General features: G+C 39.1%; 3 protein-coding genes and 2 pseudogenes across 12 annotated transcripts; 2 read left to right on the top strand and 3 right to left on the bottom strand.

Annotated features, from left to right (window-relative positions):
- Positions 1 to 15,541: 15,541 nt before the first annotated feature.
- On the bottom strand, positions 15,542 to 47,557 carry NDUFS1 (NADH:ubiquinone oxidoreductase core subunit S1). Of its 4 annotated transcripts, XM_079130593.1 has the most exons (20): positions 47,352 to 47,557; positions 45,014 to 45,047; positions 43,312 to 43,376; positions 42,499 to 42,590; positions 40,381 to 40,488; positions 38,885 to 38,961; positions 38,101 to 38,182; positions 37,879 to 38,009; positions 36,835 to 37,020; positions 34,381 to 34,515; positions 33,610 to 33,724; positions 31,957 to 32,102; positions 31,493 to 31,621; positions 29,769 to 29,898; positions 26,732 to 26,892; positions 23,431 to 23,585; positions 20,226 to 20,401; positions 17,556 to 17,690; positions 17,386 to 17,458; positions 15,542 to 16,161 (listed from the first exon to the last, which is right to left on the bottom strand). In XM_079130593.1, the coding sequence occupies exons 3-20, from the start codon at positions 43,370 to 43,372 to the stop codon at positions 16,070 to 16,072; spliced, it is 2,184 nt and encodes a 727-aa protein (XP_078986719.1). In that variant the 5' UTR covers positions 43,373 to 43,376; positions 45,014 to 45,047; positions 47,352 to 47,557; the 3' UTR covers positions 15,542 to 16,069. The 4 variants fall into 4 exon arrangements, with proteins under 4 accessions (XP_078986719.1, XP_078986718.1, XP_078986717.1 ...); XM_079130592.1 differs by lacking the exon at positions 45,014 to 45,047; XM_079130591.1 differs by lacking the exon at positions 45,014 to 45,047 and having other exon boundaries at positions 47,195 to 47,557.
- A 339-nt stretch (positions 47,558 to 47,896) lies between these two features.
- Positions 47,897 to 50,982, top strand: EEF1B2 (eukaryotic translation elongation factor 1 beta 2). The gene is made up of 6 exons (XM_079130703.1): positions 47,897 to 48,073; positions 48,547 to 48,669; positions 49,533 to 49,659; positions 49,951 to 50,017; positions 50,411 to 50,536; positions 50,650 to 50,982. The coding sequence occupies exons 1-6, from the start codon at positions 47,994 to 47,996 to the stop codon at positions 50,802 to 50,804; spliced, it is 678 nt and encodes a 225-aa protein (XP_078986829.1). The 5' UTR covers positions 47,897 to 47,993; the 3' UTR covers positions 50,805 to 50,982.
- Positions 50,983 to 52,773: 1,791 nt separating this feature from the next.
- Positions 52,774 to 91,950, bottom strand: CMKLR2 (chemerin chemokine-like receptor 2). Of its 5 annotated transcripts, none has more exons than XM_079130689.1 (4): positions 91,913 to 91,950; positions 88,414 to 88,564; positions 55,083 to 55,231; positions 52,774 to 54,757 (listed from the first exon to the last, which is right to left on the bottom strand). In XM_079130689.1, exon 4 carries the CDS (start codon positions 54,726 to 54,728, stop codon positions 53,661 to 53,663), a length of 1,068 nt encoding a protein of 355 aa, XP_078986815.1. In that variant the 5' UTR covers positions 54,729 to 54,757; positions 55,083 to 55,231; positions 88,414 to 88,564; positions 91,913 to 91,950; the 3' UTR covers positions 52,774 to 53,660. The 5 variants fall into 5 exon arrangements, with proteins under 5 accessions (XP_078986815.1, XP_078986817.1, XP_078986816.1 ...); XM_079130691.1 differs by lacking the exon at positions 91,913 to 91,950 and adding an exon at positions 75,212 to 75,321 and having other exon boundaries at positions 88,414 to 88,772; XM_079130690.1 differs by lacking the exon at positions 91,913 to 91,950 and adding an exon at positions 88,674 to 88,734.
- LOC306655911 (cytosolic 5'-nucleotidase 3A-like) lies at positions 73,402 to 75,200 on the top strand (annotated as a pseudogene). Its single transcript has one exon. The product of its transcript is annotated as a cytosolic 5'-nucleotidase 3A-like (transcript).
- A 10,298-nt stretch (positions 91,951 to 102,248) lies between the features above and the next one.
- On the bottom strand, positions 102,249 to 126,391 carry LOC306658179 (annotated as a pseudogene). Its single transcript has 5 exons — positions 126,341 to 126,391; positions 124,405 to 124,473; positions 124,183 to 124,269; positions 123,486 to 123,548; positions 102,249 to 102,672 (listed from the first exon to the last, which is right to left on the bottom strand). The product of its transcript is annotated as an uncharacterized misc_RNA (transcript).
- Between the last annotated feature and the right edge of the window lie 17,788 nt (positions 126,392 to 144,179).

A 144,179-nucleotide genomic window follows, 5' to 3' on the forward strand; every position in this document is an offset into this window, starting at 1 on the left:
GAAGCCCAGAATGCCAGTAGGACCAGGGACAATGAAGACAGGGCTTAAGAGGGTTCAGGGGACAACTATATTGGAATTTGGAGTAGAGGCCATTCATGTTATGCTCTGACGGAGAAGGTGTCTTCATTTGCCCCTATCCTGAGACTTTCTATGAAGCTGATTTTAAAAGTGATGAACTTATTAATCTGGTGGAAGAAATATCTAGACAGCATAGAATTTAGGTGGTGGCATGGATATTGCTGACAGCTTTTAGCCAAGTTTATTGTGATATTCAGGAGCAGAAAGCAAAGCAGAAAGATTTGGAAAAGGGAGAATTGAAAGGGCTGAGTAAAACTAGGGCTAAGGAAGTTGCAAGTTGTTAAAGACATTACTTCCCCTAAAGAAATGCTGAAGACTTTGCCCAGAAGACTTTGTCATAAGAAAGATGACTTGAGGACATCTCAGGAGTTGGCAAGACCACACCCATCTCAAACTCAAGGGAGTAAAGGTAAAAATTCTCATGAGAAGAGACCAGGGGAGTACCATTCTTGCACAAGGGGGCCTAGGAATTTTTTTTTTCAATGTGCTCAGCAACTCAGACTCTCAGAGGCTCCTGCAACCAGGGTCCCTGGAGGCTTGGCTGCTGCTTGAGATGGCAGCAGACCTTGATGTCAACCACGTGGTGCTGGTTCTGCAGGAATGCAGGATGCTGGAGTTAGGGGATTATGGAGGCTTCCACCAAGATTTCAAAGGAAGATCTGGGAGACCAGAAGTGGTGCAGCAGGGTTAGAGTCCCTGCAGGCACCCTCTGAGAAATCAAAGTGTGGAGATGTGAGAAGGAAACTGAAGCCTTAGTGGAGACCCCTGAGATTAAGAAATGCCAGTAATGTGAGACATCGTCCTTGGAAGTCTGCAGGAATTGAGCAGAGACAAGCCAACAGGAAGGCCACTTGGGCTGCAACCAACAAGGCCAGGGGGGCAGAGCTACAACACAAACCCTTTGGAGAGGACATTATTTCCATGTGCTCCGAATGCCAGACACAGGACTACAGAACCTGTTTGCTAACTGGATTTCAGTCTCACTTTAGTCCTGTCTCTTCTTTCTACATGCCTAATTTTGCAAATGGAAATGTTTACTCTGTACCATTATATACTGGATATTTGCAAATTGCTTTTAATTTTATAGTAACTCACAATGCTAGATTGCCTTAAGCCTCAGAGAAGACTTTGTACTTAAACTTCAAGCAATCTTGGAACTGTTGAGACTGTGTGAACTCTTGGAAATGGACAAAATGTGTTTTGCATTGTGAGATGATTATAAGCTTTTGGGGGTCAGGGTTGGAATGTTATGGTTTGGATGTGAGATGATACCCAAAAGCTCACGTGTGAGACAATGGAAGAAGGTTCAGAGGAGAAATGTTTGGGGTGTGAGAGTCTTAATCTAATCAGTTAATTAATCCCTGATGGAATTAACTGAGTGGTAGCTGGAGGCAGGTGGGGTGTAGCTGGAGGAAGTGATTAATTGGGGGCTTGGCTATGAGGTGTGTATGTATGTGTGTGTGTGTGTGTGTGTGTGTGTGTGTATGTATATATACATATGTATATATTATATATATATAATTTGTATATATATAATATGTATATATTATATATATATATAATTTGTATCTGGCCAGTGGAGGGTCTCTCTCTCTCTCTCTCTCTCTCTGCTTCCTGATCAGCATGTAAGCTGCTTCCCTCTGCCACACTCTACTGCCATGATGTTTACTTGCCTCAAGCCCTGAAGAATGGAGCCTGCCTTCTATGGGCTAAGACCTCTGAAACAATGAGCCCTCAAATAAACTTTTCCTCCTCTATAATTGTGCTGGTCATATCCTTTAGTCACAGCAGCAGAAAAAACTGACTAAAACAATATATCATCACATAGTATTGCAACCCAGTAAGTGTTAGATGTAACAGTTGCTTCAATTCCTGCTCACAGCTTAATTATTTTCCCCTATTTTGGAATGTAGCTGAGAAACTATAATCTCAAAGGCCTCTGAAACATGAATGGAAATTTGAAAAACAACTAAATGCTGCAAAGATTAAGGTTTACATCAAAGTCCTATTGAATATACATGATCATAACTAGAGCCTAAGACATTGTAGACTTAAGTTTATTATAGATGCTATTGAGATTATCTTTCTTTAATTTGATGGCATGACCTAGGGAGAGCACAGTGCCCAGGACAGTTTTCAGAATAAGGGAGAAGCTTCATGGTGGTGGCATACACCTATAATCCCAGTGACTCAGGAGGTTGAGGTAGAAGGATTCCAAGTTTGAGGCCAGACTAAGCAAACTGGTGAGACCCTAAGCAACTTAATGAGACTCTGTCTCAAAATAAAAAGTAAAAGGACTGGGGATATGGCTCAGTGGTTAAGTGTCCCTGGTTTCAATCCCTAGTATAATACTAATAATAATAGGGGAGAACTATATTCTAGTGTCTATTTTGTCTTGGGCAATCACTAGCCCATAAATTTGGAGAACTGTGCTGTGTCAATTTAGGTTTCACTTATCCATTTCTTAGAAAATTTCTGGAAGGAAACCCTTAAGTAAATAAATCTGACTGCTTAGTAGTAGATTCTTAAAAATATATTCTATTCATACCTAATCAGAACCTACTCAGAACAGTTTGCTTTATTTCAACATTTGAGGGCTTAAATGTTTCCAAATTTTCTACCCCAGGATACCCAAATCCAGAATAGTTTCATACTGAAGTTCATTGATGTTTCCCAGACCTACTTTTTTAAAGCCATATAAATTAGGTAAGTTGGGAAAAAAAAAATTATTTCAATTTACATCTACATTTGTAGGTCTTCGATGACTGGGGATGTAGACCAGAGGTAGAGGACTTGCCTAGCATACTCGAGGACCACTAAAAGAAAAAAAAGCACATTTGTATGTCTTTGATATTTGGATACAATCAACATGAAGGAATACTATTCAAAATAACTGAAAGTTTTGAAATGAAATAGAAGATGGAATGTAAGTAATGTGATTTAGTTAAATAAAATACGCAATCTAAAATATATTCAAAATAAGTTTATAATTTGAAAGTAAGCTTATCAGTGTTCACCACACTCTCTAAGGCCACCTCTAGTTTGCTGAGCTCCGGCCGAAGGAGACATGGGGTAGGTGAGGAGGACTTTGTATCATGGCTTTTACAAAGCGAACTGCGGGCAAATTCATCTGTGGTAAAGCACCCAGGAAACAACTGACTACAAAAGCTGTTCCCAAGATTGCGCCCTCTACTGGAGGGGTGAGAAACCTCATTGTTACAGGTCTGGTACTGTGGCACTCTGTGAAATTAGACATTATCAGAAGGCCACTGAACTTCTGATTCGAAAATTTCCCTTGAAGCATCTGGTGGGAGAAATTGCTCAGGACTTCAAAACAGATCTGCATTTCCAGAGCGTGGTTATTGATGCTTTGCAGGAGGCAAGTGAGGCCTATTTGGTTGGCTTTTTTGAAGACACCAACCTGTGTGCTCTCCATGCCAAATGTGTAACAGTTATGCCAAAAGACATCCAACCAGCATGTCACGTACATGGAGAACGTGTTTAAGAATTCACTATGATGGGAAACATTTTATTCTCAAAAAAAATTTTTTTCCCCTTCTTCATTATTGGTAGTTCTGAACATTAGATATTTTTTTCCATGAGATCAAAAAGTACTTAAGTATATGATTGTGAGTGGAAAAACAGGGGACAGAAATTAGGTATTGGTTGTTTTTCCATTTTTATTTGTGTATGAATTTTTAATATAAATGTGGGGATGTAAAGCAAATCAAAATGTTTCAGTGAACAAGTTTCAGCAGTTGAACTTTATATCAGTTGTAAATAAAACTGTTAAATTAATTGTTCTGGAAAAAAATAGTAAGCTTACCAGCATATATATCACTACATATGACTAATTTCTACTGAACTGTTAATTACTTGAAAGTTATTTTGATAAATTTGTGTCATCCATTCATAAATTTAAAGAATTAGAAGAGAACATCCCAAATAACCAATAAATTAGACAGCATAATAAAAGTTAATGGTCAATAGTAGAACAAAAAACTATATGGGAATCAGAGTGGTTACCAGGTTGACATGAATTCCCAGAATTAAGATGATGAACTAGTTAATAAATATGGTTCCTTGATCAAAAGAAAGCACAGGACATGATATGGTTAATAGAATTTAAGATTATGACTGATTCCTAATCAAATCTCAGTAGTTAAAGACATTTTAACTGATTAGTGAGCTTACCAATTGGAGAGGAGAAGAAGGTGGCCAACAACAGGGTAGAAAAAGGACTAGGGAAAGAACTATGACCCTTATGGGAAAGATAGGAGATTGATACCTGTCATCTTTTTGGTCAATAATGTGTACATATTATGCTGCATCAGAGACTGGCAGACACAGTCACTTCTTAACCATTTACTGTGTGTGACCATGCTGAAGCAGAGGGTGAGTCAACTCTTCTCTGGGAGGAAAGTGCTCAGAAGGAGAAAGGAATGATTTCTTCTTGGACAGAAGAGCCTATTTAGAAAAATTTCTTGTCTGGTGCCTCCATAAATATCGTGGTGCCTCAGAAAATTCAACTGTTATCCCCAGGAGTGAGCAGTTGATTTTGTTCTACTCAACAATAGGATCAGGCATAATAATTAGAGGTAGCATCAAAATGTTCACATTTAAGGCCATGTTGGATACTCCTCAAGGTACAACATTTAGTAGGTGTAATCCTTACCTAGTAATTTTAATTATAAACCTGTTAAGGTCACTAGCATGTTGCATGAAATTCCTAATGACCTCTTTATTGGTTCATCTAGCAGAAAGGTTTCTTCTCCCTTTTAGGGTGTTTTTCATTTTCTTTGAAAATTACTTCTCTTGCACAGCACTTACTGAATTAGAGCACAAACTTCAAGAATGAACTCCAGTCAGAAGGTTCACAGTGGAATAAGATGTAGATTCTTAAGAATCAAATATAGGGGCTGGGGTTGTGGCTCAGTGGTAGAGCACCTGCCTGGCATGTGTGAGGCACTCATTTGATTCTCAGCACCACATATTAAAAAATAAATAAAAAGAATAAAGTTCCATTGACAACTAAAAATAAAACATTATAAAAAAAATCAAACATATTAGGCTAGATGTGGTGGCGCACACCTGTAATCCCAGCATCTCTGGAAGCTGAGGCAGGAGAATCATGAAGTCAGCCTCAGCAACTTAGTGAGGACCTAAGCAACTAAGGGTGATCCTATCTGTAAATAAAACGTAAAAAAGGGCTGGGGGTATGACCAGTGGTTAAGCTCCCCTGGGTTCAATGCCCAGTACCAAAAAAGAGCCAAATATATTTTAAAATGGTCAGATATTTTTCTAAAATCACTGCAAGATACTTGTCCTATCCTATTTTTGGATGAGAATCATTCCAATTTTATCAAAAGCCAATGTATTTTGAAAGCCATGTCCAAATGAAGGAGGTACAGAAAAAATAAATTTGAGATAGATGTTTAATCACTTTAATAATACATGAGATAATAACAAATTTGAACCTGTAGAAAAGACACTTCATTGGCTGGGGATATAGCTCAGTTGGTAGAGTGCTTTCCATGAAAGCACCAGGTCCTGGGTTCAATCCCCAGCACTACCAAAAAAAAAAAAGAAAAAAAAGAAAGGCACTTCCTGTATGATTGGGAACGATATGAGAGGGAAAATATTAGGTAAGGACATTAGAGGCAAACCACTAGAGACATAGGTGTTTGAAAGTAAATAAGAAACCCATCCCATCTCTTAAAGAACACAAGGTTTGAAAAGCAGATGGACACATACAGTTGGTTAGGAAAGCAAAGGATAAAGAAGAAAGCAAAGGTCACAGAAGACCTGTAGAAGTTACTGAGGAGTAAACCCAATTTCTCAAGAGAACATGTGCCTAGAGTTATGCCTTCCCCTTGTCCATTCCCTCTGGGTTTGCAAATAAAAAACAAGCCCCATTCCATGAAGATTGTGGCTGATTAGTTCTTGGTAAGTAAACAACAGTTTCCACATCATGTGTATTGTAATTTGGGAAGCTACAGGAATGCACTTGTTCTATTATATAACTTTATCCATGTAATCATATCACTCAAATAAAAGCCAGGTTGCTTCCAAAAATTTTTTTTCTTCCCCTCAGTTCTGGGGATTGAACTCAGGACCTCAAGCATGCTAGGCAAGTGCTCTACCACTGAGCTATACCCCAACCCTGCTTCTAATACTAAAAGAACAAAGACAAGAATTTTTTGGCTTTTTTTTTTTTTTTTGTACCAGGGATTGAACCTAGGGTCACTTAACCACTGAGTCACATCATCCCCAGTCCTATTTTTTTTTTTTTTAAAGACAAGTTCTCACTAAATTGTTTAGGGCTTTGCTAATTTTCTGAGGCTGGCTTTGAACTTGCGATCCTCCTGCTTCAGCCTCCTGAACCACTGGGATTAGAGGCGCGTGCCATGGTGCCCAGCATTTTTTGGCTTGACAGGAAAAAAAAAAAAACTGAAATTGTCATACTTTACTGTTCATTTTATTTTATAATTTGTTTACTTTTGCAATACTGGGATTGAACCCAGGGGCACTCTACCACTGAACTACACCCCAAGCCCGTTTTATATTTTGAGACAGGGTCTTGCTAAATTTTCCAGTCTGGCCTTGAACTTGCAATTCTCCTGCCTCCTGAGTAGGTAGGATTATAGGAATGCAACAATGTACTCTGCTTTCCTGTCTCTTTTAGATTTCAACATTATCCCAAACATCCTAGAAAGTAGATGCATCTGCTTTAGAACAGTGGGGCAAGGTCATCCTCCCAATAGGAACATAGGCAAACCCCGAAGTCTTGGAGAGGGTTAAAAGATTTCAATAGGCTTACTTCTTGTCCTACTTTGTCCTCATGACCTGCTACTTTCTTTTTTTTATTCAGAAAATAATTTATGTTATACGATGCATTGACTGACAGGGAGGTCACTTTTGCTGGAAAGTACAGTAACTAAGTCCTCTAAAGCAGAAATGCAATGGAAGAGACTATCACTAGATTTGGGTTTCAATCTGGTATGGAAGAAAACTGTAGTTCTAACTATCTTCTTTGCAGAGTATTGATTTGTATATTATAACTTATAGTAATTATTATAGTAACTCAGGCAAAATATATGCAACCTAACAAAATTTAATTTCCTCCTATAAATAACCTTGTCTCACAAAGAGCATTTCAGTCATATGTGCCACAGTTCTTGAGTTACATTTAAAAACTTAAAGAATTTGAGTCACGTCATGGTGCACATATACTCCCAGTGACTTGGGAGGCCAAGGCATAAGGATAGCAAATTTGAGGGCAGCCTGGGCAATTTAGTAAGGCCCTGTCTCTAAATAAAAAAAACAAAGAAGGCTGGAGCTATAACTCAGTGGTAGAATGTTCCTGGGTTCAATCCCCAATACTGAAAAATAAGTAAATAAATAATACGAACTTGAAGAATTTGAGCCGGGGTTCAACAAGGTCCTGGGTTCAATCCCCAGCACAAAATAATCATAATCATAATAAAGAATATGAGCCAAAGAAAAAGGTCTCAACTCTTATCACCCAACAGGGGTCTTAACAACTCTATATTGGATTCAAGAACAGGGGAGTTTAATATGTACTAAATAATGAGGAAATAGTTATATATTGAAAATTTCATAATTTCATTTTATAATTTATTGTGGTCTCTTTTTTTCTCTTTGTCTCTTTTCATTACTGTGGTACATATTACAGAAACTTATGGGAAAAACTAATCATCCCCCAATATCAATACTTCCTTCATGAAAAACGTTTAATTCTTTAACATGCCTCCCATCAATGAGTGGGGTGTATGTTTCCTTCCCTTGAATCTGGGTGGGCTGAGACTGGTTTGTACAATAAAGTGCAACAGAAATGACGCTATTTAATTTCTGGCATAAAAAGCCTTGTAGTTTTCTCCTTGGCTTCTAGTAATACTTTGCCCTTAAAGACCTGAGCCACCCTACAGAACTTCCAACCACCCTAGGACTGCCTGGTAGAAGTAGGAGCTGTGGAAGACAATCCCATTTCAAAATGTCATTCCAGCCACACATATGAATGAGGATACCACATGGGAGCTAAGTCCTCTAGCCACAGCTATTTCAGTGATTCCAGTCCTCAGCTGTTTGGGTCATTCCTGAATATTCCAGTCATCCATCTAGAGCCCTAGCCTGATCAAAACAGAATTGCTCCAGTACCAGATGTGTTGTACACACTATAATCCCAGGTACTTGGGAGGCTGAGGTAGAAGGATCTCAAGTTCTACTCCAGACTGGACAATTTAGTGAGACCCTGCCTTAAAATAAAATTTTTAAAAAGAGGGATGCTGAGGATGTAGCCTCGTGGTAGAACACTTGCCTGTTGTGCATAAGGCCCAAGGTTCAATTCCCAGTTTGGTTAAAGTAAAACAAAAACAGTTGCCCCTATCTCTGCTGTGCCTCTACAAAGAATATAGTGGACTCATGGAATCTCACAAGTAAAATAAAATAAATGGCTATTGGTCTAAAGTTTTGAGGTGATTTACTGCAGAGCAAAAAATAACTAGTAAATCTTCTCTTAGAACCTTTTGTTTTTGCTGGGTAGGTGGCTGACCAGCTACAGGCTGCGTTGCCCAGCTTCCTCTCTTGCAAGTGAATGTGGCCATATGTCCCACCTATGGTATGTAAGTGGAAATGATGCAATTTCCAAGTCATGGCAATAAAACGTTAAGTGCTTATTCTAGACTTCCTTTCCCTCACCATTTCCTACTGGCTGACACAATAACTACAACAGCTACTCAGGTTCCACAAATAGTAAGCAAGCATGGCTGTCATGGATCAGATTCTCTGGTGAACAGAGTTTAGTAAGCAGAATATTATTAATGAATTCCCTAAGATTCAACAACATCCTCAGTTTACCCCACAGATAGCTCAGCAATCAAAATAACCCATCAGAATTACCCCTCATTGGACTGAGATGGCCAGTTATTTATATAGAGTACATCTTGATTATTGGATACACGTTACCCCAGCATGTGCTTTTGTTTTTCCAGTACTGGGGATTAAACCCAGAGGCGCTTTACCACTGAGCTACACCCCAGTGCTTTTTAATTTTTGAAACAAGGTCTCACCAAGTTGCTGAGTTTGGCCTTGAACCTGTGATCCTCCTGCCTCAGCCTCCATAGTCATGTGCCACCATGCCCAACATATGCTTTTGCAGAATTATAATCAAAATATTTTAGTTACTTATTGCTACATAAAAAACCCAAAACTTAGTGGCTAAGAACAACATACCTGGCTGGGCATAGTGCATGTACATGTAATCCCAACCACTTGGGAGGTTGAGGCAGGAGGATTGCCAAGGGCAGTGTCAGCAATTTAGTTGCTGAGGAACTTAGACTCTGTCTCAAAATAAAAAATAAAAAGCTCAATAGTAAAGTACCACTGCGTTGAATCCCAGTACCCATACGAACTAAATAAAAAATAAACAAAATAAAATTTTAAGAAAAAGGCTCAAGGTATAGCTCAGTGGTATATGTGAGGCCTGGGTTCAATCGCTAGTACAACAAAAGTCAACCAACAGGGGCTGGGGTTGCGGTTCTGTTGTAGAGCACTTGGCTGGCATGTGTGAGGCACTGGCACCAATTCTTGGCACCACATATAAATAAATAAAATAAAGGTCCATCAACTACTAAAAAATATTTTTTAAAAAAGTCAACCAACATTTATCACACAGTTGCTGTGTGCCCAAAATCCAGAGGCAGAAGGCTAAGGACTTTTGGCTCAAAATAATTTATGAGTTGTAGCTAAGTTCTGTTGGGACTGCCATCATCTTGACTCTGTTGGGGGCCAAAGGATTCAGCTTATTCAACGCAGTTGCTGGTAGCCCTCTTCTTTACCACATGGGGCTTTCCCAAAAGTAAGAGTGTTTCTAGAAACCAAGAAAGGAGCTGCCTACATGTCCTCACAACATAGTAGATGCTGGGCTGAGTTAGGAGACCAGAGAGCCCAACAATGAAGCTACAGTTCTTAAAACCTAATCTTAACCGTGATACACCTTCCTCCTTAGACGTGATTAAATCCACTGAACACTAAAGGGGAAGGGATCATACAAAGGCCTGAATCCCAGAAGCCAGGGATCATTGGGGCCATCTTAGACACTTCCTACCACACATAGCATAGATAATCTGCAACAATTTTGTAAACTGAGTCTCACTGTTGCTGAGGCTGGTCTTGAATTCCTGGGCTCAAGTGAGCTTCCCACCTTAGTCTCATAAGTAGCTGGGATTACAGGCATGGATGCATCACCACACCTACCTTCCGTTTTTACGTTTTATCAACTAAAATATTTTGTTTTACTACATATTCTTCATTTAAGCAAAATGTTGTTTTAAAATTTTATAAAATTCCAGTGGCTCAGGAAGCTGAGGCAGGAGGATTTCAAGTTCAAAGCCAGCCTAAGCAACTTAGTGAGGCCCTAGAATGTCTCAAAATCAAAATAAAAAATAAAAAAAAATAAAAAAAGAAAGGAAAAGAAAAGAAAAAAAAAAAAAAAAAAAGGGCTGGGGATGTGGCTCAGTTGGTTAAGTGCCCCCTCAGTTCAATCCCTAGTACCTAAATGAAATAAAATTTATAAAAGCAATATATCAATTCAAAAACTTTCAAATCCTCAAATGACAGAAGTGCAAAATCCTTTTCCTTACACTGTTATTCTTCTTACTAGTTGAACTGCTCAGAAGTCACTACAAGTATTGGGTTATTTAGGGTTATTAGGTGCTGGGGATTGAACTCAGGGCCCCTGCACAAATTGTATGATATACCATGGAGCTACATATACTCCCAGACCCAGCCAGTTAATTTTTTTTAATTTATCTACAGATATACTTTCCACATATATGTAAGGATATATATACTCACTGACACATATTATCATACAACTTACTTTATGTCTTTAATATGTCCTAGAGCTCTTTTCCATACCAGCATGTTGGGCTCTAGCCCATTATTTTAAACATTCACTCACTATTTCATTTTATGACTTTTTTTCAGTACTGTGAATTGAACCTAGGGGCCCTCTACCACCAAGCTACATCCTCAGCCCCCTCTTTTTTTTTTTTTTTTTCATTCTAAGAATCTCACTGACTTGCCCAGTTTGGCCTGGAATTTAGCATACTCCTGCTTCTACCTCCCTAGTATAGCTGGGATTACAGGAGCATGCTACCATGCCCAGCAAAATTATGATTCTAAGGAAATTAACAGAAGTTATTCATCTCAAGATTTCTTTAGTTACCAATTTATATTAAATATAATCATTAGGTATCACTAATATGTTTTTCAGTGTTAGTTTTTAAAAACATTAGGGTATCAAAGGCTTATTTTTTTCTTACGCAATGCTGGGAGAATCAAACCCAGGCCTCGTGCTTGCTCTACCATTGAGCTATATCCCCAGCCCTCAGAGAATTTTTAAATAACAGTCACAGGTAAGTCATGTTTAGACTTTATACACAGTTTCCATGGTGAAAAACACAAAAACACCTTAAGAGGTATTTGGTTCTGAAATCCTTGGTCTTTTAAAATCTATGACCTGAGGTCTAACCATAAATTTTTTCATTTCACATCCTTGTCCCTCTGGCTTAAATATGCAAATGAAGCTGCTCTTTATTGACAGATTTTAAACTATTAATTACTTAAAGTTAGGAAAATAATTTTTTTTTTATTTTGGAAATAGGTGTCTTGTTATGGTTCCCAGGCTGGTCTCAAGTCCTTAGGCTCAAGACATTTTCCAGCTTCTCAAATAGCTAAGGCTGAACTACAGGTATGCACCACCATGCCTATTTTAATTTTTTTTTGTAGTTAGACAGACGAAATGCCTTTATTTATTTTTATGTGGTACTAAGGATAGAACCTAGTACCTCACACTTGCCAGGAAAGTGCTTTGCCATTGAGCCCCAGCCCCAGCCTGTCCTCTTCACCTTTTATGAAAGATGACCATATATGGGTATATACACAATATTCTTCTCTTGGTACTGGGAGTTGAACCCAGAGGCGCTTTACTACTAAGCCACACTCCCAGTCCTTTTTATTTAATTTATAAAAATTTGAGATGGGGGTCTCACTAAGTTGCTTAAGACCTAAGTTGCTGAGGTTGGCCTTGAGCTTGTAATCTTCCTGCCTCGGTTTCCAGAGAGGTTGGAGTAACAGGTGTGTGGCACCATACCCAGAAATGTTAACCATTTTTTTTTTTTTTTTTTTTTTTTTGGGGGGTTGGGATTGAACCCAGGGTCTTGTGTTTGCAAGGCAAGTACTCTACCCACTGAGCTACATTCCCAGCCCAGAAATGTTAACATTTTTAAAAAACCCATTTTACCACGAAATTGACAATTCTCTCTTTGGTAGCTTAACTAATGATGAAGTGATTTTGGTAAAAATAAGTAGTTTATATTAGTCAGTGATTTATGTTGGCAAAAAAATCCACTAGACCCCAGTTATACATATCTAACCCTCCTTCAGTACCCCTTCTATCACTGGTATTTCCTCTTCTGATGTTGTTTTTGCTCTAAGAAGCAAATCTAAAGGCTAGAATCCAACAGATACTGTAAATCCTAGGGTAACTGGTTTTAAATCCCATCAAAATACACAGTTTTAAATAATAAATTTACGTGCACAATCCTGATTGCATGTAGTAGTAGCATTTTATTGATTAGGTTGACCTTAGACAATTCATTAAATTCCTCTGAACCTAAGAAAGGAATGTATTTAAGAAAGTATGAGCTGGAGGTTATATAAAGCATGGTTTTACCTCACAATCTATGGAATCAAATTTTTCATTTGATTCACTTAGAATGAGGACTTGTAATTTTAGAATCAAGAATTCCCAGGGATGGTCACTGCAACCTTCTTAAATTGTCACCAACATTTTGAATATGCATTTTCCTATAATGATTATCCATTGAGCATTTGCTATCTCTCAGGAAATAGGTTATGATTTTTATCTAATTTAACCCTATAATAACCCTGTGAGATTGGAAATAGTACAATTATTGCAAATTTTATCCTCACCTTACTGATAAACAATCCTCAAGTTTTTTGAACCAGCGAGGTGCAGTGGTGCTAGGTGCATACCTGCAGTCCCAGCAACTTGAGGGGCTAAGGCAAGAGGATTGCAGGTTTGAGGTCAGCTTAAGCAACTTAGAGGCCCTCAGCAATTTAGTGAGACCATCTCAAAATATAAAAGGGATGGGGATATGTATGTGGTAAAATGGTAAAATGCCTCTGGGTTCAATCCCTACCAAAAAAATTTTTTTGGAAGTAACTTTACCAAAGTTGAACAAGATCTGACCTCACAAGAAATGTTGTTACAGCTAGTCAACAACAACCAATAAGTGATTATGTACTAGTTGTTGTCAAGAAGGTATGATACCTTCAGCCTGGTGTGGTGGCACATGCTTGTAATTCTAGAGACTTGGGAGGGAGGGTGAGGCAGGAGGATTGCAAATTCAAGTCCAACCTGGGCAGCTTAACAAGACTGTACTTAAAAATGAAAAATAAAAAGGGTTGGGGTTATACTTCAGTGGTACAGCACCTCTGGATTCACCCTGTATATTAGCCTCAGGGTCTGTTCTTATTGGCTTCTTCACCCAAGGGGAATTAGCCTTAAGCCTTCATAGATGTTCTAATTGGTAAGTGCCTCGTTTAAAATGTCATGATTCTATCAGCCAGGTTATTGGCCATCATATATATATTTTCCCCCCATACAGGCTCTTTTAGCCTTTATCCCCTTACAATGTTTATGCTCACAATAACCTTAATATTTAGCATTATAAGATTAATATGTACCCATGGAAGATTTTCATTTTTACTTTATGTAAAAAGTAATGCATTTTATTGAGTGATACTTAACCCAGGAAAGTATTCTTTAGAGAAATACAAGTTGTTTAACACATGCCTAGATGGTAGTCCCAAATTTACCTCACTATACATCAAGCATTTTTCATTTCAGTATTCTCTTACCAACAACCCCATAAAGTCTACACACATTCACTGAAGAATACAGTGTAAAATACAAAAAGGAGTATGCTCCCAGAGGTCAGCACAGTACTAAGGGGGTGACAACAAAGAGGTGAAGGAAATCTGTATTAAATTCAAATACTTTTGGCAGAATTTGTACAATTTCATGCAACTGGGAATTTTAAGCAAAGCACAATTTTTTTTGGTAGTGGGGTTGAACCCAGGGGTGCTTAACCACTGAGCCACATCCCCAGCCCTATTTAAATTTTATTTAGAGATAGGGTCTTGCTAAGTTGCTGAGGTTGGCTTTGACCTTGTCATCCTCCTGCCTCAGCTCCCTGAGTGGCTGAGATTACAGGCATGTACCACTGCACCCAGCTAGTTTTTTTTTTTCTTGTTTTTGGTACTGAGGTTTGAAACTATGGCCTCCTTCACATTAAGCAGCTACACCCCAATGCCTAAGCAAAGTACATCACACAAAGTACACAATGCCATGATCTATTATGAAAGAGGATGAGAAATTCTGAAAAAGCTGTTGACCAATTTTGTATAGTTCTTTTGTGTGTGCATGCTAGGGATTGAACCTAGGGCCTCAAATATACTAGGCACAGGCTCTACCACACTGAGCTATATCCCTAACCCTGCTGGGTGCAGTGGCATATAGGGAGGCTGAGGCAGGAGGATTGCAAGTTCAAAGCCAGCCTCAGCAACTTAATGAGGCACTAAGCAACTTAGCAAGACCCTGTCTCTAAAATATAAAAAGGGCTGGGGATGTGGCTCAGTGGTTAAGCACCCCTGGGTTCAATCCCCAGTGTATAGTATGTATGAGGCCATGGGTTCAATGCCTGTTACTCACCCCCACCACACACAAAGTAACATATAGAATCTATATTAATGGGAGGGAATTATACACAGCAGTTAACAGTAATGGATTCTGGAGTAAAAAAGAACTGGAGTCTGTCACATTTTCTGCTGTGAGGCTTTTTTTTTTTTTTTTTTTCTTTTGTGGTGCTGGGGATCGATCCCAGGGCCTTGTACTTACAAGGCAAGCACTCTACCGACAGAGCTATCTCCCCAGCCCCTGCTGTGAGGCTTTAGGCAAGCTACTTATTATCCCTGGGTTTCAACTTTTTCATCTGTAAAAAACAGAAAAATACTATCTCATAGGGTTGTAGCAAGGAAAAAAATACACACATAAAATGAGTGTTTATCACACAGAAAAAGCTGAATAATTATTAGCTGTTATTATTATGACTATTATAGTTGTGCAAGACATAGATCTGATCCCCTTCCCCAGCCTGCTATTTATCCAGCTTTAAAGAATGCTTAAATTTTTTCTTTAGCAGTAGAAAAACATGGGACTTAGGACTGGGGATGCAGCTCAGTAGAAGAGTCCTCAGTACTATACACAACAACAAAAATCATGGAATTTAACAGAAGGTCTCCGTTTCACCCACTTTACAAACATAAATGATCTATGAAAATAAACCAAGGGGTGTGGGGAGGGAAGAATAGAAATTTATTGGATTAGACAAAGGGGAATGAAGGGAAGGGAGGGGGAATGGGAATAGGAAAGACAGTAGAATAAATTGGACATAACTTTCCTATGTTTGTATATGAATAAGCGATCAGTGGACTCCACATCATGATAACCACAAACATGGAATCCTAATTAGTATGCTATACTCCATGCATGTATAATATGTCAAAATACATTCTACTGTCATGTACATCTAAAAAGAACAAAACCAAAAAATTCAAATTTTAAGGATTTTCTTTGTATTTTTCACAAAGATTATCAATGCTTTTACATGAAAGAAAAAAATGCATATCATGTTTACACACAATACATACAGCTGAAACTGCTACAGTCTTTTATAACTACAGTATCATTTTCAAATAAGCATGGTATAACTAAATATTACATCATTTGATTTCTTTTTGAAGGTGATACACCTCTGAGGCATCACTCTAATGTTACTGTCCATTCACTACTTGTTGAAAATTTGGGTTCCTAGTAGATGTTTTAGCATATGGATGGTTCCTCCACTGCTTGGGCACCCTCTGTGACAGCTTTGACACACTTAGCCATTGTCTGTGAGGCTCTGCTAATTGAATCTGAAAGATTAGGAAAATGAGCATTTTGTTAATACAACTTTTTCAGCACAGGAACAAAAAAAAATAAGACTATAAGGCTCTATGTAATTATATGTAACCAACAAATTCTGAAGATAAGCAGGATAAATGTTTTAAATAACTACCCCACAAATAATTAAATAACCATGTAAAAGCTAGAAGACACATCAATGTGCAGCCACTAAAAATTTATAGATAAGTCTTGCCTATTTAAACTCAAACTGAATGTAGTGGCTTGTGCCTGTGATCCTAGCTTTTCAGCAGGCTGATGTGGGAAGAATGTGAGTTTAAGGATAGTCTGGGAAACCTAGTGTGTCCTGCCTAAAAAAAAAAAAAAGAAAAAAAAAAAAAAAGTCTTGTATTACTTGTATTAACTACCTAAAAACTTAGATGTTATATCAACTGTTGTCAGATCTACAGAAAACAAATTTCAGTTGGTGAGCATTCCTTAAATACATTCCTAACAATTTACATCAGAAGCATTGATTTTTCTTTTTTTTTAAAGCAGTACTAAGGATTAAACCCAGTGACACTTTACTACTAGCTCTTTTCATTTTTTAGTTTGAGACAGGGTCTGGCTAAGTAGCCCAGGTTGGTCCAGAACTTGCCATCCTCCTGCATCAGCCTCCAAGCCTCCTGAGTCTTACAGGCCTAAACCACCACTCCAGGCTCTTTTTTTTTTTTTTTTTTTAAGAAGCACTGTTAAACATATTTCACATTTAAATGTTTTGATTCTTCATCTAAAATTCTCAGAAAAATATTTTTTTAAAGTTGAAACATTTTAAAATATATATATTATATATATCTATCTTTATTTTATTCATTTATTTATATGTGATGCTGAGAATCGAATCCAGTGCCTCACATGGTAGGCAAGTGCTCTATCTCTGAGCCACAACTAGCCTCGGAAAAATCTTTAAAGCTGTTTATCACTTTGAAATATTCTCCCTAAATTGCTACACAGTGATTTTTCTTATAATGGCAAAACTTTACACTTAAAATCTACTATCTATTAACTTTTGGAATTTTCAAACTTTTGCTTACATTTCAGAAACAACAAATATTATAATACAGTAAGAAAACATAATTGTATTAGTTTCAGTATTTGCATATAATACCAATAACAAATAATTATAATGTTAAATGAGATTCTGTTATTCCTTCTCGCCTTTCATATTTGGCAAAATAATATTGATAGTTACTTGCCTGTCATGTAAAAGTCTTTTATAGTTAACTGAGGTGGAACAAGTGGGTCAGCAAGAAGTTGCTGGTTCACCAGCTGTAAAAAAAGAAGAAATCAACAATAGTATTGAAAACTAGCACAATCATACCTGTAGTTACTCCCCTATGAAAACGGTATGTGGGTAAACTTTTACCTTGGAGAGCTCATTTGCTTGCTGAAAGTAATTGGCTCCTTCCACATCATCATATCGAACAAGATTAGGAGAGACTTCTTCCAATCTGTTCCTCACTTGATCCAGAGTATCATATGGAAGAGTAATACCTGCAATCTGCAACAGATCAGATCCCCATAAAAGACATAAAGTTGCAAGAATCAATAAATGGGATGGACTCAAACTAAAAAGCTTTTTCTCAGGAAAGGACACAATTAAGAATGTGAAGAGAGAACCTACAGAGTGGGAGAAAATCTTTTCCACACACACTTCAGATAGAGCACTTATCTCCAAAGTTTATAAAGAACTTACAAAACTTTACACCAAAAATACTAAGAAACCAATCAATAAATGGGCCAAGGAACTGGACAGACACTTTACAGAAGACATCATACAGGCGATTAATAAATATATGAAAAAGTGTTCAAAATCTCTAGTAATTAGAGAAATGCAAATTAAAACAACTCTAAGATTTCATCTTACTCCAATTAGAATGGCTATTATCAAGAACACAAACAATAATAGATGTTGGCGTGGATGTGGGGAAAAAGGCACACTTTTACATTGCTGGTGGAGTTGCAAATTGGTGCAGCCACTCTGAAAAGCAGTGTGGAGAATCCTCAGAAAACTTGGAATGGACCTACCTTTTGACCTAGTTATCCCACTTCTTGGTTTATACCCAAAGGGCTTAAAATCAGAAACTACAGTAATCAGCCACATCAATGTTTATAGTAGCTCAGTTCACAACAGCTAGATTATGGAACCAACCTAGATGCCCTTCAACAGAATAATGGATAAAGAAACTGTGGTATATATACACAATGGAGTATTATTCAGCCATAAAGAATAATATTATGGCATTTGCAAATAAATGGATGGAACTGGAGAATATCATGCTAAGTGAAATAAGCCAATCCCAAAAAACCAAAGGCTGAAAGTTTTCCGTGATAAGTGGAGAATGATATATAATGGGGGTCGTGGGGGTGGGGAGGGAGAGAAGAATGGGGGAACTTTAGATTATGTACAAGGAAATGAGAGGGAGGGGGGTATAAAAATGGTGGAATGAGACAGACATCATTACCCTATTGTACATGTATGATTACTCAAATGGTATGAATCTACATTGTGTACAATCATAGAAACGAAATGATGTACCCCATTTGTGTACAATGAATCAAAATGCACTCTGTAAAAAATTTAAAGATTAAAAAAAAAGACATAAAGCTTTACTAATTAAAAATTTCAGGGTTGGGACAGATGTGGTGGTACATACCTGTAAACCCAGATATTTGGGAAGCTGAGGAGGCAGGAGGATTTCAAATTCAAGGCCAACCTGGGCAATTTAGCTAGATCCTCTCTCAAAATAAAATAAAATGGGCAGGAAATATAGTTCAGTGGTAGTGTTCATGTACAAGACCCTGGGTTCAAGCTCTAGTAAGGTAAAACAAAAGGGTTGGGCAGGTAGCTCAGTGGTAGGATGAATACTTAATATGTGCAATGTTCTGAGTTCAATCTTCAGTGTATTCCCATGCACATGCACAAGAAAATAGAATCATCATAAATGATTAGAGAAATGCTATGCTCAAGCTGCATGTTTGTTATTAATCATATACAAAATTTACAGACAACAGTATGTATAATATAAAGCTGCTCACCCGCCTCCCAACTTCTTTTTGCTCCCCCTGCCCTTTCCGCTGCAGTCATTTCCCCGCCTCCCAACTACTTGTCAGTCTGTGAACATCCTAGCTAGCTATTGGTTCATCAGTCAGCTTGCAAGTATCCTTCTCCGTTATTGGTCCTGTTAACCCACGGAATTTGACTGCTTCAGGATAGCTCCCTGACATTTTCTCTCTCTCTTCTCATTTTCATGCCTCTCTCTCTCCTCCTCGCTTTCATGCTGTCTCCTCCATTTCACTCCTGTGTGCGCACCCTTTCTCTTTTCCTCTTATTTTCTCTCTTACCCTGCAGGGAGACCCTCTGTCTGTGTGCTTAATAAACTCCCTTGTGTGAATTCCCATATCTGGTGTGGTTTTCTGGGTTCTTACAATATGTTATTTTAAAATAATGATTTTTTTTTAATAGTAAAAGGAGATAAAGAAGTATTTTTAGGTGAAATACGAAATAATAAAAATACCGAATTCAAATCCCCATTTTCTGACCATATTTTTCCTGCAGAGTATTGAAATCCTCTTTGAATTTGAGACTGATATTATCACTGACTTTGGAAATCATTCTACAACTTGGGAGGTTGAGGCAGAAGGATCACAATTTTGAGGCCAGCCTCACCAAATTAGCAAGGCCCTAAGAAACTTAATGAGACACTGTCTCAAATAAAAAACTGGGGGCTGGGGGTGTAGGTCAGTGGTAGAGCTCATGCCTAGCACATGTGAGGCACTGGGTTTAATTCTCAGCACCACATAAATGAATGAATGAATGAATAAATAAATAAATAAAGTTATTAAAACAAAACAAAACAAAAAACATGGGCTGGGGAGGTAACTCAGTGGTAAAGTGCCCATGGGCTCAATCCCTAGTACCAAGAAAATAACAAAACAACACAAAAACCACAAATAAAACAAAAAGAAAATCATTCTAACAAACCAACATGTATAATATTCTTAAGTAGACCAAGAAATATCTCAAAAATTGTACCTCAGAAAGTGCTCTTATAATTTTCCAGTCTTCTCGTGCCAAGCCAGGAGGTGTCACAGCTACTTTCGTTTGCTGAGCTCTGCCCTCAGTATTTACATAAGTAGCAGACTTTTCTGTGTAAGCAGCTCCTGGGAGAATAACATCAGCTATGGGAGCTCCAACATCACCATGATGTCCTGTGATAAGAAGGAACATAGCAAACTGCAATTTAGTAAAAACCAGATTCACTTCTATATGTGAAGACAATATAAATCCTTTTTAATTCCCATTTTTAGTTTGTGTGTGTGTGGTGCTGGGGATTGAACCCAGGGCCTTGTGCATGCAAGGCAAGTACTCTACTGAGCTATATCCCCAGTCCTAGTTTTTTTTTTAATATATTTTTTTGATTATTGATGGACCTTTGTTTAATTCATTTATTTATATGCAGTGCTGAGAATTGAACCTAGTACCTCATACATGTGAGGCAAGCGCTCTACCACTGAGCTACAACCTCAGCCCCCCATTTCTAGGTTCTAATTTTACTTTTTTGCAGTGCTGGAGATTGAATCCAGGGTCTCACATGTACTAGGCAAGACATCTGCGTTGAATTATACATACAGTCATTAATTTCCATTTTTATGATTGCAAGTGTTTTTTGTTTTTTATTTTTCTCTTGTGGTACTGGGGATCGAACCCAGGAGTGTTCTACCATTGAGCTACACCCCCAGCCTTTTTATTTTGATACAGGGTCTCACTAAATTGGCAGATTTTGAATTTGTGATCCTTCTGCCTCAGCCTCCCTAGTAGCTGGGATTACAGGCATGTGCCATTGCACCAGACTAAAATTACACGTGTTTCTAATATGAAAACAATATAGTACTTCAGAAATAAAAATTAAAGTCCAAAATTGAGTGTGGTGGCACATGCCTGTAACCTAGCTACTCAGGAGGGTTAAGGTAGAAGAATCATAAGCTCGAGGCTAGCCTGGGCAAGAGAGTACAATCATGTCTCAAAATAAAAAGGGCTTGAGGGCTGGGGATATAGCTCAGTTGATAGAGTGCTTGCCTAGCACGCACAAGGCCCTGGGTTCAATCCCCAGCACCACCAAAAAAAAAGGGGGGATGGGGATGGAAGGCTGCAAATATGCCTCAGTGGTGGTGTGCCTTGGTTTCAATCACCAGTGGCACACAAAAAAATTAAAGTCCAATTTACCTTCAATTCAACTCCTTTCCCAAAGAAAATTACTGTTAAAGCATTTGGCATGTATCTTCCTAGACTATTTTATGTAAATACAAAAATATGCATATTATGCACATATATAACAGACAATTGGTATATTCATGCTTACAAAGTGGAAATGCTCAGATGTACCAGTTAGTGAAGTTCAGTAAACTGGAATGAAATTGTAGAAGAATGCAAAGTATAGAACAGGAATATAACAGTAATAATGCTGAAAAAGGCATAAATAGAAAATGAAGAAAAGTGTTCCAAAAGGCTATCAACTATTAACAGTTCCATAAAACTGACAGAAATAAAAATATATTTAAAAAAGAAACAGGAAACTGGCATGGTAGTATTTATCTATCAGCCCAGGAGGTGAATATCTGAGAGCAGCCTCAGCAACTTGGCCAGATCCTGTACAAAATAACAAATTAAAGGGGCTGAGGAAGTTGGGTGTGGTGGTGCACACCTGTAATCCCAGCGACTCAGAAGGCTGAGGCAGGAAAGATTGTGAGTTCAAAGCCAGCCTCAGCAATTTAGCGAGGCCCTAAGCAACTTAGTAAGACCTTATCTCTAAAAAATATATTAAAAAGGGATGGGGATGTGGCTCAGTGGTTAAACACCCCTGGGTAGGTAACTCAGTGGCAGAGCACCACTGGGTTCAATTCACATTAACACCCACACAAAAGAAACAAGGGCTTCAGAAAGACTCAGTCAAGTAAAAGAAAGTTTTAAATTATCTAAAGTTTGACCTTATTGGTACACACAATTTTATTTTTTTTTGGTACCAATGATTGAATCTAAGGGCATGTAACCTTTCTGGCCCTTTTTTAAATCGAGACAGGGTCTCACCAAGTTGCTAAGGCTAGTTTTGAACTTGTCATTCTCCTGCCTCAGCCTTCTGAGTCTCTGGGATCACAGCTGTGCGCCACCACACTGGCTGTGTACATGTTTACATACACACAGGAAAAGGATGCAGTATGTGTGTATGCATATAAAATCATCATCAATGCCTACCTCTGGAAAAGACTAGAAATAAGATTTTAGTTTGTGCATTTTGGTTCAACTATATCAAATAAAAGTATGAAATATTGTAATTTTTTTTTTTTTGCACTAAAAAGCCTACTATAAATTTGCACTATTTGTGATAAAATAAAATAAAAACTTGGGTTGGAGATATCGCTCAGTACCTAGCATGCATAAAGCCCTGGGTTCAGTCTCCAGTACTGCAGTTGGGGGGTGGGGGAAGGGACAAAAAAAACCAGTCCATTAACACAGAACTCAAGTGATTGTTTAACATCTTATACAGTTTCTATAAAAGTTCTTTCCCTGAATGAGATAGACATTATTACCCTATATACATGTATATTTACACTACTGGTGTGACTTGCACCATGTACAGCCAGAGGAATGAGAACTTATACTCCATTTGTGTACAATGTGTCAAAATGCAGTCTACTGTCATGTCATGTTTAGCCAACTACAACAACAAAAAAGATTACTGCCCCCCCGCCCCCCCCCCCCCGAAAAAAAAGTGCTTTCCTTTTGAAATGAACTACTCTTTGAAAAGCTGACTTTTTTTTTGGTACCGGGGATTGAACTCAGGGGTACTTGACCACTGAGCCACATCCCCAGCCCTATTTTGTCTTTTATTTAGAGACAGGGTCTCACTGAGTTGCTTAGCACCTCCCCATTGTTGAGGCTGGCTGTGATGAAAAGTTGATTTTTAATGTTTATTTTAACATATCACTGGATGAGAATGTCATAATTTTGCCATCCCTGTCACTGGACATTTAGGTTGCTCTAATTCTTAGTTAAGTACCATTAAGTAGTAATTCTTGGCAGAAATATCAACTGTGTAATTAGTAATATATGATTTGTTTTTAAAAAATTGGGGGCTGATGCAGAAATGGAAAATGGAAAATGTTCTATTAACTACATTCCTAAATAGTTTTTAATATACATAATGTATAATTCTGTTTCTAGGATCACAGGTATTACTTACCCTGATAAATAATGAAACAATCCTTTGGCAAATCCTGTCGTGTGATACAACCTCCATCAGCTCCCAGGAGAAACAACACTTTGGGAGGGTTCTTTCGAATTGCTTCTACCCCAGGTTTATACCCTAGGTCCAAAGCAGCTACTTGGCTTGCAACCCTTGAAGACAATTATAGAATTTTAGCAAACTTAAAAGAGTTTTCAGTATAAAAAATTATGTCATTTTAGAATGACACTTAGCTTATATTACATTTAATGCTGTCAAAAATCCTTTCCTATCCACTTACTTAAATATAAGATGCTTAGGACACTGCCTCTTCATGAAATATTTTTGTGTGTGAGCTGGGGATTGAATCCAGGGACACTTTTTCCCTGAACCACATCCCCAGTCTTTTTATTTTGAGACAGGGTCTTGCTAAGTTGCTTAGGGCCTCGCTAAGTTGTTGAGGCTGGCCTCAAACTTGCAATCCTCCTGACTCAGACTCCAGAGTCATTGGGATTGCAGGTGTGTGCCATTGCACCTGGCATGAATATTTAATGGACTAATTTTGGAAATTTTTATGCCAACCACAATTGCCTTAAGTTTGACTCCTATTCCGTACAGTAAGACAAAAAACACATTAGGCCAAATGTATTCATTATAGAAATATGAGATGATTTTGAAAACTAAACAGGAGACATATTAAAACAAAGTCACTAGTATGCAAGCATATCTCCTTGTGGAATTACTTTTTCTATGAATATATAGTACATACAATACCCTTTTTTTTATGGTATCAGGGATTGAATCCAGGGGCACTTAACCACACCCCCAATTCTTTTTATCTTTAGACAGGATGTTGCTAAGTTGCTTAGGGACTCACTAAATTGCTGAGTCTGGCTTTGAACTCACAATCCTTCCTCAGCCTCCTGAGCTGCTGGGATTATGTGTGCACCTGTGTCTGGCTTCTATATACTCTTAAAAGCAGAAAAGGATTTTTTTTAAAGAAGATGCATAGAATAACTTAATAATAACTAGAATAACTTTATTTTTGGTACTGGGGATTGAATCCAAGGGCACTTTACCACTGAGCTATAATCCCAGCCCTTTTTATTTTGAGACAGGGTCTTACAAAATTGCTGAAGCTGTCCTCAAACCTGTGATCCTCCTGCCTCAGCCTCCCAAGTCACTGGAATTACAGGCTTGTGCCACTGGGCCTTGCTAGAATAACTATTTTGAACAGTAAGGTTGTTTTGGTCTAGTTGTTACTGAAAATTTTCTAGAAAAAAGATATTCGAAGAACCTATAAATTGGTATAATCTTTTAAAAATAAGTTAGAAGCATGTGTCAACAGCCTGGGTTTATCTTGTTTGCCCTAATTAATTTGGTTTTTAGAAATCTACCTGAAGAGCCAGGTAAATTATTGTACACCTGTAATCCCAGGTACTTGGAAGGCTGAGGCAGGGGTTCACAAGTTGAAAGGTGTTCCTTAGCAACTTTGCAAAAGTCTGTCTCGAAATAAAAAGAAACAGGGGTTGCCAGGAGCAGTGGCACAACACCTGTAAGCCAGCTACTCAGGAGGCTGAAGCCTGCAGGAGCATAGTAAGTTTGTGGCTAGCCTGGGAAATTTAGGGAAACCCTATCTCAAAACTAAAAATAAAAAAGGTTGGAGATGTAGCTCAGTGAGTGATAAAGCACCCTTAGGATCAATCCCCAATACTGTAAAAATAATAAATAAAAGAATGAATAAATAGGGGCTGGGGTTGTGACTCAGTGGTAGAGCGCTTGTCTGGCATGTGTGAGGCACAGGGTTTGAGTCTCAGCACCACATATAAATAGATGAATAGGGGCTGGGGAGATAGCTCAGCTGGTAGAGTGCTTGCCTGGCAAGCACAAGGCCCTGAGTTCGATCCCCAGTGCCGCCAAAAAAATAAATAAATAAATAAATAAAATAAATAAATAGATGAATAGAATAAAGGTCCATCGACATCTTTAAAAAAAAGTACTTAAAAAAAAAAAAAAGAATGAATGAATAAATAAATAAATGGGCTAGGGGTGTAGCCTAATGGTAGAGCATCCCATGGTTCAATCCCCAGTACCATGATTAAAAACAAACAAACAAACAAAAAACTACCCTAATGAAATCATTTAAAGTTCAGAATATCTGTGTTACCTCTGAATTATTATGTATTTAACTTTATTTTATCACTGGTGCTGGGGATTGAACCCAGGGGTCTCACAAATACTAGGTAAATGATCATCACTAAACATACATATGCCCTTAGGCCCTTACTGCATTACTTAAAAGTAGTTAAAATTCAGTATTTTTAATAGTATCTGTTAAAAAGGAAACAGCTAAAAATTTTATAGTGATACATGATATTAAGTAACTATTAAAATTTTTATTTATGGACTGGGGACATAGCTTAGTTGGTAGAGTGCTTGCCTTGCATGCACAAGGCCCTGGGTTCAACACCCCAGCACCACAAAAAACAAAACAAAACAAAAAAAACCCTACACACACACACACACACACACTTATAAAGAATTTCTAATCATAGGAGGAAATTCTTATTTGGTAATAAAAAACAATTAAAATCAGGACACAATTGTACTCATAGTATGATTCCAACTATAAAACTTACACAGAAAAAACAAAAAAAGACCAAAAGAAAAGGCACTGAAATAACAAAGGTAATTTTCTACATATTGTGGAATAAGGATCACTTCCATTTTTGCACAATTTCTTCTCTTTCCAACTCTTCTAAAATAAACCTGCATTATGGACACTGTCGGAAAAAAACTTTTCGGCAATTCTCATGTTATGCGTTTTTATCAAAGTCGGAGGATTTGTTGTAGTTTTTGAACCAAGGTGTAGCAAATATGAAATAAATTTTAAAATATTCTCTTGTTTTCCCACATGTTCTTTTCTTTTTTCTTTTTTTCCTTTTTGCAGTACTGGGTATTGAACCCAGGGCCTGGAACATGCTCAAAAAGCACTGAACTCCACCCCCAGCCCCTTTTTGTTACCTTTTAAAAATTTGAGACAGGGTCTCACTAAGTTACAGAGAATAGCCTTGAACTTATCAATCTTCTGCTTCAGCCTCCCAATAGCTGGGATTACTGGTATGGCACCATGCCTAGCCATATATTAGTTATTATCTTGGATTCTCCTTACTCAGATAATAATGGTTGATATTTTACTTCTGTAATGGGGATAAGGTTGTCAATGTTGTTTATATATCTGAATGTGACAGTATATCAGGAACACATTTTCATAAAATTACTTGGATTTTATAGTATGTAAAATAATTACTCAACAAACCTATGGAGAATATTCATAACTTTCCAATCTCCAGTAACACCACTAGTCACCCGAATCTTTTGTGCAATGGTAGAGACAGTTGCAAGAATTGCTGCCCCATCGTTTCTTTGGAGTGCAGAACTGCCTAAAACCACCATTGGTTTTTTAGCATCCTTTAAGACCTATTAAAAAAAAAAAAAAAAAAAAAAACTTAGATTTTAAACTTACTAACCACATATGCACTGCAAATATGTTGTCCAAACTTTAATTCTAACATGAAGAATGTCTCTGATTTGCTAGTCAACATACAGACATAAGTAACAACCATACTTAGTTGGCGCACATCTGCAATCCTAGCAGCTCCAGAGGCAGGAGGATTGCAAGTTCAAAATCAGACTCAGCAACTCAGTGAGAAACTCGGTGAGACCCTTTCTCTAAATAAAATATAAAAAGGGCTGTAGATGTTGCTCAATGGTTAAATATCCCTGGGTTCAATCCCCAGTACCAAACCAAACCAAACCAAACCAAACAAAAACATATTTAGTTTAATCAAAAGCCAATGCTGTGAAACAGCTGAATGAATATCAGATAAAACAGATTTTATACAAGTAAGCACCAGAAATGAAAATCCAAGCTAAATTTCGTTTGGTCAGAATGAAGATGGACAGGTCCCAGGAAAAACTGAGAAATATCTCTATATAGGTTCAGATAGTACTAAAGAACAGAAGAAACCATACTAAGTACCATATCTACTGTGTCCAGACAGAGGAGGAGGAGGTAGGGAAAGCAATGATCACTAGATCACAATGCATAATACCTAAAATTTCAAGGGTTTTGCTTTATACCACAGTAACTCTGAATGCCAAAAATTAAGAATATAGAATATCCCAAAAGACAGGACAAATAAAATGTAAAGAATATGTAGTTCACTCTCATCCCCTTTTTTTTTTTTTTTTTTTTTGAGATACTAGGAACTGAACCTAGGATTGCTTTACCACTGAGCTACATTCCCAGGCCTTTTATTTTATTTTTTTTTACCTTGACCCAGGGTCTTGCTAAATTGCCCAGAGTGGCCTTAAACCTTCCAACCTCCTGCCTCAGCCTCCTGTGTATCTGGGATTATAGGTATGTGCTATCTTGGCTTTCTGTATCATTCTTAAATAGCTGGCTGAAAGCAAAGAATCAGTATGAGGCTTATACCTAAATACCATAAAGAGGAGCACTTACATAAAATGAATTTTCCAAAGAAACATTAAGAATTCAGAGAAATATTAAAAAAATATGTTTTTAGTTGTGATGGACACAATACCTTTGTTTTATTTCTTTAATGTGCTGAGGATCAAACTCAGTGCTTCACCTGTGCTAGGCAAGCACTCTATCACTGAGTTATAACCCCCAGCCCCAAAGTAGTTGTTTTTAATTTGTATTTGTTTTGTTTCATTTTGGTACTGGGATCAAACCTGGCCCTTTTAATTTTATTTTGAGATAGGGTCTCACTAAATTGTCCAGGCTGGCCTTAGCTTTCTGAGAGGCTGGGATTACAGGTGAGCACTACCTGGTTTTGCTGAAAGCAATAGTTGTTTTTTGTTTTGTTTTGCTTTTTAAATTTTTAATTTGTAGGTGGGCACAATACCCTTATTTTTATGTGGTGCTGAGGACTGAACCCAGGGCCTATGCATGCAAGGCGAGCGTGCTACCACTGAGCCATAACCCCAGTCTCAGAAAAATGAACACCAACTATTCCTCAGTTTAAAAAAAAAAAAACACACGAGCTCAGCTGTGCATGGTGGTACACGCCTGTAATCCCAGTGACTCAGGGGTTTGAGGCAGGAGGATTGCCAAATTCAAGGTCAGACTCAGAAATTTTGGGAGACCCTGTTTCAGGATAAAATAATAACAATTCAAAGGGCTGGGGGATAATAGCTCAGTGGTAAAGTGCCCCTGGGTTCACTCATCAGTATCCAAAAAAAAAAAAAAAAAAAAAAAGTTTCTAATGAAAAGAACAGAACTGATTAATGGAAACTATACCGAAATAGCTACAAGAAAAAAAAGTTATCCTAAAAACACTAATCACGTACCACATGGAAGTGAGAACTAGAGAGGAAAACTTTTAATTGAATACTTTTAAATATTCTTGATCTTTTAATCATATTTTTTCCTATTCAAAACAAATGTTTGGATGTGGTTGCTTTGTTCTTCTGCATTTCACCTTTTTGTAAGCAAAAAGTGTAACTCAAGCAACCATCTTTGAACCATGCATGAGGTGAGGCTCAAACACAAACACTCAAGTGAGCAAATACAATGCTTAGAGCAAAGCAGGAAGGCTCCTTCTTGATGATATCCTTGCATAACCTTCCAAGTGCTTACCTTCAGATCCCTGGTTATGTGAGAAACAGAAACTTCTTACTTTTCAAACCGCCATCACACATAAACTCACAAAAAGCTTAAAATAAAAAGAACTATGATCTTCAGACTGAAGGCCTACCATGTCCTATAAAGCAATGATAGCTGGGCATGGTGGTGCATGCCTGTAATCCCAGTGGCTCAGGAGGCCAAAACAGGAGGATCACAGGTTGGAAGCCAGCCTCAGCAACTTAGTGAGGCTGTAAGAAAACTAGGGAGACCCTGTGCACACCCATTCTTGTAGTAAAGAATGATTTGAAGCTGAAAGTTTGATAGGGTTTTCCTTCAATTTTCTCCAGATAATTTCAAAGACATTAAACCCTGGTAAATAAACATAGCAAGTACACTCTGCTCTGATTTTTGTTTGCTAATCTATTCATCCATCTAGCTCTCTCAGAGCAATGATTATGATGTTTCATCAATATCTTTTTGTGGGTGGGGAGGAGGACTCTGGGTAATGTTTTTCTTTCTTTCTGGCAGTGCTGAGGATTAAACCCAGGGCCTCACACATGCTAGGCAAGCGCTCTACCACTGAGTTACATCCCTAGTGCCATGCTTTACTTTCTTCCATGTTCTTCTCTGTACTGCAACATTTTAACAATAATCATGTTTTTATTACAAAAACAATAACAAAAACGAACATAAATGAGAGCACCTGGCTGAATGAGTGGCTACCAGAAGCAATGTCTTGCAGAATTTTAGGGGAGTCTCCCAGGTGGTCATATCGGTAAGTGAGGTCCACTGGACTACCTATAAGGGCTACTTTCAAGTCATTATGAAGCCAGCTGAAATAAAAACAATACTGTTTTTAGAGAGATAAGTTAAGCAAAGCCTTTGGTCTCATTATTAATGAGTCCTACCTCTATTTACAATTAGAAATGTAAAAAGCACAAACTCACAGAACATTTAACCTTAACAGATAAAATTTATGATATACTTTTCAAAATGGAACTCTACAAAAATACATGCCAAGGCAATTCAATGCATTAATATGGTATGTAGGAATGCTAACTATGTTGGCTATGAACAAAAACTAATTTTAAAATAATTGATCTGTAGTTTTTGTTCTACAGTATTTACATGGCAGGGTCAACTATTTCTTTTTTTTTTTAGTTGTCAATGGATCTTCTATTTTATTTATTTATATGTGATGCTGAGTATCAAACCCAGGACTTCACAAATGTCAGGCAAGTACGCTACCACTGAGCCACAACTCCAGCCCCTCAATTATTTCTTAATTGCTCATTAAAGACATTTAAATATAGTTTATGAAAATAAACTATGTCATCTGAATTTATTCCATATGGTAGTAAATTATGCAGCTTCTTGCTTCAAAGAGAACTATGAATGCAGTGACCATATACTGTTAAGATAATTTTTACCTGTTATCCTGAAATAATTAGTACTCCCTCTTTTACTCTCAACAGTTTCCCAGTTTAGACAATATGGTTTCCTATTTATACATCTCTAAGATATAAAGTTGAAAAGACAGGGATGAGGAAATATTCTACAAAATAACTGGCTTGTGTTCTTTTTTCTTGTGGTATTGGGGAATTGAACCTATGGCTTTATGCATACTATACCACTGAGTAACATCTCCATTCCATGGCCTATGTTCTTCAAAAGAAGTAAAAAACAAAAGGGTCTGAAGGGTAATGACACTAACTACAATGTTTCACTGCTACTGAGTAGATGCTTCACGGGAAAAATAAAATAGTTATAAAAGTGATTATGAAAAATTTTGTGAAATTTGAATATAAACAGTGGATTAAGTAACAATTTCATATAATGCTAAATTTCTTCATTAAGAGAAAGTCCTTGGGACTGGAGTTGTGGCTCAGTGGTAGAGCACTTGCCTAGCATATGTGAGGCAATGGGTTCGATTCTCAGCACCACATATAAAATAAATGAATAAAATAAAGGTCTATCAACAACTTAAGAAAAGAAAAAAAAGAAAAAGACTGTCCCTTATATTTAAGGAATTTACAACGAGGTACTCAGCACATCATGTTTACAACTTATCTATGGATGATTTAGAAATTATATTCATATATACATAAAGAGAAAGAGCACCATAAAACAAATATGGCAAATTATTAACTTCACTTAATCTGGGTTAGAAATTTTTAAAAACATCAGACATACAAAGACCATTTTAAGTGTCTTAAAATTATTTCAAAATACCTAACAAAACAAATAAAAAGATCAGTGGTGCTGGTGATCACAGGGAAGATGAATCTGTTAGAAATTACTCTGCAATTATTTTTTGGAGTCTCATTACAACTAACATTTATTAGGAATCAACTAAAATACCATGTTTCATATAAAAACCAGAAAAATATCATATTTTTAAAACCATGAATAAATATTATTACTCACCTCTTTCGAATTCTAGCATTAAATAGTGGTGCTTCAAAACGTGGATTTGTACCAACCAGAAGGACCACATCTGCCTCTTCCACACCAGCAATTGTAGTATTAAGAAGATAATTGGAACGCAAATCTGTGCTAGAAATATGAAAGATAAAATTCAAGTTTACTTTAAAGCAAATACATGCTGAAAAGACCATGGAATATTCTCATATCATCAATCTTATGGCACTGTCAGACAAATAAAAATTTCCAGATTTATTTCTAAATTAAAGTTTCTAATATTTATTAATAACTGGAATCTGCTATTTCCCATAGCTCTTGATCTGACTTTGGTCTATATGTGAAAATAAATTTGTGGAGATTGTGGAGAATCCATTAGTAGGTCATGGATACTATAAAAATGGTTTGTTATACATAAATTTTAGTAAAATGGAAAATGAGAGCTTGGACATTAGCTTCATATTTCTCACCCAGCTCCAGCAGTGGGAAAGACCTCTTCAGTGCATAAGGTTTCAGAGTCCACTCTATTAAGCAAATCTTTCAGAGCTACTAGGGCTTCAGCATCCACCAAGCCACCTGCAACTGCTGCCACATCCTTGCCTTGAAAACTCTGCAACTAGAAATGGATAGAAAGGATATCACCAGGAAACGTACAGTCAGCAAAGACCACAATTATTTAGAGAATAAAACAACAATCATTTTCTTTTTTTTTTTCCCCTTGTTGGTAGACCCTTATTTTATTCATTTATTTATATGTGGTGTTGAGAATTGAACCCAGTGCCTCACACGTGCTAGGCAAGTGCTCTACCACTGAGCTACAACCCCAGCCCAACAATCATTTTCAAATACAAGGGGCTGGGGAGATAGCTCAGTCGGTAGAGTGCTTGCCCTGTAAGCACAAGGCCCTGGGTTCGATCCCCAGCACTCCCCCCACCCCCCCCCCAAAAAAAAAAAACAAAAAAAACAAAAAAAAAACCCCACTCAAATACAAAAAAAGTAACAAACTTCTGACTAAAAAGTTCTGCACTAATTATTAATTTATTTAAACATGAGGAGCAGCAGAGGTATATGAGGGGTCAAGCCTAAAAACACCACCTTAAATGGAAGTTGTTTGTTTTATGTTTAGGAACAAAGGGGCTTTAAAATGAGGTCTGGAGAATGAAGACTGTGGAGTTAAAGTAACTTTAAATGCAACATGTTCTTAATTATCTGCCATTCCTTCTAGGCTTCTGTCTATGTTGCTTTCTCTGACCAGAAAACCATTCCCTCTACATTTTTTTTTTTTTTAACTTTGGGGTTGGGAATTAAATTTAGGACTTTGTACACAACAAGCATGCTCAATACCACTGAGTTATGCCCCAGCCCTTCCATTTTTGCACTGTATCTATTCTTCGATTCATATTCATTCTTTGACTTTACTCAAAAGAATCACCTTCTCTAGGAAGGTATTTTTTCCCCTTATTTTTTTAATGGTACATTATAGTTGTACATAATAGGATTTGTTGTCACAAATTCATACATGCACATAACGATATAATTTAGTCAATATCATTCCCCACTATTTCCCCTTTCTCTTCCCTATTCCCTCCCTCTAGTCCCTTTCCTCTACTCTACTGATCTCCCTTCAATTTTTATGAGATCCCTCTAACACCTTTCTTTCCCTTTTTCTCTAGCTTCTACATATGAGAGAAAACATATGACCTCTGACCTTCCGAGTTTGGTTAATTTTCACTTAACATAATGTTCTCAGATTCCATTCACTTTCCTGCACATGACATCATTTCATTTTTTAGGAAGGCATCTTGATATGCTATTTCTGTTAGGCCTCCCTCCCCATGTGCTCTCTCTCATATCAGTCCTGGTACAACTACCTACAGTAGCATATGATAATTTCCTAATTATGCATATTTTTCTACTATAACATTGTGGAAGGTAGAGATCATGTGTCACTGGTATCTCACATCTAGCATAACATCTGGCACATGGCTTTCGGAAACCATTAAATGAAAGGAGATTAATTATAATCTTGGTAACAAGAATGGAAGGGAAGACACACATCTCCCTTCTGGCAAAAATGTTTCTTAAAAATCACATACTATTTATTCTCTATTTCAATATTTTACCATTCCAGCTACACGAGAGAGTGCATCTTCCCAGGAGGTATAGCTTAAAAGTCCCTTTTCATTTCTGACCATCGGCTCAGTAAGTCTTTGACGTTTTAGCCCATCATAGGCAAATCTAGACAATAGAAATCACACTGTTTGTAGAATCCTGCTGAACAAGCAAACATCATTTTCAAGTTTAAAATCTACAAGAAATGTTATTTAAATACAAGATAGGTTAAAGTATCAAAAATAATAATAAATACTTGGAAACAAATAACTATTCTATTTTTAGAGAGGAATTAGTAGATAATTTTATGAACACCACTTAAACCTAAAATATTATTTAAAAAGATTTGATTTCTTGTATTTTCAAGTAGCTGAACAATCTTAAACTTACAATATGACAAAATACAATAGCTGAAAAGCCAAATCATTATTTATAAAACTACAGGACCTCTAGATAGTTTATTAAAATTACATTGTGCAAACTTCTATATTTAGCTTTTCTTTTCTCTAATGAACAATATCTTGAAAAACTATTTTAGTTCACTTCGCTTTCTCCATGTGGGAGGGAAAAAGATTTTTCTCCAGGTTCCCACAAAAGTCAGCAATAGACCTAGGACTATTAATGTCAGTTTTGTCCCATTCTCTATATAAAAGCTCAGATTTCAATAGTGTATAAATTCATAATCTGATTTGCAAATACAAATATTTTCATAAGAAATTAAATTATCAGAAAATTTCTTTTAAATCAATTGTAGAAGTTAGGGAAAACAAAATTGCACATACCTGGTTTTATCAGAGATCCATTCTTCATTGATGTCCTCATGCATTCGTGGCAAAATTCTCATCACCTCTCCAGTTCTTGTGCTAACCACAATATTACTTCCAACTGCATCCATTACATCAATAGATTCTGTCTTTCTGAGAAAATAAAATATATTCTGGGAATATATTTACTATGTCATTCTGAGAATAAGAACAATTTTTGTTATCTGGCTTTACAAAAAACATTTTTTTGTACGATTCCATCTAAGTTTCTAAAGAAAGTAAGCTCAGAGGAATTGCAATAATAAACTATCCCCATATTTGAACACATCACATATATTCCTAATGTGATAATGAAGCCTTTTGAACCTATTATCTGACACAGAAGCCAATTTGAAAGGGCTTCAACTAGCTAAATCTGAGGCAATGTGAGCATCAGAATAAATAACAAGAAGGGCAGAATTTCTGGCTATGGCCAATTAAAGAGCTCAACATATTTAACCTTCTAAAAAGCAAAACAAAAGCTAGACAAAATTGACAAAAAACACCATTTCAGCAAAGGCATACAACCAAAGGCATCTACCAAAAGCATACAACAGTGTGAGATGCTTTAATGCATGAAAAACTGCTTTGCTTTGAGTAAGAACAGCAAAAATGTGTGGTGGTCTAATTTGGTGCAACTCCTAGCCCCCTCCTTCACCATCTGGAAGTTCTTCCAGGGTGAGATAAGGTGAAGATATGAGATTTTGTGCTGTAGATGAAGGCAACTTACACAATTTGGAGCAATGAGCAAACTTGCCTGTAAATATGGTATCTTGGAGGTCACTACAGCTCAGGAGCATCAAGGGTGTACTAGGCTGAGGTTGTAGTCATATTTGGGGCAAGCACTGACACCAGAGAGGGCCATACTGTTTAAACACTGCTGAACAACACTGAGACTCAGAGGGTTCAAGAGAAAGTAAAAGTTGGTGTGCTGTGGTTTGGATCTGGAATGTCCCTCTGCCCCAAAAGGCCCATGTGTTAAAAGTTTGGTTCCTAACTCTTGATGCTGTTGGGCAGTAGTGTAACTTTTCAGAGGTGGTGTCTAATGGGAACACATCCTGACAAGATGTGTTGTTTTATCATAGGCCCAGAAGCAATGTGGCTAACCAACTATGGACTGAAACCTACAAACTTTTTTACTCTTTTTAAGTTGATAATCTCAGATGTTTGTTACAGGAACAGAAAGCTGACTATCACAGATGGTCAGACTTGAAAACAGCCTGAACTTGGAATATGCTCCTCTATCCACCCGCTAACAGAGGATGAAAGGGCTCATTGTTTGAGCACAATCATCTGACTACTAAGCTATGTAGACATAGGCAATTTCTAAGAAATTTCACTTAAAAATAAATATTAAAATAAATTCAAATATTAAATATTAAAATAAATTCAAAGCAAACCATGTAAAAAAGTAAAGTATGACAACTACAAATTAAGAGATTCCCAGTAAGAAGAGAAATTATTATCATTGTCATCACTATTTTGTGGAACCAGGAATGAATCCAGAGCTTCATGTACGTTAGATGAACATTCTATACTGAGGTATATACCCAGCCCTTTTTTAAAAATTTGAGACAAATTCTCATCAACTTCCCTGGGTCAGCCTTGAACTTGTGAAATTGTGATTTCTGTTCGGTTGGACACTATTTTTTTTAAGCGACAACAAATAAATGAACACAGAAATTCTGGAGCTGGAGTTGAAAAATAAAAACTTTAAAATAAGCCAGGTACAGTGGTACATGCCTGTAATCCCAGTAACTTGGGAGGGTGAAACACGAGGATCACAATTTTGAGGCACCCCCCCCACACTTGGCAACTTGCAAGACCCTATCTCAAAATAAAAATAAAAAGGATATGGGATATAGCTTAGTGGTAAAATGTCTGCAGGTTTAATCCCTAGTCACAAACAGCAATAAAAACTAGAGGGAATTTTTTTTTATACATTTCAAGAACCTTAAAAATATTCTCACCTGTTCTATTCTATTTCTTGGTTTTATCAAAATAATCAGAATAGCAATGTTTTCCACAGATTTATAATTACAGAGATGCAAATGAGCTAAATATATAACAACAGGAACTGGTTAAATAAAATATGATATTTCCACATGGTTGAAAACAATATACAATAATAGATTATAAATTTAAAATATCAAAACTATCTTACACCTTGGAAGAACATGTGAAAAGAATAATTTTGGAGTTAAGTGCTTCAGAATTAATATTTAAGAAAGTGACAATTTATACAGGTTCATCCTATTCTTCAATATAATTACTTATATTCCAATAAAATGATTATACTTAAAACTACTAAAAACTTGGCAAGGAAAACAAGTAAAACTCAGGAAGAAAATGACACTGAACATTCTTTGAATAGTCATAAAGTAAAATTAAAAACAAAAAAAAAAACAATTGTCAAAAAACAAAGATGAATACCTTGTTTCCCAAGGTCGCGCAGTAAAGGCATAGGGCTTAGAGGTTAGGGCACCTACAGGGCAGATATCAATGATATTCCCAGATAATTCAGACATGAACATTTTTTCAATATATGTGCCAACTTGCATATCATTTCCTCTGCCTGTTGTTCCCAAATCATCTACTCCTGCAATCTCACTTGCAAACCTGTAAAATAAAAATATGCTGTCAAATTTTAACAGATATATTTCCTGCTAAGGATCACAAAAAATGATTTTCAAAACACTAAAAAGCCATATTTTCAGTGGAATAAAAACAGTCCTTGAATAAAAATTCAATAAACATTTGCACTTGAGATAAAATACACAAATAGAAAACTACAAATCGTATGCATACAATTCAATGAGTTATCACAGAATGAATGCTTGTAGGGTTTAATTTTTATTTAACTGTTTTACTTTGTTTTTCATGTAGTACTGGGGATTGAACCTATGGGCACTCTACACTGAGTTACATCCTGAGTCATTTTTAAAAAATTTTTCATTATGAGACAGGGTTTTGATAGGTCGTCCAGGCTGGCCTCAAATTTGTGATCCTCCTGCCTCAGCCTTTCAAGCAGCTGGGATTACAGGTATGTACCACATGCTCAGTTCAATTTTACTTTTTAAATCCAACTTAAGTTGATATTAATTGAAAGTGAATAACTTACTCATTTATTGGCTTTTTTTTTTTGATTAAACTTGGGTACTCAACCACAACGCCACATCCCCAGGCCTATTTTGTATTTTATTTAAAGACAGGGTCTCACTAAGTTGCTTACCACCTTGCAGTTGCTAAGGCTGGCTTTGAACTTTCAATCCTCCTGCATCAGCCTCCCGAGTTGCTGGGATTACAGGCGTGTGCCACCAAAACCGGTCCATTTATTGGCATATTAGAAAATATTAAAAACAAAAGCCCTCTTCTCCCACCAAACAAAAGTCACCATCCTTTCCATTGTTATTTCACTAAATTTTGTGAATATTAAACATGTTTACAATAATATTACAGAAGAAAGAAAAAAATTACCTGATGCATCGAGTACACTGTATGCATCTAGTCATGATGGTCTTTACCAATGGTCCGATGTTTTTGTCCTCCACAGCCCGTTTACCCTCTAAAAATCGGCTTCTATCACTTCCAAACATCATTGACTGGTCCTTAAGCAGATTACGAAAGAGTTAATCTAACACTACAAATAAAATTATAGCTTGAGATAATCAAAAAAATTTTAAAAACTATACTAAATACCTGCAGATCACATTCACCTCCCTGGTCACAAATAGGACAGTCCAATGGGTGATTGGCTAATAAGAACTCCATCACACCTTCTCTGTATGAATAATGGTAACACATAAGTGAAATAATATCAAAATACACTCTACTGTCACATATCTAAAAAGAACAAATTTTTAAAAATGTTATAAATAATTAGCACTCAGAATGGTTTACTTGTAGGCTACTTAAATAATCTTCACAGATAAAACTTTTTTTATACAGGAAGTAGAAAGTATTGATTTTACATTTATTACAAGAAATGCCAATGTAACTATCATTCTGGAAGTACTAAACACAATTTGAAAACTGTTTATAAGAGTATTGAATATCATTAGAGAACCTACAAAATTATGACTTTTAACAATATATAACAAAATTAGGGTATAGCTCAGTGGTAAAGCACATGCCTAGCATTCACAATGTTTTCAGTTTAATCCCTAGCACAAGAAAAAATAAAACAAACAAAAAACATTTCTAGAGCAGCTAATAATAAATTATTGAAATAATCTTAGCTAAATTAAGTCTAGACTATTTTTCATCATAAGTTGAGCAGATTACTAAACAAGGGTTTTAATGATGATTCCATTTTAAAGTCAATACCATAAATCCCTGACTTGACTTCCTTGTACTATGTACTCATTTTCATTGCTTTTACAAGCCAAGCACACCAACTTCTTTAGAGTTTGATGTTAAATTTCTAGTCAATGGGGATTTAGATATGTTAAGAAAGTCTACTACATTAGTAACAACAAAGTACCTGGCTTTCTTAGATTTTTCTGAGTTTGTCAGGATATTCCAACCCTTCATTACTGGCATAGCACAAGCAGCTACAACCTGGAATTTCAACGGAAAAATTCATATCTATATTTATTTATACTTACAAACAACTCACTATACCAAACATTAAATGAGTATTAAATTATACATTTAAAAACAAGCAAAAACAATATTTTTCAAGACAGAAGTTTTCAACTTTTCATTGTTATAATATGTATGAATAATCTGGCACTTCACATTCCTCCTATAAACAATTAAGACATTGCTATGATTTAAATATGGTTTATCTTCCAAAGGTTTAGGTGCTGAAAGCTTGGTCCCCAGTCTAATGATATTGAAAGATAGAGGGACCTCTTAAGAGGTAGAGCCTAAAGGAAGTTATAGAATCCCAACAAATAAATGCTGGTCTCCAAGGTTAGGTCTCATAGGAGCAGATTAGGTCCAGTGAGAGTGTGTTATTATAAAAAGCAAGACTGGCCCCCACTCTTGTCTCTTTCTTCCTCTTTTGCCATGTTATGAAGCTGCCAGAGGCCCTTTCACCAAAGGCCAGCCAGAGAGGGCTGCCTAATCTTGGACTTTCAGCACTCAAACTAAGCACCTACTCTCATTTTTTTTTTTTTTAAATAGCAAAACAAAAACAGACACTACTTCTTAGGCATATTCTAATAGTTGATGCAATTTTTTAATTCTGCTGTGAAACAGATCATCATAGAACAATGCTTTTATTTGTAGGTGCTACTGCAGTTGTACACATCAAAATGCAACTGAAGTACAGCAACAATGCACCAAAAACAAATATGGAAAAAATAATACAGATATATATCATTGAAACAAATATTAAAGATGCATTTGATGATCAAAAAAAAAAGCAACTGAACTATTCAAAGCGAACCTCTTGCTGGGTGTGGTGGTGCACACCTATAATCCCAGAGGCTTGGAAGGCTGAGGCAGGAAGATGGAGAGTTCAAAGCCAGCCTCAGCAATGGTGAGGCGCTAAGCAACTCAGTAAGACCCTGTCTCTAAATAAAATACAAAATAGGGCTAGGGATGTGGCTCAGTGGCCAAGTGCCCCTGAGTTTAATCCCTGATACCTCCCTTCCCACAAAAAGTGAATTTTTTCACTGCATCCCTTCTCTTGAGTGAAGATACCACATAACCACTTTAAATGTGCTACCTGGCAATTCCACATCCTGGTTGTGTACCTTACAGCCATTTGAAAAATACAGTATAAAATTACATTTAATTTCTAGACCTGTTACCATTACATGGCACTTAGATTTATAAAGCACTTCTATCAATGTATTTCCAATTTCAAAACAAAGTCAATCGTACCCCCACAAAAAACTGAATTTACAGATAATAAGTAAATAGGACTAGGTTTTCCTCCCTACTGTACTGACTCTAAACAAAGTTTGCTGCAAGATTTAATGTTTTCTGCCTTTTACAGCATGGTGTGGAATTATAGGAATTAAGTACCTTAGGAGCTTTCTCAATTTCAACAAGACACATCCTGCAGTTTCCAGCAACAGACAACCTTTCATGATAACAGAATCGAGGGATCTGCATGCCAACCTTCTCACAAGCCTATAAGACAAAATTTTTAGAAAATTTGCATTAGATGCGGGCATAGTGGTACACATTTGTGATCCAGTGACTTGGGAGGATCAAGTCAGAGGTCACAATTTCAAAGCCAGCCTTAGCAACTTAGCGAGACCCTGTCTCAAAATAAAAAATAAAAAGGGCCGAGGATGTGGTTCAGTGGTTAAGCACCCCTGCACTCAATCCCTAGTACATACCCCCCCAAAAAAATTAGCATTAAAATAATCTGACTTCATTGCTGTTCTTGTTGAAACAGAAGGGGTAGGGAGGCCATTTTATTATTTATATCCATAAATATCTGTATCTTCACCCATTCTTATATCAGTTTCTGATTCTCTCCTTTTTGGTTCTTGATTTGCACCCCTGTTAGCTCTGAAGCTACCCCTGGAGATCTAAGGACCGCCATCATACCTTCATCTTATGTGAAAGAGAAACTGGATAAAGTATTCTCAGACGGTGTTAAAGGCTTGATTTTCCACATCTGCTCTGAAGCACTGTCTGAAAGGTTCCCCCTTCAAACTCTGTTCTGGTAGTTTCATATATGGACTTACTCTTTACTTCCTTCCTTTGGATTAGAGACACCTCTCACATCATCTAGCTGGCTATAACCTAGTTCTGTCTTTGGCTCCATATACACCCAACCCAGGACTCACATCCTCACTCTGGCTGAAGCTCTTCTCAGTTTCATTAAGCCAAGTAAGTGGGATTATCCTCATTCTACCAATTATCACCCTTCCTTCTAGGCAAGTTCCTTCTTCTTTAGTCTATAAACATGTTCACATATCCTCCACAGCTAGTTCTTCTATCCTCTGCTCTCACTCCAATCTTTTAACCCCTGCCTCACCAAATTCCTGCTCTCCATTATTTCTAAAGGCCTGTTTACCTGTGTCTTATTATCCCTTGAAAAATTCTTCTTGTTTTCAATTCCACTGCTACTATCTATTTTAAATTTTTAAAAATTTATTGCTTCACAAATATATTTTTTTTTCTTTTCCCACTCTTGGTTTTGCTATCCTCCAAACTATCACTTTTACAGTCATTGCCACACTGTTTACTAACCACCAAAATTTCCAAAGGGTTCAACCACTAACTCTTTTGATCAGCAAGTGTTTTATTTCATGACTAGGCCTTCCCTTTCTCATAACTTGATTTTCTGCTATCTCGTCTTTTACATATATCTCATGTTTTATCAATACCAAAATATTTGAATCTTCTTAAATACACAAGCTATTTGCCTTAATTATTTTTCCATAGGAAAAGTATATTATCCTTATTCACATATAAACATATCTATTCATCTCCTCAGGGATCATGTGAGATGCCTCTGACATCTCTTTCTGCTACCACCTATTCTATGACAAAATACTTTCCATTGCACCTTGAACATATTTTTGTTACATATTTAGTGCTTATGTATCTATGCCAGATAGTCTAGAAATGACTGCTGAAATAAACAGTGAACATTTAGCTCTGTGCTGACCTGCAGAAGGAATGAAGCATCACTTATCCATGACCAACTCTGTTATATTTCTGGGGGAAGTTGGAAGATTAGATATTTAAGACATGAATTCAAGAACATACTACCATCTACATACCTGCTTTATAAGACACAATCTTAGAAATTATTAAAATAGAAAAAATTTACATGAAAGTTAAAAGGATCAAGCAGGCCCACAACAAACTAAGGTTACATTTTCCCACTTATCTATAATATCCAACAGTTTATTTTTTAGAGACTTCAAATTTCTTAATGGGTAGCATTTGGAAGACAGAAGTGAAATAAAAGAACTACCACAGTTCACTAAGAATGTCAAACACATATAAATGATACTTTATTTTGAAATGTCACAACTGAAAATCCAACTAGTGTCATATAATGTTATCTGTAGGTTTTTTTTTTTTTAGAATAAACATATAAAGGAAATAAACTGATTTTATTTTTCAATCAAAGAACACATACACTCACAAAAATAAAGAATCGGAATATATGCCTACTTGGAGGACAGTAGTTCCCGGTTCCACCATGACAGATTGACCATCAACGAACACTTCAATCAAGTTGCTTGCTGCTGTGGCAGTGGTTCGAACTGACCATCAAAACAAGGAGGTGAAAAACAAATTAACATCACATATATATCACTGCATTTAAAAATGTCTCTTCATTTCACACTTCTTATTTCTCTAGACATAAACTTTTAATATTAAGTAAGAAAAAACAATTTTTCAAGCCTGAATATCAAAGTATGATCATTTACTTTTATATACTAATTTTTAAATTTCATTTTGGTACAAAGGATAGAACCCACAGGTGCTTAATCACTGAGCCACAACTCCGGCCCCTTTTTCTCTATCTTATTTAGAGAAGGGGTCTTGATGACTTGCATAGGAACTCACTAAGTTGCTGAGGCTGGCTTTGAATTTATGATCCTTCTGCCTCAGCCTCCCAAAGCTGCTGGAATTATAGGCTTGCACCACCACATCCAGCCAAAGTTTTATTTTGAAAATTATTGTCAACTTAGATCATGTCTTTATTTTTTAATTTGCCCTTTTGAGATATAATGACAGCAGAGCATATTCTGACATATTATATATATACATGGAGAAAAGTATAGAACAATTCACAAATTTGCATGTCATCCTTGCACAGGGCCATGCTAATCTCTGTCTTGTTCCAGTTTTAGTATATGTGCTGCTGAAGTGAGCACTGTCTCTATTTTTATTTAAAATATATTATGGTATAGGATTTAGACCAATTTTTATAAAGATAAAATCTAATATACACAAACGTTAAAAATATATATAACTCACCATATCCTTTAGGAGACTTGGAAAGGCCTACTAAGGCCCTTCTAACAGGTATCCGTAACATGTTGCTACAAATAAAGCAGAGTTACATTAATATAAGGGAAAAAAACCACCTAATTATAAACTTTTTAGTTCTGTTTTCTAGTATTTCACATACATAATGCCATTAAACATTTATAAGTCCTGATATTTTTCCTCAAATGCTTTTTTTTTTTTTTTTTTTGTACTGGGGATTAAGCCCAGGGCTGCTTAACCACTGAGCATATCTGAAGCCCTTTTTTACATTTTATTTAGAGACAGGCCTCGATGCTAAGTTGCTGAGGCTGCCTTTGAACTCACCATCCTCCTGCCTCAGTCACACCACAGCTGCTGGGATTATAGACATGTGCCACTGCACTTGGCTTCCCTCAAATTCTACAGATAATAATCTCAGATACTTTAACTGATTTGTACAATGTCAACCAGCTAAGAAGGAGTAGCTAATGTATAAATTTGGGCTTTTGTTTTTTTTGGTAGCAGGGATTAAATTCAGGGGTGTTTTACTACTGAGCTACATCCTTAGTCTTGTTTATGTTTTCCTGAGTCGCTAGGATTACAAGCATGTGCCACCATGCCCAGCTCTAAGTTTGGACTTTCTAATACTATGGAAAGGGCAGTTTTGCTATTTTATAACCATAAAGAAAAGATGAAATTTAAATCACTATAGTAAAGTAAACTACGTGACTGAATTTAACATTAATAGCTGCGTAAAATAAAGCCTTTCTGCCTTTCCTACCAGTATCCATTGTATCGTGTATATGTTCTAAGTGTAGTCACCTCCTAAATGCTCCTGAAATATGCTGAGAGTTCACAAGCAAGTCTTCTATGAGTCTTAGAGCTGTTTCCAGTGCTAAGCAGTACATTTATATTACAGATTTGTGATTATATGTTTATATGCCTGTTCAACTCTCATTGAATGATGAACTCCTTGAATCTCTATTTTCATTACCTATCCCCAAGGCTGATCACAGTAAGCTTTAAAACAGTGGTTCTCAACTCGGGACAATTTTGCTTCCAGGGAATATTTGGCAATGTGGTCTGGAGACATTTGTTTTCACAACTGGGAAGAAGCTACTGACATCTAGTGGGGAGAGGGCAGGGTGCTGCTAAGCATCCTACAATGCACAGGTCCCCAACAACAGTTACCCAAATGTCAACAGTATTGACATACTGCATAGTGGTGCATGATTGTAATCCCAAAGACTCAGGAGACTAAAACAGGAGGATTGCAAGTTCAAGGCTGGCCTTAGCAACTGAGCAAGGCCCTAGCAACTTAGCAAGACCCTGTCTCAAAATAAAAAAAAAAAAAAGTGCTGGGGATGTAAATCAGTGGCAAAGCGCCCAGGGTTAAATCTTCAACACTAAAATAAAACAAATAAATAGTGCTAAAGTTGACATGCGGCCCTAAGTTTTACTGAATTACCTAAATAAATGGGAATGGATAACATAAATATTACCATTTGAATAAAAACATATATAGGCAAACAGAAAAGTTACCTGCACTCTTAGTTCTTTTTTTGTACTCGTTTGATCATGTGAGATACTCAATGAACTTTGTTTAGTCACGTGATCATACAGGTAAAGGATTTAAATCCATCATTTTTCATTTGGAAAGTGTAAATTTATTAAAATAAAAATTGTGTTTATAGTGTATCAACAAAAATACCTGAACAGTAAGAGTTTCAATAGTTGCAGTAATACTATAAGAAAACAGAACACATACATAAGTTTTAAACAAAAATTTTGCAAACTTATCATAGATGATGTATAATAGGAAATTTCATTCAGACCTCATTAATTTCACTAATTCATCAGTTACATTAATTCATAAATTCTATAATAAATTTGCCTATCTGTCACATTCCATGGCAACTCAGTTTCTGGTTCTTTATGTACAGAACCAAAGAACAATACTTCCTAGGCAATGTGCAATTACTAGGAGCTCAATAACTGCCAGTGAAAGCTGAATTAAGGCTGTATTGGGCACTGACAATCAGTTCTGAAGTACTCTTCCTTTGTGCTCCTTTACTACCAACACCCACTGTGTATGTGGTATATACTATTATTATTCTATTTACTTAGCTGCAGGTTAGCTATCAATTTTATTACCCACTAGACTATAAGCTCTTTGAGGATAAGGAATTTGATCTTCCCCTTTTTTGAAGCCCTAACACTGTGCCTTTACAAAAAGTGACCAAATGGTTTTCTGACCAAGTTCCTAAATGAGTAGCATCTGTCCTATTAAAAACGATTGATGGCATATAAAAGTAAACCTGAATTTGCTGAATCAGAGTAACACAATGTAAAAGTAGTGTGAATTAGTCTATCTGTTGAACATTCAGCAACAAATGGAACACTGCCTAGCTCCAAAATAAGAAATACAGATTTGCAACACTTCTGTATGTGCGTTAAACATATTTATCTACCAGGTAGGAATGAAAATAACTATAGTCATCCTTTTAGAGGCCTAACTAGAGTTCATGGATAAGATGAAGTCATTTTTAGGTGAAAAATGCTCAAACAAATGAGTTATGGAGAGAGAGACTAAAGATCTGTGAAATGGCAGCAGACTATAGCATGGTATGCCTACACATCACTTCATTATAGATGCAGCTTAGTGCTCAGTGCATAGCAAATTCAAGTTTTGCTTTTTCAAATTTTCCAAATTTTTTTTCCTGAATACTTTTGATCCAAAGTTGGTTGAATATGAAGACGGAGAACCTGCAGATGTGGAATCTGCAGACACAGAGGAGAGGACAACTAAACATTAGTTGGAAAATGTTAATGACAAATCACTTCTAAAACTAGAATGGATACTTTTCCACATAAGGACTATAATCCTCCACCCTTTCCACCATGTATTCTGTACCCATCCAATTCTCTCCCTCCAAAATATTACCCTATTCCAAGTCACCATCCCCTTTTGCCTGCACGATTCCAATAGCCTCTTGGCAGGTTTCCTAGCTTTCACATTCTTCTATACCTGCTCTCCCTCCTAGTGGCAGACTGAAAGGCTTTTCCCTCAGATCTTTCTGGTCCCTCCCCATCCTTCCAACTTCAGATTAAAGGACTTTTCTCAGGCTCTCCTTATCAGCCTACCTAAAATTTCCCAGCCATATTTCCCATTTCATTGTTCTTAATGGACTAATTTCTGGTTTATACCCTATGTTCAGTAAATATTTAATAAATGAATTAATTCTCCAATCTCTGGCTGAAAATTTGAGGCCATTTTCCTGGAATTAAAAAGTACAGGTGCTCCTACGGCCTATAACACTCAATGTAATGATTCACAACTCAATGAAAAGAAAAATTTTCAAAAATAAAAAGGAACTTGATGTTTATTCATTACAAACAATTCACGTTACATTTTCTACATTCCCAGTGCATGGGTGAACAGAGCTGTGTCTGATCCATGACCTTACAGCATACGCGTTAGAGCTGTGTTTTCAAGTGCGAGCGGTACCCTTACTTCTGCGAAGTTCTTTGTCAGTTGCCCCGTCAGGGAAAGGAATAAAAAGTGCTACCTAATGTGGTCAGTGGACAAAACAAAACAACCTTCACAGGCTTAACAGTTGCCAAAGCAATAGCGACTAAGCAATCACGTACTCTTCCAGGTGCAGCATATGGAATTTTGGGGGAAATGTTTAAGCCTTTAGGCCTAAAACACTTGTGACCCAGGTCCTTTTCCGAGGAACAAAACGACCTACTCCCGACAGGGCAATGTCCTGTTTTTCCCTGCAGAGGAAGGTCGCTCAAAAGCCCGCATTCAGGTCAGCGTGCCAGAGGGTCTCCTGATCCTCCTCCTTTCTGCTCCATCGAACCAGAAACCAAGGTTAACAGCTCTCACCGGCCGGCTCTCAGGGGTTCCCAAGGCGGCAGAGTGGGAGGCGGTGCCCAGTCAAGGGCAAAGGAAAATGAGTCGCCTGAGCCAAATGAAGCGGTCCCGTCAAAAAGTTAAACCCTGACTGAGACCTCGCAGCCTTCTCACCTGAACACTACCTCACCTTCTCCGTGGAGCCGCCGAAGCTGCTCTGCTGGAGTGTCCGGCCCACACTGACCCCTCCGACACCCGGCAACTTATTCAATATGGCGGTCTCGGCTAATTCTGTCAGCCGGGCCTGGTGAACGGAAAGCCAGGAGGGACCAGAAGCCCTGATTCGACAATTTCACACTTAGGTTGGGTTCGGCAATTCCCGTCAACCTGACGAAGGGCTGGTGAGAGGCGGGGCGGACAACTTGGACCTGCAGTTCCGCCGGAAGTGGCCGGAACCTCGAGACCGAGCGCCTTCGGTCATCTCCGGCGCTTCAAGGGGCGGTTCCTGTAGGCTTCGGAAGCCGTGGAGGTACGAATTTAAGAAATGCCCTTTTCTGTTCATTTAGTTTCAAAAACACCGAAAGGTCCGCGAACGATTTGTGGACCGTTTAGTTCAGAACTTCAGAACCCTCAGTTTTTACGTGGAATAATGAGAATAGTAACGTACTTTGACCTTTAACCTTCAGCCGGGTGCAGCGGAGGGAAACGCCTCCATCTCTATATAAGGAAATTTCCGGTCGGCCCGGGCCCTTTTCTCTCTTTTAGCGCTGGGCACCGACCTCTTGCGCTCTTTTCCTCCGCTGCTATCCAGCTACCGGATACAGACGAGGCCATGGGTTTCGGAGACCTGAAAAGCCCGGCCGGCCTCCAGGTGCTCAATGATTACCTGGCGGACAAGAGCTACATCGAGGGGTGAGCGGACCGGCCGAGGCGGGGCGGCTAGGGAGCTTCTGCTGCCGGGCGTCCGGGGCCACGTGGCGCAGCCTCCCATGAGCCGGGGGGGAAGGAGGCCAGACCCCAGGACCAGCTCGAGCACCGCCTCCAGGGAGGGCGATACGAGGGGGTAAAGGTCAAAATGTGTTTTATTTCCACTTACAGGATTCAACCAGTTTTTTTTTTTTTTAAACCTCCTTACTTAGAAAGTGTTAGCCTGTAGATAGAGCACAGTCTTTGAGATCAATCTAAGTGGTAGGTATTCCTCAGGATAGCGTGGTTGAAGCAGATGGTCTCTGATTTTAAGTAGCTTATAATTGAAAAAAGTCAAGCAACTTATCCCAGTAATAAATGGGCGAGTTCCTAGTAATTAGGTTGACGGATATAGGTGTGTGATTTTATGATGTTTGTGTCTTTTAAGGACATATAATTTTTTTAAAAATCTTTGGCAGGTATGTGCCATCACAAGCAGATGTGGCAGTATTTGAAGCAGTCTCTGGCCCACCGCCTGCGGACTTATGCCATGCCCTACGTTGGTATAATCACATCAAGTCTTATGAAAAGGAAAAGGCCAGGTAAAAGTATCTTTGTATCTACCTGAAGAATAAAACTGCTTTCTAAGCTTAATCAGGATTTTCACATGACAAAAGTGGACCCAGGCTACTTTAGCCCTGTTGGGATGTTGTAAGCTAAATTTGTTTGTGACCTTAGAAGGCCAAGAGACTGAAGTCCTCCATTTTTTCACAGAACAGGTAGAACATGGACAACAGCAATTCAACTTTTCCCCACACTGCCCTGCCAATGTGCTTCGACCCTGACCTGGGGGGGCCACCGATGGGGTGAGAGGGTGGCTCATTCATTCAGTCCTTGGCCATTCTTCTGAAACTACCAACAAGGGTGGAAGTTTGGGGAAGTGGACTCCAGTTCACTAAGAATGGAACTGAGCATACTTAATGAAATCTCAAACAGAAATGTTGATACTGAAAGAGTAAATCATAGTGAGTATTGAATATAATGTCTCACATGGTACTAATGTTTGTTGGGTGAGGAGTTGGACATACAAAGGTTATTTACCTGGGAGTGTGTTAAAGTGTAAATTCTAACTGGGCTCAGGAGCACAGTCTGTAATTACAGCTACTCAGGAGACTGTGGCAGGAGGTTCATAGGTGGAGGCTAGTCTGGGCAACCTCCCAAGACCCTGTCTGAAAATTTAAAAGGGGGCCCTGTGGTTGCAGCTCATTGACAGAGCATTTGGTTACCATACTCAAGGTCATGGGTTCAATTCCCTGGTAGGGTTAAATGTATAAAAGGTGAATTCTTAGTACAAAGGGGACCTACAATATACAATGATAAATACAAAATCCCACATAGTCGTGGAAAAGGACATTATACCAACCTAATAGTGGTTGAATTGAATTTTTTTTTCTTTTTTTCCAAGCCTTCCAGGAGTGAAGAAAGCTTTGGGCAAGTATGGCCCTGCAAATGTGGAAGACACCACAGGGAGTGGAGCTACAGATAACAAAGATGATGATGACATTGATCTCTTTGGATCTGATGATGAGGAGGTATGACATTTTTTATGTAAAATTTGTAGGCAGTGTACCTTTATACATAAGTATGGATGATGTATGCTGTAGCCAAATTACCTGGATTTGAATCCTGGCTTTATTACCTGCCTTTAAAAAATTTTTACTGGTTACATGATGAATAAAACCAAATCACCATCTTTCGGCTGAGCTCGTGATGGATTTGCTTTTTTCTGATAAAACTGTTCTTTTTTTGTGATGATATCACCACCAGCAGCTTTCAGCAGAGGAATAACCAACTTTGTGAAATATTTTTTTTCTTCTTCACAGGAAAGTGAAGAAGCAAAGAAGCTAAGGGAAGAACGCCTTGCACAGTATGAGTCAAAGAAAGCCAAAAGTAGGACATTTTATAATTTATATCTTATTTGTCTTCTTTTCAAGATAATGTGATTGATTTTTTTCAAAGCTTGACCCTTAAGTAATTTCCTCCACATTTGTTGAGTAGGTCAGTGTTTCAAAACTTTCCACGGAGGTTCTTCATCATAAAACTTCCACAGCTACTGGTCTGCAGCTGTTGTAATGGTAGCAGTTGTGGCATTCCTCTGTGGGAAAGAAACTGTTGCACAATTAAATGCCTCTTTCTTAGCCAAAGAGAAAGTGGGCACATGTGTGACAGACACAGATGTATTGTTTAGTTCTGTTTGGCTAAGGATGTAGTCCTTCCAAAACCATTTGAGATTTTGACTAGGGTGAAACATGATTTTAAATAATGCTGTTTCTTATTTTTTAGAACCTGCACTTGTTGCCAAGTCTTCCATATTACTAGATGTGAAACCTTGGGATGATGAGACTGATATGGCAAAATTAGAGGAGTGCGTCAGGAGCATTCAAGCGGATGGCTTGGTCTGGGGTTCCTGTGAGTTTAATTTTTGCGTTTTGAAGTTGTCATCTGGAATTTGCACATATTTTCAACCTATGCCTGTTAACAAGACTTTTCTAACTTCAGATTTTTCTTAATGTTCTTTTTAGCTAAACTAGTTCCAGTGGGATATGGTATTAAAAAACTTCAAATACAGTGTGTAGTTGAAGATGATAAAGTTGGAACAGATATGCTGGAGGAACAGATCACCGCTTTTGAGGACTATGTGCAGTCCATGGACGTGGCTGCCTTTAACAAGATCTAAAATCCATCCTGGATTGTTGCACTTAAATAAAAACTTGAAAGATAACCTTTGGCACTTGAGTCTTTTAAGAAAGAGTTGTGTGTGCATTCCTTTTCATTTTGAGGGAAGGAATTCACTGCTGTGTAGTTAATAAGTAATAAAAATTTGATTTGACATTCTTATTAAATATTTAGCAATTCTGTGTAGTTCTGTATCTGTCAGTGATGTCATCAGCAGTGCATCATGCTGCTGACAAGGTCTTGTGTTACTAGACCATGTATTTAACACTTGCCTTGCAAGTGCTAGGCAAGCGCTCTGCCTACTGAGTTATATTCTTAGCCCTTTTGGTTTTTAGACAAGATCTTGCTAAGTTACACAGGCTGGTTTGGAACTTGTGAACCTCCTGCCTTGGCCAGCAAAGGAGTTACACGCCACCATGCCCTGCCATAAACCAACATCTTCAAATTGGAATTTGATGACAAACCCCACTTGAAAATAACATGAAGTATTGGGAGATGTCAGACTTGCTACAGTGACAGAGGAGCGAAGTTGGGTCAAGAAAGTTACCAAAATTGCCATGAATTTTGAAACAGATGTTGTAGGTATAAAATAATGCCTTTATGTACAATTTTTTTTTCCTCCCAGTACTGAGTATTGAACCTGGGAGACACTTATCTGCCCTTCTTGCTTTTTGAGTGCAGTCTTAATTGCCCAGACTGCTTCCAATTTGAGATCTTCCTGTTTTAGCCTCCTGGAAGGCTGGAATTACAAGCATATGACACTACATCTACAGGACTTTTATTTTTAAACATTTTTAGTTGTAGATGGACACTTTTTAATGTGGTGCTGAGGACTAGACCCAGTGTTTCACGTGTGCTAGGCAAGCCCTCTACTAGAGCCACAACCCTAGCCCTTCAGAACTTGCCTATCAATGTGATCTGGAATTTGTACTATGCCCTGGGTGGGAGGAACATACAGGTAACTGGTTCCCAGACTAACCAGATGAGGTGCTTGAATATGGGTATGGTGCATATCAAGTGCTAATCAGCTAATTAAATACTGGAAACGATTTTTTTTTTTTGGTGGTGCTGGGGATTGAATACAGGGCCTTGTACATACCAGGCAAATGCTTTCTATCACTGTTATATCCCCAGCCCCTACAGCTGAATTTATGGTGTATGTAACATTTGACATATTTCTTAAATAATATATGTGTGTGTATATATATGTATATATATATACATGTATATATATACACACACATATATACAAACGTGTGTATGTGTTTATTTTTTAACTAATTTTTATGTAAGTACAGCTTGGGAAATGGATTTCTTTCTTTTGGTATGGGGATTGAACCCAGGGTTACTTAACCACTGCACATCCCCAGCAACCGCCCCCCCCCCCTTTTTTTGAGACAGGGTCTCACTGAGTTGCTGAGGTTGGTCTCAAACTTCTTCCTCCTGCCTCAGCCTCCCAAGTCACTGGTATAGGTGTACACCCAGTGGGAATTGACATTAGTGTCAATTTTTAGACAGGGACCAGAGATTAAAATGATTTGTTTAGGTCAATCTTCGAACAACCCACAGTGCTCTTTGCTCCCAGGCTGGTTTTATGTTGTATCATGAATGTGAGAAATTTTTCATTATGAAGATAATTTAATCAGATGCATATATCCTAAACCTAAAATCATGGGAGAAATTTTTAGATTATTAGTAACAAGAGAGCCACCAGAGGGCAGCACTGTTTTCTTGAGAGAGCTTGGGGATTGTGTAAATGCCAAAATAATGGAAGGCTGACCCAAGGGTATGATGTACTGATCTCATATTGGTATCTCTATAGGAACAGAATTGTACAAATATGTGTCCTCATGCATTCTTTCTGAAATCATTGTGGAATTGGGCTGGCCTATACACCATGAGGATGTCAGTGTGTTTAATATACACTCTTGTACATATCCAGAAATTTTTAAAAACAATTATATCAGGAGATGAGAGAGGGGCACAAATTTTTTGACACCTGCCATCAGGAGGTGGGGAAAGGGGATGCTGTGTCCCCAAGTCCTTAATCTGAGCTAGCCTAATCCTACTTTGACCAATACAGTACAGTGAAGTAAAGCTGTGCTCCTGCCTATAAAAGGACTATAAACTTCCACCTTGGCTTTTGGGAGCTCTAGCCACCCTGAAGGGTCATGGTGGGATACCTGTGTGGGGAGTGAAAGGGTGAGGTTAAAGCTGCTTAGCCTGATCCCAGCTGTTCCAAACCTCAACCATTTGCACATTTAGTCCAGCTGAGGCACTAGACAACAAAGCACAGACAAACCTCCCTTCTATGCCTTTGAATTCCTGATGCTTATGTTTGTGAGATAATAATTAACTGTTTTAAGCAACTACATTTTGGGGCAGTTTATTGAGCAATGGTAGTTAACTGAGTTAATTGGAATAAAAATTTCAAACTAATATAACCAACTATCAATTCATAAATGTGTACAGATAACAAAAAAGTATACATGCATTTTAAGGGTATGTCTAATAGGTTACTTGTAAAAATTAAAATGGATTTAAGCAAACATTTAACATTTTGAAATTGGTCATTTAAGTTAATATTTATGGTCTTAAAAAAGATAAAAATAATACTGCTTCAACAGTGATGATTAATCCACTGTGGTATAATAAGCAAGAATGACAGAGATCATTTAAGTTGCAGAAAAAAAACTTGTACAGATCCTAAGTTTTATATCCACACAAAGTGTGATATCAATAAATTGATCAAAAAAAACAAAACATGGTCAGCTCTAAATCTCAGAACCAAATTTAAACGAAGCATTTGTCAGAGGACCTACACAAAAACCTTGTACTGATTTGTGGAAAAGTAAACTCATTGGGCTGTTTCCAGTAGAGACAGGTTCTTGGTTTCAGAGTTCCTGAGTTGTTCACTGACTGTGCCAGAACAACTAACTTCCCATAGTGTGTACTTCAGTATCTCAGCAACTGAGGCCCTGAAGCGAGCTTGGAACTTTTTACTAATTAGGACATAAAGGATGGGATTCAAACAACTATTAAGGAATGCCAAACCAGTGGAGAGGGGGATTCCAGCCTGCAGCACCTGGTGGAAATAGCTATTGTGGTGAATAGTGAGCTCCCAAATGCTGAACAGGTGATAAGGAGTCCAGCAAATCAAAAAGGCCATGACCACAGCCAGGATTGTCCAGAAATGCTTACTAGAGATCAGGATGCTTCGCTTCTTGACCTTGAAGATGAGACACAAGTAGCAAATACTCATTGTTAGCAAAGGGAAGAGGTAGCCAACAGTAAATTTCACCCATGTCAGAACATGGTGCCTCATCAAGGTGAGGTCAGGATCATGCTCATGGAAATTGTTATAACAAAGAGTGTGGTTATTGAGCTCCAGAGTGTCCCGGAAGTACAGTGCCGGACCACCAATCAGAGAAGCCAAAAGCCAGACCAATATAATAACAGTCAGGGAGTTCTTCAGTGTTCTGTGCCGATGAGACAAAACGGGATGGATCAGGTAGATATAGCGGTCCAGGCTGATCACCGTTAGGAAAAACACACTGGAAAACATGTTCAACTGGGCAATGAAGGAATTGGCCTTGCACAACCAGATGCCAAAGGGCCAGTGGAAATTCATGGCCACATAGGAGATATACAGGGGCAGGAAGAGAACAAAAATGAAATCTGCAATAGCTAGATTAAGAAACCAAAGAGTAGTGACTGTCTTCTTCCATTTGAATCCTGTGAACCAAATGACAATGGCATTTCCTGGAATTCCCAGGACAAATGCTAAACCACATAACACCAGGGAGACCCAGTGAACAACTCCCAGGCGGACTTTTTCCTCCAAATCAGACTCCGAAGAGTAATACTCCAGGGCATAGGAATAGTTATCAAATTCTTCAAATAATGTTTCCTCTAAATCTTCCATGACCTTGCTAGGGTGCAGAATGAGGAAATCTATAGGAACAAATTTAAAAGGAAAAAAAACAAAAACAAAATTAAAAGTTCAGTAAATAATTAGAAACATAAAGATAAAAATGTTTCATCTTATGACCAAACGTTATACTTTGGGGGATGACTTGTGATTGTGATGTCCAAGCCTTGGTAGGCCTCAGTTTCTCTGTCATTTTCAAAGCTGTTTGAGTTCATTTGTGTATTCAGTAATGGTTAAATTAAGATGATTGACTCCACAGGTACAATTCCTCTTTGCATAATGCTTGTAGGACTGACTAAAGAGAACCTTAACATTCAACAAACGCTTATAAAATGGATTTATACTTACACAGTAATGAGTTGCAAGTCTGTATTTGTAGTTCTGACTCAAACTGTATATAGAGAGCTCCAACTGCTTTCTAGGCCCATCCACTTGGATGTCACAGGTACGCCCTGAAGATTCTGATCCACTTTTTTGCACCCAAGGATGTTTTGATTCTGTTCATGAATAAAAACATGTTAGTTAGTCAGAATTATATTAATATGGATGGCTTTTCAGCCAAAGGGTATCTTTTTTTTTTTCTTTTTTTTTTTTTGTACTGGGGATTGAACCCAGTGGGGGCTTAACTGCTGAACATTCCCAACCCTTTTTTTAAATATATTTTTTGTTAGTTGAAGGTGGACACAATACCTTCATTTTATATGTGGTGCTGAGGATCAAACCCAGTGCCTCACACATGCTAGGTGAGTGCTCTACCACTGAGCCACAACCTCAGCCCCCCAGCCCTTTGTTAATATTTTTATTTAGAGGCAGGGTCTTAGGGATTCACTAAGTTCCCAAGGCTGCCTTTGATCCTCCTGCCTCAGCCTCCCAAGCCACTGGGATTACAGGCGTGTGCTACCATGTCCAGCCAAAGGGTATCTTTTGGAAAAAACTTAATTTTGACTACTTAATTTCTATGTTAACTTCCTGTAGAATACGATTAAGTTACATACAGTTTTTTCTTTTTTTTGCAGGATGGGGGATTGAAATGAGGGCCTTGTGAATGACAGGCAAGCACTCTATCACTGAGCTACATTTCCAACCCCTTTTTTTTACTGAGACATGATCTTGCTAATTTTCCCAGAGTGGTTTTGAACTTGTGATCCATCTGCATCAGCTCCTGAGGAGCTGGGTCTACAGGTGAATGCTACTGGCACCCAGCTAAATATTTTTTTAACTGATATTCCTTTATTTTGAATTAATTTGAATTCTTTTCTATAATCATTTACATAAAGGTTTATTTATCAGTTTCACTTTTTTTTTGTCCATACAAAATTAATCTGTCTACCATAGTGTTTTCATTTTGCTCCCTCTTTTATGTTGTAAACAAGGTCAGTTTTTCTGGGTTAAGACTTGAATGTCAGTTTTTTTAATCAAAATACTGGATGCAATCTGGCATCTTCGATTTCTTTGTTATTTTTATCTATAGTGTTAAAAATTACATGAAAAAATATTAACAGTTGTTTTCATTTACAGAGCCAGAATCATAAATGGGCAAATATGTAAGATTTGAGATTGTAGTGAAGGTTAAAATGAAGGATCAAACATCCTGTATTGCTGGTACACCTGTAATTTCTGCTTTAAAGGGAGGTTGAGGCAGGAGGCTGGCAAGTTCCAAATCAGCCTAGGGCAACCTAGCAAGATCCTGTCTCAAAAAGGGCTGAGGATGGGTGTCGGGTTGTGACTTAGTGGTAGAGCACTTGCCTAGCACATGCGAGGCCCTGGGTTTGATCCTCAGCACCACATAAAAATAAATAAAATAAAGGTATTGTATCTATCTACAAATAAAAATATATTTTAAAAAAAAAGGGCTGAGGATCTAGCTCAGTGGTAGAGCAACCCTGGGTTCAATCCCCAGTACAACAAAGAAAAAAAAAAAAACCCTTGTTACTCACAGGCATCTTGAATTCAATTGACTATCACTGAATTCATTACCTAACCTAAAATCTTTTGAGGAGTCTGGCAGGGCATAATTTAAAAACAAAAGCAATTCAATAGCTTCCTCCCAGGCCCAGCCAACTTCCTTTTGTTCTTCAATATTCAACTCAAATGCCACCTTGCCTTGGAACCATTTCCTGACATTATTTTCCTACAGTTAGTTATAGTAATAATTATTATTATTGTAAATAATAATCAATGTTATTGGAAATTTACTAGCTGCCAGGCATGTATGATCTAATTTGGTCCTCATAAGACTCTTATACAATAGGTAAGAACTATCATTATTCCTAATTACAAGAAGGGATACCAACAGAGAGGCTTTCTCAAGATCATACAACTTGCAATCGTAAGGCAGGAGCTAAACTTAGATTTGTTGGACCAAGAGCCTGAACTCCTGACCGCTACATCATTCCCCTCTTCTGTTATGCTTCTTTTATCACACTTAACACACTATATTTGCCATTCATTTATTTTTAAATTCTCCACTACCCAACTGTGACCTTCTTGGAAATGATGTCTATCATTTCTGTATTCCACAGTGCCTAGCACAAGTTCTAATATATAACAGGTGTTTAATGTATGCTTAATAAGTTATTGGCTGTGCTACAAATCCTGTTCAAAATCAAAGATGATTTTAAAGACTCAGGAGAGCATTTTTGAGTTCACCCTTGAGTCAATGTTGCTGCCAGAATCTCTGTACCTTTACCCACTGTTCTATCCTCAGGAAACTGACTTATTCCTTGATACCAATCATTTCCTTCATGTGTCCTACTCCATGAATAAGAATTGGCTTCTGTTTTTGCTGCTCTGTTCTTTCAGGTCTGGGATCTTAACTCTGCCCTCTCATTTCTTCTGGTAGCTGATCCACCCCAGTGACAAATTCTTCCAGTCCTGCACACTAGAACATTGTTACCTTCCCAGTGTCTATGACCTGTTCTTTTAGGCTATTAGGAATTATGCAAACAGTCCAGGTGGTGGTCTGAATTACCTTACAAAACACAAAATGGTGAGTGGAAAGTACCTCCTTCCTCAAGGAAAAGTCCATGGAAAATCCCTAATAGCTCACAACCACTATCCTCACCAAAGTCAGGAGTCTCCCTCTTCCAGTATCATTACTGACCCTGCTTGGGGAGTATGATCATCACAGGGCCTGGGCAGTACACCCTGCTCCAATTCTCCTCTGGGGACAGTACCTTGGGTAGTACCTTGAGGATGAACAGAATCCCTTCAAACGAAGCCTTGTACCAGAGAAGATTCTAATCTTCTAGAAAGCTGATGAATAGATTGATTCAAGGATCAGTTCAGGCTTGGAGACAAAGCTTCAAGAGGAGCTGAATGCTGCCACCTGAATTCTTCATGGGAAATACATGCTAGGATTTTCCCTATGACTTAGAGCAGATGGTTTTGTGTTGTGATGGCAAGGGTATCAAGGGGATAGAGAAGCCAGAAAAGGCAGAATTCATCTATCCTATGGAGTCCTTGAGCAGATTTACTTAACCCTTAAGGACATACTCCTGGCTTTTTTTATGGGCATATGTATATGAGAATGATTCTTTTTTAAAATTTGTTCTAATTGTTTACACATGACAGTAGAATGCATTTTGATTAATTGTATACAGATGGAGCATAACTTCATTCCTCTAGCTGTACACGGTGCTAAGTCACACCAGCAGTGTAATCATACATGTATATAGGGTAATAATGTCTGTTTCATTCTACTGTCCTTCCCATCCTCACCGCCCCAACCTTCCCCTCACTCCCCTTTGCACAATCCCAAGTTCCTTCAGTCACCCTATCCTCTGCATATTCTTGTTTGATCATTACCCCTTGTTTGTATATTCCTTCATAGTACATCCAAATCTAATTAAGTTTCCAAACCTTCCTTACACCTGTTAGTCTAAAGACTATTTGTTTCCTAGAAGTAACTTAATAGAGCACCATAAAATATGCTCTCAGATAGCATAAAATATCAGAAGTGTATTTTCTTGCAGTCTGGAGGCTAGAAATGTGAAATCAAGGTTGTTCCCATATGAACATGCCTCGTCTGGAGGGTAGATGGCAAACTGGTATTCCTTGGCATGTGTATACATTACTCCAATCTCTGCCTTCGTCTCACATGGCATTCTTCCTGGGTGATTGTACTATCTTTGTATGCAAATTTCCCCCTTTAAGGAGGTTAGGACTTCATCATACTGTTTTTGGGGGAGTCATGATCCAGTCCATCACACAAATCAGGAGATGGCAACCACCATTTCTGAATCCTGATCACTCATTCATTCAGCAAATGCTTAGTAAGTACCTACATGTATCAGGCCTTATTCTCGCTGGTTAGGATTCTTCACTAAATAAGAAAACTATTTTTTCTCAAATTTTAAATTCTAGCAGGTAGTGATGGATAGTAAAAAAAAAATAAAAATAAAAATCATAAGCCGGGTGCAGTGGTGCAGACCTGTAATCCCACTACTTGAGAGACCAAGCCAGGAGGATCTCCAAGTTCAAGACCAGTCAGTGAGAGTGTCTCAAATAAATAAATAAATAAATAAATAAATAAATAAATAAATAAGAATAAAAATAAAAATAAAAATAAAAAAGAAAGAAAAGAAAAAGGGGACTGAGGATGTAGCTCAGCGATAGAGCACCACTGGGTTCAATTCCCAGTACTATAATCAGTCAATCAATAAAATAAAAAGTAAATTATTGTAACACTGTTTCACATACAGGCCTTTAAAAAAGTAAATTGTAGGGCTGGGGATATAGCTCAGTTGGTAGAGTGTTTGCCTTGCAAGCACAAGGCCCTGGGTTCAATCCCCAGTACCGAGAAAAAAAAAAAAAAAAAAAATTGTATCTATGTTAAAAGGTAGTAAGTAATCTAGAAAGATGAAAAGACAGGACAGGATGAATAAAATGGGAGTGGTTTTAATTTTCAACACAGTAGATTGAGTAGGACTGTTGAGAAGATAAGTGCAAAGGCTTGGAGAATGTTCTGGGCATAGGGAAGAGCCAGCCCTACAACAGAAGCGTATCTAACATATCTAGAACGGGGTGAGAAAAATGAGTGAAGGGCAAACTAAAGGAAAACAGTTCAATAGGATGTGAAAGGTCAGATCATGTAAATACTTGTAGTTCGTTGGAGGCTTTTGAACAGAAAGACAAATCTGATTTGTATTATAGAAAAATCCTGTTTCTGCTATGTTTAGAAGAGACTTTAATAGGGCTGCTCAGTGGTAGAGCACTTGCCTAACATGTGTGTGGCACTAGGTTTGATCCTCAGCATCACATAAAAATAAATAAATAAAACAAAGGCTTTGTGTTCATGTACAATTAAAAATAAAGAAGAGACTTTTATGTGTGGTGTAGAAGGCATACAAATCAGGAGATCAGTTAGAAAGTTATTGTAGAATCCTGGCTAGAGATGAGGGTGGCTTGGACCAGAGTAGTAACAGTAAGGGTGGGTGGTAAGAAATTACTGGAGTCTGGAGTCTCTCCCCCCATCCCTTCTCTCTCTCTCTCTCTCTCTCTCTCTCTCTCTCTCTCTCTCTCTATATATATATATATATATATATATATATATCTTTTTAGATGTCTATAGACCTTTATTTTATTCATTTACTTATATGTGGTGCTGAGAATCAAACCCAGTGCCTCACGCATGCTAGGCAAGTGTTCTCCCACTGAGCTACAATACCAGCCCCTCTACATATATTTTGAAGATAGAAACAATAGGTTTTCATTTTTTTTCCCCTGGAACTGGGGGTTAAACCCAGAACTTCTCAAGCCTTTTACCACTAAGTTACATCCCCAGCCCCTTTTAAACTTTTTTCTATTAACTTTTTGACAGTGATAAATATTTAAAATTTTTTTTTCATACAAGTATATAGGATAATAATATCTGTCTGAATCTACTGTCGTTCCCATCCCTACCCACTCCACCTCTCCCCTCACTCCCCTCTGTACAACCCAAAGTTCCTTCATTCTTCCCTACACACCCACCACTATGCTCACCCTTTTTATTTTTGATTTTGAGACAAGGTCTTGCTACATGACCCAGATTTACAATCCTCCTGCCTTGACCTCATGATTCGCTGGGATTACAGGGATGCACCACCGCGTCTGACTTATGTTTTTTAATATGAAAGATTTCTAACTTTTAAACTATCGATTTAAAACAAAACAGTTATGGGCCACATTCATCCCAAATGCCGTTTTGAGACAACCCAGGGCAGGGTAATTCTTAAAAACTTTGAGGTTTTCAATGGTGACGAAGGAAACTACACATTAAAACTCTCAAGTTGGACTTTTCCTTTACAGAACAATGAATGGCTTGGTCCTTGCTCCCAGGGAGGCCATTGCAGGACTTGGTGCTACTCAGAGGACTCTTCTGAAGATCCTCACTTCAAACTTCTCTCAACTGACAGTGAAGACTGGCTATAAAAACTGGGATGATTCTTCCCCCACCTCAGGAAAAAAAATTTCATGGACAAATCCCTGACTTTCCCAGGTTTCTATTAGTACAATAATGTAAAGTACATTGCTTTTTTTTTTTTTTGTAATATTTTTAAGATGTTGATAGACCTTTATTTTATTCACTTATTTGTATGTTGTGCTGATAATTGAACCCAGTGCCTCATGCATGCTAGGCAAGGATTCTACCACTGAGCTACAACCCCAGTCCCAAGAACATTAATTTAATATACAATAATGTATAAGTACAGTAAGGGTCCAGCATCCAGGGCCAGAGCTGTTCTCTGCAGCTGTGACAACCCTCGTGGTCCTTGAGAGGGAATAATAAGCCCCTGACACACCCCTTCCGCCTGCTTCCTGCCATCAGTGGTTAGAAGACTGTCCCTGCCTCATCATATTGCTCATATTCCCACAGCTTGGGTCTTCTAGCTCCTACCTGTAAGCTGTGCTTTGCCCCAGACTTGAACTCAGCCATGTTCCCTGTTCAAAGTACAAGTAACCTGGCAGACATCCTGACCCATGCTCCCACTTCATCTAATTTGGCAACTGGGTTATTGCCTTGTTGCTAGTCCTTATTCCTGGCTTCCAGTTTTGGATTGCCAAACCTATGGTTCTCTTCCAGTCCTCTGGAGAACGCTGACCTCTCTTACCACATTTCCTGTCTCTGCTAGTTTGCTCTCTCCCCGAGGTTCCAAGCTGCTGTGCTTCCACTGTGGTTAGGACATTCACCTGCCACCCCCGAGGCATTTCCTTGATACTAATTCTCATCCTTTATGGCTTCCCAAATCTGTACTTGTGGTTCTCAATCCAGGACAATTTTGCCTTGCAGGGTATATTTAGTAATGTCTAGAAACACTATTGATTGCCACAAGGGGGAACAGGCGGATATATGCTACTGGCAACTAGTGGGTAGAGGAAGGGGTGCTCCTAAATGTCCTGCAATAGGCACCCAGTCACGACAAATAATTATCTGACCCACAATGCCAATGAACCAAGGTTAAAAAACCCTGATATATTAATCTCAGCCTGAACTTCTTTCTTCTATTTCTTGCAGCTGAATTTGCTTTTTCCCAGTGGGTACTCCCATCTTGGAGTCCTGGCTCAGCCTATTATGATTCATCCGACCATCAAGCAACTGTGCTTTATAGAGGTTACAAACTCTTGGTCTATGTGTTTAATCTGGCTGAAAGGGTGCTTTGATTTAAACATTGGGAAATTAAAAAAAAAAAAAAAAAGATTTCAATTTCAGCTTCTCTAGATAATTTATATTATCTCTCAAAAATGAACCTGCATTTCCTACAGCAGAATTTGAATTCCTCTTTAAACAAGGTATAGGGTGTCCCTCTTATTTGCTATAGTCACCACCACCAATTCTAAATCACTCATTTATGATAACTTTTCAGGATACTGTCAACAATTGAATTTGCAATCTTTAACACTGTGCCTTATAAACATTAAGAAAAAAATTGTTAAAAACAAACAAACAAAAAACTTAGAGGGTTGGGGATGTGGCTCAGTGACAGAGCACGTGCCTAGCATGTCTGAGGCCATGGGTACCATCCTCAGTACCATAAAAAAAACAAAAATGAAAAGCTTTAAGACCTTGCACATATGAGGGAATGCAAACGAAGTGTGTGATAATGCAATCTCAAAATAGTATTAGCAACCTTAAAGTAAAAATGTGGTTCACAAAGAAAGACATTGTACATGTCTGCCAAATTTAAGGGCCTATGGAGATGTTTATTGAATTTTTAAAACTTGGGAGCTGGAAGTGTAGTTCAGTGGTACAGCACCTGCCTAGCATGTGTGAGGCCCTGGGTTTGATCCTTAGCTCTGCAAAGAAAATGAACAAACTAGGAACTATGGGTATAGTTCAGTGGTAAAGTGCTCACCTAGCATGTATAAGGCCCCTGAGTTTGATCTCAAACTCCACTCCTCCCACCCCCCAAAAATAGGAAGAACCCAAATGAACTACGAGCAAAAACAAAAACTTGGTAGTAAATTGGTACTGGCGGGGCACATTGGTGCATACCTGTAATATGGGTGGCTTGGGAGGCTGAGGCAAGAGGATCACAAATTCAAGGCTGACCTCAGCAACTTAGTGAGACCTGACTATAAATAAAAATTAAAAAGAGCTGGGAATGTGGCTTGGTGGTTAAGCACCCCTGGGTTCAATATTGACACTAAAAAAAAAAAAAAATTGGTGTTGGGCCATACACAGTGGCAATTAGTGGGCCTATGTATAGTCCCAGCTGCTCAGTAGGCCGAAGCAGGAGGATCACTTGAGCCCAAGAGTTCCAGGCCAGCTTTGGAGACTTCCATCTCAAGAAAATAAAATAGAATAACATAAAATGTTATTATGCTTAAAACCAATCATGTTGGGTTATATATATCTGCTTTTTTTGATGGGATAAGAGAAAAAGGGTGAAAGATATACAGAAAATGGTAAATTTTTCCTCAATTTAATCAAGTGAGATATATACACAGATATACACATACATATTTTACATGTGGTGCTAGGAATTGTGCTTGCAAGGCAAGCACTCTATCAGCTGAGCACATTCCTAGCCCCACATACATATATTTTTTTGAGAGATGATAGGAAGTGTGAATGAAGTCTCATAGGTAAATTGGAGGGATATCTGGGCTGTAGAAAGGAACTGTGTTGGGCAGCAATCAGAAATGAAAGCAGATAGTAAATGGATATGTATCTTTAAGATGTATCTTTAACCCCAGACTTTTGTTGTTTACTTGTTTTGTAGTACTGAGAATTGGACCCAGGAGTGCTCTACCTCTGTGCTACATTCCCAGTCCTTTTTATTTTATTTTTTTGACACAGGTTCTCTCTTAAGTTGCTGAGGTTGGCTTCCAACTTGAGATCCTCCTGCCTCAGCCTCCCAAGTAGCTGGGAGTACAGGTGTGTGCCACCATGTCTGGTTATAGAATGTGGGTTTCAAGTAAACACTGTCACTTATTAAAAAGGGAAGGTCAAATGGTCTTGACTGGCAGTGGCTTTCTGTTGAGCCATCAGTTTTCTCAATTTGGAAGAGCACAATAACAATGCCAGGAAGAAGCTTTTAGACCTGACTGAAAATAGGAAATCACTACTGTATTTTTCTTAAACATGTGTGCTGCTGAAAGGCAAATAAATAATTCTGACTGAAATAAGGGCTAATATATTCATGATCATAAAATTTCCAAGGAGTCAAAAACAGCCAAGCTGCACTGTGGATGTGTATATATGTGGGTCCACCCAAGTCTATTAGAAATGTGTGGAAAAGACTTGATATGGAGCCAAGTTCAGGAATCTGCAAAGTCCTGCTTGGACTCCTGCAATGTGAAGGGACATGTTTACTTCAGGGATTCAGCTGCTGTGAGGACCCAAGTTATCACATTCCTGGGTTATATTGATCCAGATACTCAAACTGTCCAGTTCTGGAATGTAACAGGATTTACTGAATTAAACAAATTGGTTTCTGATTTATTCAGATTTAATAGATGGTAAAGCTGAAACACTTTCCTGAACAAATAAATTATACTGCAAGAGTTCTGGCACAAAGTATAGTGACAGTCTATAAAATCCAGATGATTTTTGGGAAAGACATCTGGTAGAAATGTGTATCATCACACTTTTAAATGTGGCTTTCGATGAGGCTTGGCTACATAGGGAAACATTTTGTTCATCTACCTTGACAAAATGCAAAGATTCCTTCTGGCAGAATGTTTGGTGAACACAGGGAGATTTAATTTAGTTCCATAATGTTGAATTAGATAAATTTTCATGGACCATTGCAAAGATGTGTACCTAACAGAATCTTAGGGAAACTTTGGCTTTAACCTACTTTGACAGAGAAAAGATTAAATGCTGCTGACCTTTGTCTATGTAAATTTCCTGTGCAGAGCGCCCCATACACCCTGGTAAAAACTCGAGAATGTATCTGCTGTTAAAACCATAGAAGTCCTTGGAGGAACATGTATTTTGCCTTTTAGTGGATAACCAAAATGAATAGAAAGAATCTATAGACATGTGAGAGAAACTGGTGAAAACCAAAGATCCATGACCCAGCAAACATATTTGGGGGTCCGCAAACTATTTTTCAAGGGCTATCTTCTGAGGGAAGAAAGATATTTTTGAAAAGCATGTGTTTGTGTGTGTTGTGATGAGGGCAGTAGGATATTTGGGATACTGCTTAGTGTTTTCTGCCAACAATCAGAAATAAACTACATACCACACCCCAGAATGTACTCGAGATGTCTGGCACCAGTGCGGTATTTTGCTGGTACTTTGAATGAATGATCCCTTCTTGGAAGGTGTTGAGGCACAGCAATAGTTTATAAAGTACCTTGTCTATATACCTGAGGGGGGGGAAGGGGGGTTTAAATTGAAACTGAAGGTGGGAAGATAATACCCTACCTGATGTTTGGGAAGTGGTAGGACAGTGACTATCAGATTGTGCCCTCCTGCCTGCCTCAAGCCCTGGTATAGCCTGTCCTTTAGAAGAGAAGTATCTTCTATATTTGCAGTTCCCAGGTCATCTACCACTTAATGACAGGCATTAAGATGAAGGAAAAAATACTGTTTGATATATTATGAAGAATGAGGCTTGGCATAATGGTACATGCCTGGAATCCCAGTAGCCCAGGAGGCTGAGACAGGAGGATCAAGTTTCAAGGCCAGCCTTGGCAACTTATTGAGACCCTGTCCAAAATAAAAAAAATTGCCAGGTGCATTGGTTCATGCCTGTAAACCCAGTGATCTGGGAGGCTGAGACAAGAGGATCGCAAGTTCAAAGCCAGCCTCAACAATTTAGTGAGGACTTAAGCAACTTAGTGAGACCCTGTCTCAAAAAGGGCTGGGGATGTGGTTCACTGGTTAAGTGTTCCTGGTTTAAATCCCTAGTACAAAACAATAAAAAACAAAAAGGTATTGGGATGTAGCTCAGTAGTAAAGCACCTCTGAATTCAATCTCCAGTACGGGGGTTAAAAAAAAAAAAAGGGAATTATTTTGTTTTCATTGGAAAAGAGACAACATAAAAGGGAGTGTTCCTGATGATGCAGGCCTTTGAATGTCATGCTTAAGAGTTTGCATTTGATTCCACTGCCAGTTGGAAGCAAACAAAAATATCTGTAGCAGGGAGTGACATGGCTGAATCTTTGTTTTTGTAAAAATCATCTGGTTGCAGTTTGGGAGAAAGACTAGGAAAGGACTTGATTGGAAGTAAGGTGATCAGGTAGGTGACAACTACCACAACTGAAATATAAAAATGGAAGGACTTTATAGAGTTAGAAAGGGGATGAGGAAGACATATTTGATTATTTTTTATGTTTTTTTTTTTTTTTGTGGTACTGGCGATTTAACCCAGAGATGCTCTACCATTGAGTACATCCTTAGTCCTTTTTATTTTATTTTTTTTTTTAGAATAAGCAGTCAACAATTGCATTCACTTATTTTTAATAGCAGTATCTTTTGTTCTTTCAAAGACACAGTAAAACAAACAAAATGCCAAAAATATTAATTATTAAAACTTTTAGTTGACATGAGATTAGAAAAACTGGTAACCAAGATAGTACAATTATTGTAGCCTGGACCCAGCCCCTTTTATTTTATTCTGAGACATGGTCTAAGCTGCCCAGATTGACCTTGAACTTATGATCCTCTTGCCTCAGTCTCTTGAGTGGTTGCAATTACAGGCATGTTCCACCACATCCAGCAGAGGGAGACATATTTGAAAGAAACTGATTTAGTAAATGAATAGAATCAGGAAGCTTAGCTGAACTGAGTATAACCTCTACAATAACATTTTTATTGAGCTGGCATTGAAAATCTACCTGGGACAGAAAGCTTGCATTTTAAGCACATAAATGTTTCATTCAGTTTTAAAGGCAGTGAGGTTGGAAGAAAGTTTTTCCTTTATAATAAAAAAATACAACTGAATCAAATGGAAATGAAATGACATCTATTTTCATTATGATGGGATCAAGTTCTCTTCATAAAAGGAAATTGCCAGTTGATCTGAATGTCTAACTCCCATGCTTCACTTGGACAATTTGAGGAAAAGATGACAGCACATGCTGGGTGTGGTGGCGCACACTGTAATCCCAAGCGGCTTGGGAGGCTAAGGAGGAGGATCGTGAGTTCAAAGTCAGCCTCATCAATTTAGTGAGGCGCTAAGCAACACAGCGAGACCCTGTCTCCAAATAAAATATAAAAAAGGGCTGGGGATAGGACTCAGTGGTTAGGCACCCCTAGGTTCAATTCTCATTACCAAAAAAACAACAACAAAAAGATGGCATGGGCTGGGGTTGTAGCTCAGTGGTACAGCACTTGCCTGGCATGTGTGAGTCACTGGGTTCGATTCTCAGCACCACATAAAAATAAATTTAAAAAATAAAGGTATTATATTCATCTGTAACTAAAAATATTTTAAAAAAAGATGGAAGCACATACTTGGAAAGTTAACATCTACTTATGTACCAGTTGTATTAATGCACCATCCAGAAATTAGTGTCCCAAGTGCTATGATCTGTGTGCCTCTATTGATTCATGAGGGGGAACAATTTTCCCTGGGTCAGGTAGAAACCTTTAGGCTTAATTCCTTGCAACTTTTGAAGATAATTAAAACTCAGGTACAATTTTAAAAGCAGGCAAAAGTCATCTTCTAGCTCTGGAATCAGACTGCCCCTTTCAAATCCTAGTCCTACCTCTGGCAGCCTGGAGGATCTTGGACAAACAACCTGCTACTTCGAGTCCTTACTTTCCTAGTTTGTGAAAGAGGGATAGTAATAGAGCCTAACTCAGAGAGTTACCATAATGATCCAGGAAGATGTCCTCAAAAAGTGGTCAGTTTGGTGGCACATGCCTGTAATTCCAGTGACTCAAGAGGTTTAAACAGGAGGATTTTAAGTTTGAGGCGAATCTCAGCAACTCACCAAGGCCCTAAGAAACTTAATGAGATCTGTCTCAAAAGTTAAAAAATGAAAAGGGCTGGGGATATGGCTCAGTGGTTAAGTACCCCTGGGTTCAATCCGTGGTACCAAAAAAAAAAAAAGTCAGCTCAGTGCCTGACAGATTATTACCAGTGCAGGAGTCAAAGCAGAAGACAGATGAGAAGGTAGAAAGTGAGTGGGGGTCTGGGGATATAGCTCAGTTGGTAGAGTGCTTGCCTTGCAAGCACAAGGCCCTGGGTTCAAATCCCCAGCACTGCAAAAAAAAAAAAAAAAAAAAAAAAAAAAAAGAGTGAGTGGGATTTCTTTGAGTTACTTCAGGAAAACGATGAGATTTTAAGTCGAGATTTTAAAATATATTTCTGTGGGTTTCATTCACATTAAAAAAAATAAATCTGCATGGAGTTAACACATGTTATATGCCTACCCTATACCTCTGTATCTAGCCTCAAAATGCCATGTTTATCCATCACCATATGTGGCTAAGAGAAGAGAGAAAATAGGATAATGCAGAACTCTATATTTTTCTCCCCACTTTGCAAAATGCTGTTTATTCACCTTTGACTAAAGTCTACATCTTCATCTCATTTCTCCACAAATATATCTGGAGTCTGGAAAGAATCATGGCCATCAATAATGTAATGTTTCAAAGCTGTGGTCATTGTAGACAGCATTTTCTTGGAGAGGGATTTCTATGCATGCAAGTAATTTTTTCAGAAAGAATATCAGCATTAAATTTTGAAACTCTGATGGCACTAGATTTCTATAATTATTTTTGTAGGGCATGTACCTGGACAACTAGTGGAGATCTGAATTGTTTAATTTATGTTGTCACTATGTTCATCCATATAAATAATCCTTTTTTCATATCTTCTGGGCAATGTTATGTCAATGAAGAATTAATTTTGGAAGCAAGGATCACAGAAGGGTACCTGATAAAAAATTTCTCACAAATAGTTTCCTCTCATGGTTTTAAAATATTAAAAAGGTTCAACAATGACTATACTTGTCTGAGACTAGAATTTTTAACCATGGTCTGAAATTCTCACATGAGATGATGTGTCAGAGAAGTCAGGGTCCCACTGTGGAAGTCTGTGATGATAAATCTCTATTTCATCATTATTTGGTACTAAAGCTGTTTTGGTTCTCAATCACATATTGTCAATGACATTTATAGAAATCCAGAGAAATACTGAATTTAAGGTGGAAATTGAATTGACAACCTTATATTCTTACTTTAATTTACTTCAAGATATTTCCTGTCTTAAAGAAAGAGAAAGCAAGCTGGGGTTGTGGCCCAGTGGTACAGCACTTGCCTAGTATGTGTGAGGCCCTGGGTTTGATCCTCATCAGCCCCTATAAATAAATAAAATAAAGGTCCACTGACAACTAGAAAAATATTTAAAAAAGAAAGAGAAGGCTATTCTCCTAGAGGAAAAAGAACAATAGTTAAAGAACCTGCAGAATATTGAGGTTGAAGTCACTTCACACAACAATACTATATATCATCCAAAGAGGTAAAAAGTGAATTCAATGAAGGGGATGGAAAGGAAATTTGTTTTGGAAGCAACAGCAATGCTCTTTCAACACAGCAGTAAAAATGCAGAGGGAGGAGAAAGGACAATTCTAGAACTTCCTCACATTCATATGTGATTATTCTTGAACATATTTTTTGCCTTTTTTTCCTCCTAGGAGACAGGAAGGAGTATGGGATAAAACAGAGAACTGAAAGATAAAATAAAGCACAAGTTGAAAACATGCCTATTGTTCACAACCAACCAATTTTTCAGCCAGATTCATTATTGTGATGGCTTAGGGACATTTATCCTAAACACCTTTAATTATTTTATGGCAATGAAAATTAATCTAGCCACTGCAGCATTCCATTTCCTCATGATTATTCTATATCAGGAGTATTTTGTTGAGTTCTGCAAAAGAGACTTTGAGACCAATGTAAAACTGAAGCAGTGTGAAAGGACAGACTCAGGAAAGTGAAGGAAGGGTCTTGATATGGTGACTTGGTAGGAATGGTAGAAGCAATCAGTGAGAAAAACCTAAGAGGTTTGACAGCCGTTTTCTGTTACTTGAAGATGAAGAAAAGGTAATACACTTATTCTGGGTGGTTCTCATCTTGGAACTAGGGCAAGAATGTTAGAATAGAAAAATTTTGACTTAGAGAAGCAAGAACTTAGGGACTGGGGGTGTGGCTCAGGGGAGAGGGCTTGTCTAGCATGTGCAAATCCCTGGGTTCAATCGCCAGTACCTAAAGAAACTTTAGAAAATTAAAGAGAGAAAGCAGGACCTTCTCTTCTGTTGAAAATTGAGAGACAGAGAAGGGTCTACCAACGAACCAATAAACCAAACAAATAGAGCCCATTGCACTGGGTGGGCACCATGGAAATACAGACACAGCCTGAAAGCAGGATATGCTCGAAGGCACTAATGCATGCACTAAGGGGGTTTTTAACATCCTCCTTCAACGGCAAGAATCTATGATAATAGATATAAATTTTGAGTCTTTATTCTGTTTACACATCAGGAAACTGGAGATTAGCAAAATTAAAAAGCTTACAAAAACCATTCAGCTGGTAAATTGGCATGGTTAGAATTCTTATCCAAATTGGTAAATGCCTGTTCTTAACCACTAGGCATCTGAGACATGAGAATCTTTCTTCAAGGGTGCTTAAGCAGTAGAGTTTCTGAGAATGATGCTGGATTTAAGAAATAAATATACTTTCCTTTTCTAGAACTGCACCTGTGACTGAATGAAAACAAAACACAACTCTTCAGGGCAAATGAGGACTAGCAGGAGGAAGCTCAGGATGATACAAGGAAAAGAAACTGACTGATTCTTATTAGATTCTTCCTCACTACTCCCTACTTTCCACTTCCACCTCCAGGCCCAATGAAGCCATTTTCAATCTTCACTCTCCTCTCACGGCTGTTAGTACTGTGCAAGAGGTCCCTCGTTGCCCAGGATCTGTTCTATTCCTGGGGCTGGTTCTGAATCTGCTGTTATTGCAAGATGACTTTAGAAGAACCAAATTTCTAGACTAGGAACCTAAACCAACTCCCTTCCAGCCCATGGCAGTTGGATTCTGAGGAGTAAGTGAAGATACTCATACAACTGCATATTCCTAACTGATTCTCAGAGGGTTAAATTCCAAATGCCCTTTGGTTCTCTTTTGGTAACCCAAATCTCATATGAACCTGTTGGATTATATTTACCTAAGGAGTTTTCCTTTCCTCTGAGACACCAATATGATTTCTTCTTGATTTTTTTTTTTTTTCTTTTCTCGTCTTTTCCTTTTTTTCGGGTACTGGGAATTGAACCCAGAGATGCTTTACCACTGAGCTAAGTCCCGGACCTTTTTCTTTTTTATTTCAACACAAGGTCTCAGTAAGCTGCCTCAAACTTGTGATCCTCCTGCCTCAGCCTCTTGAGTTGCTGGGATTACAGGCATGTGCCCCCCAACCATTCCCTGTTCCTCTTGGCCTTCTAATTTCAAGGGTAGTGTTTCAAGTGTTACATATCCATCTGGGTTAATACTCGTGACACATGACACAATAAGAGAGAAGAAAATCAAAGAGGGGAAGAAACGTTTAACCATTATTTGCTCTGATCAAAGCCCACTAATCAAAACCCACTGTGGGGTTCTGAGGAATCCATTTTGTCCTCCACCCAGCAGAGTCCTTAAAAGGAACCAGTTTCATTACCAGAATAGCACCCTCTGGAGATTAGTATGAACCAATGTCATATCTCAAGTTTCCAACAACATTCTTCAGAATCAGATCCTTACTAAAACAAATCAAAGCTAGTTTATCTCAGCACACTATTCTGGATGAAGGCCTGTGATCCATCTCTAAACATCTGCACCTCTCTCTCTACATATTCAGGGACTTGCTTACAATTATCTCAGCCAAGAGAATACTTTCCATGTTTTTTTTCCCCTTGGGTCTTACCAGAAGTTCAGACTGCCTGATCAGGGCAGACTGGGGTGAGACAAGTGAGGTTGGGTCTTGAAGTGCAGTGTATTCATTCAAAGGCCCTACCTTAGTTCTGACTTGCCATATTTGAACCCATTGAAATCCACGAATATTAAGTAGTCTAGTGTGTTGAAAAAGCACTGAAATGCAGGACTCTTAGTTCTGAATGTCACTAGCTGTGTAACTTGGATAACTCACCTTCTCACTTTTGAGAACCAAGTGGCTCATGTGGAAAATACATGTAAAAGACATCTAGTTTAAAACCGTTTTTTTTGGTAGTTACTGGGGATGAACCCATGGTTATGCTACAACTGAGCTACATCCCCATCCCTTTTTGAGATAGGTCTCACCAAGTTGCCCAGACTGGCCTTGAAGTTGTGAGATTTCTTTCCCCTTCCCCCCTTTTTCTTTGTTTTAAAATGGTACTTGGGATTGAACCCAGGGGTGCTTTACCAATGAGCCACATCCCCAACCCTATTTTGTATTTTATTTAGAGACAGGGTCTCACTGAGTTGCTTGGTGCCTCACTTTTACTGAGGCTGGCTTTGAACTCGCGATGCTCCTGCCTCAGCCACCTGAGCTGCTGGGATTACAGGTGTGCACCACAGTGCCTAACCCCAGTCCTTTTTTCATTTTGACACAGAATCTTGCTAAGTTGCTTAGGACCTCACTAAATTGCTGAGGCTGGTTTTGAACTTGCAATCCTCCTGCCTCAGCTTCCCAAGTTGCTGGGATTACATGAGTCTGCCACTGTGCCCTGATTTTTTTTTCCCCCTCTCAAGGCTGGAGATTGAACCCAGGGCTGTATATATGCCAGGCAAGCACTCTACCACTAAGCTATGCCCCCAGCCTTAGTTCTAAATTTTTAGATTCTGTCCTTGGGCTTTCCTAAGCTAACTGAGAAACTCAAAGATGACAGGACAATGTATCCTAGCTCTTATTACTTTCTATGCCTCTAAGTAGCACTGGAGCCACTGTTTTGCATAGAGTAGGCATTCAGAAAATGGCTTCAAGCTCCAAAATACACGTGTGGATCCCATGCTCTGGAGTCTTGCAGCTACAAATAGAGGTCTCTTGTTTTCTGGTCAGGAGGCATAAGAGAGCCTTGTTGATAGATGGAGCAGTCATAGTGAGGACAGGCATTGTGGCAAGCACCAGCATGTGCGTCCTAGGTGTGTGGGGGGGTGGTGCTGGTCCAACACATATTCACCTTGAAGAGGAAGATGGGCCAGACCAACAAAAAAAAAAAAAAAAAAATGATGATGGAGATTAATATTGGATAACCAAGAAATGACTAATCAAAATTCTACTATACATGTGAAAATGATGCCAAAATTTCAGAAAAGTTCAATTTGCAAGAAGAACCAACAAGAGTAGAAGAAATCATCTATGGTCTTATCAGAGGAGAAGTTGCCAAACTTTAAACAGCAGACTTTGATAGTATATAAAAGAAAAAAGATGCACATATTATAACATCATTGACAACTGTAAGCCAGTTACAAAGGAGTGTTGAAAACAGTAATGGCAAGTAAAGAAACAACATTGTGTTATTGAAGTTGATCCTATGCTTACTGTAGAAGAGAAGAACACTTGCATGTTAGAATGGTACACAAAATCACACAATTTTCATGTTGAACAAGCTACACCAAAAAGCTGAACTTCATAAATTACAGAAAATCTGATGTACTCAAGGAAGGGTATGATAATTTCTGTGATAAACTCCAACAACACAATGCACTCACATTTTGACTGGTATTGGTGATGTAATAGAGGAAGTTAAGGAATGAGTTTCTATTTATCATCCAAATGCCAAAGTAGTGTCCAACTTCATATGTTTTGATGAAAACGGGGTATTCAGAGGGCATGAAGGAGAATTAATTTGTATATTTAACTAACATGATGGTGCCTTGAAGAATAAAGAATATGTCAGTCAACTAAATGACAGTAACAACATAATTCTACTGAGAGACTTCCTAAGGGACTTAAGAGTGCAGATAGAGGAGTCAATGTTGAACACATTTTGAAAATTAGATATCTAAATGACAGTGTAGATGAGCTTTTGGAAAAGCATAGATTCTAATATAGTTTTAGTAAAAAAATATGAATCATTAGAGGTCACTGACTTTATTCTGCAGAAAATTCTATAAACAAGCATTTTTCAAAAAGACCTCTCTCATGTATACAACTGACGCAAGAACTGCCCATCTGCTCATCTTGCAGAAGAACTCTTATTTATAATATATTCTTGCTCTTGAAGTCTTCCCTTTATGTAACTGAATATTTTCAGAATTGCTGAATCCATCAACTGGCAGCTCCTTTTCTTCACCTGTCTCAATACACTCTTCACTGTATTTTAAAACAGTTTTTTTAGAACCTTAATACCAAAAATCAGAAAAATAACTCCCTATTTTTCCAAATTCAATTTTTTGTAATTTAATGTTATCATGCAGTTTTGGAGGAGTCTTTTTACACAGGGAAAGTTTGAATAAGTTTAAGAAGTTTCATGAAATGGTAAAATAATGTGCACAATTTTAAGTATTACCATTTTTTGTAATTTGGGTGAATTATTCTGATGGTATCAACATCTCTGAAAATGGAGTCATATTTGGTTATTTTGTCAGGAGTAAATCAATACTCACTAGAAAACACTGGTACTTAGTATCTGCAAAAACTGTATCTACATGTGACTAATCATTACAAAATGTCCCGAATATATATATGTGTGTGTGTACACATACATACATATGTGTATTTACATATCATTTATATATACATATATTTATATACACACATAGGTATGTGTAATATATGTGTGTGGATATAGATATATTTAAAGTACTGGTGATTGATGAAATGCCTACATTAAAGCACTGATAATCAACATGAAGTGTCCTCAAATAAGGTTTTTCAAAATTTTTGCATAATTGGAACAAGAATATGGACCAAAGTTCAAAACTGAAAGCTTCCACAATTTGAAAACATTTTTCAAATGAAAACGAAACCTCCCATACAAAACCCTCTTTCCATTATTCCTACCACAGAAAAAAATGTGAAATTGGTAGTCTTTCTGCTTCATTTGAGCATGGCAAGGTCTTGTTACCTCCCCTTCTTTTTTCTTTTCTTTTTCCAGGAAATATTCACTTCGAGTATTTCAGGTTGAGAGTGAGGCTGACTTACGTAATTATCCAGCCCTCAGGGATTTCTTCCCATCTAAAGATACAAGTAACACCCTTATGAGTCACATTTCATAAAATGTAACATCTGTGAGAGAAAGTAATAAACACTGCAGTGCTCAACAGCTGTACAATTTTAGAAGAAACAGAACCTTCACTTCCCAACAAGTTCTTCATATTTCAGTTTGCATAATTAGAAGAGAAAACACATACTTGGACATTTAATCTACATCTTTGTTCTTCTCTTTTTCGTCCTTGAGAAAGAGGGAGGGAGTAAAGAAGGAAAAGATCCTCTTTCAATTGAAAAATATAGAAAATACAACTTTCAATTGTAAAATATTTTATATTATAACATCTTTTCTATTTACTTACTATTTAACAAGTGGAAGAACTGAAAGCGCAAGAAACACTACTGAGACCCTGACAATATATAAATATACACACATGTGTATGCATGTACATATGTATACATATATATATTTTTTGTAGTAATAGGGATTGAACTTGGGGTCACTATATCCCTAACCCTTTTATTTTTTATTTTGAGACAGTGTCTCACTAAGTTGCCCTGTCTAGCCTCCAATCTGTGATCCTCCTGCCTCAGTTTCCAGAGTTGCTGGGATTACAAATCTGCACCATTACAACCAGTAGCCATATTATTTTATAAATTGTTTCTAGACACAAATGGAATATGACAGTAATTATGTAATAAACAATATTAAATTTCTTTCTTTCATATTTGATATTAATTACCTTGTTCCAGAAATAAAGGTCTAATATTTGAGGAAAGTAAGTGTGATTTTTTTTCTTTTGGTATTGGAGATTGAATACAGGGACACTCAACCAGTAAGCCACATCCTCAGCCCTTTTTATGTTTTATTTAGAGACAGGGTCTCACTAAGTTGCTGAGGCTGACTTTGAACTCCCCATCCTCCTCCCTCAGTCTACCAAGTCACTGGGATTGCAGGCATGCACCACCTTGCCCAGTAGAAGTGATTTTTTTTTTTTTTTTTTTTGTGGTGTTGGGGATTGAACCCAGGGCCTTGTGCATTCGAGGCAGGCACTCTACCAACTGAGCTATATCCCCAGCCCTAGAAGTGATTTTTTAAAAAGGTTATTAGGTATGGTGGTTCACAGAAAGGATAGGCATAGGTAAATGTCAAAACTCTCAACAGTTTCAATACTTTAGGTAATTCAAAAGCCAAGTACAGTTACCAGGCACTCAAGTACAAGCACCTAGTCAGAAAATATCTTAGCACCTATACCAGTAACATAATGTACCTTCACTGAAATATAATGGGAGTGATTTATTTCCTGATCAGGAACTTGGAAAGAACTCCAAGTTCAGTAACAAACCACTTCATAAACTAACATTTCTTTTTGAAGATTCTACCTTTAGTATAGTTTTCTATATTTTTTCTGTTCATCACACATTTATCTCAAATAAGGTAAAATCAAACAAATCATCTTAAGCCCAAAGAATAATTCCCTGCAACCAGGTTGAATAACTCTTGAGTGCTTACTCAAAGCAAAAAACAATAACAATTCTAAGGTCACACTTAAATTCGCTGGAGAACACTCATATTAGTAGTCATTGGTATCTTGAGTTGAAGACACTTTTTGTTTACATTCAAGATACTGTTTGGAAGATTCTGAAGGGAAAATCATGATGACTATTCAATTATTTCTTTTTTAAAAAATGTAATTCTACCATACTAACCTGGAAAATGGGACTGAGAGGCAGCGTCCAGGAGGTCCTGTTGCATTACCTGTCTTTCATTTCAGAATTCTCTTATTAAGCAGCACCAGCATTGAACTTTATGTCAGTACAAAGCAAATCATCTTCTCCAACAGGTTTGCCTGGCTGATAATGTGCTTAGGCAGCAATTACAGGCCCTGAATTATTTCCCTAAGATGGATTTGGTAAGCCTACATTAAAGAAGGCTGTAATATTGGCTAATGGCTTATTCAAGCCTGCCATTAGCAGTTGGAGAACGGGAATTCTCCCTTTACCAACCCATTTCTAGACTTTAATCTCTTTGAAATGTACGTTTCAGAGTGGAGAAAGATCAGGGGACCATGCTTTGATGAAGCCGGACGAGATGCGCGGCCGTTCGGGGGCCTGCGCGCCGCCGCCTCCTCACGTAGGGGGGTTCACCTCACCCAGGTCTGGGGGGCCACGTCCAACTCACCTGGTCAGGAGCACCCCGCGCCCTGCCGCGCCCAGCCCGCGCCGCACACGTGGCCAACGCAGCTCCCACCGACGCCCCGCCCCATCGCTGCGCACCGCCCTGCGCACCAAGTTCCGTCGCGCCATGACGCCTGGTCCCATGGCGCCATGTGCCATGGCTACTGCCGCCAAAACTCACCCCCACACTGGTTCTTCGGCTACCAAACCCACTTCCTCTCCCTTACCTAACAGGCCCCTTTCTAGGCCCAACCGGGGACTCGCTGCCCAAAGTCAAACGCGGACGTCCAGCGCTAATCGTGCATCACGTCCACAGCCTACTCATCACGGCCACCCCCTCAGGGGGAGGGGTAGGCCCGAGAGCGCCTGGAACTCCGAGGGCCGTGGTTCAGTCGTCAGGCTCCGTAAATACCAAGAACTTCCGGGTTGGTGAGCTCGTCCTGCCATGGTGGCGCCAGGCAGGCCGCGGGAGCCGCGCCACCTCCACTCCCTGATCGCGTGGCTCTTCCACTGGTGTTCCTGAATTCTGTCCTCTGGGGCAAACCAGAAATCTTGTAAGTACTCTGTCTTCCTGATGACGCCAAGCAACTCCAGGAGACCGTGGAAGCCATGGCGTGGTTTCGGGAAGCTCTGGTTTATAACCGGTTGGACATGGCAGGGTGGCGCGTGTGAGCCCAGCGACTCAGAAGGCCGAGGCGGGAGGATCCCAAGATCCAGGCCAGCCTCTGCAACCCAATGAGACCCTGTCTCCAAATAAAAATTTTAAATAGGCTCGGAGTGTAGTTCAGAGGTAGAGTACCCCGGGTTCAATCCCCGGTACCATGCAAATAATTCAATAAATGAAACAATAATTATGATAAAATTGAAAAACAATGATGATAATGAATGATAAAAAGTAAATAACCAGGTCATAACCCTGGCTGGCATCTGAAGTGGAGCCATAGGATGGTCAGTCTTGTGGGACTGAACCCTAACTTAATTTTAAGGTACATAGGGTCAGAATTGAGTTAATTTGTAGCATATCTGTTTGAAATCCATAGAGAAGTGAGAATGCCTGATGGAGGACCTCCCTAGTCTGGTGCAAAAAGTGAGACACCGGCAATTACTTTCAGTCTGATCATTTGTGATCTGGAAAGAAAATTCATGAGTAAACTATTATATAAGACAGTATATATAAAACCCAGCGTGATGGCGGCACACCCATACTCCCTGCAGCCATAGAGGCTGAGGCAGGAGGATGTTGAGTTCGAACAATTTAGTGAGGTCCTGAGTAACTCAGTGAGACCCTGTCTCTAAATAAAATTTTAAAAAGATCTAGGGATGTGGCTCAGAGTGGTTAAGTGCCCCTGTGTTCAATCCCTGGTACTAAAAAAGAAGTATATTTAACTGACCTAGAATAGTGCCACAGTAAGAGTTCAATCAATGTGATTTTGTATTCATCTGGCGTTAATTCTTTCATTGGGTGGATTGTGAAATAATACACATGACTAACATGGCTTTGTTGAAAGGTATCAAATTCTTGGGCTTTCAACTAATTTAATGATCAATGACTCTGATTAGAGAGCTTATTTGATGAGAATATGTGTGGTCAGTGTTGGTAACATTTGGATCTATGTTTAACCCTAAGACAAAAACAAGATAATGGTTTCCTGCTGTTAACAGTAAAGCTACACTGTGCTCATTCCTTCTTTACCAAAGGAGGACATTCTGATCCTGTGATAATATTCTAGTAAAGCAGTTTATTTATTTTGTATCAAATGATTCCATAGATGAGTTCTTATCTTGTGACAAATATGGGCACAACATAGCCAAGCTTGCTATGGTCTCCCTGACCCTCCGCAATCCAGCTGGCTGGAGAACTGATCAATTAATTATCTGCCTCAGCAAGAAAGAAATGCTGTCTGGGCCCTTGTGTAAGTTTTGATAAATTTGTTATTCACTGATTGCCTGAGAAGAATGTAAAAGGGAAAAAATGGTCATTCTGTAGGAAATCACTGACAACCATCTAAACAGTTTGAGCAGATTCAATTATAATCGCTAGAAAACTGTCCTTTAAAAAATTCAGATTTAAGTCTGAAAGTGGTGTGAATAATTTTGTAAATTTTCTAGTGAAAATTAATGGCAAGTTATTCTCTATAATTATTTTCTTCTCTCCCTGTGTTTTGGGAGAAATAATACATTTCTGAGGAAATGTGAAAACACCACTTTATGTAGTGTTTGGTATATTGTAATCTTTCCTACAAGACAAGCACTTTTAAGTCTGTGCTGATTCACTCTTCCCCATTCAGCTACCCAAAAACAAAAGGCAGAGGATGGAGACACTCCATGTTTAGATGTGAAATATCTTTGAAGAGCAAGGCATCCCTCCTGGTCAAGAATTAAAGAGCTTATCTAGGGTCCTTATGCAGTCTTCTAAAATTTTCCCAACTTCTACATTAGTGAATATAATGAACTATAATTAAGTATTCATTTCTGTGTGTATATATGTTAATAATGATTATATTTTGAATACAATTAATGAAATGAAAGCCCATACTGGGTAGAATGACAAATGGAAAGGTCATGTGTAATGTTGAAAGCAATTGGGTGATAGAATAAATAATTTATATCAATTTAACATCTTCCATAAGTTAACCATATAACCAATTTTGACTAAGTTTCTGTTTCCTGAACTTGCTGGTGATATTAAAATTAAGGAGAAAAATGCCAGTTCTTTTAAAGGGTAAGTTGTATTTTTAGATATTACTTCCCTGACCTACACAAACCTATGCCCCAGTCTAAATCAGGGTCCTGCTCTAAACCCTTCACTAATATATTTAAATGCTTATTTGATGAATGTCTGTCTCTTCCACCACTCTGTGGTTTTGCTTATCTTTATAACCCTAGAACCAGCTTAGTGCCTGATAAATAGCACTTGATAATATGTATGGACTGATTGAAAGACTACTCAGTGGATTTTTTAAAAAAGATTCATGCCTGTGGGCATCTAGCCAACATTTATTTTTGTCTGAGAGGCAAATGTGGATTGAGAAAGGAATTGAAGTTTTTTTGTGTGTGTATGTGTATACAGTACTGGGGACTGAACCCAGGGCTAGGCTAGTACTCTTGCCACTGAGCTGCATGACAGTCTTTATTTATTTATTTATTGACAAGAATTCACTAATTTGTCCAGGCTGGCCTTAATTTGGAATCCTTCTGAGTAACTGGGATTACAGGCATGTGCCACCATGCAGGCTGAAGTCATTAAATATCATCAAATCAATTAGTTTTTGAGTTCATTTCCTCTTTTTTATGAAAGGTGTTAAAATAATGTTGAGTATTTAGGAAAGTTAGCCTCACTCCTGAGAGATGTGTTAAATCTTTTCAGCCATATCATTAGACCAGGACCTCCTCCTCTTCCCACCCACCGTGGTACTAGGGATTGAACAGGGCCACTCCACCACTGAGCTACATTCCAGACCCTTTTTGTTTTTTTCTTTTGAGACAGGGTCTCACTAAGTTGCTTAGCACCTAGCTAAGTTGATGAGGCTATTCTCAGACTTGCAATTCTCCTGCCTCAGTCTCCCAGAGTGCTGAGATTATGGGCTTTTGCCACTGTACCCAGATCTTATTTTTATTTTGAGACAGGGTCTTGCTAACTTGCCCAAGGTGACTTCTAACTTGTGATACTCCTACCTCAGTCTTCTGAGTCACTGGGATTACAGGTATGTGCCACCCCACCCAGCAAGCTAGAAGTTTCAATTGACAACACATTCCATTTCCAGGGAGAGATGGTTAGATTTTTCCCCAGATTATTTTCAAGAGCAAACAAGTGGACTGGGAATGTGGTAGAATACTTGCCTAGTGTGTACAAGGTCCTATTTTCAACCCCTGGTATGCAAAAATAAAATTTAAAAGAGTAAGCAAGTCGGGCGTGTTGGTGCATGCCTGTAATACAAACAGTTGGAGAGGCTGAGGCAGGAGGATTGCAAATTCAAAGCCAGTCTCGGCAATTTAGTGAGGCTCTAAGCAACTGAGCAAGATCCCGTGTCACATATAATATAAAAAGGGTTGGGGGCGTTGCTCAGTGGTTAAGCACTCTGGGTTCAATACCTCGTGCCCCTAGCATAAAGCAAATAAGTTCACTATAAACTATTATAGTTGTCTAGTCATGAGTTGCTTATAATTAAAACCAGTTTACGTAACTACATTCAAAAGGAAGCAAGTACTCCAGGAGAGATAGCACACACCTGTAATCTAAGCGATTTGGGAGGCTGAGGCAGGAGGATCACAAGCAAGACACTAAGCAATTGGGTGAGAGCCTGTCTCTAAATAAAATACAAAACAGGGCTGGGGATGTGACTCAGTGGTGGAGTGCCCTTGAGTTCAATCCCCAACAACCCCCACCACCCAAAAAAGGAAGTAAAAACCATGCCTAATTACTTAAGTTGCATTTAACACATTAGGTAATACCTAACATTTCTTGAGTACTTATTAAATACAGTGCAATGCTAAGCAACTTCACATGGGTTTTCACAGTTAATTCTCACAATTCTGTGAGGTACTATTGTTACTTCCAAGAGGCTAAGAGGTTGGACAATTGGAAAAGTGGTAAAGCCCAGGGTCTGTGTGACTGCAGAGCCTGCCTTCTTCACCCCTCCACATGGTCTCTGTAGTAATCTCCTGTTAAAGTGCTATCTGCATTAGTGAGAGGCTCATAGGCAAGGACTACATTTTACTCATCTTGTACCTCAAGCTGAAGTGGCGTGTCAGAGGTTGATAGGTGCCCAATCAATGCTGAGTGGATGAAGCAGCATGTGCTTTCCCTGTCATCAAAACTATATTATGGGCTGGCAATGGTGATAAGTTGAGAGGCTGAGGCAAGAGAATCCCAAGTTCAAGGACAGCATTAGCAACTTGAACCCTGTTTCAAAATAAAAATTTAAAAGGGCATGGGGATGTAGCTCAGTTATAAAGCACCTGCCTAACATGTATGAGGGGCTGGGTTCAATCCCAGTACTCCCCCCCCCCAACACGTACACCCAAAAAAAAAAAAAAAAAAAAAAAAGAGGGAGAGAGAGACAGGGAGGCAGTGAAAAATGTAAAATCCTATCTAAGTATGTTTTTTGTTGTAACCTGAAAATTTTTTTAGTTGACAGTGAGACAAATGGAATAGCCCTTACAGTTTTAACTTGGGATTCATTAGTGTATGTAGGATGGTACATTGGTCACTGTGATTGCCCAATAAATGTATCAAAACTGAGATGAGTTTTCTAGGAAGGTGGTTATTTCTGTATCTGTGGGAGATGGATTCTAGGACTGCTTGGATATCAAAATCTCTGGATGTGCAGGTCCCTTATATAAAATGGGGTCTGCAGACACACAGTAGCCCTCCCGCTACCAGTGCTCAAGAGGACAATCTAGCTGAAGGGGAAGCGAAGAAGAACCTAAGAGATCAGCGAAGGTGTCAGCTACAGAAGTAAAAATGAAGCCAAAAATAGCAGAAAAAGATAAATCTTCAAACAAAGTGCAAGCAGAGGGGGAAAGGGTGGCAAAGGCAAAAAGGCTGAAATGACAAACCAAGGAACTGGAAATTTACCTGCAGAAGATGGAGAAACTGAAAACAAGGGGAGTCTGGTTTCTGACGAAGCAATGGAAGCTAAGTCTGATTAAAACTACATACTCATGATCTTTATCCATGGTCCCCGTTTTCCTTCTGGTACAGTCTGGAGGAATATTTGTAAATACAAACAAGTAGCTTTGGAAACTGTTTTGTTTGTTTGTTTTGTGCTACAAGTGAACCCAGGGATGTACTGAGCCACATCCTCAGCCCTTTATTATTATTATTATTATTATTATTATTATTATTTTTGAGACAGGGTCTTACTAATTTTTTTTTTTTTTTTTTTTTTTTGCGATGCTAGGGATTGAACCCAGGACCTTGTGCTTGCGAGGCAGGCAATCTACCAACTGAGCCATATCCCCAGCCCAAGTAGTCTTTCTAAGACTGAAGAATTCCCACCTCATCCTAGTTTTTAATTATAAATACTTTTCTTTTGAAGATGAAATCATTTCTTGGTTGTAGTTTTTGTTGTTTGTTTAAAATCAGAAAATAGTGTGACATTGAATTCTGGAGGCTGTGACTGTCTTTTCAACCTCCTCTCAGTTCCTCAAAGGGGTCAATTTACACATGTGCCTGATTCAGCCATCTCCTGGACACCACCTCCCTATGGGGCATGTAATTACAACCTTTTTAATTCACCACACTAAACCCCAGGACCCCATATGGGCAGTGCAGATATGCCACAGTGAACACCTGTGAGTCACAGTGTGCCTCCACAGAGCTCATGCCTGCTTGCTCTAAACCCACCGATTAGAAAGAACTCCCCATGGGAGCCACATGGCCATGCCTATAATCCTGTGACTAGGGAGATAAAGGCAGGAGGATCACAAGTTTGAGACCAGCCTCAGCAACTTATTGAGACCCTGTCTCAAAGAATAAAAAGGACTGGGATGTGGCTTAGTGGCAAAGCACCCCTGGGTTCAATCTTTAGTATCAAAAACAAAAAACAAAACACCACCAGGAAGAAACTATTGGAAACCTGCTTGACTGAATCCTGGGCCCCAACAATCTTTGGGTCTCTCATGCTGTCTTTCTTGCTCCCCACCCACTGGTTGAGCATGTGTGTTCTAGGAAGCCTCTTCTTGTTGGCTCTGCGAGGCTTGCTCCCCTGGCTCCCCTCTCCTCCCTGGGATCTATAATTTATACAATGCTTTTATTATTTCTTGTGTGTTATTGTGCTGCCTCCTTTGTGTCTCATCTGACCAGCCCCCCTGACACACGGTCCTCTGGCTTGGGGCTTTCTTAGAGAGGGGCTGTCTTTATAGGAATAAACTAGATAAAAGACAGACAAGAGCCACAAAGATGTCTGCCAGTAAAGGTGGACCCAAACTTATGTGTCTGCTTCAGAATTTTGACTTTAAAATGGAGGGTGATATGCATTTAATATAAACCTTACTTCGTCTTTTTAATTTTGATCTTTTCCTGGATGAGCAATATGCAGCAGTTCGCACTCTTGAGATGCTTGGCAGGGCAACGAGCCAGGCTTCTCAATCAGCCCTGCGATCACGAGGGGAAACAATCAATACTCTGCAGTGCGCTGCGTTGCTAGGCTACCGTGCTCTGCAGGCGAGGTGTAATTCAATCTGTTTTCAACATGAGATATTTTCAGCTTACAATGGGTTTATCTGGATGTAACCCCATCATAATTTGAGGAACATCTTTACAAAGAAGCTTTCTCTGTGAAGGACACCTGGTCACAGGTTGGACACTCAGGTATTAGGTCAAGCTAAAGAAGTATCCTGTGAGTCACACTGTAACACCCGAGACCGACCACCTTCCTGGATCCCTGGAGGGGGCAGAGCTAAGTCTTGTTCTCTTGCTCTCAGAACCAAATCAGAGGGAGATAAAATGGCGCAGCCAGCAGGGTGTGTGGTTATGGCCATGAGGGACAAAATGCCCTGACTTCCTGTGTGGCTCTCCCAGGAGGTCCCAACTGTGCTAGGAAGCAGCTCTGAGCGTTGAAGTTCTGTCGCTCATGCACCTGCCCTGCACCTCTGCCCTGTTTGCCTGCTGTGTCCACCTAAAGTGTCACTGCTGCCAGTTTCAGTGCTGAGTCCTCCCAAAGAGAGCAAAGTGACCCACACTTCTGGTCTAACAAGGAGAATCACAGGCATCATTGACAAGACAGTACTTTGAAAACAGAGTGTCCTCTTCCACCTTTCCCCAGAAGGAGGACCCTAGAGCCTGGATCAGATTGCAAGGTTATTACCTCTACCCAAAGTGAGGCTAAGGGCTAAAAATGTGCAGGAAATTAATTCCCATATCAAGGGAACCACCAAGCAGGAAGTCATAGCAGGAGGATGTGTTCTAACCTAGATAAGAATGGTCTCAAAACAGCAAACTAGCGGCACCAGTAAAGGGGAGATAAGGCTCCATTTGGGGCCTTGCTTTGCTTCTATAATTCTTTGTCCCCCTAAACTCAAAGAGCACACTCTAGAGAGGGCGGCAGCTGACTACAAATGGGGCCAGTGGCAACTGAAAATGGAGGTTGCTGCTCACAACAGGGCTATTTGGTATTTCTATGAGCATGACAGGAAATCATCCAGTGAGAGAGGGAAAATATATTTTAGCTGCCTACAGCATTCTAAAAATTTTACTTGAAACAAAAGGGTGGGGAAAGAAGCCATTGCCTAGGGACACCAGGTCGACTGCTGCTCTCCACTCCTTCCTAAGAACCACAGACTCAAGTGAGTAAAAGCCTAAAACAAGACTGGAAGAAAGAAGGAAAAAAAGGGAAAAACAGTATTGGTCAGGTAACCTCAAAACCGAATTTGAATAAATTGATATTTATAAAACACAAGCATACAAAATGGCAGTTCAGAGCCACAAACCTGCAATTAATGTGTCGTGAACATTCTAAATTACTTGCATCCCTATGTTGTTTTTAGTAGAACTGTTTTCTAAAGAAAACCTCTGCTTGCTCTTGGCTCTCCTGTCATGGTCGTGTGTGCTTTGTTACATCTTCCGTCATGGGAATCCTGTTTTCCTAATACACATTAACACGCTGTGAACAACTGAAAATTTGAACATGTGTGATATTAAATTGTGAATTAACAGCTGATCAACGTGAAGATATTGATAACCAACATCCTAATTTTAAGGAAAATTTACCGCCAACTTGTAGGCTAGAAAATAACAGGAACTATTTAGAAAAGAATTACAACTACATGACTGTTTAATATTCAGTGTAGTATGTTAAGAATTGTGAACAAATCGAAATTCATGGGTACTGACCCCCAGCACAACCATAACATCCCAACTGTATAAGAAAACAAGAGCAAGAAGTAGGTGAGAATATGGAGAAGTTGCTACCCAGGAGGACTCCAGGAGGGAATGTAAAACCAGGCAGCCACTGTGGAAAACAACTTGGAGGGCCCTCAACACAAAGAGCCAGCGAGATCAGGATAGATACCTTCCAATCCTACTCCTGAAGGATGGAAAGTAGTCAGAATGACAGACACAGGAAGGAGGGGGCAGGAGAATCTGGGTTGTTGACTAGTTATATAGGTTCAGATTTGCAAGGTAGAAAAGTTCTGGGGACTGACTGCACAGCAATGTGAAGATGCTTATAACGACTACTGAACTGTACCCTTAAAAATGGTTAATGTGGCACACACCTGCAATTCCAGGACTCAGGAGGCTGAGACCAGAAGATCACATGTTCAAGGCTAGCCTGAGCACTTAGTGAGACGCTCTCAAAATAAAAAACAAAACAAACAAAAAAAAAAAAACAAAGGGCTAGGTATATGGCTCAGTGGTAAAATGACCCTAGATACTGAGGGAAAAAAAAAAGTTAATATTTTTTTTTCCCTTTTCTTTTTTTGTTTTGTTTGTGTTTGGTGATACTGGGGATTGAACCCAGGACCTATCACATGCTAGGTTAACTGTTCTATCACTGAACCACAACCCCAGCCCTAAGGGTTATTTATTACAATCCTTAAAAATCTGAAAAAAAAAAAAAAAATAGGGACGGAACACACTCCTAAATTTGTACTGCTTCTTACTTTGCTTCGCCCATTCATTCCCTAGAAAACCTCAGTAAAGTCTCCCGCCCACCATTTCCTCCTCTGCCGGCTCACGGCAGCGCTTCCCCGTGGGTCGCGGTGCCTCCTGTGTCTTGGAGACCCTGAGTATAATGAAACACCTTCTTTCTTGCAGTTTATTTTCAAGTATGTGTCCTACTGTACCTGGTCAAATCGAGTTCAGGTGACATGTTCAGAACAACCCTGAGCACTGTAGTTGGAGCCTGACAGAGACGATGGACCTCCAGGGGCGCTAGCCTTAGTAACCCTCCACTGATAGTGGCCACTGCCTGAGAGGGCACCCCTGGCGTGGTGCTCTTGGTGCTTGTGGTGTTTATCAGGTGTTGTCCTGCTTTTTCAGCCTTCAACTGGGGAGCTGGAAGAGCTGAGCCCTCCCTCAGCTGCAGAGTGGCCTGCTCCATATGGTACATGGCACTGTCCCAGTTGCCTAGAGTGCTGTGTATGGGACCAGGCACAGGTCCCAGTTGTGTGGAATAGAGCCTTCCTGCGGTGTGACACTCCATCACACGGTGCACAGAGTGTTTTAACACAAGAGGAATGGGGCACACAATACCCCCCAGAGTTCAAGATGAGAAGACAGGTACATAGGGTAGGAGGAGACAGGGACAAAAGGTTCCCCAAAGAGTTGCAAGACAAAAGAGTGGTGAGTAAAACCCAGGTATCAATTCTAAAGGGTAATTGATAATGAAATGTCAAAATTGCAGCACGAACAAAGAAATGGTAGAGTAAATCAACCAGAAGCTGTTAATCTTTCAAAAGGGGTAGGCGGCGGGTGGGTGTGGAAAGCGCAGAAAGTCAGTGTAGAAACTTTTTCTACCATGTAACCTAAAAAAAGTAATATCAGTTTTCATCTCTGAGTTCCATTTCTCCTAGTTGTTCTACAGTGAGCTTTCCACAACTGATGTTTGACTATGGATTATAACAACTACTTAAAACCCAAGTTTATAAGTTGTGAGTTGCTATTATCTCAGTAAGAGCTGAGAAAATTACTGAACATTCTTTGTACTGCCACCTCCACCCCAGCACTATTCTCTCTCTCTCTCTCTTTTTCTTTTACTGTTTTAGGATTCACCAGCGCTGTAATCAATCCTGTATGATCGGTCCTAAACACTTTTGGCAAGATCGAAAACTCAAATTTGCAGACAGAGCATTTTGTAAACTATCAGGAATCCTTTCCTTTTTTGTCATTTGGTAGTGAGTCAGAATGCTGTTTTGTAAATAAATCATCTGCAGGAATCCTCATCAGGTCAGCTACATTTGTGTCAGTTTGGGAAAACAAACAGGGAAAGCACTTACCAGTTAATGTTGTGAGGAAAGAAGCTTTTGTGATGCCTGGGTGTAACCTCCGGGCTCCAGAATGAAATGGAGGGTGGTTTTCTGAACCGCTAAGTCGTACACTCTTTTTCCAGCCTCCTCATGCCGCTTTTATCTGGCTTTTCAAATGACACTGTAGAAAAGAATGATGTTGGGTTTTGAATGTGGTTCTTCCCTTCCTCCACCGCCCTTCATAAAAAATTCATCATGTATTCCAGGAAAAAAGTAAGCAGTGGACATACTGTACAAATTAGTTATTTTGCTTAGCATGTTTGTGTAACAGGTTTGTTTCATGATTGGAAATCATCGCTATTAGCTGCCCTGCCGCAGGCTGGAAAAGCAGGGATTTGAAGCCTCCCCCCTCCCCCTTCCCTCCTTTGTCTGGGTAGGCTTTTGCTTATGAAAAGTCAAGTTATATTAGCAGCAATGGAATGAAAAGAAGCCTTAAAATGTCAAAGGGGAGTTCTTCAGTGCACTGGGTTTTAGCATGTTTCCATAGTGAAGAAATGAAATCACATCTTAGTTAATTGGACGTTTTAATTTTTGATTTCTTTACATTGAGAGAGAACTTTGCTAGCTGAGGAAATTAGAGATTTGATTTTTATCCCTCGTCACCCACGGTCTGGGTCCCTGGTAAATGTTGGCACGTCCAGCTGTACCTGAGGCAGAACTCAGAATTCAGAAAGTTGAGGAATGAGAAGTCTGGGTACTTAGCCAGCTTGCAGAACTATCTTGATTTTATAAGGTCTAATATCAGCTTCACGATGTGATATTTGAAACAGAACATTGTTAGGCCATAAAAGGTCAGCTGCCAGAGAAGCACATGATTGTTTTTGCCTGAAAAATCTAGAGCAGTAATTCTCATGGTGGGGGTTGGGAGGTAGGGGGTGAATGTACTTTTTTAAACTGAAGCATCCCCTGTCTTGAAGGATGTATGTGCTCCCACTCTTGGCCCTGAGAAGTTCCTTGATTCAACAGAGATAAACACTATTAATAGTCTCTCTGAGGATGGATGTGGTCAGTGAAGCGGGTAGTTAGTACTGTCTGCTTGTTTCCACTGCCTTGCATCAGCATTATTAATATTTATTAATAGTTCTATGCTATGTTCTGTAATCACACAAAAGCACAGTTTCATCCACAAAAGGCAATTTTGAGGAGGATTTCAGGATATTTGGTTATTCAGCATGGTTTGAGGGTATTTTTTTTTTTTTTTGTGATAGTGCAGAAAGCACTGAATAACAATAGAGAAAGCAAAAGAGAAATGACCGATTGTGAAGCATAGTATATAGTGAAACCCAGGAATGTGTATACATTCTTATTTTTATGTGTTAGCTACCATCTGAAACAACAGAGTTGAAATGTGCTTTTTTAAGTTTTGAAATTAGCCCACAAATTAGGCACTGTGGTGCACATACCTGTAATCCCAACAGCTTGGGAGGCTGAGGTAGGAGGATCACAAGCTCGAGGCTAACTTAAGCAATTTTAACAGGAAACCTTGTTTCAAAATAAAATATAAAAAGGACTGGGATATAGCTCAGTGGTACAGCACCTCTAGGTTCAATCCCCAATGCAAAAACAACAACAAAAAACCCAGAGACTTGGGGAGACTGAGGCAGGAAGATCATAAGGGAAACTTAGAAGCCCCTGTCTCAAAATAAAAAGGGCTGAGGATGTAGTTCAGTAATAGAGCACCCCTGGGTTCAATCCCTGGTACTGAGGGGTGGTCGGTGGGTGCGGGGCGGAGGAGAAGTTAGCCCATGAAAGGATAAATAAAAGGAACAGCAAATAAAAATCTCTGCTAATGTGCACTCCAGAATGCTGTATGATTGAAGAGCTCACCTTAACAGTCATTAGGCATAACTTGCTATTGAGCAGTTGGGCAAAAGCAACTGAAACCTCAGGTGTACTACAGATAAGCTGCCTGCCACTCCTGAACATTAAGGGTGCAATAGTCATGAGCCAGGTTATTTGGAACATTGGTTAAGCTGGTAACTCAGTTAATTGGAACTATTAAGAGTGCCTCTACTGTAAGTGGTGGAGTTGGGGTTTGATGTTGGGTACTCTGACTCCAGAAACTGTTCTCTTAAGAGGCTTACCCATTGAGTTATCCATCTCCTTGCTGAAAGAGATGTTTACAAAATTGAGCGAATAGAAGGAAGGAGTAGCAATAACTTCTAAAGGATAAAAGGATTTCAGGGCAGCTTCCCCTCTTTCTAAATCATGTGAGTTCTCTGAAGCCTTTTATGGTTAGTATTGCAAGGAGGTTTTTGAAAGCATGTGTGCATGTACAGGTCCGTAGGACCAACTGAGCTCAGGGGAATTCTCTCATAATATTTCGGGGAACAGGATTTCCCATTCCATAAAGATAGCTTTTCTCCACTGATGCTTGAAATCTCACTGTTAGAGAATTGTTCTTTAGACGATAATACATTGTAAAATTTGTACTGCAGATTGAAAGATTTGTATTAACCTATGAAACTTTAAAAGTTAGAACAAGATGGGCTATTTTTAAATGGGTTATCTCCTCCCTGCCATCTCAACCTCACCAGAAAAAAATAGGGTCTGCAACTTGGCTTTTAATATGACAAAGGAGATCATTGTTCTTTCTCACATTTGATGTTAAAATAGCATACTTGCCCCAAACACTCTGATAGGAATTTCAGAAATAGTCATTTAGGAGAATACAGTTGGTCATGTTAGTTTTTGTTAATGGTTATGTCTAATCTTGCTATTGTTGTTTGGAAAAAAAAAAAAAAATCAGTCCAGAACATAAGCACTGGAAAAGAGATAGACAAAGGGACATTTTCTCACAAAGAAGTTGATTTGTGAAGAGTGGAAAGTCACTTTCAAATTCTTCCCTCTTGTCATAGGGGAGATAACTATCTTATTGTGTAAGAGCCCTTCTTGGGCCTGATTCTTCAAGGTGGGCAGGGCTAGAGATTAGCTTTGGGGGCCTTTATTTGGTTGCACAGTGAGGCTGGAACCTTGTAAAGCTTTTCCCAGGGATGGAAATGGATTCACAGTTGCAGACTCAGTGGCCCTGGGGGTTCACAGCGAGAAGCCATGGCAACCCTGCCATAAAGGGGCGTTTCACTTAAAGCAGAAAATTCTTAAAGGCTGTGGAGGACAAAGCCTTATCCGAATTCCTGCTTTTAATTCTGTATTACCCCCTGCAGCAACTGAGCCTTGAGGATACTGGGGCGGGGGTGGGGGGGTGGGGGGGTTGTCTGTTAGAAGACAGCCTCTACATCTTTTTCACTAAGATACACGAAGCTCTGATTCCCTGCGGAAATGTGGGGAACAACTTCTATTTTTCTCTCTAATTTGAATAAACCTTCACTTTTAATATGCCAAATGCCAATTCAAATGAGATTCAGATAAAAGGATTTAGTTTGGCTTTCTTACCTACAGTCTACTGACTCACATGCACAGGGGTGGTGGAGTGGGTGGGTGAAGCTTTGGGGGGCAAACAAACACTCACCTCTCCAAACGTGCCTGTGCCTGCTTCGGGGGTAGCGTGCAGCTGAAGTCCTCAGGGCTCCGAATCCTTGAAGTTTAATGATTTTTCTGGGAGAACTGGTCGCAGCTGCCCTGAGTGGAGGAAGAGGTATTTCCTCCCTTTGTAACCAAGGGAGGTAAATAATCTTTTAACTTATTGCCCTGGAAAGGGAAATGTGGTTTGCCAGTGGTTAAATAAATCTGTTGCACATCAGTTAGTCAACAGGCATCTTGGTGACACCATCCTTGGCCCTGATTCAAGAGTAAGGACTGAATGCTCTGGGAGTTCAGGCCATTCCCAGCTACCTACTCTAATTATGCTACTTTTCTTGTTAAACTGCACATAATTTTGTATATGATGTAAATGTATCTGGATTTTTCCAAGATCTCACATCTTAGGAAAGGAAAAGGATCCAGGAAGAAAGCTCATTTTTCTCAACCTCTTTAAACTGGTTCAGCTGCTAGTTTTGCATTTTTTATTAGAAAATTGGTAGCCTGGGGATGCACTGCAGCTGTAGATGTATTTTGTTTATTCTGCAGTGTTTTCTAGAATTTGAACTAACTTCCAATGTTTAAAAATCAAGAATTTTTTTTTTTTTTTCCTATGTTGCAGAAATTGAACCCAGGGCCTCCCATCTGCTGGGCAAGTGCTCTACAACTGAGCTACCACTCCATTCCCCACATCAGATCTTAAATTGCCACGTAGATTATCAGCCCCTCAACAAATTTAGCAGGTCTGGGTACACTGGGCATGTGTCTTGGCAAGGATATGGTTGGAAGTGGTAGAGTAGTGGCCTTTCCCAGTACCACCTGCCCACTTAGGGCAGGGCATTGCTTCCCAGCACAATGCCTTTCTCACTCATGGGCAGTCATCTGGATCCTCTAACAGTTTACATTTTCCACACTTGTGTCCCTTTCTAATGCTTTTCCAGTGAATTCGTTCCGTTAAAGAAAGTTAAGGGCTGTGGCTGTGGCTTAGTGGTAGAGTGCTTGCCTGGCACATGTGACATGCTGGGTTCGATCCTCAGCACCACATATAAATAAATAAAATAAAATAACAGAATGAATCAAACAACATTACCCTATGTAAATTTATGATTACACAAATGGTATGCCTTTACTCCATGAACAAACAGAAACAACATGTATCCCATTTGTTTACAATAAAAAAATAAAATAAAATAAATAAAATAAAGGTATTGCGTCCAGCAGCAACTAAAAAAAAGTCAAGTACACAAATAAGTCATTAGGTGTTCATTTTTATTAATAAGGAATTTAAGGTTTTAGATTTGTTCATTTAAGAAAATGATTCCTTAATGTTTCCCTAACAAACGCCTGAATGTATTATAAAATATTACAAAACTAACAAAACCAACTTTAAGTAGTTGAACTATGTAACAGTAGTATGCCAAGGGAAGTGTAATAGAAAGCAGTCCCCAGGTGGAGATAATAGGATGTCCACTTGCTGGAGGGAATTTGTTTTTAAATCTTCCTTCCTTCCTTCCTTCCTTCCTTCCTTCCTCCCTCCCTCCCTTTCTTCGACCCTCCTTCCTCCCTCCCTTCCTTCCTTCCTTCCTCCCTCCCTCCCTCCCTTCCTCCCTCCCTTTCCTTTCCTCCCTCCTTCCCTCCTTTATTCCTTTCTTTTACTTCCTTTCCTTTCCTTTCCCTTTCCATTTCCTTTCCCTTTCTTTTCCCTTTCCCTTCTTTCGTTCTTTCTTTCAATTGAATCGGGGCCACATAGCCACATCCCCAGTCCTTTATTTCTCTTTCATTTTAAGACAGGGTCTCACTAAATTGCCTAGACTGGCCTTGAATTTGTAAACTGCCTGTCTCCCTAGTGGCTGAGATTAAAGGCATGTGCCACCACACCCAGCTTGTAGGGGATTTAAAAGCAATAAAATAATAAAAACGGCCGAAGTCCTTCTGCTTTTGATCATCACCATGTGCCAACATTTCTGAACACGATGTGATGAAAAACTCCTTCCCTCAAAGATTTTGTTAGTTTAAGTTCTGAACAAGTGCTTTGATTACTGGGAGTTTTAATTTTATATGTAATTTATTTTTAATAGACATTTTATGAAAAGCTAATTTTTTAATTTTGATTTTTGCTACTTATTTTTTGGTAGACAGTGTGCCTTTTACTTTGAAGATAATTGACAATACTCTCAGTCACAGAGTTGCCCCTGTGCCTTGTGTTGATGCACTTAGGTTTCCTTCAAGTTCAAGGTGGTACGTGTTCCAGATTGTCTTCCCACTGTGATGCTATACATGCCTGCATTTAAACAAAAAACTGCACAATCACCGTAAGGATGGAGAAACAGTCAGGGTTGGTGGTGCACACCAATAATCCTGGTGACTCAGGAGGCAGAGGCAGGGGATCTTAAGCTCCAGACCTGCCTCAGCAATTTAGTGAGACCCACTCTCAAAATAAAAAACAAAAAGGACTGTAGGACAGTGGTGAAGTACCCCTGCTACCTAAATCCGTAGTACCCTCTCCAAAAGAGACGAAGAAACAATTTCCTCTTTATTCCATGTTACTACTTAGGTTTTTGTTGTTTTTAAAATTTAAAACAGTAAAACAAGGGAGACCTGCAAGTTGTACTGTTTTTTATTTCACAAATATAAATTTTAGTCCATAGATGGATTTTTAAATTCTTTTAACTGAATTTGGATGGCATTTTTAAGATTTAAAATCATTTTTGTTAATGATCTGTTTCAAGACTGAAGATTGAATCAGGGAGTAAAAACATAGTAATGATGTAATTAGTACTTGCTAAAATGTACCTTTTGTAGACATATCATTTTTAAAAAATTCGGTTATTAATTGCCAAGCAGTTATTTGCATAGAATATTATTATATCATTGTGTAACAAAGCAGTCAAAATAAAGAGCTGTTTACCCCTCACCCCAAGCCTGACCTCAAACTTGCAATCCTCCTGCTTCAGCATCCTGAGTAGCTGGGATTACAGGCATGTGCCATACTGTACTTTGACTTTTTCTGTGCTGTAAATATATATTACTTATTTACTTTTAATCTTATTTGCTGGAATCATTTTATATATATATATATATATATATATATATATATATTAAGTTTTTTTAGATGTTGATAGACCCTTATTTATTTTTTGGTTTTGCAGTGCTGGAGATTAAACCTAGAGCCTTGCGCTTGCAAGGCAAGCACTCTGCCAACTAAGCTATATCCCCAGCCCACAGACCTTTGTTTTATTCATTTATTTATATGTGGTGCTGAGAATTGAACCCAGTGCCTTGCACATGCTGGCAAGTGCTCTACCACTGAGCCACAACCCCAGCCCCGTTATATATATTTGATGTTCAGGAAAATAAAGTAACTTTTTTTGTGTGTGGTACTAGTTATTGAACTCAAGACTTCACATGTTAGGCAAGGGCCCTATCACTGAGCTACATCCCCAGCCCTTGCTATTTCTTGATTGCCTTTAACTCAAAACAATCCTTATGCCAAAGTTTCATGTTTTGTAATGGTATATTCTGACCCACTTCATGAATTCAGCAACATATGTCCAGGTCTGCTGGATTTATTCTATGTGTTGGAACTCTCTGAACTGATGTTTTTTTAAGTTTACTTTTAAAAACCTTGTAGTAAAAACAGACACATAAAATTTGCCAACTTAACTATTTTTAAAAGTTCCCTTCAGTAATTCAGCATTCACATTATCTTGAAACAGATCTTTATTATAACTTTTTCACTTTGCCAATCTGATACCCTGTGCATGTTAAACAACTCCCCTGAATATTTAAAAAGTTTCAACTGATACATCAGGCTGTGGAAGGACCCAGGGCTGGTTAGCCATCCATTGGAGGGGAGTGTGGGGATTGAAGGTATAGTGGCAGTGCAGATAGAGGGTACAAGCTGGTCCTGATGAGGATAGTCTGATTTGCCTGGGATGGCAGAGGTTCAGGTACTGTTCCAGTGGCCAGGGTCATTATTTTTATTGCAGGCTTTGAAGATGCTTGGTATCTTTAAACTGAAAGTGTGTATGGAAAGACATAATAGCTGCCTTATTGTTCTGGGGTCAGTGTCATGCCATCATAGCATCATCTACCCCTCACCCATCCATACGCTGAAAGTAGCTTTTAAAATAACTTTTTGTAGAGCTGGGGGTATAGCTTTGTGGTAAAGCACTGGCCCTGGACTCAATTCCCAGCACTGTAAAACCAAACCAAACAAACAAACAAACAAACAAACAAAATAACCCTTTTTAATTATGAAATTTGCATGTTTATCACAGAATATTTAGGAAATATAAAAGGAATGGATTTCAGTTCTAGTGATGTGTGCCTATAATCTGAGCTGCTTGGGAGACTGAGGTGGGAGGATCACTTGAGCTCATGAATTTGAGATCAGTCTGGGCAAAACAATGAGATTATATCTCAAAACAAAACAAAACAAAAACATGAAATGACAATTAAAATCATTCTAAACTCCACCATTTAAAGAAATCAGTCTTGACATTTTGGTATATTTCTATAGTTTAAAACTATTTAAGCCAGGCGAGGTAGCACATGCTTGTAATCCCAGTGGCTCCTGGGAGACTGAGGCAGGAGGATCAAGAGTTCAAAGCTAGCTAGCCTCAGCAGTGGCGAGGCACTAAGCAACTCAATTTGAGACCCTGTGTCTAAATAAAATACAAAATAGGGCTGGGGATGTGGCTCAGTGCCCTGAGTTCAATTCCTGGTACCCCCTCCCCAAATTGGTGAGATTAAGCTGAACATGGAATTTTATAACCTACCAATTTTACTTACATCAAGAGCATTTTCCATGTCAATATTTTCAAAAATATGCTTTTAATGACTGCATAATATCACACTCAACAGATGTTCTTCAAGGTATTTTAAAAAGTGGCAAATTTATTGTTCTCCTAGAACACAAAAGTTGGTGTTATCAAACCAGCCTTCTAAGCAATTACTGGTCCATCTTATACTGAAATAAAGTACTATCAAGTTGTATCCTAAAGGATAAGCACATTTTAAGAAATATTACAGTGAAATACAAAATTCTAGCACAGGCTGCAATTTAGGCAAAATAGAAACAGAATCTGGTATTATCTGTCAACAAACAATTTAGAAAGCTTTTCCATAAAATTAAATAATGATGTTATGCGTATTATCCACTGTACTTGTAGCAGTGTAATTACAATAATGAGACATATTTAATATAATAAGACTCTATTTTTTAAAGATGTTGTCATGCCAGGCATGCTACTTGGTGTTGCCTTGCTACTAAGCTATTTAATATTTTCCATTTAAGTTTTATGAGATGAAAGAAGGAAAGTGAGAAGAAATTTTTGTTGAATTATAAGACATGGAAAAGGAAAAATGAAAGCTTCTCTTGTATCCTCTAGAGAAGGTTAGCAGCAGAATTGCAAGTGTATAGCTTCTGTTGGGGTCCACAAGCCCTCACCGATGAGCACAAATATATGGCACCTTACAGCAAAATAAAAAGAGCATACTTGATATTTTATTTCCTTTTCTGTCATTCTAGCTACCAAAAAGTGGCAATAATAATCATCAGGGAAATGCAAATCAAAACCACAATGGGATATCATCTTACTCGGTAAGAATGACTATTATCCAAGAGACAAAGAGGAGAAAAAAAAGAATAGGAGCTATGAGGATGTGGAGAAAAGGAAATCCTTGCACACTCTTGGTAATGTAAATTATGACAGCCATTATGGAAAACGGTGTGGAGATTCCTCAAAAAAATTAAAATAGAGCTACCATATGATCCAGCAGTCCTACTATTAGGCATGTGTCCAAAGGAAATGAAATCAGTATGTCAGAGACATCTGCACTCCTGTGTTTACTGCAGCACTGTTCACTATAGCCAAGAAATGGAAACAACCTGAGTGTCCATCAACTGATGAATGGATGAAGAAAATGAGGTACATTACTCAGTGGAATACCATTCAGCCACTAAAAAAGGATGAAATTCTTTCATTTGTGGCAACATAGATGGGACTGGAGACCATCATGTAAAGTGAAATAAACCAGGCACAGAAAGACAAGCACTGCGTGATCTCATTTCTATGGGGAATCTAAAGAGTAGATCTCATAGCAGTCGAGAACAGAATGGTAGTTAACAAAGGCTGAGGAGAGTAGGAGGGAGGGAGGGATGGGGAAAGATTATTAGCTGATACTAAGGTACAGTTAAATAGACTCGTACTGGAGAGTTAGTGCCAATTAATGTGATTATAGATAATGATAGTATACTGTCTGTTTCAAAAAGCTAGAAGAAAGGATTTTGAATTTTTTTTACCATAAATGGTAAATGTTTGAGAAAATATGTGTTTTAGCTTAAACACTGTCAAGTATATATGTGTATTGAAATGTCACATGATACTACATAAATATGAACCATTTTTATGTTTTTATGTATCAGTTTGAAAGACTTTTTTAAAAGATTGTTAGTGATTATATAGACTTTTTTTTTTTCTTTTTTGGTTAGGATTGATTGTCTTTGGGCTTTTAGGGCTCCTTCCCAAATAATGGGTAGGGTATGATGGTGCATACCTGTAATCCAGCTACTTGGAAGTCTGAGGCAGGAGAATTGCAAGTTTGAGGACAGACTACAATTTAGCAAGACCTTGTCTCAAAATTTAATAAAAGGAAATAAAAAGGACTGAGGAGGTAGCTTAGGGGTAGAGCACACTTGGGTTCAATTCCCAGTGTCAAAAAAGCCAGAAAACAAAATATAAAGTCTATAATCCTAAAGATTTCAATCTTGAAATTCTTGAGGCATTGAAGTGTAATGCCAACAACCTTAACTCCAAAATTCTGGTTTCTGGAGAGATATATGTGTCTTTATTTTTTAGGTTGATCTGAATTTGTTATTCTAGGTCATCAAACTAAAGTGCAATTTATATGCACCACACTATGTTAAATTCTTTGAAAAATAATTACAACTTCATCATGCCAGATTTCATTATAGAAAAAGTCTTGTTGGATAAGGTAACCTGTTTTTTTTTTTTTTTTTTTTTTTTAAACAAATGACAACTGACTGAAGCCTCTACCTTATAGAGGTGCTATAAGGCTGGAATGAAAAGAAAGCACATAAATCAGTTTGCCTAAATCATGCCCTTACTGACACACAGTGATCACTGACTTCGTAGTTGTCAATTTAGGGCTACCACCAAGGGAAGCAAGAGGAGAACATGGGCAGGCGTTTTTATAGTTCATCAACTTGTTTGATAGATTTAGTGTTCAGGAGAATTTCAGCTCAAAAGTGATGGAGAAAGCAAGGCCTAAAGGAAATCAGTGGATTTCATGGGACTGGGAAGCACAAAAGGTGTAGCCTTCTACTTGAAGACAGTGCCAGGTAGTAGTTTGTAATCTTTTGCTATTATGTTTCTGCAGTTGAGAGAAGTCATATACTTGTATGCTGTGCCCAAGCTCTGAACTGCTTATGTCCTTATCCATTCATGCAGAATGTTGAACAGGGCAGAGCAGCTATACCTGGTGCCCAGAGCCTGTTTTACCATCTCCTGATTTTTTGTCCCTGTTGCTGGTGATCACTGTATCAGAGTACAGAGTAGGAATGATCTCAGTGGCTCCGTCTGAAGTTTTTGAATGGTGAAAACATCTGTAGGGACCTTTCCCTCAACCTGTGCTGTGAAGGTGACTAATGACTAATAGATAACTTTGAAGCTTTCAGGTTGGCATCACTGCCAGTATGGAACCTGAGTGAGGTCACGGTTCACACGTCAAGAAGGGTCTTTTATTGGCCTAGTCTGTTTTATCCTCATACTGGTTTTAGTTAAACTGTTAAAGAGCAATAAAATAGTGGACAGCTCCCAGACAAGGTATATTTATCTTATCTAACATTCATTCTCCCTGGATTTAGGAGAGGCTTCTCTGAACTTTGCTAGCAGTGCCCTGGGAGTGCTGATGTCACAGACATCCTGTTGTATAGCCACAGTGTCCTCTGTGATGTGTAAAACAACAAAGGGTAAGGTTACTGCTTTCCCATAATTCTGTGCTGCTTTTCCAATTATGACTTAAATTTGAGTTAGAAATAGTATTGGTAACTACATTCTGAAATTATAAATCTGTTTGTTACAGTAAAAAAAAGGTAATTCAACTCTGTGCTGCATGTAAGAGACAAACCTAAATCTAGGAGATTATGGTATATCTACACAATGGAGTCTTTGCAGATGAAAAGGAATAAAAAATATCTCTTTGTACTACTGATATACCCTTTTCACCAAGATATATTTTAGCAAAAAAAAAAAAAAAAAATGGGTTCAGAATTGTTATATGTGTTACTTTTTTAGTAAGACAGTGTGTGTGTGTGTGTGTGTGTGTGTGTGTGCGTGCGCGCGCACATGTGTGGACTTATATAAAAATGAGTTAAAAGCTGGACATGGCATTACATACCTGAATTTTCAGCTGCTTACAAGTCAGAGGCAGGAGGATCAGAAGTTTGAAGCCTGGGCTTTGTGATTGTGTCTTGATAAATAATTTTTGTCCTTGTAGACATACTTGAAATGAAGATGGCAATCCTTAAAAATTGAAAACAAACTGAAACCAATGAACCTAACTATATATCCAGTTATAAGTATATACATACAGAGAAAAAAATTAACTTTGAGTGACCTTATAGAGTATTTTTCCTATATATCCATGTGGAACAAAAGAACTGCAAAGAAATTTAAAACTTCACTTAGTTATTTTTAGTAGAAATATGGAAAAATAAAGTGAAATTAAAGCTCATGTTAATATCATTCAGAATGAAGATATTCAGTGTAACAATAAAAGGATAATACGTAAAAATCAAAGAAGTTATGATAACACTTTATAAATTTTAAATTTGAATTGGAAATATAAGAATGGGTTGAAAATTATTTTTCTCTCTTAAAAATGAACGTTCTAGTCTGTAATCCCGGTGACTTGGGAGGCTGAGGCTGGAGGATCACAAATTTAAGGCTAGCCTCAGCATCCTACTGAAACACTGCCTCAAAATAAAAAACGAAAAGGGTTGGAGGGTGTAGCTCATAGGTAGAGCACCCCTGGGTTCAGTACCTAGTACTGAAAAAAAAAAAAAAAAAAGTACATTCTAGCTCTGTTCTTCAAGGCAGCAAGAAGAAACAAAAGCCAGTAGCAGTGAACACCAACAGTGTCCACATTGAAGTCTCTAAATACCCGTATTTTTCAAGAAGCTGCCATAACTTCTTGAATGGTAGCAGATGTACAATATTAGGTCAGTACTCTTGTGCTGGAAAACAGAGATGCTATGGGTTTAATCAAAAGGATAAAAAAGGGGGCTGGGGAGGTAGCTCAGTTGGTAGAGTGCTTGCCTTGCAAGCATGAGGCCCTGGGTTCAATCCCCAGCACTGCAAAAAAAGAAGAGGATAAAAGAGCTATACTCAAGGGTCTTCCCCTGGTCTGAGAAGAACATTTTGGGCAGGGATCAAGATAAATAATTACTGTCACCCGTCAGATATTTAAAAGCTGTGAGTTCATAATGATATTTAAGGAAAAACTTATTGGTCACCATTTGGAGGTTGTTAGGGCATCATTGCTCATTTACTCTCATTACCCTGTAAATTAGGAAAAAATTAAGTAGCTTCCCTGAATTTCCTGAACACACCATATTATAGGATAACCAAATAATTTAGAAAGGAGAGTTCTTTATATAAAAAGTCTACCCAATAATCATAGGAAAAGTGATGAACTTAGAAAATTGGCATATTACAACCCTTTAAAGACATAATGCATCTTCAGTGGGTGCTAAAATAATTAGATTAAAGGTTGATGGGGGAACTTGACAATTGAGGAATTAAGTTGTTACTACCTGAACCCCCTGATCAATCTTACTAGCATTGAAAATGAATGACCAGAGATTCTGTGCCTCTTTGATGTGATACAATAGAAAGTATACAGCATTGCCTGCAACATATTTTCACCTAAAATAAGTTGAACCAATCTAATCAAGTCTCTAAATCTAACTACCACTTTTTACAGAAAATGCAGAGGATGGAGGAAAAGTTAAATGACATTATGGAGAAAGCAGCCAGCTATGTCCAAAATGTGGACCATTCTAAGGGATCAATAATTCTTCAATGGATCTGTGGTATGGGGATGAAAGGAGAGGGGAGGGACTGTTATAAAAAAAGACTTAAGGGACATTATAACTAGATGTAATGCATAGATTTTGTTTGAATCCTGATTGCCTTTGAAATAATCCAAGAAAATTTTTAGGAAATTTTTTTGGAATTTTTTGTTTGTTTTTGTGTGTTTGGTTGGTTCCCAAGTTTTATTCAAGAACTCATGCAAAATATTCAGATAAAAGAGTCTGAATCTGCATCTTCCTCCTCTTCATCCTGGTTAATCTGAAGGTAATATAATATATAACTCTCTTTGCTGCTAGCAACTACATGCAACTAGGCATGTAGATTATTCTTCAAATATTTTTTAGCTGATAAATTTCAAATATATTTTAGAAAAAATCACCTCAGATGTTATAGTGATCTTGCTTTCTCCTTTGGATGGTCATGACCACTCCACCAAGATTCCCAGCTTTTTCTGTTCCTTTGATTCTCTCTTGGAGAAACTGCTCAAAATTGTCAGCATCCACAATTCCATCTTCTACAGGGCGGTCTAAGTCAACTTGGACCCACTTTTTTTTTTTTTTTTGTCTTTCTTTGCCACAAGCTTTTTCACAGGTGCCGTGGTAGCAGCAGAAGCAGCAGAAAGGAAGGTGGTCTCACTCCCAGACACCAAGAGCTTGCAGTGCGCGCGCGCGCGCGCGCGCGCGCGTGCGTGTGTGTGTGTGTGTGTGTGTGTGTGTGTGTGTGTGTTGGGGATCCAACCCAGGGTCTTGTTCATGCTGAGCAAATGTCTTCCATTGAGCCTCTGCTCTCAGGGAATTTTAATGCTGGATATTAAATGACATAAGTAAAGGATTCCTTGTTCATTTTGTCTGATGCAATAATGGAAAGATGGTTATGTTTAAAAAAATTCTTGTTAACAATGAATACAGAAGTATTTATGACTTTAATCATATGATACCTGGATTTTTAAAGTATTCCAGTGTTCTAATGCTGAATGGAAAGTATTAAAGAATGGTACAGCTATCAGACTGAAATCCTTCAGAGATGACCAATAGGGCAGAAGGGGAAAAGTATTTCTTAGTTTAAGCAACAAGTAAGTCATTGGTACCTTAGCAAGGGCATCTACAGTTGAATTGTTAAAGAGGAAGCCGGAACAAATGATTTGAGCAGTCATTAGAGGGAAGCAGGTGGACAAATGGAGACAGTATTTTTAAAGGGCTAGAAAGATACTAGTATGAATAGTATTAGTTAACTAGACGAATTTGAAAAAAGGTTGGCTTGCTAGCTTCCCCCCACCCCCCTCAATGGAAAGAGATCCCATGGGGAAGGAAGATGCCTGTTCCTTTTATTAAATTTTCAGAATTCAGTCAATAACATTATATTCTTTCTTTCTCTTTGCCATTTCTCCATGCCAGAGAGACAGGCAATATTCCAAAGAGTGTCTGCTCCCTCCCCCTGACTCCTGGAGTGAGTAATCTGGGAACAGATCCCCCATCCAAGGTAAGCTGAATATGGAGTGAGAGTGAGAATAACCCTTGCTTGTTTTCAACATTTTGGGGTTATTATTGCAGCATATCTTAGCCCATCTGATTTAGGGAGACATTTTTATTTTTATATTTATTTATTTACGTATTTATTTTGGTACCAGGGATTGAACCCAGGACTGCTTAACCACTGAGCCCTGGGCCATATCTCCAACCCTTTTTTATTTTAAGACATAGTCTCACTAAGTTGCTGAGGCTGACCTTGAACTTGCAATCTTCCTGCTTCAGCCTCCCTGGTCACTGGGATCATAGACATGCACCACCATGCCCAGCTATTTTTTTTTTTTTTTTTTTTTTTTAATTTTATTTTTGCAGTACTAGGGATTGAACCCAGGGGCACTAGATCACCGAACTACATCCCCAGCCTCCCCTGCCTCACCTTTTTTTTTTTTTCTTCTCTCTCTCTCTCTCTCTCTCTCTCTCTCTCTCTCTCTCTCTTTTGATACTGGGGTTTTGTTAAATTGTGGAGTTTGGCCTCAAATCTGCAATCCTTCTGTCTCTGTCTCAGTCTCCTGAGCTACTGAGATTACAGGCATGCACTACCGTGCCCTACCAGGAATACTTTTTAATATAACAAAATGTAAAAGGTATGTAATGGATTCCAACAGTAGCTTTCAATCATCAAGACACTTGTGATAACACCTTCCCAATGTGGCCAAGTTAATGCCATACAGTGTGTGTGTATTCATCTCTGTGTCTCAGAGTTCTCTGTGCCTCCTGGGCAGGACAAGTGGACTTTTGCTTGCTGAGTCCAGCAATGGCTGTGTTTGTTCTTTGAGCATCTGCATCTGTTCTTTCTGGTCAGATCTCTGTTCTGTGTTTCCAGAGAAAGGTTTTTACTTTTCACAGGAATGTTAAAAATAGTTCCCCTTTTGGTAGCATCATGATGCCTGGCCCTTCCTTGCCAGTCAAAATGATTTCCGTAGCAGTAGGTAGTCCTGGTTCCATTCCTAAAATCAGCAGAAAGGCTGGGGCCAGTGTGGCACCTGTAGGATGAGATGCTCCAAACTTTAAGCTAAGTCTGTAGAGGATTAAGTACTCGGAAAGTTAAGTGAAATGAAGGGAAGTTAAGTGTCTGGAAACTTTGACCGGGCCCACGCTTGGGAACTCTGAGAAGCTTGCATGATAGAATACTAAGGACTGCTTCCCCATCTTCAGGCGGGACGGGGAATTTGTTGCTTGCCTTAACCTTGATGAGCTCATTCTCGCATTGCCGTTTCCCACTTAGCAGCTCTCCAGATTTCCCTCTGTGGAGCCTCACTGTGTGGGAATGTGATTAATTTGCCCATAGCCTAAAATCCTGGCCAGTGCTGTAGAGGACCAGGCTTAGTCTCACAGCTGTTTTCCAGTGCACAGAAAAACAGCTCTTCTGGCTCGCTGCAGCAGCGTTCTGAGTGCTGGTGGAACTGCTAACCCTGTGGTGTATTTCAGTGAGGCAGCAATGAACCAGCCACCTGAGAGCGATGCCATCGCCCTTCCAGCAGGTTTATAGCAGGCATCTCTGCTCCATGGCCTAAACTTGGCTTATCCCATGATTCAGACTTGCTTGGGCATGATGTGGAGGGCTGATGTGTACAGGGGGTGGGGGGGGGGGGGGGGAGAGTGATCTTTTTGAATTAGGAGCCTCATGGGAAAGAAACTTTTTTTTTTTTTTTTTGGTACTGGGGATTGAACCCAAGGGCGTTTAACCACTGAGCCACATCCCCAGCCCCTTTTTAATATTTTATTTAGAGACAGGGTCTCACTGAGTTGCTAGGGCCTCACTAAGTTGCCGAGGCTGGCATTGAACACGAAATCCTCCTTCCTCAGCCTCCTGAGCTGCTGGGATTACAGCTGTGTGTCATCCCACCCAGCAAGAAATCATCTTAAGAGAGGAAAGAATTGAAGTTCACAGGATTGGTCCAAAGGCAGTGAGAGAGCAAGTGTTGGGGGCAAGAGAGGCAAAATTTTGAGGACAGTATCATAATGTATGTTACTCAGCCTGCCCTCTGTGCCAGCCTCCTGGCTGTACTCCTGAGTCCTAGGAGAATGAGCTGCAGCAAGCTAAAAATGGCAAGAATTGTTCCACTATTAACCTCTGTGAATCACAAAAAGGGACAGAGGACCTTACTTGGATACCTCATCTGAGAGCCCCCTTATCTTTCACTATCTTGTCACTGATGGCTACTGCTCCTACTGACCTGTTTATCTCCCTCTCAGCTCTCTTGGCTCTTCTTTTTCAGTGACCTACATTTGGGAACTTACTCACTTTCCCACAGTGATTTTTTTTTTTCTCCCGTTACTGGGGATTGAACTCAGAGGCCCTTTACCACTGAGCTACATCCCCATCCTTTTTTATTTTTTAATTTGAGACAGGATCTCACTTAGTTGCTTATTGCCTCATTAAATTGCTGAGGCTGGCCTTGAATTTGTAATCCTCCTGCCTCAGGCTTCCAATTTCCTGGATTATATGTGTGCACCACTATCTGCCTTCTTTCAAGGATGCCCCCATGTAAAGTGTTTATACATGTGGCATATTTGAGTGAATATCAAGAGCCCAGAAATTATAGCTTATCACCAGTATAGCTTAGCCTCACTGAAGCTTTTTTTTTTTTTTTTTTTTTTTTTGCGGTACTGGGAATCGAACTCAGGGCCTTGTGCTTGCGAGGCAAGCACTCTACCAGCTGAGCTATCTCCCCAGCCCTTAAAGAGTCTTTTTGTCTCACTATAGAACCCCCTGTCCACTCTAAGGTCACCTACCACTTTGGTGGCTATTTATCAGGCATGCTGACCATTTCTTACCTCAGGGCCCTAAGTGCTTCATTACCCAAGGATTTTCAGGGACACCAGATCAAAGGACAGGGAGTTTTAGTGCCCCAGCACCAAGCCTTACTGAGAAGGGTCACAAATAGGTAGCTAAATAATCTACTTCCCAGTCTCCCAGTGGGACAGTTCTATAACATGCTCCACACTGCTTCTCAGAGGGTCTTCAGCAAGACTGAGCCCCAGTTGCTCATAGCAGTAATCCCCTTCACTCGTGTCTTTCATGAGCTTCTCTCTCTTCCCCATCACTCACTTTCCCCACCCCCTCGATTTTGTTTCCTAGCAACACCTCCCAAACAAACTGCCTACACAGAAGCCCTTCCTTGGGGGCTGCTTTTTGAGAAAATCTAAACCAAGATACCTGGCCTCTTTTTTTCCTCCGTTGCTACTAATTTAAATTCTCTGCCTTCTCTTAGTTTGTCAGGTCTTTCATCTTATAGGCAAAGTCTCATTAATGTCACTGCAAAAACAATGAACCACCTACTCTGTATCATACAGTTTAGCAATACAAAAGAGCTGTATCTTTGAGATTTCAATCTTTTCCTCTCTTCACCACCGTGTCTGTTTACAGATGGAGGAAGGGAGTGATGAAATTTCTTGCCCCTTCATGTGAATTGTGCATGTGCTGTGGCCCCCTAGAAGGCAGAAGTGACTGGTTTTAAGTACATTTACTTCCAGCCAAAAAAGATATTTTCCTCTTTGGATGCTGTTGAGCAGGAAGTGGGCACAGTGATTCAGATGAATTTACTCATAGAATAGAGCAGGAAGGATATGAGGCCTCACAACAGTGTGGTCGCCTAGCAGGCTCTGGCACTGGATGTGACTGAGTGAGGCAAATGGAAGATGCTTCAGTGATGCATTCAAGGTACCTGCCAGAGTGAGCAGCACCATTTGGGAGGATTTTGAGGGAGAACTGGGTGTTCCCCAGCATGAAAATGAACTCCAGCCTCTCCTTTTATTTTTTGTATTATTATTTGTGGTGCAGGGGATGGAACCCAGGGCCTCACATATGGTAGGCAAGCCACTCTACCACTGAGCCCCCTAGGTTTTCCTTTTGGGTGATTTCTGTTTTGATGATTTGTAACCTCGGGTTTAATGTGTCCTGGAGAATGTGTACTATATTAAGATTACGTTAAAGTTGGATTCAACCAAGTAGAGGCATATTAATATCTTCATAGATAAGCCAGGCAAAAGGGACATTTTCCCATAAAGCAAAAGCCTGGTGGTAGACACTGTGTGAGACTAGAGGTTATGTTATTATTTTTTATTTTTTGCGGTGTTGGGGATTGAACCCAGGGCCTTGTGCTTGCAAGGCAAGCACTCTACCAACTGAGCTAACTCCTCAACCCCGGTTATGTTATTTTTGAATTTGAGTTGAACCTTCTAAGTGAGATTGACACAGAGGTGAAGGATATTATTATTATTTTTCAGTCCTGAGGATTGAACCCAGGGCCTAATGCATATTAGGCAAATGCTCTATCACTGAGATACAATCTCAGCCCAGTAAGGGCTTCTTGACACATTGAAGATTAGAATTGGGAATGATTTGAGGAGATGAATCTTAATTAAGAACAGTTCACTAGGGAAGATTATGTGACTCAGTTCTTTGGAAAAATGAAGTTCAAAGGTAGCTGTTTTATGATCACGTAAACTCTTAGGACCTTAGGATTCAGTGAAGCTCAAAGAAATAGAGGGCCCTGCACACGTGATGCAAGTGCTATACCACTGAGCTACTTCCTTGGCCCCTTGATGAGTAGGTTCTTAACTTGGATACTTAAAATCCCTAAAAGTGAGAATTTGATAGACCTATTAGTTCAATAGGGTTTGGACATCTCCCCCAAATTAAAAATTATGGTGTAATTTAAGAAGATAAATACCCTAAGTCAAGTAAAGCTATCAGTAGATAGTCTCTGTTCTGTTGCTATTTTTGTGTGGATTTTTACTTAAAAAGTATTGTAAGAGAGAGAGAGAAAAAGGTAATGATTAAAAAGACCACAGCCACCACTGCCTCCATGCTTAACCTGAGGCACAAGATTGCCAAACTGACATTCATGCTTTCATGTGTGTGGGAAATGGATTTTGTACCCTGAAGGATTTGAGTTCAAGTCCTAGTTCTGCTATTTAATCATTATATGTCCCTGACCTAGGAACTTCATCTAGTTCAGCCTATTTTCTCTTCTGTAAAATAAGAATCCTGCTTCATATGTTGCTGTATTAGAAAGAATGTATCTGACCTCCTTGGAATTCCCTCCTTTTGTGACCCTCCCATTTAGGACTTACTAAAGTAGGTCTGTTACTGTTTTAGTTGGGGTTCATTTATAAAGCACTGAATCTACTCAAGATAAAGGAGTTACAACTTGGAGGGCTAAAGAAACATTCGAGGCTGAGTGCTCAGAAGCGTGCTGCAGTTAAGCCTCCAAGGAAACTGCTGCATATTCTATTTTCAGGAAGCCATTTGTTGAGTTGGGAAGCTGCCACAACAGTTGTTGGTCATGGTCATTCCACCACTGACCCAGTCAAGAGCAATCACGAGTAGAAACTGGCCTCCTCCACCACCAGGTTCAGAACTCTGCCACAGCTGCTGCAGTCTACCCTGCCTCTAGATGGCAGAGTGAGTGCCAAGTGCTGCTCATTCCTCCACAGAGCAAAGTCTTGTTTCCATGACCTTTTTAAAAATAGAAATGAGAGAGAGAGAGAGGGGGCGGGGAGGGGGAGGGAGGGGTGAGGAAGGACTTCTACCTCATCATCTGATTTGAGGTCCCCAGATCACACCTAGAACTCTAACTACAAGGTAGTCTGGAAGATATAAGATTTTTTTTTTTTTTTTTTTAATCTTTCACTCCCTCCAATAGAAGAAAGCACACTAGAAAGAGATTAATATGGCTAGGGTGCCTGCTCATAATCCCAGAAATGCAAACTTGAGGCCATTTTTGACAATTTAGCAAGACCCTGTCTCAAAAATAAAACTAAAAGGGCTCAGATGTAGCTCAATGGAGAAGGTGGCCCCGGACCCCATCCTAAGTACTGGAAAAAAGAGAAAAAGGGAGATCATAATGGATAGCGAGTGTTAATCTGCCGTGTGCACTTTAGTACCTTTGCTAAAGTACTATTATTTTTTTTTATGATTTTTAAATTATAAAAGTAATATATCAGTATATTCTCATTGTGGAAGATAAGAACAAAACAAGTCCGTAGAGTAAAAAGGGAATATTCCCCTCAACCCTCTCCTGTTCCCACATTGCTTCCCAGAAAAAAAATCACTATTTGTTCAATCTTTTGTTTGTCCATGTATATGAATATACACACACACATCTAAGAATTTTTAAAAAGATAAATACAACAGTATCGGTCCATAACTTTGCTTAGAAATCTTTCCATGTTAGAACATAAAGATCTAACAGTGGTCAGGAAACTATAAAAAATTGTGTGTGTGTATTTAAAAAGTGTGAAAATATTCTTAGTTGTGGGTCTTACAATACAGGCTGCAAGCCAGATTTAGCTTATAGACCATAATTTGCTGACCTTTGATCTAAAGTCATTCTTTTTGGTGACTGAATAATGTTCCATGGCATGGATATACCACAGTTCTATTTTGCCATTTTCTTACTGTAATCACTTAGATTCTTTATATTTTTTTCTTCTTTTACAATTGTAGCATTTTATTCATTTATTTATTTTGCAGTACTGAAGATTGAATCCAGGAGTGCTTTACCATAGAGTTCTACACCCCTCGCCCTTTTTATTTTTTATTTTGAGACGGGGTCTCACTAAGCTGGCCTAGAACTCGTGATCCTCCTGTCAGCCTCCTGAGTCCCTGGGATTACAGGCATGTGCCACCACACCTGGCTAACTGCACTATTAAAGGAAAAAAACACTACTATGTATTCTCAGTGCATATGTGTGAAAATTGTTGTACATAGGTCCCAGAAATGGAATTTCTTGGTCAAAAAGTACATTCAGAGTAAAGTTTCAAATATGGTGTCAATTTCCTCTCTGGAAGTCTTTTCCAAATTAGACTAGTATCAATAGCATCTGTGAATACCTATTTTCTTCAGTCTGGCCAGCCCTTAACTCTATTACTATGATGGTTTTTTAATTTGATGATCAATAAATAACACAGAAGGAGCCAGGTGTGGTGGTGCATGCCTGTAATCCCAGTGTCTGGGGAGGCTGAGGCAGGAGGATCAAGAGTTCAAAGCCATTCTCAGCAAAAGCGAGGTGCCAGGCAACTCAGTGAGACCCTGTCCTAAATAAAATACAAAATAGGGCTGGGGAATGTAGCTTAGTGGTCGAGTGCCACTGAATTCAATTCCTGATACATCCCCCCAAAACTAAAAAAAATTAAAAAAAAAACACAGAAGGTGGAATATTCCCTTTTAGTAGTATATTTTATTTTAAGTTTTATTGAGGAATAGCTGGTAATCAAAAACTATACACATTTAATGTATATAATTTGATGGATTTGGGCATATACACAGATCCATAGACCAGAAGTAAAGTAATAAATACATTCATTAAAAAAGCTTCCTCACACCCTTTTGGGGTTTTTATTTTTAATATTTGGTACTAGGGATTGAATTCAGGACCTTGTACATACTAGGCCATTACTCTGCCACTAAGCTACATTTTCGGGCCCTTTATATTTTCTTTTGAGACAGGGTCTTGCCCAGACTGTCCTCAAACTTGGCAGTTCACCTGCCTCAGCTTCAGCTGTAATCACTGGGATTACAGATGTGTGCCACCAAGCCCAGATCTGTCTAATTTTATGCCAATACTATGCTGTTACCATAGTTCTGTAGTGAATTTTAAAGTAGGTAATGTGATGTCATTTGTTTTGTTACCTTTACTCTGGCTATTCCATGTCTTTTGTGGTTCACATGAATTTTAGAATTTTTCTTCCTAATTTTGTGAAGAATGTAATTTGATAGAGATTGCATTGAATTGATGGATTGCTTTAGATATAGGGGTTTCCTTCATTTCTCTATTTTTATTTATTTGTTTTCTGTAATGCTGGAGATTTTCTCTCATTCCATAGATTACCTTTTCATTTCCTTCGCAGTGCATAAAGCTTTCAGTTTGATATAGTCCCACTTGTTTATTTTGCTTTTGTTTCCTGTACATTTGTATCATGTTAAGAAAGTATTGTCAAGACTAATGTTCCCTCTGATTTCTCCTATAAGTTTTGTAGTTTCAGGTCTTACATGTAGGTCTTTAAACTGTTTTGAGTTGATGTTTGTATATAGTGTGTAGATCAGAGTTGAGATTCATTTTTATGCATGTGGATGGTTGCAGTACTGGGGATTAAACCCAGGAGTGCTTTACCAGGGTGTCAGGTAAACAGGCTATCCATTCCCTGTTGTGTATTTTTGGCATGCTTGTTGAAGATCAGTTGACTGTATATATATGAGCTAATAACTCATCTCTCAGTTCTGTTCCATTGTTTCTGTCTCTCTTTCTGCCTATTCTGAAATTTTAATTACTGTCACTTTGTAATAATTTTGAAATCCGGAAATATATCACCAGCTTTGCACTTTGTTCTCAAGGTTGTTTTGACTATTTATAGTCTCTAGTAGTTTTATATAGATTTTTGGTTTATTCTATGTCTGTAAAAAATGCCATTGGAATCATAGAATTAATTCTGTAGATTGCTTTGGGTAGTATGAATATTTTGATATGACATTTTTGAACAATATTAAGTCTTCTAATCCATGAATATGGGATATTTTCCCATTTATGTGTATTTGTGTGGGTGGGGGAGAGACTGGGTGGGAGACTGGGGATTGAACCTAAGGGTACTTTACACCCCCCCAGTTCTTTATTTTAAGACAGGGTCTTGCCAAGTTGCCAAGGCTGACCTCAAACTTGCAATCTTCCTGCCTCAGCCTCCTGAGTAGCTGAGATTGCAAGTGTGGGCGACCACATCTGGCTTATTTATACCTTCTTTTTTTTAATTTATGGAATAATTTTACTGAACATCAGAAAGAAAATTCCATTGATCGGTGTGTTAATCAGTTTTCCATTATCATAACAAAATATCTGAAATAATCAACTTATAAAGAGGAAAGGTTTGTTTTGGCTCACAGCTTTGGACATTTCAATCAATGACCAATTACCTCATTGCTTTAGGCCTGTGGGAACACAGTACATTATGACAGGAGCACATGATTGAGGATGTTTGTTCACCTCATGGCACCTGGTACAACAGAGAGAAAGAAATAAGAGTCCCACAGTTCATTTTTGGGGCACACTCATAATAACCTAAATCCCCTTACTGGGCTCCACCTTGTAAAGGTTACCACCATCTTCCAGTAGTTAGTTTGAAGACCAATTCTTTTTTTTTTTTTTTTTTTAAATCAATGAGCCACATCCTCAGCCTGTTTATTTTTTATTTATTTTTTTGTTCTTTTTTTTCTTCCTTCCCCCCCACCCCTCCCACCCCTCTTTTCCCTCTATACAGTCCTTCCTTCCTCCATTCTTACCACCCTCCTTATCCCTAAATCTAACCCTAACCCTAACACTAACCCCTCCCACCCCCCATTATATGTCCTCAAGCGCTTATTAGCGAGATCATTCGTTCTTTAGTTTTTTGAGATTGGCTTATCTCACTTAGCATGATATTCTCCAATTTCATCCATTTGCCTGCAAATGCCATAATTTTATCATTCTTCATGGCAGAGTAATATTCCATTGTATATATGTGCCACAGTTTCTTTATCCATTCATCAACTGAAGGGCATCTAGGTTGGTTCCACAATCTGGCTATGGTGAATTGAGCAGCTATCATTGATGTGGCTGTATCTCTGTAGTGTGCTGATTTTAAGTCCTTTGGGTATAGGCCAAGGAGTGGGATAGCTGGGTCAAATGGTGGTTCCATTCCAAGCTTTCTGAGGAATCTCCACACTGCTTTCTAGAGTGGCTGCACTAATTTGCAACCCCACCAGCAATGTATGAGTGTACCTTTTTCCCCACATCCTCGCCAACACCTATTGTTGCTTGTGTTCTTGATAATCGCCATTCTAATTGGGGTGAGATGGAATCTTAGGGTAGTTGTAATTTGCATTAAGACTTATTACTATAGATGTTGAACATTTTTCCATATGTTTGTTGATTGCTTGTAGATCTTCTTCTGTGAAGTGTCTGTTCATTTCCTTAGCCCATTTGTTGATTGGATTATTTGTATTCTTGGTGTAAAGTTTTTTGAGTTCTTTATAGATTCTGGAAATTAGCACTCTATCTGAAGTATGAGTGGCAAAGATATTCTCCCACTCTGTAGGCTCTCTCTTCACATTACTGATAGTTTCCTTTGCTGAGAGAAAGCTTTTTAGTTTGAATCTATCCCAGTTGTTGATTCTTGCTTTTATTTCTTGTGCTATGGGAGTCCTGTTAAGGAAGTCTGATCCTAAGCCAACAAGGCTTATTTATACCTTCTTTCATCAGTATTTTGTCTTTCACTGCCTGCCCTTGGTTAAATTTATTCCTAAGGATTTCATCTTTTCTTTTTTTGGATACTATGTAAATGGGAATGTTTTCTTTTGGGGATAGTTTTCTGGTTATTGTTTTTCCATTACTATAACAAATACCTGATATAAATCAATATAAAGAGAGGAAAGATTTATTTTGGCTCAGTTTTGGAGGTTTCTGTCTCTGTTGCTTTTGGACCCATGGCAAGGTTAAGTCTATCATGATGGGAGCACATGGTAGAGAAAGCTGCTTACCTCCTGGCATTTGAGAAGCAAAGAAAGAGAGGGGAAGAGACCAGTGTCCCATAATCCTCTTCAAGGATGTGCCACCAGTGACCTAAGTCATTTTACTAGACCCCACCTCTTTAAAGTTCTGCCACCTTCCAATAGTAGTACCATAGGCTGGGACCAAGTCTTTAACTCATGGACCTCTGGGGGAACATTCCAGATACAAACTATAGCATTAGTGTACAGAAACACATCTGATTTTTGTATGTTGATTTTGTACTCTGAAACATCACTGAATTTTCATATTCTAACAGTTTTTTAATGGAATCTTTCTTTTAAGGTTCTACATGTAAGGTAGTATCATCTGCAAACATATTATTTTCTGTTTTTGAAGATTTCTTTTATTTCTTTTCTCTCTTTATCTCTCTCTTTTTCTTCTTTTGCCTAATTTCTCTGGCTGGAATGGGCATTCTTGCCTTGTTCCTGATGTTATATATTCGGTTGGTTGAGAGTTTTTATCATGAAAGGGCTTTGAATTTTGTCCAGTGCTCTTTTTGCTTCTGTTCAGATGATCATGTGATTTTTATCTTTCATTCTGATAATATGGTATATCACATTAACTAATACGAGTCTGTTGAAATGTCCTTGCAATCCAGGAAGAAATCCTATTTGGTATATCATCCTTTTAATGCATTGCTGAAATGGATTTGCTAGTATTTTGTTGAGGATTTTTGTATCCATGTTCATCAGGAATATTGGCTTGTAATTTTTTTTTTTGTTGTATTATCTTTGGGCAGCTTTGGTATCAGAATAATTCCAGCCTCAAAAAGTGAGTTTGGACCTTCAATTTTTTTTTTTTAACTTTACATAATTTTAAAAATAAAAAAAAAAAAAAGGTCCAAGCAGAGTGGCAGGAAGAAAAGATTTGAAACATAAGTATACACATTGATGCTGGAAGGCATGGCAGGTCTGTTTGGGATGACAAGGGGAATAGGGGGACAGCAGGTTATACAGGTCTCAACCAAAGCCACAGGGGCAGAAATAAAGTGCATAGGTCCTGGGGCTCCCTGGGGCCCAGAAGCAACAGCTGACAGCCTCCCTCTTTCTTCCTTTCAATCTTTTGGCAGGAGTTGAGAAGGACTATTGTTAATTTTTTTTTTTTTTAACATTTTGTGGAATTGACCCTTGAAACCATCTTCCAGAGTCCTGGGCTTTTGTTCTTAGGAGGTTTTTGGTAACTGATTCAGTCCCCTTGCTTGTTATTAATTTGTCCAGGTTTTCTGTTTCTTCATGATTCAGTCTTGGTAGGTTGCTTATTTCCAGGAATTCATCCATTTCTTCTAGGGTATCCAATTTATTCTCACATAATTGCTCTTGTAGTCTCTCATCTGTGGCATTTGTGCTTCAGCTTACTTATATTTAAAATAGTAATGTTAAGTCCCTCTTTATGGTTTGTGTGTGGGCGTATGAGAATTACTAAATAATATGGGGAAAGTATCTGGCAAATACTAGGTTCGATTCCCTTTCCATTAATTATCTCTCTTGTGACTTAAGTCTAGATATTATTTCATTATATTTCTGTCATCCTTCTTTTCAGGTAGTTTTTTTTCCTTCTTTCCTTTTTCCTTCGTTGTTTTTTTTAAAGTAAATGGAGTCCATCATAGGAATGGTGACATGTTTTTAGAGTAGGAACAGTATTTTGCTCCAACAGCTGCTTAGAAACTAAGTCACTTTACAGAACCATTAAGAAATTAAACATTGAATCAAACAACATTACCCTATGTAAATTTATGATTACACAAATGGTATGTCTTTACTCCATATAAAAACAGAGAAACAACATGTATCCCATTTGTTTACAATAAAAAAATGCAATTAAAAAAAAGAAATCAAAGTGTTTCTATTTAAAAAATTTTAAATGTTAAAAATTTGTTCACAATCTTTCAACTTACATTAACAAAAGAACTTTCATATTTTATATTACCAATCATAAACCAGTAGCAAGTATACAAATTCTGTTTTTTAAAAAGTCAGTTCTTTCCCACCACCCAAATGCAAGTCACTTAAAAATAGATGGTACTAGGGTGTTATGAAATCTAAACTGCAGCTGGATATAAAATGAGCTCACCTAAGCTGATGACACAGTGTGAACTTTTTCTAAAATGTATCTAAGAAAGGACTTTGTCTTGCTATCTAATCTAAAAGGCAGCATTCAGATAGAATAATTACCCTGAACCACAAGTGGGAAACAGATGGCTTTTCAGCTGTGGACATAGCCAATTATGCTATAATCTTCTCCTTCTTGTCATCCTTCTCACAAATTAAACCTGGCAAATGGTTGGGAACAACTCACAAGTCAGCAGGAACAACAAAAATATGCTGGATACAATTTACAATAGTTTTTTCCTGATATAAGACAGAATAGTGGAGGATGGAATTAGGGATGATCAAGATGACTTCAGGCTACATTTGATTTCTGAAAATGGTAATTTTACCAGAGTTACTGAATGAAAAATATCCAGGTTTTATATTTTTCAACCCTGGAGTCATCAACAACATGATTTTATTATAGGATCACAACATATTATCCTTAGAAGACTCCTCTAATCTCAGTTTACAAATAAGAGGGTATATTATTATTTACTGGTCCTACACAGTAAGCAATGTACCAGCCAGTGGGGACACCCCAATGAATCTTGAGTTAAAACTCTGAATTTTACCGAATTTATAAGAACTGTGAAGTAGGATAATTTTTAGGTTACCAGAAAAATATACTTATATAGGACTTTACATTTTTCACTGTCTAGTCTCAACAACATTGTTGATTTCTATTTTCTAGGGAATGCACATGAAACTAAAATCTGCAATAAAGATTATTGTATAAGTCCTCAAAACTTGTAATTTCAGTTTGTTAGTCTGGTAGAGCATTTTAGAATTAAACCAGGCCAGAAGATACAACATTTCCCAAAGTCAGGCCAACCCAACTGGCATCAAGACATTCTCAAGGGGATGTTGCTTCCAGTGCAGTTTTAAAATTCCATTTAGGCTCACCAATGATTTAGCTAGATACTCTTAGAACACCAAAAATCAGAATACCTGTTGGTATCACTGGCAAAAAGGCAATTCCTAGGTGACAAAGTACCAAGCAAAGTGGAACAAAGGCAATAATTCAATTCATAAAGTTTAGCACATAAAGAATTCCATAATGAGAATCTCTTAGGAATCATGCAGAGGCAAAGATCCCACCTGTGCTTAAAATGATATCCAATTGTGTTCATTTTATTTTGTGGTCATAGGGTTTGAAGCCTGGGGCACTCTACCACTGAGCTACATCCCCACCCCTTTTTATTTTTTACTTTGAGATAGGGTGTTCCTAAGATGCTGAGGCTGGCTGTGAATGTGGAATCCCTCAGCCTTAGTCTCCTGAGTACTAAAGGGGTATGCCACCGTGCCTGCTTTGCATTTGATGCTTTGAAAAACAAAGCAGTTATTAACTGTTCATAATCAACCAGTCACCTAGTGTAATAACCGAATGAGCTGGGTATATATAGTTCTTCCATTAAAAATGCTTTACATAATTAGATACAATGGAGACCAATAATCAGATACAATAGGGACCAATACTAAATAAAAAGTGATCACTATAAACACATGTAATCTAACATTGTAAAAGCACTTAATGAAAACTAGGGGATGGGTCAGGGTTTGGGATAAAGACATAATTAATATTAAACAGGGAGGACTTGGTGGAGAAAGACTTCAAAAGGAGGCATGCAACCTGGCAGCTTGGAAAAGATAGAGAATGCAAGTCACGTCTAAGACATATCATGCCTGGCTGAATTTTCATTAGGACCAAAGTCTCTCTGATGGCATGAAAAATAATTGAATATAAAATATTCAATAAAACAGACCTATAAAATATAGGTCCATGTTGACTGTTGAACATAGGAGAAAGAAAGTGCATAGATGTGAAATCCTTAACTTTTCATAAAACTTTATCAGTTTATAATGATGAACCAAAAATCTGGCAGTGGAACATATTGCTTAATTATGTAACTAAGAGTTGACATAGCTTTTTATTTATTAGGTTATTCCACATAAAAGTATCATCACTAAAAAAAAAAAAAAAAAGTACCGTCACTAGACTATGTCTGACATAATAAAATTGTAGTTTCTTATGCTTCAAGAGAAAACATGGATTAACAATTCAATAATATAAGAAGTATTTATATGTAATCATTCGTCATTGTGTAAATATTTCTTCTTTGTATTTTTTTTTGGGGGGGGGTACCGGGGATTGAACTCAGGGGCACTTGACCACTGAGCCACATCACCAGCCTTATTTTGTATTTTATTTAGAGGCAGTGCCTCCCTGAGTTGCTGAGGCTGGCTTTGAACTCGCCATCCTCCTGCCTCAGCCTTCCAAGCCGCTGGGATTACAGGCATGTGCCACCACACCTGCCTCTTCTTTGTACTTTATTTCTACATGGTGTGTAAATACATTTAATATTAAATTCATATTAAACATAGTTTTGTGGGGGGGTTGCTGTCATTGGTGATTTTTTTTCTTTTTTTTCGGTGGTAGGGATTGTTCAGAAGTACTCTACCATTGAACTTTTTATTTTGAGACTAGGATTTGTTAAATTGCTCAGGCTGGCCTCCAATTTGCAAACCCCCTGCCTCAGCCTCTAGAGTCATTGGGATTACAGATGTGCACTCCCACTCCTAGCCCGCAGTATCATTTTGATGACGGGGAACACATGATGCTTCATCCACTCAGTATTCATTGGGTGCCTGTTAGTCTCTGACACTCCACTTCGGCTTCAGGTACAACATAAGTAAAATGTAGTCCTTGCCCATGAGCCTCTCACTAATGCAGATAGCACTTTAATAGGAGATTACTAGAGACCATGTGTAGGGGTGAAAAAGGCAGGCTCTGGAGTCACACAGACCCTGGGCTTTGCCACTTTTCCAATTGTCCAACCTCTTAGCCTCTTGGAAATAATAATAGTACCTCAAGGTATTGTGAGAATTAACCATGAAAACACATGTGAAGTTGCTTAGCATTGCATTGTATTTAATAAGTACTCAGGAAATGTTAGGTATTACCTAATGTGTTAAATACATCTTATGTAATTAGTCATGGTTGTTACTTGCTTCCTCTTGAATGTAATTAGGTAAACTGGTTTTAATTATAAGCAACTCATGATTGGACAACCATAAGAGTTTATAGTGAGATTGTTTGCTCTTCAAAATAGCTTGGAGAAAAATCTCATCCTCTTTTCCTGGAACTGGAACCTGTTGTCAATCAAAGTCTTGGTCTAGTGAATTAGTTGAACAGATTTTACACATCTTTTAGGAATGAGGCTCTTTCTCAGGTTCTCAACATTCTTTTAACCCCTTTATAATTAAGAGGAACTGAACAGAAATGTATGGATTTGATGATGATTTAAGAACTTCAGTTCCCTCCTCACTCAATCCACCTTTGCCTCTAATACAAAAATAAATGTTAGTTATGGCCAGGCTGTCCATGGGCATGAATGCTTTTTTTTTTTTTTTTTTTTTGTATTAGGGTTATAAACCCAGGGTTGTGCTACTACTGAGCTATACCCCCCCACAACTCTTTTTAGTTTTTATTTTGAGACACTAAGTTGCTGGGGCTAGTCATGAATTTTCAATCCTCCTGCTTTAGCTTCCTGAGTCACTGAGATTAAAGGCATGCACCACAGCGCCCACCATGAATGTTGTTTATCAAAATTTCAAAACTCACTGAATAATCTTTTGGTCAGTGAAAACATATTATTGAGCCCTACTTTACTAAGCACTGTTCTAGGCTCTGCAGCTATAAAGGTAAGCAAACCTTTATGGGTTTGTGAAGGTCAGGGAAGAATTCATTTAGGTAGTTTACATTGAAAAATACAACTTGACAGGTGGCTGGGTATATAACTCAGTGGCAGAGGGCTTGCCTGTCATGTATGTAGCTGTGGGTTCAATCTCTAGTACTGTAGAAAGTACAGAAGTAAAACTAATTTTTAAAAAACCCAAACTTATCCTTTAAGAAGAGCTGTTGTTTTTTTCCTTAATTTCAATATCATCAGCAAGTTCAGGAAATAAAAGCTTTGTCAAATAATTGTATGGTTAATTTATAAAAGATGCTAAGTTGCTATAAATTATGCTATCACCAATTGAATTAATTAATTTATTAATTTTGCAGTATAGGGGATTGAACCCAGGGTGCTCTACCACTGACCTACATCCCCAGCCCTTTTATTTTTTGTTTTGAGACAGGATATCAATAGATTGCCCAGGCTGGCCCCAAACATGTGGTCATTCTATCTCAGCCTCCAGAGTAGCAGGGATTACCAGTGGGTGGTGCCCAGCGTTTTTTTTTTTTTCTTTTCTTTTCTTTTTCTTTTTTTTTTTTTTTCTGGCCCTGGGATTGAATTTAGGGTCTTGGGCATGCCAGGAAAGTGTTCTACCACTGAACTACCTCCCAGCCCCCTAATTCTATTTTTAACATTACACATGACCTTCTTGTTTCAATGTTATTCTGTTCCATAGGGCTTTCATGTGATCAACTTTATTTAAAATACAGCCATTCACCTCTAGAGTGATTTTATCATTACTAACACACACACGTATATTTAATTACAGTTTCTTATATTCACTGACCTAGAAGTTGAGAAAATTTTATAAGACTATATAAGACTATATAAGCTCTTTATTTCTTGACCAGGAGGAATGCCTTGTCCAATGATATTTTACATCTAAATGTGAAGTGTCTCCCTCCTCTGCCTTTTGTTTTCAGGGAGTTGACTGGGGAAGAGGGAATCCAGTACACACTTAAAACTTCTCAACTTGTGAGAAGGATTATAACATACCAAATGCTATATGAAGGGTGTTTTCTCATTTTCCCCAGAAATGTAATTTTTCTCTCAAAACATGGGAGGAAAGAAAATAATTACAGAGAGTATCTCACTGTGATTTTAATTTTCACTAGAAAATTTACAAGATTGTTCATGCTCATTTCTTTTAGACTTAAGTAAAATCTTAATTAAATAAAAAGATGGGTGCTTGCTTCACAGCACATATACTAAAATTGGAAGGATACAGAGATGATTAGCATGGCCCCTGAGCAGGGATGACACACAAATTCATGAAGTGTTCCATATTAAAAAAAAAAAAAAAAAAAAAAAAAAAAAAAAAAAAAAACCACACAGATGATTCTTAAGCTATTATGTGGAATCTTTTCAGATTGATTGGGTGGTCTTCAGTGATTTACTACAGAATGACCATTTCTTCCTTTTTACATTTTTCTCAGGCAATCAGTGAATGATGTATTCATCAAACTTAAGAGAGGGCCCTGACAGAATATCTCTTGATGAGGCAGATAATTGATCAGTTCTCAAACCATTTGAATTAGAGTGGGTCAAGGGACACTATAGCAAGAAGCTTGGTTAATGTACTGATATTCATCATGAGAAATGAATTCATATACAGAAGCATTTGATGCAAAATAAATAAACTATTTTCTACAACATTTTGCAAGATCAGAATGTCTTACTTTGGCAAAGAAAAAAACAAAACATAAAAACAAAAAAATGAGACTTTACTGTAAGAGCTGGAAAACTATTAGCTTGTTGCTCCTGGTAGTATCGTTTGGCAGATCTTTTCTCTGAGATTAAACATAAATCAAAATCATTATCAAAACTAACCAGAATAAACAGGGTGTGTTGTTGCTCAGTGGTGGAATTGGAGCCTAGCATGGCCTGAAGCCCAGGTTTAATCCCCAGCACCAGAAGACACACACACACACACACACACACAGACACACACACGCGCGCGCGCGCGCGCACACACACACACACACAAATTATATTTCCAGATGTACTCTATGATCAGAGCCATTGATCATTAAATTAGCCAGAAGCTGAAGAATTTTCTAACCTTTCAATGAGGTCTATGCTAGTCATGTGGATTATAATATACCCTAATTAGCGGAGTAATCAAGTAAGGTAACAAGAACTCTTTATCACATTTATTAAACTTTTTATGAATAGGCAGGCACTTATATGCATTCTTATGTAATTCTTAAACAGAATGGTTTATTCATGTGCTTTCTTCCCAGATTACAGTGAGACAGGATTCACTTGGAATAAAAAATGTACATGGTACAAGTAATCACTGTGTTTGATTTGGTATCTGTGTTGGGTTTATGGGGAGAAAAAAAGCATAGTAATACCTTCAACTAAGAAAATAGGAAATACAAGGACACTACAAATACAGGAAGTTGAGAAAATGGAGGACAGTGGATATAGGAAAGAAAATTATAGTAATTGTTTGCTGTGTCAGACCAAGTGTTTGGCAGTGTTTCTGAACCAAGGTCCTCACACCCTTGCTCAGAAAACACTCATCCCAGAGGGGAGGAATTTTGTAAAAGAGAATTTAATTAAGGAGGTGCCAAAGTGGAGGAGGGGGAATCCCTGTAGTCAAATATGCCTCTCCAGGACAGGGTCTAGCAGTATTTATGGGATAGAAAAAACAGGGTGGTCAGAGGTGTGGGAAAAGGTGACCCGAGTAAGAAAAGGTGGAAAAAAACCATTGATCTGTGCATGCATAGACAAGCTTCAGGACTCTTAATAGACTGCATGTTCAGAAAATGGCGACTAGCTTGACCTGAGGGTGGAGTTTTGGGCCCTATGATGTCAAAAGGACGTCTTTCAGACTCTTTCTGCAGGTCCAGGTGAGGGAGCAGCAGTTTCAACCAGTTTCAGCCAGACAAGGCTTCTTCCTCAAAATTCTTAACGAAAAGCTTAAAACAGTCGTTACCATGGTGACTGTGCATCAGAGGTGTTATCTATAGTAAAGCTAGCAGGGGTCCATTCAGGTTTTGCCTGCGCGAGTTTCGAACGAAAAGATGTGCTCTTTGCTTTTTAAATTTTAACTAGGAAGGGAGAATGACTCAGGCTCTTACAAGAGAAAAAAATTGTTAAATTTCGTTATGGGGATTCAGTTTCAGTAGGTAAAGACAGCTTGCTTTCTATACCCTAACAATATTCTCAGTGTTTCATTTCTGACACCAGACTGGGGAGTTTCTCCTATACCAAGCAATTCTCCAATTCTCAGTGGACATCAACTGGTTGTCATACTGAATTCTGACCTGTCTATCTGGAGATAGTACAGACCCCAAAGGTTAAGAGCTCAGTCCCACAGGGCAGCCCACCCCCCAACTCCCACTTCAGATGCCAGCCGCAGGCTGTAACCTGTGCTTATGTGACCAGGTTACAAATCAGAGGTTTCCATGACTACCCCTCAGGTTCCATAGTTTACTAAAATAGCTTGGAGTCATCAGAAAAACGGTTTACTTACAAGATTACTGGTTTGTTACAGAGGACAGAATTCAGGAACAGACAGCAGGGAGAAATGCCCACCTTTTGGGTGCAGAGATTCGGTGCCCTGTCCGGAATCCACAGGACCTCCACGTGTTCATCAACCTGGAAATTCCAGGATTTATATGGGTGCATGATGGCTGAATAATTGGCCATTGGAGTTTTAAGTCACTCTCCTCGGCCTAACCCTCCCCCTGAGGTGTGATGAGTATAGGCTGTGGACATGATTTATAATTAGCTCTGGACGTCTGCGTTTGACTTTGGGCAGCGAGTACATGGTTGTGCCTAGAAAGGGGCACGATATCTAGGGGGAAGGGAGGTGGGTTTGATAGCTGGAAAGAACTAGAACGGGGGCAGGAGTGAATTTTGGAGGTCGCGGCGATGGCACGCGGTGCTCCGGGACCCGGCGCCAGCGGCTGTGTGCAACGGTGGGGGTGGGGCGGGGTCATCCCCTTTGATCCGAGCTGTGTTCTCCACGTGTGCGGTGCGGGCCAAGGCGCGGCAGGGCCAGTTTTCTCTTCTTTTCTTTCCTCTTACTTCTCCTCCTTATTCTGTATCCTCAGCCTTTATTTTTTATTTTGTAACACGGTCTCGCTAAATCGCGGGACTTGCTATCCCGCTTCAGCCCCTTAAGTAGCTGGAAATATAGGCTTGCGCCACCGGGCTGCCTCGGAGCGCAGTTTTCTTTTGTAACTAGGTGAGCTGGACCTCCAGACCTGGGTGAGGTGAACCCCCCTACGTGAGGAGGCGGCGGCGCGCAGGCCCCCGAACGGCCGCGCATCTCGTCCGGCTTCATCAAAGCATGGTCCCCTGATCTTTCTCCACTCTGAAACGTACATTTTCAAAGAGATTAAAGTCTAGAAATGGGTTGGTAAAGGGAGAATTCCCGTTCTCCAACTGCTAATGGCAGGCTTGAATAAGCCATTAGCCAATATTACAGCCTTCTTTAATGTAGGCTTACCAAATCCATCTTAGGGAAATAATTCAGGGCCTGTAATTGCTGCCTAAGCACATTATCAGCCAGGAAAACCTGTTGGAGAAAAAGATTTACTTTGTACTGACAAAAAGTTCAATGCTGATGTTGCAATAAGTAAATTCTGAAATGAAAAGAAACAGATAATTCGACAGAACCTCCTGGACGCTACCTTTCAGTCCCATTTTCCTGGTTAGTATAGTGGAGCTACATTTTTTAGAAATAATTGGCCCTTCTGATTTTTCTTTCCAGAACCTTAATTTTTTTGCAGTGTTGGGAATGGAACCCAGGGTCTCTTGCATGCTACAAGTGCTCTTCCACTGCACTATATTCCCAGATGAAATTTTTGTTATTTTTTTTTTTAATGCAAGCAAAAGCAGCTTTTCGTCAACTCAAGATATCTATGACTACTATTACAATGACAATTCACTGGTGTTTTTAAAGATGAATTTAGAATTGCTGTCTTTTTTCCTTTGAACAATACTCCCTACAGTTATTCAACATGATTTCAGGGAATCATTCTTTGGGCTTAAGATGGTGATTTTGTTTTGCTTTTGAGAAAAATCTGTGATGAATAAAAAAGATACAGGAAACTATTTTAAAAGGAGAACCTTTAAAAAGAAATCTTATTGTATCAAGTGGTTTGTTACTGAGTTTCTTCCAAGTCCTTATCAGGAAACAAACTGCTTGCTTTATGCTTCAGTGAAGTTATTTTGTATCACTTATATAGTTGCTAAGGTATTTTTCTGACTAGGTTTTTGAACTTGAGTACCTGATGGCACACTTGACTTTTGAGTTATCTAAAGTATTGAGACTATAAGGACAGTGTTGACATATGCCTATGTACTTCTTTTCTAGGAACAACCATACTTAATGACATTTAGAAAATCACTTTCACTTTTTAAAAAATTTTAAATTTTATTTTAAAAAATAATAAAAAATAAAATTTTATTTTATTTTTTTGACATAGCTAAGGATTGAACATAGGACCTCATGCCACTGGGCTGTCTCACAGCAGAACTTTCATGCATGCTAGGTAAGTATTTTACCACTGAGCTCCACCCTGGCTCCAGAAGATCATTTTCATTGTTTTCAAATACTAGACTTTTGTTTCTGCAACAAGATGATTAAAATTTAGTTTGAAACGAAGATATTAAATTTTAAAATCTTTCCTCTTGGAAATCATTTCCATATCTGTGTGTCTTGTTATACCTGTTTAAACCAAGTCCAGGATACATGGTTAGAACAATTAGCACAGCAAGCAGGATAATTGGAACCAGACAGAGACAATGATTCTTTGCATGTTGTGAGCTTAGTAACTGGCTTGGAAGACAGCTGCCACTGCTTGATGGGGAACCGCTTGCTGCGATGGCTACTGCGCGTGGTTTTGTGTTGCTGTTGTTTGTTTTGTTTTGTTTTGTTTTTGTTTATTGTCTGATTTGCTTTGTTTTCCCAACTTCAAATTGGGTAGCTGGAAATGCTCAGTCCTGTCTTCAGGGTAGCGTTCTCAGTAGAGTGCGGAACGGAGTGCCGGTTTTAGAGAAACTGGTTGTGATATATGAGATCCAGCGGCAAGGTGCCCTGAGAGCGAAGAAAAGGCAGATAAATTCATGATAGCACCAGCGCAGTTACTGGAGATTATGATCAGAAATATGTCTTGGTTGGCAGCAAGACAGGTAGACCCTTACACCCCACAGCAGGATGAAGGAGTTTATATATTAAGCTAGACAAAGGTGGGCGGTAGGGACAGAAATGTACCTGGGATTTTTTGAAAAAAGTGTTATCATGTACAAGACCAGTTAAAAAACAGTCCAGTCCGGGCACTACTGGCCTACACAGTGTCCATGACTGACCATCTTAACTACTTTGTCATGTAGGATTAGTGATGTGTGCAGGGTCAGGTGGTGGGCAAAATGCTGGTTACAGCCAAGATGCCCAGAATCATGTTAAGATGGATTCCTGCTGTGCTGCCCATGGTGCAGTCTACTGGTCCCAGCTCTGTAGATGACCCTGTGTGGCACAACACAAGGTAGAGTGTTGGATGCGATGTCTAAACAGTTCGAAGAGGTAAAAATTGTGAATTACTATACAATTTCTGCTGTACACACTTTGTCCAGAAACAGTTTGCAAAATTATGTATATAGTTAACAGATCTCAGAAGTGGTTCCTAGTTTGTTTGTTTTTATTTTGCTTTTGTTACAGTTTTGTTTTATTTTTGAAGCATCAGGTATTGAACCACAGCCTTCTGTGCTAGCTACATCCCCAGACTTGGTGTGTGTGTGTGTGTGGGGGGGGGTACTGGGGATTGAACCAAGGAGTGCTGTACCACCAAGCTACATTCCCAGTCCTTTTTATTTTTTATATTGAGACAGGCTTTCACGAAATTGCTGAGGCTTTCGCCAAATTGCTGAGGCTGGCCTTGAATTTGTGATCCTCCTTCATCAACCTCCCAAGTTGCTAGGATTATAGGCAGGCACCACCATGCCCAACAACCCAGCCTATTTTGTTGTTTGTTCGTTTTTGCAGTAGTGGGGATTGCGCCCAGGAATGCTTTACCACTGCACTAACTCCCCAGCCTTTTTTTTATCTTTTATTTTGAGAGAGGGTCTTGCTAAATTACCAAGACCATCCTTGAACTTGTGATCCTTCTGCCTCAGCCTTCCAAGTAGCTGGGACTACAGGTGTGTTACACCACACCTAGATCCTAGCTATTTTAAAATTTTTATCTTGAGACAGGTTCTCATTAAGTTACCCCAGCTGGCCTTGAGTTTTCAGCCTCCTGCCTCAATCTACCACATGACTGGCATTACAGGGGTGCACCACTGTGCCCAGCTTTAAAAGAGATTTTTGGCCTCTCGGTCATTTTCTTTTTCTTTTTCTTTTCTTTTTTTTTTTTCTGTACCAGGAGATTGAACCCAGGAACATTGACTGGCAACCCCAGTCATTTTATTTTTTAATTTTGAGACGGGGGTCTTCCTAAATTTCTTAGGCCTTTCTGAATTGCTGAGGCTGGCTTTAAACATGTTGTCCTCCTGCGTCGCTAGGATTATAGGCATGCAGTACTGCTGGCCAGCTTTGGTTGTGTGTGTGTGTGTGTGTGTGTTTGCGCTGGTGGTGGGGAGGGAACTCGGGGCCTTCTGCATGCTAGGAAAGTGCACTGCCACTGAGCTATATCCCCTTTCATTTGACCTTTCATTTCATTCATCAGTTTGCATTATCAGTTTAGAGAATTCAGGAAAACATTTTACTTCCTGTATTACCAGTTTATTACAAAGGATAGAACTTGTGGACAGACAGAAAAGATATATACAGCAAACTGCGTGGAGGGGAATGCACCTCAGTGCCCTCTCTAGACAGTGTTTGGATCTGTTGCACTTTTTTTTTTTTTTTTTTTTTTTTTTTTTTTTTTTGGTACTGTGACTTGAACCCCAGGGAACTCAACCACGGAGCTGTATCCCCAGTTCATTATTATTATTTTTTGGCAGGTTCTTGCTAAATTGCACAGTCTAGCCTCAAATTTGTAATCCTCCTGCCTTAGCCTGAGATTAGAGGCATGCACCACCACTCCTTGCTTGGTGTGATTTTGTAGGCATAGGGGTCACGGAACTGTTTGGATTACCAAACTTTGTACCCTATTGTACAGCTGTATGGTAGGCTAAACTCTACAAAACCTGGACTCTTTGCAGTAGTGTAGTCTATGGATCTTTTTCCTTGAAACTCTTTTGGGGCACCGTGCACCCCATTCTTGTCTCCTAATACTTTGCAGTGCTGTACCTCAGGCAGCGTTCCACAGGGCTGGGACTGCATATGAGTACCCCATGGGGATTCTGTGCTGCAGCTCAGGAAAGATTCAACGCTTCCAACTCCCCAATTCAATATTGGGAAAGCAGTGCCATACCTGACAAGAAACAACTTGAGTGGTAGCCATCAAACGGCAAGTGTGAAAAAATAAAAAGAGAATAAAAAAAATTAGCAAGTGTGCCCCCACCAGTTGTACCCCATCAGGCAGTGGCTGCTGTTTGTGGGCTAGGTGTGAAGCCCAGAGCAGCTGAAACACTATCATCTCTGTCTGGTTCCGACTATACTGCCCACTGCACCAATTGTTCTAACCATGTCCCGGGGACTTGATTTGAGCAGGTGCAGTGAAACACGTACAGGAAAATGATTGCCGGGAAGAAAGAAGCTTTTCATTATGCTTGGAGGTCCCTAGATCCAGGAGGCACAGCACCATAAAGACCGTGCTGGGGAGCACCTAGGCGAGATGAACAGGCAGAGAGCAGGAAATGGTGGTTGGGAACTGGTGGACAAGATCCGTTACTGTGGTTATTCTGGGAAAGAATTTGTGAAAAGAAAGGTAAGGAAGTGATACAAATTTAGGACTGTTCTCCATCCTTTCTTTTTGGGATTTTAAAGTTTTATTTACTCATTTTAATTTTTCCTTTTTTTTTTTGGCACTGGGGATTGAACCCAGAAGTACTTTACCACATATATCTCCGGTCCTTTTTAATTTTTTATTTTCAGACACGGTCTTCCTAAGTCTCTGAGGCTTTTGCTAAATTGCGAAGGCTCATCTTGAACTTTCGATCTTGCCTCAGTCTCTGTAGTCTCTGGGATTACCTCAGTCACGATTTAGCTGCTGTGCCTCGCTTCAGGATTCTTTTTATTGTGATATAAAACACTTACCATTACAGTTACCATATTTACCGCTTTTAAGCATACAGTTTAGTAATATTGAGTATCTTCACACTTGTACAATCAGTCCCCAGAACTTTTCCATCTTGTAAATCTTTATAATTACCAACCTGGATTCTCCTGTACCCTCCTTTCTGTGTCTGTGATTCTGACCACTTTCCGTCCTTCAGGAGTAGGATTGGAAGGTATCTGTCCTGATCTTGCTGGCTGTTCGTGTTGAGGGCCCTCTCTGTTTTTTCCACAGTGGCTGCCTGGTTTTACATTCCCACCCGGGGTTCTCCCTGGCAGCAACTTCATGTTCTCACCTACTTCTTGCTACTTCTTGCTCTTGTTTTCTTGTATAGTTGGAATATTATGGTTGTGCTGAGGGTCAGTACCCATGAATTTCGATTTGTCCACAATTCTTAACATACTACCCTGAATATTAGACAGTCCTGTAGTTGTGATTCTTTTCTAAACAGTTAGCCTAAAAGTTGGAGGCAATTTTTTCTTAAGATTAGGATGCGGATTATTAATACCTTCAAATGTCGATCATCTGTTAATTCAGAATTTAATATCACATACACTACATGTTCAAATGTTCAGTCGTTCGCAGCATCAGTGACTGTTACAGGGAGAGGCAAGAACAGAGGTTTCCTTTTTTTTTTTTTTTGCTTTTTGCTTTACTGGAGATTGAACTGAGGGGTGCTCTACCACTATCACTAAACACAACTCTAGCCCTTTTTATTATTACTATTCATTCATTTTGGTACTTGGGATTGAACCGAGGGATGCTTTTTTCCAGTGAGTCACATCTCAGTCCATTTTATTTTTTTATTTTCAGAATCTTGTTATATTGCTGAGGCATTCACAATATTGCCTAGGCTGGCCTTGAACTTGTGATCCTCCCATCTCATCCTCCTAGTTGTTGGGATTACATATGTTCGGCACCATACCTGGCTAAGGAGAAGTTTTCTTTCTCTTTTATTGGGGGTTGGAGGTGGGTGGTTACTGGGGATTGAACTCAGGGGCACTCGACCACTGAGCCACATCCCCAGCCCTATTTTGTACTTTATTTAGAGACAGAATCTCACTGAGTTGCTTACAGGTGTGCACCACCACGCCCCACAGGAGAAATTTTCTTTAGGAAATAACTCTACTAAAAAAAACCTTGGGGATCCGAGTAATTTTAAATGATCAAGACAAACTGGGCATTGTGGTACACACTTGTAATCCCAGCAACTGGGGAGGCTGAAGTAGGAACATCACAAGTCTAAGGTCATCCTCAGCAACTTAGTGAGACCCTGTCTCGAATAAAAAAATTAAAGGGCTGGGGATCTAGCTCAGTGGTAGAATGCCTCTGGTTTCATCCCCCTAATAAAAGAAAAGGTAAAGATGTCCACGACAACTAATTGCAAGATTGTGTCTCCATATTGCCATTTTGTATGCTTTTGTATTGTGTGTATACATTCTTATAAGTACCACACGCTAACCGATCGCGCAGCTGGAGTTCCTACTCGTATACATTCTTTAGAATTTGGTTTTGCGGTCACCTGACTGACATCTTCTTTTCTCTTTTTTTTTTTTTCGTTTTAGGCTTTTAGCCATCTGAAGCTGTGGTTCTCAATTCTGTTTCTAGACTGTAGGAGGAAATGTGAAGTGGGAGTGACCTGATGTCCCAAGCCCTTCTCTCTGGGGCAGCCCCCAGCTGCAAGATTATTAGTCTCCTCACCCTTTTTCAGGTGGTGGAGATTGAACCTAGCACCCTGGGCATCCTAGGCAGGCATTGTTCCTTTAAGTTATAACCTTAGTCCCACCTTTTCTTCTTTTCTTTTTCTTTCTTTTTAAAGTAAAAACCTTTAGTGTGACTTGTATTTCTAGGTGGCTGAAACATTTTTCCCTCTTTGGATGTTCACCTCCCACACTTTTCGGTGATGCTAAGTAGCCCCCATTGTGTGCAGCAGCCTCCATTTTTGGTTCCCACTGGCCCTGTTTGTAGTCAGCGGCCTCTTTCTCTAGCATGTCCTCTTTACAGTCAGGGAAACAAAAAGCAACAAGAGCAAAGGAAGCCCCCAAATAGAGACCGCAGGCTTCAGCCTTATTTCCCCTGTGGCGGTGCCATTGATTTCCTGTGGTGAGATTATTCTCCTCGCTGAGGTTAGAGCACATAGCCCTGTTGTGAGTCCTGCTCAGCGGTCACAGGGGATATCTCCCTGTTCTCTGGCTATGGGAATTAACTTCCGGTTTCACCTTGGTTGTGGAAGTAATACCCCTGCAGTCTGATCCAGGCTTATTGACTCTTGTGGTGGATGGAGAGGATACTGTTTTTAATCCTGTCTTTCATCAATTGGGGCCTCTCTGTGGTCCGATTTCCTTGTTAGAGCAGAGATGTGAGTTGCTCTGCTTTCTTTGGAGAGGTACTTACCCTGTTACTGGCAACAGTGACACTTTTTAGGATGGACAAGGCAGGCAACAGGCAGCAAAGTTACCACGCTGCATGTATGTAAGGCAGAGAATCCGGTTTCCAGTGTGTAGGGCATGGGGAGGTCCTTAAGGGAGAGCCCCACAGGAGGCCAAGGGCAAGCCAGGGGTATTTTGTGTGCACTCATGGACACAATCCTGTTTGGTGTGCCTCATATCTCCTAATTTGGTTCTGAGAGAGAGGCCTGTAAAGTCTAACCCTGCCCCTACTGGGGCTCCAGGGGAGGTGGTCATGGGTGTTACAATGTGCTTTTCACAGGATACTTCTTTAACCTGACCTAATGTCAAAGTGCTGGACCTGTGACCAGGTGTCCTTCACAGAGGAAGCTTGTTTACGCAGATGTCCTTAGATTTATGATATTTATGATGGGGTATGCCCCAGTAACCCTTTATAAGGTGAAAATAATGTAAGTCAAAAGTGCATTGAACGCACCCGTTCTGTCAAACATGGTATCTTAGCAACACAGCACACTGTAGAGTATCACTTGTTTCCCCTCGTGGTCGCCTGGCTGACAGCTGCAGCTTGCTGCTCTCTACCCAGCATTGTGAGAATGGATCATGCTGCATATCGCTAGCCTGGAGAAATATTTAAATTCAAAATACAAAGTACCATTTCTACCTAATATCCATTGCTTTCCCACCATTGTAGTTTTTAAAAAAATCACTGAAAATTAAAAAGTCAAACCATCAGAAATTTGAGTCTGTAAGTATTGACCGATGTCCTTGTGGCTCTTGTCTGTCTTTTGTCCAGTTTATCTCTATAGAGATAGCCACTCCCAGAGAGCCCTGACCTGGAGGAGAGTGGGTTCAGATGAGACACAGGAGGCAGTACAACAAAGCACATGAAATAACAGATGCATTGTATTAATTACAGATCCCAGAGAGAAGAGAAGAGGGGAGCGAGGGGAGCAAGCCTCGAAAGCCCCGCAGAGCTGCTGGGAAGGGGGAGCCGTCTAGATCACACATGCTCAACCAGCGGGTGAGTAGCAAGAAAGAGCGCACGAGGGACACATGGGTTATTGGGTCCCAGGTGTAACCCAAGCCCATTTCCCATGGGAAGTTCTGATTGGTGGATCCAGAGCAAACAGTGTGAGTTCTGTGGAGGCACGCCGCGACTCAGGTGGTCATTGTGGCACAGTCTAGGCCAGGTTTAGGGGTCAGTGGAGCGAGTCGAGTAACCTGTTGTCCTGTAGGGAAGTAGTCCCCAGGAGATGGTTGTATAAGGCAGATATCCAAGTCAGCCACATTCAGGAATTGGGAGGAAATTGGAAACTGGAAACTGTCAGCGGTGACTAAGCCCTGCTTTTGACAAAGTCCAAGTTACACTGAAAATGGATGCTGTAGCGACATAAATAAACAATTCACGACAGCTTTTTCTTATAGAAATAAAACCCGCTACCACCACTACTCTCCCATAGAATAAGAGGACCCCCAAGACAGTTGAAGCTGCCTGTAATTTAATATCTCACGGTTTTCTGATCGAATCAAAATGAAACAACAAATGCTTTTTTTAAAAAAAGTATTTGCTCGGCATGATGGATGGCACTCACCTGTAACCTCAGCTACCAGGGAGGTTGAGGCAGGAGGATCGTAAAGCTCAAGGCCAGCATGGGCAACTTATTGAGACCCTGTTTCAAAATAAAATGAAATTTTACAAAAGGTCTGGGGATGTAGGTCAGTGTCAGAGTGCTTGCTTAGCATGTGAGTCCCTGAGTTTTTACACTTGAAAAATAGAACAGGGTGGGATTCCCTCCATCTCAAAAATGTTTTCAGAATTGCTTGTGTATTTACAAAGCAATTGATAAAAGCATTACTCTGGATTTCACGGGAAAGGAAACCACTGATAAGACAGGGTATATAATATTCATCATATTTGGCGGCTTTTTCTCCTGCTTCATCAGAAGCTGCACTCCCCTGTTTTTGCTCTATTTTCCGCAAAGTTCTAGTTACTCGTTAACCATTTCAGCCTGTTTTCCCGTTGCCCGCCTTTTCCCTTTTCTTCCCCTCTTGTACTGGGGATTGAACTTGTGGTTTTCCACCACTGGGCGACACCCCAAACCCTTTTTATTTTGAGACAGGTTATTGCTAAATTGCCGAGGCTGGCCTCTGGCCTCAAACTTGCCATGTTCCCCCAGCCTACTGAGCCGCTGGGATTCAGGCGGCGTGCCCTACTGCGCCTAGCCCTCTTTTCCCTTTTGCTTGCCTTTGTTTCAAGATTTGTCTTTGCCTGCTGCCCCTTTTTGGCTTCGTTTCCGCTTTTGTTAAGAGTAGATTTAGCTGACAGCCTCGGTGATCTTATCCTGGGTTCTTTTTCATTCCCCCTCATTTAAGCTGTCCGTCCTCTTGCGCACCTGGCGGTGAGGAGGGTGCACGCTGTGTGCCTGTGGGCTTTGGAGCACTGAGCCCGCTCTTGAAGCTGGGTTGCCTGGTTACAAGGAAAATGAGGGAGTGATTGGGATGTCCATGGGTGAGGGTGACCACAGAGAGCCCTTAAGAGCCGGTTTGAAGTTCTGGCAGGAGAGCACAGCTAGTTGTATTCCTTTGATTGAAGAACGGCCCTCCTCCAGCAAGGTTGTCCTCTTCAACTAACCCACAGCTTGGGAGGTATATGGAAACATGTTTCTACCTTCGAGTGTGCTGTGTCTCATATGCATCCGATATCTGTGGAGTGTGTTGCCCAAAGAAGAGATTTTTTTCTAGCAGTTGATTTAATTCCTTAGTGGAGTGAGTGCTAGGTTGAAGGGCAAAGAGGAACCCAGGGAAGTCATACAAAGCCGGTAGGGGACAATAGTCCTGATGGGGTGGAGTTAAAGAGGAGACCATTAATGGCAAGATCAACTTCAATATCCCAATTCCTGAGAAGATCCTTTCCTCACCGATTAATGGCGGGGGTAGAACTGAGAAGGAAGTTTTTCAGAGCTCAGGAAGTCCCACTGAAATGTTAAGAGGTCTGGAATGCAGCACATGAAGAGGCAGATGATTAAAACTCACCCCCGTTGGTGAAGTTTGAAACAGTGTGGTGTTAATGGTAGAAAATATTGCCCCGATATCAGTAGCATTAAGAGATGTGGTGGCGTGTTCTTCAATTTGTAGGGTTGTTTCCCTTTCAACGTTAGTGGCATCTGAGTATGCCAGAAATTTACCTCCTAGAGGGGAGTTGATGATTTTTCTGATAAGCAGTGACCGTGGGGTTCTCCCCAACTGTTGAGGGCTAACAAATTCTGAACCCAGTGTCGCTATCAGCAAGTATTCGTTCCAGTGAGAGCCCATGATTTTGGAGCTTGCAGTGGGTTACAATTTTCAAGTTTTTCTGTCTGCTTTAATCGTAATATCATATACCTCCTTGTGTATTTTTTAGTTTTTTGGGAAATATTATCATTATGAGGATGGGCTAATAATATCTGACACTCTGACATGTCTGCATTTTGCCACCTAATATAGATATATGTGCTCCTGTTTGAGATTATTTACAAGGATTGTGGCCAGTTCAGAGATTGTTTAAGAAATTGGTTCTGGGCTGGGGAGATAGCTCAGTCGGTGGAGTGCTTGCCTTGCACGAGGTCCTGGGTTCGATCCCCAGCACTGCAAGAAAAAAAAAAAAAAAATCGTTTCCAACCTTGACTGCTTTTTCTATGTTGGCTTCGATTGAGGGTGACAAGTAGCCATGGTTTTGTCCCTGTTTTGTTCATAATTTTGAACACAATCAGCTTTGTTGGGATAGCTCCGAAGGATGTCTCCCCATAATTTTTCTTTTATTTCCCTCATTTTTCAGGAGGAGATATTGGGGATTGAACCCGAAGGATGTCTCCCCATAATTTTTCTCTTATTTCCCTCATTTTTCAGGAGGAGATACTGGGGATTGAACCTGGGGGCACTTTTCCCCTGAAATACATCCCCGGTTCTTTTTATTTTTTTATTTTCAGACACGGTCTCAGTAAGTTGCTGAGACTAGTCTCAAATTTGTGATCCTCCTGCCTAAGCCTCCCAAATTGCTGAGATTACAGTCATGCGCCACCACATTCAGTTACCTTATTCTTTACTGAGAATCAGGAACAATCTGAAACTCTTGAAGGTCCTTAGATATGGTGGTACATTGGGCTTTTTCAGACTAGATGGAGGAATTTCTAGGTCCTATCAATAAGTGGACAAGTTTGATATATGTCAGGTAATCTCATGAAGTTTGCCCCCAGGACAACTCTAAATTAAGGTTTTTATTCCATGTCCTTTGGGGGTTAGAAGTCCTTGGTGGTGGCATGTAAATTGGACCTAGACCAAGGTTTAAATGTTATTTCTTCTATTAGCCTACCTTGGGAGCTTGTGCCTGCTGTACCCAGGCTTAGGAGGTGATTCTGATGGTAAATCCTATAGTTACAGGAGTTGAGGAGCTAGTGATTTGGTTAGTGTAGGACATCCTTGGGAGAGAAAGATTCAGGAGAGATCTTGGAGTGGAATATGGGAGTTCTGTGGCATTTACTGGATCAGAAAAAAGTGTCCAGAGATATGCTTTAAAAGCATCCACAGTTTTTGATGAAATTTGGATAAACGGTTTTTTAAAAAACTTGCTCTTACCAGTTGAAATAAATAGAACATTGTGTATATGAGATATTTGTTTCTTTTTGCTCTAAGTCTCCCCTTCGATGGATTTATTTGGGGATATATCAGGAGCCACAGAAGGGTGATCATAATTCAAAGTTTTGCCAACAAGAAAGAAAACAAAGAGAATTAAGAATATAGCAGTGATGTATATTGTTGCAGGGATTCGAGGCTAAAGAGTTTGAGCAGCTGAGACGTTCCCATGAGAGAAACTAGATCATGTACAGAGAACAGAAAGACCTCATAAGGGGGCAGGAAAACATTTTTTAGTCTAGGCATGGTGTTGAATGTAACCTCCACGACTCAGGAGGCTGAGGCAGTTGGATCAAAAGTTTGAGGCTGTCCTTGACAAATTAGTGTGAACTTGTCTCAAAATAAAATTATAAGGATTAGGGATGTGGTTCAGTGGTAGAGTGTCCCTGAGTTCAATCCCCAGGTACCAGGAAAAAAAAAACCCAAAAAACAAAAAACTAAATCCAGCCCAAGAGTCGGGAACAAACTCCACTCAAAACTAGGACCCAAAAAAGAACTTTAACTCCAGAAGTACCTTTCAAAGAAGCCTGGCACTCAAACCCAGCTTCAGGGTGGACACCCAGAATGGTAAGAATCAGAATCCTCCCTTACCATACTTCAGCGGATGTTTGTCCTGAGCACCAGACTGGGAGTTTCCCTACCAGGTACCCAGACAAACACTGTGCACGCTGAGAGGTACGTGGTCCCAAAGGTAGTTCGGACTCAGACGGGAGTTGTGGCATCGGTAAACGGTCAGAGATAAACACAGCGTGGCATTAGTTGAAGGGGTGGAAACAGATTTTGTCCAGTACCTACAGATAGGGGAAAGAACCGAGCTCTCTTATGATCTGAGCAGAGGTAATTTGGGTATTTTAAAGGGAGTGGAAGAGAGAAGGGAGTAAAGGGGGTTGGGAGAGTCAGAGAAGTGAAAACGCACAAAGGTGATTTCCTAGAGCTGAAGGCAAGGAGGTGGCTGGAGGGTGGCCATCAGAGAGCAGGGAACCCTTGGCTCCAGGAGCAGCTTTCAACTGTGCATCTGTACCCTTGGCAATATCTTTTATGGTGAACTGATAAGCATAAACTTACAATAGCCATGAAAACCTTTTTCTGAATTCACCTTTGATTTTTAGTGGTGATAGCTTAAATGCTTCATTTAAATTATAACAAAAAGAGAACATAAGATTCCTATATAAAATAAACTGGGAGTGCAGTTTGCAGGTTTGAAAACTGAATTTTTTTTTTAATTTATCTTTTAATTTTTTACAGACTGCATTTTGATTCATTGTACACAAATGGGGTACATCATTTCATTGCTATGGTTGTGCATGATGTAGATTCATACCATTCGTGTAATCATACATGTACATAGGGTCATCATGTCTGTCTCATTCCACCATTTTTTACACCCCCTCCCCTCATTTCCTTCTACATAAAGTTCCCCCATTCTCCTCTCACTCCCCACCCCCCACCCCCATTATATATCATTCTCCACTTATCAGGGAAAACATTTGAGTTTGATTTTGGTGTGGATTTTGGAAGAAGATATGAAACAAATGCCTTTTATATGGTTTTCCAGGAATGTCCACGGCAGATATCTTTCTTTTTTTTCTTAAGCTATTTTACGTTAAAAAAAAAACAAAAAAACAAAAAACTCCACACCTTTACCCTACTACAATTCTTTTAAAGTGTATTCACTACTTCTCACTTTCACTCACAATTTGTTTGTACATAGATATAATATAAAGTACATATTGTTATTATACTAAAATGGGTCATGAATATTTTCCTGTTTCTACATAACCTTTTCTTTTGACACATCATATAAATTAAGTATAATTTCTCATTCTTCTGGTTGTAGGTTATATATGTTAGTTCTTTTCGAGTTGGTATGGAGTAGATGGTCATGAAATTACCATATGACAAACTGAGAGCCATTTGGAAATTTGGTAACTAAAGCGAAGCCGTGCCACTTGTGCTGATGTTGCACTACTTAATTCAGGTGCTTCGGATCTGCTTGAATACATCCAGTGAGGGATTTCACTTTACACTATTGCTTGGCTGTCCTTTTCATAGCGGACATGTTTTAGTTGTCAGAGTAACAGGTACACAGTTGCTGGAAGTACTTGACAATGGGGTTTTACAAATGTCCAACTTGAGGTGGGAGATTTCCTCAAGTTGTTGGAAAAGAATTTGGATTTGATATATATGCAGAACTAGGACACCGAATTATAAGAAATACTGTACATGTTGAAGGACAATACTTAACTGCAAATCGTTTTACCTTATTATTAGAATATATTGCAAATATGTAGGATGCTTATATTTTGCATAAAAGTCCTCATGTGGCTGACACAGAAACTGCTTAAGTACTCTTCTATAGTAGTTACAAATCACTTGTAATCGATAAAAACTTTGTAAGGAATGAAGCAGTGTCTTTCAGCTCACGGAATGAGTTTAATTATTACTGCAAACAAATCACCATTACTAACCGTCCTTGAGGAAAAAAACCAGACAAACCGTAGGCAGTTGCAGCAGCTAGCATAGAAGGACAGGTTTGCCTTATTTCTCAGGACTTAAATGTTCTAAGTCATGATGTCATTTACACTAAATTAGAATTGCAAGGAAAAAAAATAAGAATTTTCTCCAACATTACTCTCCAATATCAGAAAGTTCTGATTCTGATTAAACACTGTATTGGTAATGTATTTTATTAGTCAGTGCCAACATAGTAACACATACTTTTAGCATAGTTAAGCATATTAATATAACTCTTTTGGTAGTACTGGAAATTGAACCAAGGGTGCTTTGTCACTGAGCTACATCCCCAGCAAAGTACCCTTTTCCCGCCACAGTGTTATTATTATTATTATTTTTTTGTACTTGCAGTTGAACCCAAAGATGCTTATTAACCACTAAGGCACATCACCAGCCCTTTTTATGTTTTTTATTTGGAGACAGGGTCTCGCTAAGTTGCTTGGGGCCCCACTAAGTTGCTGAGGCTGGGTTTGAATTTGCGATCCTCCTGAGTCAGCCTCCCGAGCTGCTGCAGGATTGCAGGCGTGCGCCACCCCATGCGGCTGCTTTAAATGTGTTTTGAGACAGGCTCTTGCTACATTTCCCATGCTGTCTTCAAAACTGCAATCCTCTTGCTTCAGCCCCCTGAGTAGCTAGAATTTCAGGTGTTGTGCCGGCCCTGCTGTTAACTCTTTTGTTCTAGAATTCATTATAGTTCTAGGAATATTGCTCTAAATGTTCTTCTTTTCATTTGATTCTTAGTAATGTAACTTTTTTGGAGGGCGGGTTTAGGAATTGAGCCCAGGAGCATGTAGCCACTGAGCTGCATCCTCAGCCCTTTTTGTCTTTTATTAAAGAGACAGGGTCTTGTTGAGTTGCTGAGAGCCTCTCCAAGTTGTTGAGGCTAGTGATCCTCCTACCTCAGCCTCCTGCATTAGCCTCCCAAGCTGCTGGGATTGCAGGCGTGCGCTACCACGCCTGACTGCTTTTAAACATAGTTTGAGACTGGATCTTGGTAAATTTCCCAGGCTGGCCCCAAACTTGCAATCCTCTTCCTTCAGCCTCCTGAGCCACTGGGATTACAGGTGTGCGCCTCAGTGCCTGGCAAGTCATGTAATTTTGACTCTTCAGTGTATTAAGCAGGAAACAAATGGAAGCAGGTTTGTCATAATTTAAGTATATACAGTGTATAGTGTTTCCAAATCACATGACTTCTATGCGAAAGAAGGAAGGAACACAAAGACAGCCCTGTCTGCTAGCCGCAGGTCTCTAAGTTAAGGTCCTATCCTCCCACAGAGATTGGGAGACAAAGGCTTTATCTTTATTTATTTATTTATTTATTATTTTTTTTAAGTTGTAGATGGACACAATACATTTTTTAAAGAAATTTTTATGTGGTGCTGAGGATGTGCCTCACATATGCTAGGCAGGCGCTCTACCACTGAACCACAACCCCAGTCCCATCCTTTTCGATTATCAATTTTTTTAAAATTTATTTTTATTGTAAACAAATGGGATACATGTTGTTTCTGTTTGTACATGGAGTAATAGCATACCATTTGCCTAATCATACATTTACATAGGGTAATGATGTTTGATTCATTCTGTTATTTTTTCCTTCCCCCCACCCCTCCCACCCCTCTTTTCCCTCTATACAGTCCTTCCTTCCTCCATTCTTGCCCCCTCACACCCCCCCATTTTGTGTCATCATCAGCCTATTAGTGAGATCATTCGTCTTTTGGATTTTTGAGATTGGCTTATCTCACTTAGCAGGATATTCTCCAATTTCATCCATTTGCCTGCAAATGCCATAATTTTATTATTCTTTATAGGTGAGAAATATTCCATTTTATATATATACCGCAGTTTCTTTATCCATTCATCAATTGAAGGACATTTAGGTTGATTCCACAATCTGGCTATTTTGAATTGAGCAGCTATGAACATTGATGTGGCTGTATCTCTGTAGTGTGCTGATTTTCGATTATCAATTTTTGATAGAGAACCTTTTGAGTTGCAAGAGCTATGTATTTATCAATGTAAACCTATTCAAGTAAATACCCTATCAGGTGTATTGAATAAAACAGCCAACTTTTGGGACTAGGCCTGAAGCTCAGTGGCAGAGTGCTTGCCTAGCACGTGTGAGGCATTCAGCACCGATCCTTAGCACCCCATACAAAAATAAGCAAATAAAATGAAGGCACGCTGTCCATCTACAACTACAACTAGCAAACAAAAAACAGCCAACTTTCCTGGCAGCATTGAGCTTTTTCAGGCAGGTGCTTTGAGGGGGCTGAGGTCTTACTAATGACAGTCATGGATTCTCCAGGGCAGTCTTCTCGTGTATGATTCTCCCCAGTCTTCTCGCCTTGGAACTCTGGGCTATCCCATTACCTAGTATTTTCTTGGAATGCTTTGGGGCATTGCAGAGGGTTCTCTATCTAGTGCCATACTACCAGTGGCATTCCTCGAGGCTGGTACTGTGTGCAGTCCCATAAAGTGACTCTAGAAGAGCTCCAGGCAGCACTTCAGGGAGTACTCAGCTCTTCCCGCTCCCCAGTTGGATGCTGGGATAACAACCTGCCCACAGCAGCAGTACCCTGTCGGGCAGTGGCCACAGTCTGTGGAGCCAATTACGAAGTCCAGAGCAGTGGAAGAATGCACCATCTCTGGTTCCAACTACCTTGCTCGTTGTCTCAATTGTTCTAACAATGTACGCAGAATTGGACTTGAGTGGGCGTAACGAAGACATAGAAACAAAATGACAGCCAAGCACGGCGGAAGTTTTTTCGATTGTTTTTTAATGCTCAGGATCCCCAGAATACAAGAGGCACGGCACTTCACGGGGACAGTCAGGGAAGTGCCTAAATGAGGAGAACAGGCAGAGAAAGGGCAACTGTGGGCAGGAACGTTTGTCACTTTTTCCGTTTCTCCAAATGGGTCGAATGGATCCAATTGGATCGATGAGTAAGGTAAGCAAGCGGTACATGTTTAGGACAGCATAGTTTCATTAGCCTCTGGGTTATATGGTAAACCTGCTGTTTCTGGCACCTGGCCTGAAGCCCCTCACTTTTTGTCTTTTTTTGGTTGTTTTTTTTTTTTGGAACTGGGGATCAAACTCGGGGCCTCGTGCATGCAAGGCAAGTGCTTTGCCGCTGAGCTGCATCCCAGCCCCGGGCCTGAAGTCTTTAGGGCAGAGGTTAGTGCCCTGATGGGAGAAATCTAATTGAAAGAGATGATTGGGGGCTGTGGACAAGGGATCCGGTTGCTTTGCACAGGGAAAAGTTAAATATGCTCTCTAGGAATTTTTTACCCTGGGAGAAGCGATACTTCACGTCCGAAAGCCTCCATTTGTATCAAAAATACAGAAAATGAGAAAACATAATTAATACAATTCCTGTGGTGCTTTAGCATTACAAAATTTTCTGGTGCTCTTTGTGTATCATAATATTTAAATACCACTGATTATTTAAGATAGGTCCACGAAAATCGAAATAGCTTCCAAGTTTTTCCTTATAGCAGTGTATATTCAAACAGAATAATTCTCTCTTTTTGGCGCATTGGTGGCAATCAGCAGCTTCCAGATGAAGCTGAGTGTCTTTCTCCCACCCATTGGCTGCCATAAACCTATTGCAGTGAAGGACGAATGCAAACTTCACACTTTTTATGATAGTGTATTGCCATCCAAGTTGCTTCCAACACTGTGGGTGAAGAATGAGTCCTATGGTTTTAGTCAGTGTTAAGAATGACAAACTAGGTTTCCAATTTTCTCCAAATCAGGGTGCGTTTTTTGCCCACTCCCTTCCGGGTGCCAGGGACCCAGGGGCTTGCTCAAACTAGGTAAGTGCTCTACCACTGAGCTACACCCCAACTCTTTTTATTTTGTGACAGTCTTGTTATGGCTTGGCTTGCGATCCTGATCCTCATTCCTCAGCCTTCCACATAGAGGGGATTTACAGGTGTTGCCACTGTGACTCTTAATCAGTGTGTTTTGACCCATGGCACTATCTGTCCACTACTAAGGGGCAAAGGGAACTGTGGAAAGAAAGTGTGAACCTGCTTGAGGTTACATTTTGGATGCTGATCTGAGTATTCTCAGGTTTTGTTTGTTTGTGCTACTAGAGATTAAACCAAAGAGTGCTTTGTCACTGAGCTACACCCCCAGCCCTTTTTAATTTTTTTTTTTTTTTTTTTAATTTGAGAGGGTCTCACTAAGTTGCTGAGTGAGGCCTCCAACTTGCCATTCTCCTGCCTCAGCTTTGCAACTTGGTTATTGTCAAAAACTGAGAGGATATTCTTGAAAGCAACAATACTACTGGTATGGTGTCTCACTGCCTGGGGCCCAAAAGAGGTACTGGAATCTGCAAACCATAGCGCCTGAGATCCAGCAGTTTGTTTGTTCATGTGTCCTGTAAGACAGATGCTGGCATCTTGATGTGCAGAAGCAGCATATAAGCAAATAAGAGGCCGCAAATTACACTGAATGTGCCAGGCTTCATTCCAGTGACTTGGAAGATTGAAGCAGAAGTTTAGCAAGTTCAAAGCTCACTATCTTGAGTGAAATCAGTTCTCAAAATTAAAAATATAAAAAAGGACTAGGGATATAGCTCAGTGGTAAAGCATTCCTGGGTTCAATTCTCAGTATGAGGTAAGGAAACCACCACAAAATTCCCCAAACAAAATGCTAGACCTTTGACCAAAATCAGACCAAGCAAGTGGGGGGATAATCTTGTACTGTTGCAGGTCAACCAGTGAAAATGTCTGGGAGTTTAAATAGTGGAAAAGCCTTTGTTTTTATTTGATTTTTTTTTTGTGAATGGAACCCAGGGGTGGTCTAGTGCTGAACTACATCCCCAACTTTTTTTGTTTTGTTTTGGTACCAGGAATTGAACCCAGAGGTACTTAACCACTGAGCAACATTCCCAGCATTTTAAAAATATTTTATTTAGAGACAGGGTCTCTCTGAGTTGCTTAGGGCCTCACTAAGTTGCTAAGGCTGGCTTTGAACTCACAATCTTCCAGCCTCAGCCTCCTGAGCCGCTGGGATTACAGGCACGCACCACTACACCCGGCTATGTCCCCAACTCTTTTTATTTTGAAACAGGGTCTGGCTAAATTTCTGAGGCTAGCCTAGAATTTGTGATCCTCCTGCCTTAACCTCCTGAGTTCAGAAAAGCCCTAAAAATACAGTTTTCCTGTTGATGAACTCATCATATGAAAAGGCAATAGTAATTGGATCTTTCTCATGCCAGGAATTGAACCCAGGGTGCTTAACCACTGAGCCACATCACCTTCCCTTTTTAAAATTTTTAATTTTGTGATGGGGTCTTGCTAAGTTGCTAAATTGCTGAGGCTGGCTTTGAACTTGCTGGGGTTATAGGCATGCACCACCATACCGAGTGTTGATTTTAAAGAAAGAATTAACACCTAGTTAATTAACATCCAGTGTTAATTCTTTCTTTAAAATTAACACTCTAGAAGACATAGCTGTG

Source organism: Sciurus vulgaris, assembly GCF_902686455.1.
Source record: "Sciurus vulgaris genome assembly, chromosome: 3".
In the NCBI taxonomy this organism is placed as follows: domain Eukaryota; kingdom Metazoa; phylum Chordata; class Mammalia; order Rodentia; family Sciuridae; genus Sciurus; species Sciurus vulgaris.

What these genes read in the sequence shown, in the direction of transcription:
- NDUFS1 (XM_079130592.1), bottom strand. Translation starts at nt 43,372, where the DNA reads ATGTTACGGATACCTGTTAGAAGGGCCTTAGTAGGCCTTTCCAAGTCT. An exon ending in CGGGAACTACTGTCCTCCAA is followed by an intron (nt 40,489 to 42,498) that starts GTAGGCATATAT and finishes TTTGTCTTATAG; the next exon opens with GCTTGTGAGAAGGTTGGCAT. An exon ending in GTAGCCACTCATTCAGCCAG is followed by an intron (nt 26,893 to 29,768) that starts GTGCTCTCATTT and finishes TTTTTTTAATAG; the next exon opens with GTCTTAAAGGATGCTAAAAA.
- EEF1B2 (XM_079130703.1), top strand. Translation starts at nt 47,994, where the DNA reads ATGGGTTTCGGAGACCTGAAAAGCCCGGCCGGCCTCCAGGTGCTCAAT. An exon ending in TTGGATCTGATGATGAGGAG is followed by an intron (nt 49,660 to 49,950) that starts GTATGACATTTT and finishes TCTTCTTCACAG; the next exon opens with GAAAGTGAAGAAGCAAAGAA. An exon ending in TGAGTCAAAGAAAGCCAAAA is followed by an intron (nt 50,018 to 50,410) that starts GTAGGACATTTT and finishes CTTATTTTTTAG; the next exon opens with AACCTGCACTTGTTGCCAAG.
- CMKLR2 (XM_079130689.1), bottom strand. Translation starts at nt 54,728, where the DNA reads ATGGAAGATTTAGAGGAAACATTATTTGAAGAATTTGATAACTATTCC.